A 144,179-nucleotide genomic window follows, 5' to 3' on the forward strand; every position below is an offset into this window, starting at 1 on the left:
TCAGCCAGAAGTGCTGCACTCACTTTTTTCTCCCTTCTTTTTGGAGAGTTTGGCAAGTCTCTGTGATGCGAACATGGCAAATAATACAAAAATTAACTTCTGCTGAAGCAAGTGATTTTAAAGGTTGTTTTTATACACGGTCAGGGATGGTAGGACTGCCGTGCTCAGTGTATGAGCTCCAAAGAAGGGGGAACAAGGCCAAAGTAAATTCAGTTCAAAATCCAAATAAATATTCACAGAATGTTTTGGCAAATATTCACCAGGTCTAGTCTGCATCACATTTTTAATCTGTGTCCGCTCCACATCGCCAAACTGATGAGACGCTCCTGCTGTCTACAGCGTTGTCCAGAAAGGCATCTTCATAATACAGAATTTGGAAGGTGATTAAACAAAACCAAAAAACCCCTCCAGAGTTAGTTGTCAACCACTAAAAGTGATTGGTTTACATTCGTTAACGGACCTTCTCCTCCCCGGGACAACTTTGGCTTGAGAACTGTTTGTATCAACGTGGAGGTGGGCCCAGAAAGCTGATCCAGAACTTGGTAATTAATTATCGCAGGTACGATACCTGCTCCGTGGCCCCATACCAGGCTCTTGCTTGACATGGGGCACTCAAGCACCTAAAAACCCTTTCCCGCAGGCCACCTCTACCTCATTTAGGCAGAAGCCCTGATTTTTTGGTGTATGAGCACGTGGTTTACGCTCAGCTTGATTTCACTGGTAGTAAAGGATGTGCACGAAGCAAGTATTCAAGCAGTTTGTTGAATTAATGCCAGGGGTTTAGAGCGGTGCTGTAAGGGAGAGGGAACGTAGGAGTTTCAGAAAAAGCCCGTTAAAATGAACAAGACGGATACCTCTCCAATCACCTCCCCCAAGTTTCATTCCCACAAAATCTATTAGGAAAATCTGAAGACTGCAGTTCTGGCTGCCGCTAATGAGTTTCAGCCTTATCTGCGGGCATACAGTGTCTATGCACTTAATCAAACACTTGATGGAGGAATTAAAAAGCCAGCAAAAATTAGTTTTGTCTTAAATACCTGAAGAACAAAATACGTTACTTATAGCCACTGAAATAATATTGCTGAGAAAGAATAAGCCAAATATGTATAGGGAGCATATTTTATCCTCTAATAAATGATTTACACTATGGTCAGGGTGGAGTGACTGAGAGTAATGGGAGATAATCGTTCCCCTTCTGCACTAAAACATGCTTGCTCCCTCTCCTCATTCTCATAGTTGTGATTACCTTAGGGTAATTAGATTGTTCAGTAGGAGTTAAAACAAGGACAACTCCTTCAAGCTGGAAGAAATCTGGTTTATATGCTTAACCATTTAGTTTTGCAACTACACTCAGCTGTTAATGCCTCCTGACCTCAGTTTGCATGCAAGGTTATTAAAAAACCAAACAACACCCCCCCAAAAAAACCCCACCAAACAAAAAGCTCATCATTATTGTTAAGATTGCCATGACTAAATCACTTCGGATGCCTCTTTAAACTCCCCAAGTCCTCACTGGAGTTCCTGTATTGCTGCTGACAGAGACCCGGATCCTTCATCCAGGCGAGTGCACTGGATGCTTTTGAGTTCTGAGGTTGCTGACATTCTCGTTGCATTATGTGCCAAGTTTGCATTATTATTATATCTGTGATTTAAAAAAATGTTTTAGGCATCCAGATATCCTGCTGGTCATAAGTGTAATTTGGAAGTAAACATCCAGTGAGAAGAATTTATCTAAAGGCTGCTCCGACAAGTTTACATTAATTTAGGGGTTTTTTTGCATGTACCTCTTACAGCCTCAATGTCAAAATTACATTTTTTTATAAATTCATTTTCCTCTTTATCTAAAACAAAATGTTCTGCAGTGATCAAATTGAAGAGCCAGTCTTGTCAGATACAAACAAGAAGCTGCTGTGCTGTAGGTGAAGATTACTTCTACCCCAAGAACGCAATTTCTCTAGTCAATTAATTCCACCCTTATCAATTAGCTCTTGTGATGGAAGGAATTTTATCTAGTAGAAATTGGACAGAGAACTGGTCGGAAAACTTACAACATTTTGCCAGCTGAACTCATAGCAGGGACACTACTGTGTGTATCCAAGGTTTCAAAGTATTTGAATCCTAACAACTTCTCCAACCGAGTATAAATAAAACACAACAAAAATTGTCTAGCAAGTTCATGAATGCTTGTATTTAATTAGACCTCTGCTTTGGGATAAGTTAAGAGCCAGACTCAATACGACTGAAGGAGTAAGCCCTCATCCAATGAACAAGTCATCCAAAATCCTCCTTTACAGCATATTTTTCAGTAAGTCTCATTAGAGGAGCTGAGAAGAAATGAATTTCTCTAGTAGAGCAAGTCATTATTCAGATATGGCAGCAATGGCAATGACGTTTGGGGAGTACACAGAGCTCATCAGAACCCTTCGTAAAACTTAGAAAAAGACAGAACGGGGTTTTTTTGTGCTCTATCTGCAAAGCTGTGACAGATGTAACAGCAGCATACGATACTGGTCAGGGAAGGCTAAACTCAAGTGGGTCCTTTTCATTGCCTGCCAAAACAGAGCAGCCTTGAAACGTTCCTGTAAGAAGAGGAAGATTTAGAAGTGTCTCTCTGAATCCCACTGTTCCAGCTGCTTCTCCGACTTATGACTTCAAACTACAATCCAGCTGTTGGTATTTTCATTGCCATTAAGTTTTGAGTGGTTTTTAAACAAAATATTTTCACAGAATGACCGTTAAGAGATTTCATCATGATCCGATTTCAAACAACAACTGCTTACTGAATTGCAGAGACTGCATCCGCGAGATGAAGAAACGTGTGTTTGGAGATTATAAAAATGCTAAAAGGATTTAACTTGGCAAGCAGGAGCCTGAGAGCTCGATCTGACTCAAGGGATGCCAAAGTACTGAGGGCTGTGGTAAACAGTAACCCAGACCTCCTCTGTAAGCTGTCCATTAATAAGGGACCTGAGGGACACATTATAAAATTAACAATTGGAAAATTTAAAACAAATCCAAAAATCCAACAGAGTGTGTGCAGTGTCCGGGCTATTTGGTCAAGGCAGTAGCTGTCTTTAGAAGATCATACTGCAGAGGCACTGGAAGTGGCTTTTTTGTTCTAAAATAAAATTTGGATTCATTTTTTAGAAGGTAAAGTGACAGCCAGTAAGGCCAGGATGAAAGCGGCTCCCTCCTGCAGCCAGCAGCGTTGATGTGGGTCAGGCACTCGTGACGTGGGGAGCTTTAACGAGGGTGGGGGTCCCTTTTGGGGGAAAAAGCAAATGTGGGCTAACACCCTTTTCCCCCCATCAGCTGCTTCTTCCCCGATACTGCTGCTGTAGGCAGAGAAGCTGTGGGTGCTTGGTACTCCAACAGGGCGCAGAGAAGGTGTTCACAGGGAGAAGATGACCCTTACGAGCAACGTTGCTCTCAAGGACTTAATTTTGGAGTTGCAGTGCCTTTCTCCAAAGGCTCCCAGCAGCCCTTCTGGAGACAGCAAACAGCAGCAAACTGCTCCGGGTACCGAGCACCGGTAGCAGCAACCTGCCAGTCTCAGCAGTCCAAGAATCTGATCCGGAATTGCAACCACTAAACCTCCTATCACACTAAGCTTCGGATACACCATATGCGAACGCTTACCATTTCACACCAGTTACCACAAGATTCCAGAGAATCCAACGTTTTTCTGTTAATTAGGGGAAACAAAAATCGCTGCAGGGGGGAGGCTCCTTTCTGTAACTGCTGTGCCCGCAGCATTGCGAGCTTGGACACAGCCCGACCGCCAGCTCTGGAGCATCTTCTGCACATCTGGAGCATCATTTTCATGAAATGGCCACGTACATGGGGGATAAACACACAGCAATAATTTTCTGCGGACTCACGGTCCCAGCATTTGAAACGCTCACAGCTATCTAGATGTCCATGGCCCTGCCACCGTCCGAAGAAGGTTACTGCTGCATGATGCACTTTTTTTCAACACGGTGTGCTAAAAGCCAAGCATCGCGCCCTCCAGATGTTCTTTGCCTTTGGAAGAACGGCACAAAGTGGGGATTTAGGGATGGAGACAACTTCCTCACCATGTTACTCTGGCATCAAAAGAAACCTAAACGTGTGGCTACTGGCAAAAGGCCTACTTTTAATGGCATCAAATGTACTTAGATTTTTGCTGAGAGACATCCTCGTTACTTTTTTTATGGTGAGTCTTGGGTACTGGCTCCGTAGCAGATTCAAAGCAGAAGTAGTTCAGATAAAGATGGGATTGTAATGAAAAATAAATATACGAGAATCACTACTGGCCTTTCTTGCCTATCAAACACAGAATTAGGTGCCAGGAACACCAAAAGATTTATTAAGTGACCCAACACATAGATAAAGTGAAAAGACAAAGGTCTTTTTTATTTATTTTTTTTTTAATCTTTGTTTATTGCTGGAGAAGTTGAGTCCCATCTTCTTTTATTGTCAGAAAACAATTGCCTTTTATTGTCCACTGGGTTAAAAAGCTCTTGGGACATCCCTCCCCCAGTGTGTAGGGGAATACATTCTTCACCTCCTGTATAAGAATCAACTCAATAAGTAGACTGCATAAGGAGCACAGGCACTAATATCTGAGTATCTTTCCCTTTTCATACTACACGAAGAGCGTTTACTGAGTTACACATGCTTCTATTTGCAACAGATATAACAACAATATTGACACTGCATCTGTTAATGTGTGTAACCTCAAGGAATACTAAGGACTTCTCCTCAAAGGATATACAATGGATGGAAGAACAAAACCTCAAAATGTTTTGGACTCGCTACATGAACATTGCAGCTGCTTTGAGGGAAAAGAATTGCATTCAATAGCAAATAAATAAATAAATAAATGAAATTAAGCTACTTGGGCGTCATGGTAGTTTTCTGGAAGTCAGTTGCTGGGGTATGTGTCTACATAGAAATACTGTGGAAATCAAGAACTCCAAAGCTATTTAAGAAAGTGTTTACAAACCCAGCATGCAACTCCACCATGTTTGTATCGTATCTTTGCTATTAATGAATGAAGTGGGAATATTCCCCCGGAAAGGAACTGAAAATGACTGCTGTGCCACTCAGAGTGAAAGCAGACATGCGCCTGCAGGAACCATACAAATTTAGTGACTTACCACTTCGCCATCTGATGCTCCTTTTACCCCCACTCCTACTCCAGGACCAAAAGTAAACCCCTAGATTCTTCCCCTTGGCTCTTTATTTCTTAAAAAAAAAACCCCAAACATTTAGAACTTTGGGGGTATATTTTGAGAGACTGAAAATGTGCTGGAAAAATTACCATCTTTTCTTTGGTTTTGCCCCACGCTTCTCGAAGCCCCAACTCTAATCACGTTTGAAAAGGATTCCGCGAGCAGTATTGGAAAACTTCAACCGAACTGATTGATTGTGTTTAATTGCATTTTGGTTTCATCAACGCAGTACCATAAATCTACCGCTTGTCAAACAGAGGGAGTTGATTAATGCAGCAACGGCTGTCTGTAGTCGAGTTACAAAGAAATCTCAATAAAATATGAAAGTCTTTGAGGATGTAATGTTTTCTAACTACTGATGTGGCGTGTGCTCCGGGCTGCGGGTGCGAGGGCAGGAGGTAGAGGAGGCTCCAGCAAGAAAGACAACGAACGCAGCGCTCCGAAAAGCAAGGGACTGCTGCCTCTTCCCTTCTCGTCTGTCTGCAACGAGTGAGACAAAGCCTAAAGAAAACCACAGCAGATTTTTCCTCCTTGTTTATTGCAACACAAAGAATAAAGCGAGTTCAGCACACATACTACGCAACTGTGAAACCAACTTACATTGGCGGAAAAATGGAGATTACAAGATCCAAGTCTGGATCCAAGTGACATCCTTCATATATAGGGCAGCTGGTATCGAAAGAGAGACCGGGCATGAAATTCTGGGGTAATTTTAAGACTTGTTGGAACCACCCTGAATGTAACTGTTGTTTCCCAACTATTAAGCCAGATGAGGATCCACAGAGTATTTGCGAACAATGAAGCAAAAAGTCAAATGAGGAGCAAGCAAAGCGCTGCCAAATACTAAGGGAAAAAAACCCTCAACACTTTTAACTCACAATAAAAACATTTTTCCTTCAGAATTTTTATCTGGTTAATAACAATTTTATTCACTCTTCCAGAACCCTGTCATGATTACGTCTATTACGTGACTACTGAACATTTATATGGCATTAGTTTTATGATTTAGCAACCCGTAGGGCTGGACCTACAAAAACTCTTATACAGATCTAGTCTATATAGATAACTAGAGATAAATATACTATTTTTCCTGAAAAATACCAAAAAAGGGCTACTGAACATTAAAAAAACAAACCAGTGGATCATACTTAAAAAACAAACCAATGGATCATACTTCATTGACCAGCTGATAAATAAATATTGTGTCTCCTCTGACATGAATGAAGTCTTGAATTACATCAGCTGGAGAAGTCCACCATTTATTATAACCGGTCTCAGGGAACAAATCTTGGAAATTTTAAATGAGAGAGAAAAATATTAATTTGGAAAAATATATAGGCACATTTTTTATTACTTACAGTTCCCTAGCAGAAACCCTTGGGTTTGGGGTTTTTTTCCCCCAAACTTGTGACCTGAAAAATGCAAATACTTTTTTAAAAAAATCTTATTTAAAAGTAAATTAAATACAGTCAAAAAAATGGTAAGAAGAGGGAGTATTTATGAAAGAAAATGCTTCAGAGAAGTTGGACGTGCCAGGCAAGTTGCATGCTGGCAGTTTCATTTCAAACCCCCTGGCAGCTCCCTGGGAGAATGCAAAGAGGCATTCGGGTTGGTGGCTTCCTGGAGCTGATGAGGAGAAAATGAGCAGTTTCATAAGGAAAAACTTTGAATTAAGAGCCAGCGCCAACGGCGCAAGTGTTCTTCTCTCACCTCTTTTCTCGCAGTGTCTTGCTCTCTTGTGGCTGACCATCGATCTCCCTTCGGCTGAAGGCCCCAGCAAGCATCTTCTGCACCACCAGTACCAAGGTCACACCAAAAAGGTCCCTCATCTCCGAACTAATTTTGCACCGGCAGAAACTGCACATCATGGGCTCTGTCCTATCGCCTCCAAAAACCAGCTGGTCGAGCAGAGAACAAAAGGCTCCTTCTGCCACAGCGCTGAATTGCTCCCCTCAGGAAACCTCATGGCAGGCCAGCTGCAGGTACGCGTGGTCAGAGTGTCCTCAGGAGCGCTGGCACTAACCTTTCATGGTGGCAAACCTCTCTCGAGTGCTTTTGGCGGTTAGGACTTAACACAGAACGCTTGAAATTCAGGCATGATGTGGTACAAATCCATTTCCTCCAGTAGGGTCAACAGCCACTCTTTCCAGACCTGGATGTAGCCTGCTCTTCTGAACACCCAAACCATCATTCCCATGGCAGATCCCTCGCTTACTGAATTTAGCAATACAGCAGTATTCAGCTGCCAGTTTATGCATCTCTGTGGCAACAAACTTTTGGAAAAGAAAGTACCGTATACTGCTGAATAGCCCTAAAAAAAAATTATAGTTGTGCCAGGGAAACACGTCTAGACAAAATACTGCACCTTGGCTACCTTCTCTGAGATGTCTTTAGAACAGTCCTTGGCAGTATTGATTTTTTTTTTTTTTTCCCCCATAAATTGTAATTCACTTTGATTCCAGTATAATGAGCCATAGATTCTTCCAGACAGCAGTGACACCGGGACTCGTTTGCTGTCCTATTTCTCCACTCTCTCCTTACCCCCTCAGACAATTCAAAGGCATGATGCCGTAACAGAAGAGATGAATTTCTCCTCTGCCACAAGGAAATATTAGTCCTCCCTGGAAATCCTTTGAGGCTTTGGAAAAGCTTGCCCAGTAATTCACTCTTTCAGGGGAGGCGACCTGGTCCCAGCACATGGTGCTGGTCAGTGGAAATGGTACCAGGGTCCTCACAAACCCTCCTGAGATATACTGGCTTCTGGCCTCACTCACAGCTGTCTGGTTGTAGGGGACAATAGCTGGTGCATCAGGAAGAAGCCTGTCAAAATATTGATAGGAGCTCTAAGCAATAGAAACATCATTGATACGTAGAAGTGTATTCCTCAAGAAATTCTGGTACTTGGGAGAAAAACTCATCATCAGCCTGAACTAGAAAGACAACATTTTAAAAGTGCAATTATTTGCAGTACTTGGACGTCACTTAGAGATAGTCTAACAATTCTGCTTCGATAACAATCAAAATACTTAATTCCTACTTTGACTTTATATATTACTGTCTACTATTAAATAGCTGAAACATAAAATGACTTCATTTCCTTCTGACAAGATGACTCTGATAGGGTCATGTCATTCTGATAAGGTCAAAATACTTTATCTTCTGCGAGACACTCGTGCTTTAGAAAGCTTTTGACAAAACAGTGTTTTCCACTGCATAGGAATTCAATCAGAAATTTTTTGGCCAGCTGCAATAATCAAAAGCAAACCAGGACCTGACTTCAAAAACCCAAATGCCTTAATAGAGGGGGATCTCTCTCCTCTTAAATGCATCACTATATTGAGTTTACTGCATCCCACTGACTATCTCAACACGAGCCAGTGCAGCTTTCCAGAACTCCTCTGCAGACCTGGGTTACCTTGGCCAATAATGCAGATTTGCAAATCCCAGAAAAGTTGCAGCTGGAAGGGACCCCAGAGATCATCTTGGCCAACCTTCTGTTGAAAGCAGGGCCTTAGATTAGGTTATCCACAGCCCTGTCAAGCCAAGTCTTGAATATCTTGAATCTTGAATAGATTCCACCGCTTCTCTAGGCAGCTTATCCCAGTGTCCAAGTGGTCTCACAGTGAAGAAATTGTTTCTAAAATCCAGAGAGAAGTACCCTGTAGCAACGGGTGCCTCTTGCCCCTTGTTCTGTCTCCATGCATCCTTGTGAAGAGAATGACCGCCTCCATCTTCTCTCTCCTCTAGGAGTTTTATGGCAAATCTGGTAAACAGGAGTTTTCCATAGGTAAAAGGGGATAAAAAAGATGACTTGCTTTACAAACTCTATCGCATTTAAGCTGCTTGTAACATTCAGGACTCACAGCGACAAAAGCACGGAAATACACCGACGTATTTGCAGGCGCAGAAGGATTGACGTTCTTTCCAAGCACAAATTCTTGGACGTAACTTATGCTTCATCACATAGACTTACTACATTTACTGTGGAAAAATCAATAAAATAATTTGATAATAATTAGATCAAATCATGCAGATACAGAACTTCCTGATTACAGAATGGACAGATGACCTTTTCAGAACAGGTGTTGGTTAGGTTTTTTTTTTGCCTTCTATGAATAGCAACTTTTTTTTCCCTCGAATATGTTAGGCTACTTAAAAAAATCCAAATGAAACTAAAGCATATGAAGGTTTCTGGAAGGTTTGCTAAAGGACTTGTCTTCTAACAGTTCTTTACCTTTCCTCAACAATAACAATCAGACACTGATTCGAGCAGCCACTCTGCACATACTTGAAATTTTCTGGACTACGGAAAGTCTCCAAAACTTGCTGTTCAGGATCTGCATGACATGAGCTTTCACATCACAGACTACGAGGACAGGAGGAAACGTTATAACCGGCTCACTTGACTGCTGGATTTGCTCACTGTCGAGCCACAGGAGATCACGTTTGCTCCAACCGAGGGAAGGTCAATGGCACCAATCGATGGGTACACTGCTCCTACCACTGATTACTTCCACCACCGAAAGGCGTGCCTTTCCACCTAGCCTGGATGGGTCTTGCTCCACCTTTCAGGCTTTTATGGAAAAGACCTTTATTATTAAAAAGTATTTTACTCTTAACAGCAGTTTATATAACCTGATCAAGACAACTCTTAACCTTCTCTTGGTTTAATTACGTTGAGATCACTGAATCTTTCACTAAAAAGATGGTCTCTAGACCTCAGGTGCTCTCTTCTCAAGGGCCAGACATGAGAATTGCTGGATTTTGTACACAGCTTTGCTCCAGTTACTTCCAGAAATAAAACAGTAAACTTACTTGCCCTTTGGCAGATTTGAAACTCAGAACACAGTTCAACACTTGCTTTTATAAAAGCATAAGAAAGGAGATACTGAATGATACGAAATCAACAGAAAAAGTGACAGAACAGAAACTATATTCTTATCTGATGTATATAGCCCATGCTACTTGCTATATTATAGTAAAAAAGTGGAAAACAAAACAAAACAGGCAATATGAACTTGTTTGTGGACTTCAGCCATAACAAACCTGGTTTCTACATCCGTATTTTCTCATATATTACGCAGAGTTGACTTGAATCGATACTTAAAAGCGGGGACAAGAAACAATTAGCTACTGCAGGAAACTGATGATACACGGAACATAATCCTCATTATCCACATCAATATAAATTAATTTCCTGACATAATGCTACTCTTCATTATTGCTCCTGTTATTAACGGCAACTTTATTTTTAGATGAGATAGCAATCCAAATTCCTAACCCCTTCTTCTCATGAAAAGAGCCAAAGGAAGGCACGGCAATAAAGAATATTTCCCCTTCGGATAAATTTCAATGCCAGATTTTATTTTCTGCTGCCTAGTTCCCCCCCAGAAGATGTTCTGCTTCTCCCCCAGAAACTGAGCGCTTCCGTGCCCTGCTCTAGAGCCAGTGTTTTCATAGAAAGAAATTAGTCAGCAAGCGATGGAGAAGAAAGTCTTCAGATAGCAGGAAAGAATAAAAACTTAATCCAGGGATTACACTATAAAATAGGAAAACGGCATAATATAACTTCAGCCAACGTTTGTGAAATTGTGGGCTATCTCCAAGGTGTAAATCTAAATCTTTGAGATCTAAACCAAAGACGAACTAAGGAAAAGCAAGTAAAGTGTTTAAAACAAAATCAGGGTAACCAAGTAAGTTTACATTGTTTAATAGCACCTTCCCATCATTTTTCTGAGTGATTCTGTACTGTTATTTTAAAAAGATATCAAAGTAGTAAAGATGCATTTAAATTCATTTCAATACGAGCAGAGCAAGAGTCAATATCTTACGCTACCCTTTAAGAGAATCTTAAAAACAGACGTGTGTCATTAAGGACATTGTGGTTTCTGTCAGACAGTAGCTACCATTGCTGCTAATAGTAATAGATGTCGTGGGGAAAGGGAATTGTTATTTTTTTAGTGGAGCCAGTGGGAATTTTTCAATCAGATAATTCTTAGTTGGAAAACACCAGCTTTTAACAGGCACTTTTTTTAGAAAGTTTTTTGGGATTGGTATGGGATTTCTGGTCAAAGTAGAAAGAGATGAAAAGAAACCAAAGAATAGTTTGGTGTCTGGAGCACTTTTACAGCATGTGGAGAAGACCAGGTTCAATAACCCTTTCTGGCTAACCTGCAACAGTAATGTGACCGTAAAGTTCCCATTTCTGTCTCAAGCACTACTTATTTTGGTGTGTCTGCCTTCTGTTTTCAAGTAAAAAAATCCCCAAACTTTCATATTCTTTCCATGATGACTCTCTCTCCATCTGTTATGATTTTTTTACAATCTTCTATACAAATGGTCCTCCAACCTCTCCAGTATGTATGAGAAACCTCACTAATTAAAGGATACAGCCTGACTAAACAAAGGGAATATATTTTATGTCTACACTACAAACACTTCAAACCATCTTCCAGCAAATAGTGTCCCACCCCACAAACACCAAGGATTGTACGTATGTTTACTCAAATGACCCGTGTTATTCATGAGCAGCCGTTTTATAAGACAGAGGCAAAAGTATTATTCCTGAAAGAATTGCTTTGTAATATAGGATCTACGATAAGGTCAAAAGGAAGCATTTCTGGACGCATTCCATCACTTGATGTTCAGGAAACCATTTTGTATGACACAAAGGATTAGGAAAAATAAGCTGCATGACATTTATTTTGTAATTTTAACATTAATATCTGTAGAAACATTTTATTGTCAGTACAAAAGTTAACAGATTTTAATACTTCTTTTACCCAATTAAAAAAAAAAAAACCAAAAAAACAAAAAAAACAGCAAAAAAACCAAACCAATAAAAAACACCACCACATAAAACAGTGTAATTTGCATTCATATTGCATGGCCATATCAGTGTGAGTGTTCTGAGAGTAAAAACATAAGACTTCCGTAAAAAGATACAAACAACAGTGATATTTTAGCAGAGGCCAGTGCTATACCTACTGTTATGGAATGGATCAGAAGGAAATACTGGAGTCAGCATGAATTAATCCCTTAAAAAGATGCTGATATTCCTATGGCAAATTGTCATTATAAACAACTTCTCTCTTTTTAACTTAAGTTACAATAGAGGGATAGTCTAAAAGGCAAAAGATCCAGGCCAAAAGATCTGGAACCTATTATCCAACTCAGGGAAGAGAATTGTAGTTAATTTGATGCATGTGCAACTCAGGGTAGAAGCTCAGCTCCTTTTAGAGCAGTATGTTCTGCTATGGTTATAGACAAATTAATGTCTTTCCTTACTTTAGGACCCCTCTTTATTTTTTTCTTTTTTTTTTTTTAATTTTTTTTGTGTGTGTGTGTGGAATGATTCTGCTTTTTGGCCATGGGAAACATTGCTAAAGAGTTAAATTGTTAAAGTGACAGGTATTGAGAATAAAAGACTTTCTTGTTAAAGGATTTGGTTTTGATAAGAATAATCATCTGACACTGCAGTTTTTAACACAAATAAATCAAAAGTTTAATTCCCCCAAATTAGTTATATACTGTAAATATTTCTTTTTTTAAAGATCTGAAAACTAGTAAAGTCTGAGCAATATATCTACTAGTTCTCTGTGCTGCCTGCATAGAAATGCCATTTAAATTACAAAAACACAACAACCCTATAAACGATTAACTGTTTTGTACATTACCAATTAGTTAATAAATTAATGATATACCATTTTCCCTGAAAGCAAAGTATTTTCCACCTTTGGATGGTGAAAATTAAGAAATCTGTGTAAGAACAGCATTTAGCAAATAGCTGTTAAAAAAGAGACTAATTTGCTAGGTGGATTGGGACATCCATTTTTAAATCAATACAAAAAATAATTCATTGTAAATATATATAATATATATTTATACATATTTTGAATATATTTACATACATCCAGCACCTATATACTGCGTTTGTGCTCTGTAAGTGTGTGCCAACATATATTTTCTCCAAATATTACAAAATAAACAAGAAAGGCAGACCCGGAGTTTGCCTCAAGTCCAACTGGTCCATTGTACAAACAAAGTCTGTTGCAGCTTACAGGAAGCCAGAAAATTGATAGCAATGGGTATCTAGACACAGTTCATAAACATTCTTCTTTGTTGGGAACATTTAAAAGATGCAAATTATGAGATACTTTATGTAGGATCTGACTGCTTTCCTCCAAGTTTTCTTTTCTTTTTTTTTTTTTTTTTTTTTTTTTTTTTTTTTTCTTCCTTTTTCGGTTCCCCCCCCCCATATTTCATATGTACAAGCAGAAACATTAAGGTCCTGGAGAAAAGATTTTGTTTTGTATATGGTAGGTAGCTTGATGTTCTTGTTTCTTTACTCCTCTGTATGATTTCTTCTCATGTTTTAACACTTCCATTCATGTGTTGGTACTTGGGAAGACAAGGTTCATAAGGCATTGGATCGGGAGAAAAAACAGAGTCATCACCTGAAGAACACGAACTCCTCGTGTCAGGGTAACTGGGTGAATACTGTTCAAGAGGTCCACTGAGGTCCAGATACTCCTATGACAAAAGAAATAGGTTGCATTTTTAGACAGTGAGTAAAACTGACAATAACATGTTACCACTGCTCTGATTTGGCTTGATTATAGAGCAGGTAAAAGACTGTTTAAAAACGACACTTATTTGTGTAACACAACTGCATTCAAAAGTGCCTGTTGCTTAAATATCTCATAAAACAAGGAGCTTGAATAGAGAAAGAAAAAACAAACCAATAACACGGTACTTTTCTGAAGTCCAACATCACCAGCATTAGCCGCGTCAGTGGAAATAAACATGCCAACCACATCAAAAGAGGACTTTTCACTCACAATGATAAAAATGAAATTTCATCCTAAATAGAACCATTTTTCTTTAGCACATGGTAATGATTTGGAGAGGGAAAGATACTTCCAACTTTATATTCCTTTGGTCACTTTGAATATCTGTTTTATATTCTGTGATATTAAATTTGTGTTTAAACATGCAGTGGCATACGTGCAAAAAAGAACTGAAAAGAAAACAAAATTAAATTCACTAGATCTGGGTTTTTTACACTACACATTTGTGTGTGTGTGTGTGTGTGTGTCCCAGAGTAGCCGTGACCAAAGCAGTCATTAAAAAAGGAAATAATATCTGCTGAATCCAAGTTTTGGGTTAAGGCTCTTTTGCTAGAAACAACAGTTTTGGCAGGAGAATAAAGTTATTTTTCTCCTTGAAATGTTCCTTCTCTTTCAACTTCTAAAGGCAGCTGCATTCATTTAAAGGCAATCTCTTCATTTGCTAAACCACAAGTTATGATCCTACTGACGAGACAAGTCTTCCACCTCAGTCAGTATTTTATGCTGCTGTGCTTAGGTTTGGGGTAATTTAGGTCTTGGTTAACGTATTTTTTTAAGTCAGAAATTCAATCATTACCATATTATTGTTAAAAAATGGTTATCATTTTAAAAGAGGGGAGGAATGCAAGTTTTAAATGCCAACAAATACAGTAGGCAGCAAGAGAAGTCAGTTTGGAACTATGGATCTATTGGATCCATACGGATCTATTAGAAGATCCATGAGGACAATCTTGACTCGTATTGATTCATTAGCAAACCAGTCCTATGTGACCAGTAATAATCAAGCATTTTCTAGACAGACAGAAGAAAGTATTCCAGTATTTTAAGAAACGGGGCTTTCTCATGGGGATATCAGGCATGGCTCATCATATCAAAAGGCTTGATATAATTCAGTTATGAATCCAGTATGAAAATGGGATCCTTATCCCTTCTTCAGCCTCCTTATCCAATGTCAAGGGCCAGAGTCACTTAAAGGGGCATAAGAAGTTTCCAGTATCAGGATGGTTCCTGGTGTTGATAGAACAACACAGCCATGAGGCTGACTCTTGGTGACTTCTGCTCACGCGGATCGGGGAAACATTGCACGCTGCTCTGGGAAACATGAGGATGGCTTTTGGGGGGAAAAACAACAACAACAAAACCCTAAAACCAAAACACCAACAAAACGCACCCCAACAGGTGATGATTCAGCATGGAGAAGAGCAAGACTTTACCATTTAAAGAGAAATCATTACTTTCGCAAATGCAGAAGAAGATATTATTGGCTGCCCTAGCAATTTTTTGAGTAAAAAAGGTAAACCAGGCTGGCCCTGTATCAACAGTGGCATTCTGGGGGGAAAGGGAAAGTGCCACCGTACTTTAAGCAGAAGTATTGTCACACTGACGCACAAAGGACCTGCGCTTCAGGAAAACTGTGCGGATTACACAAAATTCGAGGTCTCAAAAGCACAAGCTATGGAGGAAAATGGGACACACTGGAGTTCTCAGGAGATAGTGAGTGAGAATATGACGAGTTCTCAGGAATGTAAAATGTGCTGCAAAGACAAGTGAAATAATTTGCTTTCTATGTCCAGGGTAAATAGGACAAAAGCAACAGCTTATGTTGAAATATTAGAGATTAAGAAAAACTTTCAAAAAAGCAAGACTAACGAAACAAAGCAATACACTGTCAAGGGGTGATGCAGAAATACAGCAGTGGAGATCTTTAAGGACAAGTTACATAAACATCTGTCAGGAATGACAAACGTATAGTGGATCCTGCCGTAGGCCGATCAGATGGACTGGATGTGTTCCTGAGCTTTTTCCAGCCGTTTTTCCTATGATTCTAGTCTAAAGTCATTTACATAACCCTAGAGGCTTTTTCAGGTTACCTTTGAGATCATTCCAGGTCCATGAGCAGTACAGAATTGGGAAGGCAAGATGGTTAAACACACACAAAAAAGAAAGCAATATCCTTTCCCAGGCTTAGAATTGCAGCCCAGAACCTCCCTCTTGAATTTGCAAATGCATATCCAGTCCAAGCCACCCAGCGCTCCGCGGTGGCAGCCAGCCCACCTCCAACCGCTCTTGTGAAATCATATATAAATTAGGCAGGAAAAGATGCAGTCGGGACTGGATGAGGGGAAAACGGTAACGGTACGCAGAGCTGCATTACCAGCTCCGAAGGGAGTGCACGTTCCTGCCCCATCTCCGAGCCATTCCTGAAGGTGCCGCTTTTTAGGGTAAGCCTTAAAACCAGAATCCAGATAAATATATAGATGTTACTGAAGCCAAAGAATCTTTTTCAACCGGATCTACTGGGCAAACGATGATCATTAAAAATGGCATCTCTTTACTAGGTTCTCCTGTCATGTCTATTGCATGCTGCCTTTCCTAATGCTGCTTAATAATCCAGTTTTGATTTCTCCGGCAATTCTGAAAAATTAGAAATTCTGAAAAATGTTGAGGACCAATATAAAGCGATCCAAATCTTTTTTTTTTCTACCTTCCCCCCCCCCTATAAAGAAGTGCTATAATCACAGCAAACCTGAAAAATTTATTTTGAAATGGTCAAAACAATTTATTGCAACCTTCCTCTGTAAGAGTTTCATTCTTTTTTTTTTTTCCTCCCGTTATACATATCATTTGATAGGGAATCAATGATAGGGATTTGTAAAATATTTCTGGGACACCAAGCATTTTCTCTCAAAAGAAGTTTCCACCAAAAGAATCAACATTTCCATCACTTGTGATCTTCCTCAAAGATGCATGTGATTTAGTGATAAGAGAACCGATTTCCTGTGTGAATATCCTAATCAGTGTGTTCCTTGCTAAAACTAATAATATCTCAGACCTCTGAAAGAATGCTCTTCAAATAAAACCTTTTTGCATTCATATATCCCAACCTGAAGCAGTGTGAGGCAGGACCTTTGGATAATTGGATGGCTGTTCACATGTTCCCCGTGGGTCCTCGTTCCCTCCACAGAGAGCTATTTCAGTGAACCTAATTCACTCTCAGACATATAATCTGAAATCTACCATTGACGATTTCTCCTCTTCTGACCTAGATATCATGGCTGGGAATCAAACTGAGTCGATAAATGAAAAACACCATGAACTCTACATCTCTCCTTCACATGAAACTCGTATTGAAACACAAACATTGCCTCTCAACCTGCTGCGTGTAGTCCCTCGATACTGCTATGCTAAAACATCAAAAGAAGCAATGAGAAATGAAGAAAAACACTTTAAAGATGTGTTTCTGTTTAGTTACATAAATCAAGGCATAATGGCAAGAAACCGAGGATTTCATAGGATACATAGTTTAGCTGCGTGTAACCTCAGAGGACAACGACAAACAGAACAAGAAGACAACTTGAGCGGGATTTCATAATTGAATAAATTCCATCTGTCTCCTGAACCATTTGTCCTGATCAGCAGCTTATGGAGGGAAACAATTTACCTACCTCATTAGTTGTGAGAGTGAGAATCCGATCCAAGTCTTCTACCAACTGTTTAAAAGTCGGTCTCTGTGAAGGCACAGCATGCCAGCAATCTCTCATCATCATATAGCTGTAAGAAATACACATTTTCTTGGCTTAATTAAAATCACGCGTCCTTCTCGTAAACCTTTTCATACACAATGTTCTTCATCACAAGTAAAGCAGCGAGCAGCCACAGCCCTACACATAGACCACTGACTTTCCCAAAATTGTGCAATACTTACTCCCTTCCCTCAAAGGTGCATTTCACCTCCTGTATCTCTCTTGCCCGGTGTCTAAAGTACCTTTTTGTGGACCCAATTCTGTAGCCTTCTATCCCGCGAATTTCAATGGTATTAAATTACACATGCTTAAATATTTTTGCATGTAAGGGATTGAAGTCTTTGTGAAGTGAAGAAATTAAAATGGGGGAAAAAAATTTAAAAATAATTAAGGGCTATGCTGAAATATCAGAAGGGGACAACACTCTCCCCTCGTCACCAGGAGATACTGGCGTGTTAATGCAGAAGTTCCCAGATGTATTCTGTTGTGTACAAAACCACCTTGATGTACCTTACATATGATTAGTGGTATGTGTGCCATTTAGGAATTTTCATGTTAATGAGATTAAAATAAAACAAATATGGGTGTAAAAACACTGATGAAGACTCGCTTGTAGGTGATCTCTTCTTTTTTCAATGGGATCACAGCAAGGTGTGTAAAGAATTATCTTCTGTCAAACATTTCCTGAAGACCTTCTCACACCTTTTCTTTACATATCTATACGCACACATATATCCACAATTTCAGAGTCAAGTAATTCTGAAAATGTTTGATTCTGCTGGAGGTAGTATTAACCACGTGAATTCAGAACAGTTTGTGCCTTGCGATCCTGGTACAGCAAATAAGGGTCCTTACAGTTCATTGGTGCAGTTGGCAGGTTTATCCATTCGGTGCCCTTCTTTAAGCAGCTTAAAAAGTTCCTCCACTGGGATTCCTGGGTAGGGTGATCCTCCTAATGTGAAGATCTCCCACATTAACACACCAAATGACCAACTACAAAGCAAAGAGAAAACTGTGTTAGTAGATCTGCCTCTTAGTAGTCCCTCTTACGAGATTGCTTAAATCAGCATCTGCCTGTACATCAATCTGTGAAGTGCATCAGACGCAGCGTATAGAACAAAACTGACCTGAGCATGTTCTCAAACACGGTTTTTGCCTTTGTCTGGTGTGCGCCGAGCACCCGAGTTTCCAGGGCTACTGCAAAGAACTGCGTCTTCACAGCTTAATTATTTACAGAACACTCACAGCTGAGCTGGATTGCAATTATGTGGCAGAATATTTTGGAAAAAGCAGACTGCTCAAAACAAAAAAAATTTTGCATCACTCTGCTCTTCTTTTTTGTTGTTTGGTTTTGGGGTTTTTTTGTTGTTTTTTTTTTTTTTTTTAATTAATTTTTGTTAGGAAATGAAGGAGGATAATTTTAAGCCAGTTTTCCTGCCTGCTTGCTAGCTCCTCCAGAGCCTGCCTCATCACGCCTTGCTGGCAACCTCGGGCTCTTTGGCAGGCAGCTTTGCCAGGTGAGCAACAGCACACAGCTTGCGCTGGCTCCCGAGGTTCTCCGCAGCTCTCCCAGCTTTGCAGCGGTGTATTTTAGTAAACTGTTTGCACAAACTTACAATAATATTATCTTTAGTTGTCTTCAAAGCCACCATGGGGCCAAGAGTCTCCAAGTTCCAGCACTGAAATCCTCACGCTACCCGGCTGCTGAGGAGCTCAGACTGACTTTCAGTCCTGAACCAGTGGTTTAAGTCACATTCACTTAAATATTTTGCCAAGATGTTATTTTAAAACAAAAGTTTGATCCACCCTTAACCTGTGTATATAGTTTCCTTTGTAAGTAATGTAAAGATTGCAGGAAAAGCCTCAGTAAATGCTTGTCTTAAGGAGAGAGCAGCTTGGGAAGTACACTCAGAGTAAAGAAAGAGGAGATACCTCTTATTTTCTCCACCCTGCCCTTTTTCTTTTTAACCCTGCCCTGACATGCATAACCTTTTACACCTGTGCTGGGAAGCATCCAGCCCTTTACGGTTAACAGCTTCTCTTGGAGAAATAAAAAACATAAGATCTTCATCTGCATTGCATAAAAAATAACACATCTACTTCAAGCACAATGCACGCGAGTACTGTAGATGGGCCTAGGAAACTGTAATAGGAAGCAGAATAAATCCTGAGCAGTTGCATCAGCCAGCGACTCTGTGCACGTATTAAAAGATTTTGAAGTGTCAGAGTCCAATGATTTCCTGCTACATGTGATGTACTGCTGGGAAGCAATAACACTTCTAAAAATCAGAGAAAACTTCTCCACTATATCCAGCCTATGTTTTATTATACCTAATCTTAGCACAAATTTTTATAAGAAGTTTTCAGGAACTTTCTTTTCTTCTTTTCCTCTCTCTCTCTTTCTTCTCTTTTTTTTTTTTTGAACCTGAAGGAAGTCCAGAGTATGTCAAAAGCCAAGCAAATTAGATAGACTCTTTGTAGCTGCACATCCGTAAATAAGTTCAAGGGGGGAAACTTCCGCACTGACAGAAGGAGGTTAGCATTTTCCACCTTTCATGTGCTTTGAAGCTGGGCAGATTAGTAACAGAGCACTGGTTAGCAGTCTACCATAAAATCCTCACTTTCTAAGGGCAAGTCCTGTTCCATCTATTAATATGTGAAACAGAATGAAAACGCTTAAAGGTAAAGTACAACAGGAAAATATATTTAAAATATCCCAAACTTTAACAGATACAAACCAAAACAAGCTTCCCTCCCAGCCCCCAAAACTCCATTCAAATAAAGCCACTTACACATCACTTTGATGCGTGTAAACTCTGTCAAACAGAGCTTCTGGAGCCATCCACTTTACTGGAAGCCGTCCCTGTAAGTTTGGAGGGGAAGGGAAAAAAAATTAAAACGGTAGCAATTGACAGGATGATTTCAACACCAATTTTTTTTAAAAGATGAATCAATTCTCAGAGAACAGTCTGCTAATGCAAACCAGCACATAATTTACCTTTAAAATTTTCAGGGAAAAAGTAGTAAAATGGGCTAAAGTAGGGATACCGTTAAGAAAAAAGGATATAAACATGGAAGATAAAATTAAAAGCACTGAGGGCTCCCAAAGTTCCCAGACTGCTTGCTAGGAGAATGACAGGATAAGCAGATCAAAATTAAACAGATCATTCCACTATAGCTCTTTAAAGACAAGAAAAACAATCAATAAACCTCTGAAAACTAGGCCTGCCTGCAAAAATAAGTTGATCGCTAAACCCAAGAATTTTGTTTTCCTCTTCCACCTTTTGCAGTAATCCAACGCTCACAGTCACAACGGCCTGTTGCTTTGCACACAACGTCTGCTCTGCTCAGAGCCCAGGAATTGCATTAAATTTGATATGAAAACATTTGATTCCCTCCAGTACTGATGTACCCTTACCTGGGTACTTTATTTTCACAGATAAGCCACTTAACACGACTGTTAATAATAATTAATATTTATACAAAATATTAAAGTCAGTAGAACTGAAGGAGTTGTGCAAAGTTCCCATCAAAACCCGAATGTAGTTCGTCAGGATCTTAAGAGATCCCCTGAGAAGGAGGTATAAGCTGTTCGAACTAGACACCAATAACTACATCTGAAACGTTTTATCTTCTTGATTTGGTACAGGTTAAACAGCAAAACAGAGGCAGAGTGAGGAGTAGAAATCAATTTTCTCAACCTGTAGCCCCCACTTTGATGCTACCACCATAACTTGTACATAACAAGCTAACTACAGGCAAAAGGCATAAAGCTGTATGCATCATTACCACACATAAACAGGATTTCTATTACGGTTATTGCTAGCACTGTTTATACAGTGTTTTTCAAGATCCTAGGCTTGGTACAAAATGAGCTGGAATCAACAGGAATATTTCCACTTCTTTCAAGTAATTGGAGTCAGGGACACACAAAAAACTATTCTTGTATTTTAGCATTTCTAATAAATCATACAACATAGGGCATCTTTGATTATCAAGGAGGTTAACAGAGTTTGCTTATCACTTTTGGTTATGGTTTTAACTGTCACTGTAAGAGGTGACAGAAACGCTTATGTCCTTGATCCCCTTTTTCTGTCTGTGATGAAAAGTGAGGCTGCTATACAAGCAGCCCATCAAGTTTATAACCGCAGTCTTGAAGTGAATCATTGAAATAAACACTTGTTTCCAGAGATAAGAAAACCGTCCACTTACATTAGTAGTCTTTTTATAATAATCTATATTGTTGATGTCTCTGGCTAAACCGAAGTCTGCTATTTTCATGACATTATTTTCAGTCACCAAAACATTTCTTGCAGCCAAGTCTCGATGGATACACTGGAAAGAAAAGAAAAGAAGGTGGAAAAAAAAAAAAAAAAAAGCCCCACTGAAATAAACTGCTGTAAAAGTGAAATTACTTCTACACCATAACTAAGTCACCTTTACAGTTTTTAACTTAAATCACAAGGTGGGAAAGCCACACATTTACTGCAAGCCTGTGAAATATGATTGTCTTAATTACTGCGATCCATCCCCTCAGCTGGTGTTTCCAAGTTGAACAACAGCCCTAAGAAGTCTCTTAGAAAAGCTCAGTTTATTTAAGACTTATATTTTGCTAAGGCTGAAAGCTTGGGTGGTGACCCAAACTGTGCCACACTGTTTGTGATTCACTCTCCATTACACACGCCCAGGTACAGGTCTTGCAGCACTTTCATTACAAATACTGTTAATGAGCTTTTTATTAAATTGTTTCTCTTAAATTGTGTCATCTCACCAGAGCTAAAAACTGACAGTCTGTATCAGTGCAACCATTTTCACTATAAAGGTCTTAATACGAGATATATCCACAACATATAATTTTAAACTAGATGTCTAGTGTGTAGACATAGGTGCCCCATTTACTTCAACCATGAGACCGTAACAATTTAATTAAACCAAAACAACACAGTCTGGGCTGGGCCGTTTGATACTGAAACTAAAAATGTTATCGCCCCAGAGATTTTTGCCTTCATGTTAGCGTTATCCTGAAAAAGTGCAACTGATTCTTGACACTGAAAGGACATTGTGACTGCTCTGGATATTATTCCTGTGTTTAAGCAACCTTATTAGGGTTGATGGCAGCAAGGGCATGGTAAGACACATTGCATTTGGAATCCCCCCAGGATATTCTTCTAGTTTTCAAGTTAAATATCTTTTTTTTTTTTTTTTTTTTTTCCCCTCCTCAATTTTGGATTACTCTTTATGTTGTCCTCTTTATTTCAGCATGTGCATAGACATGCTGGAATGAACCACTACAAAAAACTGTACAACAGCCAATTTCTTTCTTGCATTATAACTTGCCCCAGCAATTTTCTGAGATCTCTTATCCTGCATGGGTAAAATAAGACTACAAAGCTTCTGCTCCTCACTGGGTTAGTCATGGGGAACTGCCAGGAAAAACCTGCTCCAGCAATGCCTTTATGTACACAGGACCAGACAACAGCACATGCTTTCAGCATCAAATCAGTCTTCTAATTCAGCACCAGCAATGCTACGGTAGCAGAAACCACAGAGACCAGCCTTCCTACTTCCCCATCCCTGTTCTCAACCCTGCAAGAACAGCCGCCGAGACACTAGGAACTCAATTCGGTTGCCCAAACAGAAGTACACATTGTCATCGGAGATGCCCTGTGATATCCAAGGTATCTTGATGAGACTACCAGGGATGACACAGGATCTACAGCAGACCCCTGCCTTTCCAGAACGGCAGGCTGGGGGTTCCATAGAGCACCTCAAATGGCATGTTAACACCTCTGAGCAAATACGCCAAATGATTCAAACCCTATTATCTTCTCTCAGTATATTTCTGCTTTCTCATACCCTACAGTTTTACAACTGAGACTCTTCCCATCTTTGAAATGGTGCCATTACTGATTTCCGTATCTGACAGGTTTCATAGCCGACCCTCTGGCCCTAATGATTTGCTGTCTCTTTGCAATTATCTGGGCCAGTCCCTGTATCTGGAGCTCCCCTGTTCTTGCGCAGTACTGGCATGACGGAGAGGACGTGTCAAGAGAATTTTAAAAAGCATCCATCCAACTTTGGAAATGGAATATTGTTTCTAAGTACAATTGCTTGTAAGGCATAAACTTTTTGTAAGGCAAAAAGTAGGTACCCAAATATCATAATTTTTTTTATTATTATTATTATTATTTTTTGCTTTTTTGAAGTCTCAGTGAGCCATTTATTGGATTGAAATAACAAGAACACTGGCCTTCTCACAGTTCCCGCATGATGGAAATACCGTGAGAAGACCAGCTCTCTTATTATTCCAGCTCAGTAAATGGATCCCTAAGGGGAAGAGAACTAGTGAAATACAAACAGAAATGGTGGGATATCTGAAGAACTGGAATGCGCACTTTTACTATGTGCTGCCTTTGTTTTCCCTCTGCCTTGTGCAGTGCCTCACATTCTGTCAAGTTCGGCGCTGCGCTGATCAAGTGTTTTTGCAAAGGAACTGGACGAAGGATGAAACGGTTCTGCCGCGTGCATCTGTGCGAGCACACACCTTCTTGGCACTATCCTACAACAGCACTTCAGAGCTTCTTAGGCGGATGCTTGTTCTCAAGGTTTGCCAATCAAAAGATTTATTTTTTCCTTTCACACCACTTCTATTTTCTTGGGACATGGCTCATTGCCAGGCAAATGTTTCATTACTCTTAGAAAGAGATATCCTAAGGTGCTTTACCTAATACAATGCTCATGCTTACTCCATTAGAAGATTTTTGTCTTGGTGTCATGCAAGTCACCCTGTCTACCCTACTGTGCTGAGAATTACCATTTCAAAATAAAAGGATAAAAGCAAAATTAGATCTCGATTCCCCCTCCCCCTAGCCTCTACAAGTGCAGAAAAGCAATAAAAAAAATCATGACTCTACACAACAGGAATGGAGGTTTACACTCAGCTCTGGTCTTTGGTTAAAACCAGCTCCATACCTGGGAGCGGACATGACTGGAAATCGGTACAAACCCCACTAACCACTCCACATCTTGCAGGAAGTGCTTATCATCAATATCTGGTGCTTTGGTTTAGCCATTGGGTCCAAACACCAGCCAAGATATTCAAGACTGTTTGTCCCCCAAGCCACAATATGTTTACAGAGTTAGTTATACAGGGCTATTTAAAGTTTCATAACTATAATTTAATCAAATTACTGGTTAAAAAAAAAAAAAAAAGAAAAACATTTGAAGGAAATTTGAAGAAGTGTCTAGGGACATGACAGGATAAATAAATTCTTTCAACAAGCTTGCTCTCCTGACAAACACCAGTTTTAATTAAAGCGCCTAATTTAAGTGACCAATTCACTCCATTTATTTTTGCCTCTCCTGCTCACATTTTTTGCCCCGGCAGCTAGTGGTCTTCTCAACTCTGCCTGTTATCATTCTGTAAATCCTTTCAGTAACTGAATTCATTTATTTACATCACTATGTGAGCTAATTTGGTCAGTTTGACGGGAAACAGAAGGCAAATGGTGCCTGATGTCTCACGGGTGGAGTAATGTGACTTGTGTAATCAAGTGACCACCTGTGCTTATGAATTCAAAGTGCAGATATGTGCGCAATATTTACTTTAAATGATCCATTCTGGGCCTCATTTTTGCAATACTGTTGAACAGAGATTAAAAACTTTAAGTGTATGAATTTTCCCACTGATTTTCAAGAGTACGGATTATGCAACTTGTTTGAGAAAGATCTTTCTCCCAGCAAATTCTTGAACACAAATGAGATGAGGCACCATGCTCTTTGTGCAGTATTTGCTGAGTTCTACCTACTTTTTGTGAAGCCAGGTACTCCATGCCTCTTGCCAACTGGTATGTGCATGACACTAAGTCCTTGAATGTCATCTGCTCTTCTGGTACCCTGTTAATATCAAACGAATACTCCATCCCCGGGGGGCGGCGTGCTCGCAGGTACTCCCGCAGGTTTCCTTTGGAAGCATATTCGACTATCACGTACAACGGACCTTTGGATAAACAGAACCGTGTGAAAACTGGAGTAAGGTCAAAGGATACAATGGTTTTATGTAAAGAAGCTTTGAGCATTCTATAATAAACAAACTAAAATAATAAATGTTTAACTGTGAAATCACTAAGCACACAACTTGAAAGAAAAGGAGGTCCGGACTTGGAGAAGTGACTGGTGCAAAGTGGCTGAAAGTACCTAAACCCTGACCCGGTGCCTATTCCTTCCACTCCATGCAATATACTGAAACGCAAGCATTTTCCATCAGAAAATGGAGTAAGATCTCAAACAAGGTGAAAGTGCTTCTTAAGATTTTTTTAATTTCCAGAGTTTTATGGCATTCTGCATCAATTTACATGACATTAACTAGCTTTTAATAAAAACACTGTGGTCTTCAGGGAGTAAAAGTGGTCATTTCAAATTCATGGGATACGAGTTCCACTAAAGCAGGACTGACAATTCAGAACAACAGGCGTGGGTAAAGCCCCTGTAAAATGCCATTTTTTCCCTACAGCAAGGGATTAGAGAGTTTTCACATGATATAGTACCCTTTCTCACATTAAAGCTGCAAGTATAATGAGAGACAGAAGTTAAAATATTGCTGCTAAGCTAGGGAAATATCTAAAAATCCCATCACGGCATGACTGCTTCCTTAAAAACTCTTGAAAAATTATGATTAACGAGACTTTCACAGACCTGTTGGAAAGTGCTAGTTTCTTTTCTCTACTCACCATCCTGGGTACAGGCTCCAAGGAGATTGATGATATTTTTATGCTTCCCAATCATCTTCATCATCTCCATCTCTGACACCAGGTCAGACAGATCTTTTTCTGTAGCATCATCTGCACAAGACACAGGTTCAGTTCATATTTTCTAGCGTGCCAGCCTGAACTTCACTAAGGCTCACCAGTTGGTGTAAAACGTGTGCTTCAAAAGGCGGAATACAGGACTTGTTTTCCAGCATACACTGTACGTTATACAAAGTCAGTTGTTATGTCCTAACAAAAAATAGTCTCAACCTCTCTGATGGACTGACCATCTCTTCAGTGTTGTATGTTATGAGGCAACACAGTAACATCCGACATAAAAACGCTGTCCTTAGCTATCAAACCTCCAATAACTCTGCCTTTCCTGCAAACTAACCTTACAATTAAATTCAAAATAAATAGGCACCAACCACCTGGACTGAATGGGCTGGGATCTACACACGGCCAGCCTCTGACATGAACTAAACTAAAAGCAGAGAGACCCACACGATGCTAATACATCTCCTGGCTCCTAAATACTCACTGCTCAAGATAAACAGGCTGTCAAGGGTGCAGATTTACACCCCAGACTGCTGAAGGCTGAGGTCAGCTATGTGCTCTTTGACCCCCCCATGATGACAGGGTTCAGATGCCACAAAAGAAACTTTTCGTAGATGAGAACTGCCATATCACCCATTCTGATCCCTAATCACCCAATTTTCTTACCTTTCAACATCTTCACTGCCACAGTCACCGCTTCTTTTGGCCTGTCTTTGTCAATCCCCACCGCTTCGGCCATGACGACTTGCCCAAAGCAACCTTCTCCCAGGGGTTTACCCAGCGTCAGCCTGGAGGTGTAAACAGGAGATTAACACACAGCATCTGGTGAAGGGATGCAGCCAGTGAAATTCCAGGGCTAAATATAAAAAGCTTTCAACAACTTGCTGTAGCACGAAGCATTTATCATATGGAACTAATGAGACTCCGGGTGCGCATCGGTTTTCACGCGCGCTGCAGTATGTTTTCTTAGGGGTGGTATAGCGAGCACCTCAGAAGGGCAGAGCAGTTGCTAAACCCAGCTTTTAAGCTCTCCCTCTCCTTGTAATAAGAGGCTGTACACAACGGCTACTGGCGAGACACAGCATGGAAGGGCAGAGCTTTCAAAAAGCATCAGGCCGCCGCTGAAATTCAGGAGCAGCCAGCAACACGAAAGCTTCTCCTGTCACCGTAACACGGACGGTCGTCGTCTTTTTCACGTTGACTGAAAGGAGATGAAAGAAAAGTTTCTTTGTATGCGTTGCCATGTGGTCGCTTTCAGGCAGCTGATGATTAGCGTGGTAAAGGGTGGTATTAAGAGCAGGGGGGGATGTTTTAAATATTATTAACTCCTGTGATATAATGACACAGTGCGAACAGAAAGGAAAAATCAAACGTGCTCTCACGCAGCTTCATTTTAGCTCAAAATTCATATTCGTGCCTCCTGTTTGGGGCCGCGGGCCGCAAAGATTTGCCGAATGATCTCTCCCACCAAAGGGATTAGACAGGACAGAGACGGCAAGTAAGCAGACACCGTGTTTGGGTGCAGCTGCGGGTAATTATCACACCCCTTTCTCTTTCGTGTGGCTGACGAGGTGGCCAGACAGCCGCCTTCTTGCGGGAGAGACGAGGGAGAACGACGCCGAGAGAAGGGGAAGGACAAAACGGCCAGCGACAAGCGTGCGGCGAAGGCTCGCAAGAGGTTACGGCGGCGAGAAGCCGGGCAAAGATGCTCGCGCGCCTTGAACGGCCGCCAGGAGCTGCCATGGCCGCCGGCTCGGCTCTTCTGCTCCAAATCCCGCAGGGGGGATGCCCTCCCTGCCTTCCCTGGCACAAAAGGCAGCACCTCGGCAGGACAAAGCACTTGGCAGATCCGAGCATCCCCTGCGAGCCCTCTTCTCCACAGCCTCCCCACCCACAGCAAGATGGCTCTTCTGACATCCTCGTGCGGTCCCCCCAGCGCTTTGATCCTTTAAGGGGCGAGACGGGACGCTTTATTTACCCACAGCTGGGTCTAGCACAGTGGCCGTTTCTTGGCTGCGGGCTCTTTGCTGCCACAAGCGTCAATGTACGAGGGTCGCAGAAGGTGCCTCCAGCCTGTGGCACCCGGGCTCCGCTCAAGAGAGCGGGAAGCAGAGATTGGGGGAAACTGAAACTCCGTTATAATCACAGTATCAATGTGAGAAACCTTTTAAAAAAGAGCCGTCATTAAGTGGGCTATGCAAAATGCATTTTGTGGAATGTATACCTGGTTGCAAAACCTGCTCAGCTGTAACAGACAGACGCAGAGATGTCAATCTCAGCGTTACGACGATAAAGAGATAAAATACAAAAGAAACTTCCAAGCCTCTGGGCAAAACCTTTTTGGTCCCGGCCTAAGTGCTTAAGGGCCAGATTCAGGCTCCTCGACTCGCAGACAACATCACCTAACATCCAGAAGCAGCGCCATGGCAGAAATCGGGGAGGGTGCTCGGCAAATCGGATGTTCTTAACATTATCCAGAGCAAGGGCCAGATTTGGATGAGCATTTTCATAACCGAGTCCTTCAGGTCTTGGTTTTCCGTGGTCAAAAGCACGATTCACAGATATGATCTACGTAAGGACTCGTTCTTAAAAGCATGGACTTCCACCTTCCCGCGTGAAATACAGGGAGAGTTTGTCATATCATCAACAGAAGAGTGTTAGGCCAGGGCTAAGTGGTTTGAAAACCCCGCTTATCTCTCAGGCACAAGACAGAAGCGAGACGCGGTTCCTCCCAAGGGCAGCCCACGGACTCCTTGTCAAATGTGGTCTTTGCCTTGGTGAGAATTCCTCAAGCTGTTTTGGATTGGTTTCTAAAGCAAACGTGAGTTTAAAAAGGTGCAAAGACTGAAGGGCAGCGTATGCTATGCTGAGGTCATCCTGCATTTTCTCCAGAACTAAAATTGAATTTAGGATCTTGGCAGAGAACAAACATTTGCATTGGAAACTGGTTAATTTATGTGCTATTGCCCTGCTAGGACTAAAGTAACAAACCCCTCATTGTGTGCCTCCTGCCCCCCAACCTAATAAACTGCCTCTAAATAGCCTCCTTTCATTGCAAATCTGCTCCACCTACATTTGTGCTGAATGCCGGTTTTAAATGTTAGCACTCTAAAATTTTCCGCATTTAGTGTATCCCCCCAGGGTATGGGCTGACAGAAGTACATATACAGGCCCCCACTGTTGACTAGAATACTGCAGGTGGCAATTACAGCATTTTGCACTAGTTTTCAGCTACATCATTAAAATAATTTCCAGAACAGTTGTCAGAAGGTTCAGAATTACAGCTCTTCTATCCAAAAGTTACAACCCTGAACTTTCAAAGAGAACTGTTCATGATAAAAGGTGGTATTTTCTCAAAGCCACCTAAAGACTACTAGCTTTAATATATAATCATGGTTCTACCTGTGTTAATAGTATCTCTCTTTTGCATGTCTTTTTTATATTAAGAAATACAGTTTTCAGCTTTAATTAGATTATTCAGAAGCTCATTTTGCACAGTAGTCAACAGACTTTGAAGCAAATATTATGTAGCCATATGAATTTGCATATATCAAAATTCAGTATGCTCTGCTTGAAACCTAATACTCTTAAGCCACAGAAGTTGTACATACATGAACACAAAATGCAAAACGTCCCCCTAAATGAAAAATCATCATCTCCATTAATACAGGCTAATACAAAATTAACACAAGATCCTACCCAGAGTCCTGACAGAAAGAAAAGATTGTGTAATACCATATTCTATACTTTCTCTATCTCCTACATGATATTGTATTACCTATTTTATAAATATTAGCTAATTAAGTAATCAACTAAGAAACATGGTTTAAGGTACAGAGTTATTGCTTGGGGAAATCTTGACTGCCTCTCAACAATGCTTGTATGTGGATATCTCTCCCAGTCTAGATCATATATTTTGAAATAACATTTCAGATTAACTCCTCTGTTAGAAAAAGAGTGACATTTCAGCAAAGTATCTGAAAACCTACAAGAAAACCAGAAATAAAATCAGATCGACAGGCAGAGAAAATTTAGTTTCTACTTAAACTGATTTCAGATGATTGAATTGGATCTTGATCTTCAGAGGAGATTCAGGTAATTGAGGTGTTTCTTTAACTAAAGAAAACCTGGGAGACATTAGGAAAGATGCGTCCTCCCATACTGCGTCACGTTTTTCAGATATGCATAGGTAGTGTTAAGGGAAACAGGCTACATACTTATCTCTTGGAAACTCCCATTTTGGGTCTTCTGGCAATTCATATTCCGAGACTCCTGCCAGCATGGGGGCATCGGCAGTAGAGGAGAGGCGAGTAGTTATCCTCACCAGGGGTGTGTTGGAATTCATGGAGGAGCTCGAGTCAGCTGACACCTGTTGTTGCAATACAAGATGCAAAAAGGAAAAAAAAAAAAAGGCGGAGATGTAATCTTGACCCAATATCTGAAAAACAGCAGTACCTGATAACCAAGCCAGCTCAGAAGAACTGTATTAGAAAGTGGCTGAATATACAATCTTGTTTCTAGTGCACTATTCTCACACATTTACCCTCTCTTGTAAGCACAATACCAACTCTAATTGCTGCCAAGGCTGTAATTCTGCCCCATAGGTCAAAAACCATATAAGTTTTAACTACATTCACTCAGAAGAGAAATTAAATAAACTTTTCCCTCTTTTTGTTTATCAAATTAATATTTTTTTAATCAACTGAGAGTATATCACCACCCTCAGATACCTAAGTGGGCAGTTGGTACTATGAGCAGTTGTTACCAATAAGCTCTCTTCTTCCACTCGCTTCTAGTTGTCCATGTCACAATTTCTTTTCTCAAAATCAGGACACTATTTTTTGGTGTTACTACTAAATTGAAATTTTCAATTTTAATTTTGCAAAGGCTCAGGTACTTTTCAGCAGCGCCAATGATCGAGATCCCATGCATATTACTGTGTAGGAAATGCCGGATTCCCTGATATTTTCTAAGCATTCATTACTGAAAGCATCAAAAAGCTATCACAATAATTGGGGATACTTAAGTTTTCAGTTAACTACATTCTTAATTAAAGATTCTGCAGGCAACGTGGAGAAGAGCTTATAAAATTAATTTATAATGTCCAAAACTTTGAAATGTAATTCACTTTGGAGTATGATTTCTCATCGGCCTCAACACCAATACATTTTCTTTAGAGCATCAAAGGTACTTAACGATAACTGCTTTGCAAAAGGAGGCGGCTATTCCCATCCATGTAACAAAACTTGTTTTGGGGTGAATGGTGTATCTTCCATACGGCTCTTTCCTCAAACCTGCAAGCAGCAGCCTGCTGTGTGCTCCCCGCAGAGTTTCAAAGTGAATACGAACACAAAACAAAAATGCTTGTATTGCCACTCCGTTCCCTCCGTCAAGCGTGAATCCTCCTTCTCTCTTCAGGCCATGACAGTATTGCTCAAGCCCAAATCTGGTGGCCAAGACGGGATGAAGGTTGCTTTGCAATGCCATCGCTGGTACCTGTCCTCCCATCAGGTGGCAGGAGGTGCTTCTTGGCCAGCATCTTGGGACCCTGCCCAAGCTGGAAGCCTAGAACTTCAGAATAACTACCACTCTCGACCTTCGTCCTCATCACCTGGAGTCAACCCTGACACCAGGTTTGCTTATGTAAAGTGCCACCAGGCTACAATTTCGTTTCTGAAGTCTTATAACTAGACTAAAAAAAGCAATTATAAGCCAACAGATACTAATAGCATTAGAGTGCATATCACTGATACACAGTGATATGAACACAAAATCCTCTTGTGTCTCAAGACACCTGATAAGTGCAACTTAGTGCTCCCTTATTTCAAGTCCAATTAACAATTAGTGTTTCAGCCCACAGAATTACTTGAGCTCCTCAGAATGGGGCTGAAAAGCTTCTGCAACCATGTCATGCTCTTTCACAAGAGCATGTATTTTGACAAGACGAGGCTAAGGCTCTCATACAAATTTCTCATCGTGACTCTGACAACCTGTTTTGTCTGAGAGGTCTTTTGGCAGGTCAACATCCTCAAACCCATCTCATCAAATGGGGCTGGCTTCTTGACACATTTTTCTGAGACCAGAGATTAAGACTGGAAAGAGGTTTTGTAAGGAAGAAAGTGTTAAGGACTGCTATAAAAATAATTAACTTTGGTAATCAGTTTTGCAGCTGACTGACAGACTTCCTTGATATGAGAAGCTCCAGCTTCTGCATGCGAGATGTGGTATCTATGGAACAAGAGAGTATAACTGCACAAATAAGGCTACCATTCAAATAGGAGAGGTGGACTGCTTTCCCCCTTGTCCATCCAACCATCATTAATGTTAATATTTACTGTCAGCAAATATAAGTACCTGGCACATTCCTCTAGGCTAATAAATATGGTGACCACTGGGGATACAAAGAGAAAACTACTATTAAGGCAGACTACGTAGCTCTAAATAAATCAGCAAGTGAATACTGAACAGAGTGCTTCGAGAGAGATGCTGCTATGTCCAGCCTAGAGGGGAACATACCTGCTGGAGCTGAATTGGTCACTCAGAGTTGCATGGCAGGTCAGCATGAGAACCTGGGCTGGAATTTGACTTTTACTTGTGTTTTGCTCATTTTCATTATTTCACTACAGTTTAAAAATGATGCTTCATTAAATGAACTAGCTCAACACTAAGAAATGCGCAAATCTCCACAAACAATGTGTCAACTCCTCTGTCCCCCACGACTTCCCTTAGATTTCATTTCTCTTATTTCTGGTTTCCATTTTTAAATTTCTCTTACTGCAAACTTACTACTAATACTCTACAATCACTTCCTTCATGTTTCCAAAATCCACCAACCAGCCATTCTACCAAGATCTTTATTGAAGTCCTGATTTATTTATCAGTTTGTTTATTAACATTGCCTTTACTTTCTCACCTTCCTTTGTCATTATACCCATTGTTTTCATGGGACATCAGGAAGGCATGGAAGTGAAGCTGTAAAATTTAGATAACATCCGTTATCTATCAGAAATGGCCCAAAATGTTCTGGGGTCTTTTTTTTTTCAGGAATACAGTATTTGTATTAGACACTGTTCAGAATGCTGCCAGAGTTTCATCTTTTCACTAGCTCTTACACTCACAATTCAGCAGTCTTAGCATGGTTAAAACCTATAAACATAAACTTGCATCACCAGAGTATTTCAGTTTATTGCATTTCAAACACAGAAGTTAAATAGCAATAATGTATAGAAAAAACAGATGAAAGACTCTGCCAGTTTCCCTTTTAACACTATTGCACATGTTTAGTTCACACAATAACTGGATGATTGGCCAGAGATGCTGTAGGTAACCAAAGCGCATTAACGTGGATAGGAATGATGAGAAATCCAGAGGAACTACTCAGTGTCTGGGAGAAGAAAAATGGACTGTACTCCCAGGGAATATTCTTCTGATTGATTAATTGGAGCAGTACAAGGAGTTACAGGAGCTCAAGGGCTATAAAAATCTGTTCCAGAAAAGATGAAGCCAACCCACGCTGGCCTGTGGTTGGAGGAGTTTTTCTGTTTCAAAATGGCCTTTCACCTCTTCTGCAATAGTAAAGAATTAACCTTTGAACTCATCCCTTAAGCATCCCTTTTCATTGCCTTAGAGTGCACTATAAAACAATGAGCAAAACCTTACCAACTCCAAGGTCAGTAGACATGGTCAGCTTCAATCTACATCTATACATTTAAGTAACAGCATATAGAAAGCTTTTTCCCAGCTTGCTACTTGCAGCACTGCTCTCCCACCCCTTACCACGCAGGTTCAAGAACCGGTGACGTTCCTGCCACGAACCCCACATTTCAGCATGTGGAGCTGCTTTCAAGTCCGTGGACGCTCCTTTTGCTTTCAGTTACGCAAAGATTCAAGGTACATAGGACACAGGCATAACAGAGGCCATACTGAGTTTTTGCAGCGAGCTTGTAATTGTACATGGCTAATATACAGGCTCCTGGGTCACTTTTGGGTCTACCAAGTGCCAAGAAGCAGCAGCTGGACGTGTAATCAAAATGCATTAACTTCTTGGGCAATCACCCAGCTCACTAATATGTGCTTCTCGGAGATAAAGGAAAAAAGCAGAGCCAGGGCAAAGAAGCAAGGAAGGGCACCTCAGGTAGGAGAATTAGACATCTTCAAGGTCTACTCAGTGTGTTGATGACACCTGTTTTAAGTGAGGACACTACACCAAGGAGGTATTTTGAGTGCTTAATTAAAGCAAGGAAGGCAAAAGTCGGCTTAATTTGAGCAGAACACTGAAAGGACTATTGTGGTATATGTTAACCTCAACAGGAGGGCAGACTTCCACCGTAAAATATTCTTTCTGTGCTTCCTTTCTGCTTTTAGGAGGCCAGAACCAAGAAAAGTACCACCCTCAGACAAATTTTTAGCTCCATATCTGCATTTCAGAAGGAGAAAAGCCCACTGTGTCCAAACCTCATGCACCAATGCATGATTATATCCCCATTTTAACAACACATTTTTCCATGCTGTATTTAATCAGCTCCAAGATAATGCTCTACAAGCATTTCTAAGCAGTGGAGCATTTAAAACAAACAAATCTTTGCTGGAATCTTTAAATGCCATGTGGCAAAATCAGCTGCAGAGCAGTGTGTAATTGTCTGTAATTGATTATGAAGGGTGTTTTCCTCCACTGATGATTTATACCATGTCCCAAAGCCTAGATCTGTCAGTTCTGGCACTCATGCTGTGAGATTTTAGTAGCCATGCAGTGATTTCCTATAATTGTCAGTCTTTTTGAAGGCTCTGCTATAAAAGTTAATTTGAAGTCATATGCGTATATGTATATAAATATAATTAGTAAGTAATGCTATTAGCTGTTGATAGAAACAGTCCATCCGAGTGACTGGATCTAGGAAAATATAAGGTTAAATGCACTACATGAAGCTGAGGATTACTAACATTAAGTACTGATATTTAAAACACATACAGCACCACCACTTCATGAAAAGCACTCCTCTTGAAACACACAACAACAAAATAACAAACGAGTACTACTAGGCAAGCCAATGGTTTCCCCATATAGAGAAATCCAAGGATAAAGCAAGAAACTAAAATAGGTATTAAGGTAAGTTCCTTGCAAAATATCCTACTGACGGTTGTGTACTAATCTTTGTATGTCAGAGCCCATTCCTCAAAATGAATGATATATATACAGCTCAATACTACGTGAAATACTGTTACTTTACTTGTTGCAGATTTCTTTTTTTCAGGTTTCAGCTGCCATCATCATTTCAAATCAGCTATTTTGCTGGGTGAGCTTAAGTCTTACTTTAAACCAATCAGTCTTTGTTCATCACAAATACACTCATTACATCTTTACGAAGGATTAGACTCAACAACAGTAGATACAAATTAATGGGAGTATATAAAATACTAAGCATAAGAAATCATCCCTCCCTATTTAAGACACGTACATACACCCAAGCTGAAGGGATCCAAATTTGACAGATTAACTGTGATAGCACTAACGAAATGCTCCAGTGATGACAAATACTTGTACTTGACTTTGACTGGGCAAGTCACAAGAGATGGGACTGTCTTTTTGTCTGTTTCAATTACAATTTATTTGTGAAAACTAAGTACTACAAAGCAGATGTATATCCTTATCGAAGGCTACTCTACCTTTTGGTTCAGTGAACGTGTCACCTAGAGCCTATACAGCAAATCGGCTTGTGATGTTCAATCCTATAAATACTTCTTCCCCCTCCCTCGCAAGCTGGTACTTATATACAGAACATGGTTAATACCAACAGAGCACTGCACCTATCTGCTTTTATATAAAAGAAGAGGAACTGCTTGCTGGATTTCCCCGTAAGCAGTTTCTATTTCGAAAACCAAGTACCAGATCCTAGTGAGGCTGAGGATTGTAGGGGGAGGGAACTGATAATTCCTGACTTCATCATGACCCTTCCTATGAATGTGAAAAGAACCACATTTTGGCAGGAAAAAAATGCCTGCACGTGGGGAATGATAAAATCCTGTAGTAGCTCAGACTAAATAGTGTACGAAAATCCAGGCCTGCAAACCAAACCATATGTTAACTCAGCAAGACTCTTAACCCGCTCAGACAAGATGGCATCACAGTCATGCAAATCCCTCTTCGGTAACCAGATAATTTCATATCCAGATCCTTCGGGAGCTTGACCCAGCAGCAGAGAGCTTTGAAAACAATATCAAGAATTCCCCAATCTATGGCCTCATTTCTCTGGAATTCCAACAAATCCCATCACCCAGCCCCGGATCTCTGCCCAGCTCCCACAGTCTACCTGCCACGAGCATCATCCCTGCTTGCTCTCACTCATCCTCTCAACAGCTCGGCCACTTTCTCCGTTCCTCCCACACACAGCACAAAGGCAAGGGAGAACCTTCTGTGATCAATCAATAAATAAAGGTTTAGTGACAAAACCCCAGCAGGCTTTAAATACTATGCTCTAAAATACAAATAAGCTGAAACAAAAAAGGAAGCCTGGCTATAAAACAGAACAGTTGAATAATCCAGAAACACATGCCCATTAAATAAAACACCTCCTGGATTATTTTTTAATTCTTCATTTGTGACAACAATTCCAAAATCCAAAACCAGCTTTAAAAGATGCAGAAAATAAAGAACTGCTGCAGCCTTAGAGACCAAGGAGATGCTAACTGAAAAATAAAGGAATCTTCACTGTTGATGAGCAAGTCTTCAGGGACTGCTCATCTCAACCTGCCTCCGCAAGCTAATACAAGCAATTAGTGAAATGACCAGTGAAATCATCAAAACAGAGACACAGATTTCTTTTAACGCTTATAGTAGTTACATTTTCCTCTGTGAAGATACAAAAGCAGAGAGCCCTTCAATGAGAAACTCCTGTTAATAAAAAAGTACTCGGGAGAATTGAGAGTAGTGGAATTTTTGCTTAGGGGTTGAAATAGGATTTGCACTTTCAAACTTTCCCAGTTTTAAAAGCAAAATGCCATTTTTGCTGAGAAAACATAGAAAACCAAAATAAACCGATAAAACCCTATCTGACAAGCATGCTGTAAGGCAGGGATTTTTTTCCTCTGTGAGAACAATAGCTTTGGAGAAGGTCCATATTGCATCATTTAATGATAAATAACTAAACTGAGGGCAGTGGTTGGCACTGCTGTCACACACAATGAAATAACACTCTCCCCCCAAGGAACCATTTCCAACTGACACAGCTGAGCTCACACCAAACCCTAGGTATTTTTTATGCCATTGACTTATTTCTGAGTCATTACGATGCTTTTATATTCAGGCAAAAATCTAATAAATGTCTTGTCTAAGCAGCTGATACGTATCTCTCTCTGGTTAAGTATACAACATTTGAAAAGCCTTCTTTATCCAGAAAGCTACACAGATTTTTAGCCATAGAGATGTGTGAATTGAGCCGAGGGCTTCCCATCACTCTTTCTGATACTCTCAGAGTCAAAAGTCCTTCTTCTTCCCAGTGATTTCCAAGCAAATGACTAAAATCATAACATTACCAAAAAAACCCAAGAACTGGCAAAGCAAGCCAGAAAAAATAAAAATTAACATTTTTGCTCATAAAACAAACCAAATATTTTTCAGATAGGACAAAGTTCATGCCCCCTACCTCAAGACTTTGTAAAATACTGCACTTCAGAGGAAGATGGCTAAAGCATTACTACTCTGTAGTATTTTTAACCAAGGAGATGTGGAAACCTTGAAACAAGGGTTCAGAAAAAAGTAATATTGTTCAAAGTCCCAAGCTCCACCCTAGCTCTGTCTGATCATGCATCTAAATCTCAAATACTTAAGCACACTGAAGAACTATTTTTAAGGCACATGTATTACTCTGACAGTGATAACATTCCGGACAGGCTGTAAAAACAATCTGCAGAAATTCTGCCCAATCTATTCATGGTGCAGATGAACCCAAACTAAACCCTCAGATCCAAACCCCCTGACCAGAGCCTGGATCCAACCCCCACAGATGGTCCCTATTTTGAATAACATGGTAAACCACAGCCTCGGATGCCAACACCCCTCTGCCTCGCGGGGCTGAAACCTGGGGGTGGATTCGGGGGGTTCAGAGGTCTATCCTGAAGACCTACTGCAAGAAAATCAAAACGTATTAAACTCCAGCTTCAAAAGAAACAAGTCTTTCAGGTGAGGACAGTATGTGGGAATGGAGGCTGTTTTGGCAAGTGATGGCCTGTGACAAAGCCAAAGTCCTACTTGTTTAACTGGTTTGTTGTTCGTGTTATTGGCCTCTCCAGAAACGCTCACTGCCAGCCACAAGCAATTATAAAAATATATTCCATGCTGTTGTATGCGTTTTAAATCTGACATTTGCTTTTGTTCCTCACTCAAAAGCATCAGCATCTTAATCAAACTGTCTGAGATCTGATATAGTATCTCCCCTATTTTTACTTTATTAGTCTTTTTTTCTATTTTGGGGTGGTTGCTTGGCTATGAAATTCCTTCTCCTCAGTCCTCAAAATTCTTCCTGAAAAATACCTCTCTGTATCTGGTACCCAGTTACTATAATAATAGTCACCTTAGAAACATTATAAATACACAATTAAATAGGATTCTGTTCCAAAGTCCATTAAGTCAGTAAAAATTTTTCCATTGACTTCAATGAGCTGTAGGATCAGGCCCCAAAATACTTTAAATACATTTTTTTCCATCTATAGACTGCTATTACAGAACATATTCAATTTTTCACATTTCTCCTCTAACATCCCTGCCCTGATTTCCTCGCCTTGAGACACACATTGCTATGTTAAGAAGTGCTTTCTTCCCATGCCAGTCTCCCAGATGCCAGATTAAATCCCCCCCCTACTACAATTTGGTATAACGCTGACTTGTTCCCCTTTCCAAAGCTTTCATCAGAAGGACGTGCTGGCTTAGTTGTTTGGTAAAAGTTTTTTAAACTCTTTATCTACTTTCTGTTACCTGTCTGCGCAGAGGGATTCGCTTTGTCAGCTTATGGACAGCGGGCTGGCTGCTGAAATCGGGCTTCTTGGTGGTGTTCTTCATGCGACACAGGATGACTGTCAGCACCATGCAGGCAATTAAGAAGACCCCTATGCAGTAAATTGCTATTTCCAGGTAGTCTGGAGATGTCGGATATTCTTTTTCTTTTTCAGGAGCTGGATTGGAAGTTTTTAGGAGGGAACAATCATGCCACAGAGTTAGCATACAGTACAAGCATAGTTCGGTACAGCACTTGGAACAACTTGAAATGGGAAAATATCAGCAATTCTTGTAGTGACTGCGTGACATACAGAATACTGCGAATGTTTAGGCCATCTTGCAATCTGAGAGTAATTCCTCTTTCCAGATCACTGCTTTTAACTTCTCAGTTTGCCACTGAGTGTGAGCTTGTGCATGTATGTATACATACACAGACATATACATGGGTCTGCCTAGATAGGTAGATACATATATACTGAAATATGGGATGATCAGGCATAATTTGGGGGGAAAAGAAAAACTGAAGTGTAAAAACTAGGCTCAGGTTCGTTTGGTAGCTCAAGTCGAATTTCAAAAGCACTGTAATTCTTTTTAACCACACAAAGACACAATTAAAGATAAAATACTGAATTAGCTAGCCTAACAGAAAAGTGTCTAAATTCACAAACAGATGTTTGGGCTCGAGTCTGCATTGCCTGTATCCAAAATTTTCACTGGGATCTCAAAATACAGAGGGAAAGCAGGATGAATCGGTCCCTCATCATGTTTCTATACTCAGGTTAAGGGTTTCAGGAGAGTTTCAAGGACCTGCATGCCCAGCTGCTTAACTTGTCGCGGTTCATGCCAGGTGCCTAACTCCCCTGAGCTCCTCTGAAGAGCCCAGTATCAAATTAAAAAGCATTACACAAGCGAAAGCTGAATTGCTAGCAATACCTTAATTAATGAGTCCTCTGTTGTGAGGACTGCATATTTCAAGTAACCTCATCACTGGTTACTAGTCTATGAGATTAGATTTTAGTGGGAGTGGTTCTACATAGCTGTTACTCTGATTGAAACCATTTTGAAATTATCTTCAAGAGAGTTATATGTGCAAGCACTGTCCCTAATCCCTTATCTGGGATTCAACCCCCGGATAAACAGCATTCCACAGCAATCAGCGGTCACTCCGCAAGCAATGCACGTTCAAGCTGAAATTTTCTTGTGCCTCATTCTAGGCTTATAAAAATATTTCATTCCAGAAAATCGGTTAAAAAAAAAAACAACCGCTGTTCAAGCACTTGCAAAATGCAAACACTGCTAGCAGAAGCAAGCTCTACACAAGTACTGCTTTGCCTGCTTGGTGACAGACCACGCAGGCTCAGTGTTCACATAAGAGTGAGATTAAATAAAGTTGCCTTGTTCAATATATTTTAACAAAGGGTAAGAAATTATCTGCAAAACGTGGGAACATTCCACTCCCGTCATCTGAACCTCAGCAATATGCACATGCAGGTTTTGTACCTTTTACTTAGGATTAACAATCAATAAATGGTAAGCACAAGATGACCCAGCAAACCTCAGGTGGTTCATGTTTTTTTCAAAGGAACTCCTAAGGCAGCTGCCAACAGTTATAAATGAGAAAATTTGACTAGTGTCAAAACCAACTACGGTTACATCTTCTAACAGCTGATAACAATTTTCAGGCAATAAAGCACATTGATGTTTGTTTCTTTTAAGGACAGAAACATCATCAACCCCAGAACAGCAAGACATGCTTTGCAGTAAAAGCAAATGACTACTTGTTTTCTTAGAGCATGCAATGTTTAAAGATGCACGGAGCCGATTCCCAAGATATGGAAGGCACTGCTTCTGTACACAATCCATTAGCATTAAAATTAGAATTCCTGTACAAGATTTGGATGATAGGTAAGAGTGAATTTAAGCACACTGAATAGCTCAGGTATTTTAACAAACCAGGACATGACTGTGGCCAAATTAGTCCCAAAGCTTCATAAGAAACTTTGAATTTCCTCCCCTTGAAAAAGTTTACAATGATTAATGTGCTGATTTTCAGTTATCTCACTGACGGGCTAAGGAAATACAGTTCCTTAGCATTTCTGATGGATATTTAACAGATGTAAAAATATTTCAATTAAGTTCAAAAGCCATTTCCCCCCTCCTTTTATGTTGTTAGGTTTTTGGAGTTGCAAAGGTGTGACAAAAGTATTCATTGGCTTGAGACAACTGTGTTTAAAAAAAACCAAATCATTGTAAAACTCCTTTTCTGAGACAGAAGCGGTGCTAATTCTGCAGCAATCAACAAGGGGAAAAAAAAAGAGGAAAAACCACGGAAAGAGAGCAGTGTATACCTGGCAGAACTGTCAACCATGCAGTGTGAAAGGATATCCCAATAGAATTACCCGCCAAGCATGTATACTCCCCAGCATCCTCAAAAGTTACATTCCGTATATAGAGAACCTCAATTTCTTTGTCCGTGGTGTTAACACCGGCAGCCTAAAAAAAAACAAAAGAGGGAAGCAAGAGAAAAAGCTAGACATCGAGAGAATTCTTGTGGATAGGGAGATGGAGCCACAGGGCTTTGCACTTTGTAAAGGCAGAGGTGTAGAGATGCAAAGCTCCTTCCCCATCCACAATCCCTCATCCAAAAGGCGTTTACCAACAGGTCCCAGCTCACCTCAGAAAGTAATCAACACCCTTCACCAGACCTAAACTCACCACCTAAACATGCATGCAATCAAATAACATGGAAAAATTATCCCACAAAGCTTTTTCTCTTCTTCTTCTTTTTTAATAAAAGAAAGTTGAAAGAAAAACAATGAGAAAACAAAGTAGGACAGAATGGGGGATCCCTCACTTGTAGTTACCTGTTTCAGAGGAATGAAATTACTATAAAAATGTACTCTGAAAAGATTAGAAAAAATAAATTTAAAAAAAAAAAAAAGGCAAATTCTGCTCCAAAAGACAGAACTTAGTAGCTGTCTTAGGCAGTCTATGGTCCTTGCATCATCCACTGCACTACACTTCAATATTGTACGTTGTGCAATGTTGCCAAATCTCGTTTTAATCTGAAGTTTGGTAATATTTGGTGGTTTGCTTAGAAGCACAGTGGAAGGTATCTCAGCTCTTGTTCAAAAAAGATCAGTTGTAGCTTGGAGATGCGGAGAAAAACTGGACCCCAAAGGTTCAAGAACCAGGAGATGGAAATAAAATATATTTTTCTAAATCTTAGAGACTGAAAAAAAAGTCTGGAAGTTTTGGGGGTTTTTTCTGGTCTCCTTCCAGACTTGCTAAATCTCTGCCTTGACAAGTCATTATGCACCAAACCAATCAGTGCATCAGTGATTATCCAAACTCGTACAAATAGAGTAAATCTTAGACCTGGAACTTTCCAGCTGTCCCCAGATGGGTGCAGCAGGGCATCAGCGTCAAGGTCTCTATGATGGAGATTTAGAGAAATTACTGTTTGCTGCTTTTTGTCTCTGTTCCCTTCAAAAATGTTACACTGAAATACGTGATGAGGGAATAAACAGATTTTTACCAGACCATTTTAAAGTTAATTTAGTTGTGAGTTGTAGTCACATTGTTGCCAGTCTTTATTGTTATTGATGGGTTATTACCCAGTTAATAATGGGTGAATAACAACTGGAAAACCCTTCCAGCCTGCACAGTCACAGGTGACATGGGAAGTTTTAAGTGACTAAACTGACGTGACTTATGCTTCAGTGGGTACTTATGTGAACATTTCATATATATATTTTATATATATACACACATATGTATATATAAATATACACTAATTAGGTCATAATTATATTATTCAACAAGTACCCTATATGTGAACTGCAAAGTATGCAGAATTAACAACAAAACTGGACGCAAACACACGGACACAAAGACACCAAACACAAGAGAGAATAAAGATCAGCATCAGAAGCCAGTGCTTACGGTACACACAGAATATTGTGGGAATTTTTCCATGGCTGCTGGTTTAATACCAGTTGCATCACCAAAGGCGGATTACACATATACCACAAGGCCAAAGAGTTATCCTACAAGCTGCCTGCAGTCTCCCAAAGCACCATTTTTTCCAGCTTCTACATCCAGCTTGCTTTAAAAAACATTGTTACCTTGAATACTTGGCAGAACAGAGAGCCAGGCAGACTGGTTGGCCTCCCCTATATAATTGGAGACCTTACAAATATATTCTCCAGCGTCCGCCTCTGTCACATTGTACAGTGTCAGCACTTCAGCATTGGAACTATTTATCCCCGAATGCTAGAATAGACCAATAACACAGGAGAACAATGTCACTGCTGCCCAAAACGGACACCGATCTGTCTATGGTCCCACCACCAACGCGTCATAAGAATATGCCTTCCACTTCATACAGGTATCAGCGTCAAAACATTGAGGGTTTGGGGCTTTGTTTGGGTTTTGTGTTGGGTTTTGGGTGGTTGGTTTGTTGTTTTTTTTAAATCCAAAGCATCAGACAAGGAGTTAGAAAACAGCAGCATGGGGGGAAAAAGCACCTGGGCTTGTACACTGGCTGTGTGGAACGAGATGGTATTGAGCTGGCTGTCCTGCCTGCCAGCGCCCTGAGTTTTGGCAATGCCACCCAGCTCGGAAAACTTTGGAGTTTCCTTGGTCAGGCTTGCTCAAAACGCCTGCCGGCAGGAATGACAACACCAATACGCCGGCAAAAAACGGACATCTCTGCAGGCTCAGCATCCAGAGAACCCAATCATGCCAACAAGCTTTTGGCAGCAGGAGTCACGTTACTTTGAAATAAAGAGGCTGAAGAAACGTGAAAGAAATGGAGTAGATTGTCCCAGCTATGTTTTGGATGCGTTCTATCCATACATAAATGTCAATAATGTTCTTTAAGAGGGTTTTCATTTTTTTCTGAATAAGTCACGCCTGAAACATTCAGAGATAAAGGAGTTCATGGAAGTAAAAAGAGCAAAACAGTTGTCTATAATCTGCACAATTAGCATTTAGACAATCAAATGTTTATCTAACTCATTATTTCATTTGTAATATCAACACTTCCAGTTTCAGAAGAAGTTCAGATCTCAAAATTCCTGGATTTACATCAAATAAATTCAACGCTTTAAAGAAGTCATCACCACCGCTGGCATCTGTAAAGCCTCACCTTTAAAACCTGAAGATACGGCAGTCCATCTGGTCCGTATTTACTGCCATTCTTCTCTACATGTTTTATCCACTGAATATGAGGTTGAGCATCGCTGTAGACTTTGCAGACAAACTCAACATCACCTCCGACGACAGCAGAGGCATTTGCTGGAAGACCAGCTTGGAGGATGGGCCGGTGCGGTGATCGCTCTGGTCGGGTGGGGAGGGGGAGCGAGAAGGAGCAAGAGAGAGAGAGGGAGAAATAAAGATGCATAAATAAGCAGAGCTGCCAAGAAAACTGTAAGTGAACTTGAGCCAAAAAGCCCTGTAAGCCTGTTGGCTGACTCCTCTGAAATAACACTGCAGCCAAAACGTATAACAAAAACTACAGTTCAAAGGAGATGACTTGAGCACTACACTTGTAATATATAGAATAACTATTTGGGGGGAGGGGACAAACCGTGCTTAAAAACTTTTAAGCGTTTTTCATAGTTCAACTCAGCAAGAATTAAGTACAATATCCTCCTTTTTCTTTTTTGAGCTATTGTAATAAGTACGTCTGGGTTTTACAACATTCTAATTGGACTTAACCTCCACAAATTAAGAAGAAAGATTATTGATTACTTTTAAAAACTGATTAATGTATTAAAATAAACCAAAGGGAATTTCTGAAAACTAGCAGCAGAAGTCTCAGCACTGAAACTCCTCACATGGGATGCACATACCAGACAGCTCGACTTTTCAAAACGCTCTGACCAGTACTACCACGATCACTGCTCTCTACTTTACCCTCATCCAGCAGCAGAAATACTAGTTCGTTCTTATTCTGAGCAGGACGCAGGGAAATAAAGAGTTCTCTGGAAAACTGCAGTGTATTTAATGTGAGCCAATAGAGTTTTTAATCTATAGACTTGCTTAAGTTTGCGTCACTGAATATACCGAGTGTACCCTGTATCATCTGGGTGCCCAGAGAGCCACTGCAGCCAGCGGTCCCAGCCCAATTTTTGCAATACATAGTCTTTGGGGAAAGCCTCGATGCCCTCAGCTAGGACGGCGAGGCAGCTTTCCATCACCCTCACTAAGCCAGACCTAAAAGCTGCTAAAACCTTCTGGGTGGTGGGCAGTGCATGAGCCAGCTCCCCAGCCCCCAGGGCCACCAACAGCCTTTTTTGCTGGACAAGGCAAGTGGGCAAAGCATAAAAACTTTCTCTCATGTCATGTTTGAATGAGAAGTCCTCAAAATGACAACCCTCATTACCAAATAGCTTTATTATCGAGTGAGCGGGACAGACAATGCCACCCTCCCCAGAAAACCTTCAGAGAGCTGCAGTTTCATCAGCCAAGCTGGGAACTCACCACCTTCTTCACGCAAACTTAATTCTGTCCTTTTTTTTTTTTTTTTTAATAAGAAAGTAAAGTTAATACTGACCTACATATGCTTTCAACTTATGAATTAGAAGTGAAATGCCCACTGACCATCCCCAGCCTGAGTTGAGATGTCTGTTCTCCCCTTCTCCAGGAATTCTTTCAAAGATAAGTAAAAAACAGCAGACCTAAATATTTATTTTTAGAGGCTGTACACTGTGAAAGCTTTGCCCTTACGAGCCAAACCAACTGAATTTCAAATCAAGTGTTCCTTCTTAAACATACTAGTTTCCAATAAACTGTTTCACAAGCAAACATTGCGAGTATAATAGCAAATAATGATGCCCATGGAACAATGGGATCTTTTATACAGTCCAATATATTTGGCATGCAGCAAACATCTACTGGGAATTTATTCACTGAGGCTATGCTGGCAGCATACTACAAAGCAGCAGTCTTATTTTACTTGTGGCAAAAGTGCGTTTGTGTTGCAGTTATTAAATTATTCCATGGCTATGTGTGTCATTTTCAAAGATCTAGGAACGGTTTAATATTTTTTAATTTGTAAATTACAGTAGAAAATATAAATTACTATTTTACAGTTCTGGAGTGAACTTTTAGTTTCTCACCTTATACTAAATAAGCTCTAATTCCATCTCCCTCGCTCCTTCATTTGGGTACAAAAACAGCAAGCAAAAATCTCTCTTTAATAGAAACCTTACACCATCTTCCAAAACTTATTACAGCTGCCTTCAGTATAAAATGAAACCTTAGAGAATGTTATTTAAAATGTTTTTTAGAAGTCAGTAGGCCTCATGTTTCATTTCTCCACATCAGGGTTTGATTTCCTTTGTGACCTTATTCTCTGCCCTTAAACAAACCAGAGAATGAGACCTGAAACATCTTGGAAAAGTTCCTACTATGCCAGCATCAACACATGAAATGTGTTTAGTTTATCCCGATAGCCATCAATGATTTAATCTTTTATTGATGACGGTCAAACATTTCCTCTACCAAAAAAAGAGGAGGCAAAGCAAAGAAGTAAAAGCAAACTTCTTACATTCCTGGTCCCAAATTCCTTTAAAAAAACAAAATAAAGTGCATGCATATGTATAGGTGTATGTGTATAGCCACTTGTGAAATGTCTTCTCTAAGGGTAAATATGTTAAAAATAAACTTTAGTTGCCCTTCAACATATGGAGCGATGATTAGTGTTCGTCAACTCCCCCGCTTCAGCAGAAGGGAGTATTCCTATGCCCACACAGGCAAACAGCACAGAAAAATATAGCCATCATGATGCAAATTCAGCAAGGTTTCCTGACAAACCTGGAGTCCAAGGACCGCAAGAAATACACTTGGTATTGGGGAAAATAACTAAATATGGAGAAATTTCCACTAATTACAAATGACAAAGTATAATTCTGTACAGTACCATTTTTTGGAAATAGTAATTTCAGGATGTTATCCTGTCTTTCCTATTTCTTTGCAAACAATGCACATCTAAGGACACTGCTTAAGCATAGGTACTGTCAAAACCATCTTTGTAAATCTCACATCACTATTTAGCATTTAAAATACAAGCCATATGCTTGTAACCAGGTATCATCACTCAAACAACTGGCTACACTAATATTAGATGGAAACAGTGTGCTCTTTTTTACTGAAGACTAGCAAAAGAGTCAAAGTTGCCTTTAAAAAAAAAAAATCTTAAAGGTTGGTGAAACTAATTTTATCATTAGCCTTACGTAACCTAATAATTATAATCAGGATCATCACTATAGTGACCATATAAATCTCTAGTTATTGAACTCAGACAAACAGTATTTTCATACAAAACAAGTTGGCAACCAATCTCATGGCTCTGTAGCCCTACTGATTTCAATATTCCCCTTGCTTATTAATATTGAATTGAATCAGAACCTCAAGAAATAAATCTTTGCTACCTGACCACTGAAATTTCAGTGTTCCACTCTCATTGCTAACACATTTCAAAAACAAGTCAACAGCATATGCTATAATAAAGGAAATCACTCCGTAGATTAGCTGTCTTCAAGCATACTAAACAGTACATCATAAGGACCATAAAAAGTAGTAGATACTAATTTTATTACCATAAATATTAGTTACTTAGTGAACTACATACAGGATCTACAAGGTTTTTCATAGACATGCCCTGCTTTCTCAAACACACCTTCCTGGTTCAACTGAAATGTTTCAGATGTTTAAAAACAAATGTAATGGGTATTTAAAAATTTTTTAAATTGAAAAATATTTTCCATAGACAGATCTGAAAGTAACTGAGCCAAACTGATAATTACATATAAATCTGAACAGGTTACATTTCATTTTTATTCTAGTTCTTCCCAAAGTCTAACTTTATAATACTTTTTAAAGAGAAAGCATGCTTAATGCTGGATCCCAGCTTAAGAGACAAACACCAGCTGGCTTTCTCCAACTTGCAGTTTAGACACAAAACTAACATCATCCCCATTTGAGAAGTCAATTATCTACAAAAGGCAGAGTGAAAATGATTGCTCACATGAGGAATATCATAATCAATGCTACAAGCATCTAAATATTACACCACCATAGAAGTGCCCAGGGCTTGAGCATTTCTGCTCAGAATTGTTTGAGCAATTCTGCTTCCTTATCTGTAGACAAACAGACTCACTATCTGAAAAGACAACTGACAAAGAGAGCTGCCCAATGGCTTAGAAGAAACTGCCATTTAGCCTGTTAATGTTAAAACTTCAGAATACCTTCCTCCGAGAGAGAAAACTGCAAAGAATCCAGGAAAGCTGGAAAATTCCAAGTTTCAAAAAAAACTGGCGCAATGGAAGGAGCTGCCCAGGGAGCTCCCAGCCCTGCAGGACACCTCGAGATGGGTGGGAGCCCATCCTGCCACAGACGATGGGAGGGAGAAGTGACGGGAAGGACTAGCTTGGAAATGACTACTGGAGCCTGCACCCTTCGCAAGGAGGTCCTGAGAACTGGCTCTTTAAGAAGTTTAACTCCCTAGACAGGTGTTTCCTACAAAAACTGCTCATCTCTCTCCCATCCTTGGCTTTATCTCCTCCAATTTTTTTTATTTTTTTTTTTTGCTGACCAGCTGCAGCCAACACGGAGGGCATCAGAGAGGAGAGAGACAGGAAAGTCACGATGCAGACATATGAGATGAAGACACTGGGGTACAGAGGTGGGTGACAGGGGCCAAACCCCAACTTTCACAGCCAACAGAGCAGAAGATGCGGTCCCACCGCTCTGGGCTGTGCAGGGATGGAAGAACCACGGGACGAGAGACTGCTCGCCGAGCACGCCGGCGGAGGGAAGCTGTAGGGCAAGATTTGCTGCTGCCAGAGGCCCAAGTCGAGCGTATTGTGGCTGAAAAAGCAGCTCTGCTGCTACCGGAGTGCCTTGGCAGGGAGAGGAGACAATAACCCCGGAAAGGGCGAGCACTGGGTCCCATCCCGAGGCCAAGTCTCCTTAGCAACCTGGCTGTGCCAGGGGCTGAGAAGAGCTCTGGTAATTGTCTATCCAAGGCTCCTCGTCACCCTAGCACAGACAGTTCAGGACCTTTCATGGGAGCTAAAAGCCAGAACCAAAGCCCATTGAAGTCAGGGGGAAAACTCACATGCAATTCAATGGGGTTTGGATAAGGCATCTGATTCATTTCAGAAGAAAAATGAAAACTACTCTTATTTTCTCCTTTTGAATGTGCTTGTTTCCTCTCCTTGCAAATGTGTGATTCAAGTGCAGGATAGAAAAATAAAAGCTGAACGGCAAATGCAAGACCAGACATGAGTTCGAGGGACAATGAAGAGATCCTCAATTAAGGAGGGGGGGGGGAGGAGGAAGGGGAGAGGGAGAAAAAAGTTATCTAATTCTTTTCCACAATTTTTCATTAGGCATATTTATCAGAGTCTTCGACACCAGTTTTGAAATGCTACTGACTCCTAAGGAGTCATCTTGACAGCTGCCACTGTGAAGTTACAGAGGGCTCCTTCAAATGATGCCTCTCAGTGCATCAGTAACCTTTCTGGATCGATAGCCCCTGGTAGAGATTTTGTGTATACAGCCATCACCGAATAAAAAATGAAGCAGTTCCAGCTGTCTCTCTGCTTAAGCGAAAACACAGACCCGCCATGCCCTCTTCTTCACTTGCCCTGGTCAGCACAGCACGTTCAGCTCTAGTTGCTTATTTTGCCTGGCTCCGAGCTTGGGAAACCTTCAGCAGCAGTCTGGACCCTGTTCGCTGAAAACACCAACCCACCAACCTTCCTTCCAATCGTGCAACATCTGTTGCTTTGGAAAATGCTAATTATCCTGTAAATTATGGGTCTCTAAAGCATCCTACAGTATTTTAGGCCAGACTGTAATCACAGCCTCTTGCCTTGGCTTTGGCTCAGCATCCCAAACTTACAAGATTGACTCGTCAGCTTTGGGGGAGGTGGGGGGGGAAATCACAGCCTTTTCATCACACACTTGGACTGAAATATTTCTCCCCTGTGTTTCATCCTCACCCGGTACGCAGCACTCTCCCACCATTTCCAATGAGCCGTGTACCTACACATGGAAGGTCCCAGAAGGCTGCCGAGGCCTGGGAGCAGCGCTGCTGATAGAGGAATGTTTTGCTACCTGGCTCTGTCCCCAGATTAACCGCATATGTCCTCTCCTATCCAACAATATGTCACATCTGGGGATTCCCTTGGCAGTTACTTTACAGACAGATGCATATCCACCTGACACATCCTTCATGCCACCAACTGATCCATGGACAAGCCTCATGGAGTGGGAAGCCAGTGGCATCACCCAACACCCAGAGCCCCCTCCTCGTGCCCTCTTCCAAACTATAACCATGGGATTACCAAAACTGCTCCAACAGCAAAAGCCGTAACTTCTCAGGTGATTTAACTGCTGCCTGGAGTTGACAGAACGGTGAAATCTCTCAGGTGTAGCTCCAGCTCTCCACGGGGCCAGTGCACCCTGTGCCACCTCAAAGCCAAAATATCATTTCTTCTCAGAAGTGGCACTAATGACCATTTCAGCCAGCTTGAGGGAACAACTCGGTCTACCTCTGCAAGCTACTCTGTCTCTACACTCAATTTTTGGCATCCCTGTTGAGACTGTACACTTACATACTATTATTGCTGGCTCTGACGACGTTTTTTGGTGGTGTGGATAGCTACCACCGAGTGAGGGCATTAACTAAAGCCACTGGGCCAACCACAGGATACCAGTCCCTGATCACTACCTATTCGGGCTAAGTATCAAGCATTAAAAGAAAGATTAAATGTATCAATCCCTCACCGTTTGGTGAGTAAAGACCTTTCCAGTTTCTATCCTGCCCTAGCTGACAGCAAAGGAACCAGTTTGCAAGGAGAGACACAAGGATCACTGTCCTTCATGAAAGATCCCACCTACACAAGTTGCAAACCTGGCCTCGGTTCACAAGCACTCAGAGGCTGGATTAATTATTGCTCTCTGAATTAGAGAGCTCTTTTGAGGAGACTTCAGGAGCAGGTAAAGCATGAGGAACTGCAACTCAGACTTCTCTATAAATCCAGCATTATCCAAGTTCATATAAAGGACCTGATTTGAAACTATCCTTGCTCCCCACACACCTAGGTGGAGTGGCATAGGAGGGGTCTAAGCAAACAGATGTCAGAGTCCCCACAGGAATTTCTACCCATGGGCCAAGCCAAACCTTTGCTTCCTTTCTCCAGCAATAAGCAATTGCTTACGGAGGCCTGTGCTCTGTGAAATGCTGGAAGGAAAACACTGCTAACTCCACCATTTGCTCCATGGCGTGGAGAAGTAAGGTTTGGTGCTGGCTGGTCTTTCAAAAGATCAGAAGCCACTGAGCAGGTGTAGGCAAAAAAACCCTACTAATTAATGTCATACACTATATATACGTGAGCCAGGAGCTGAGCAGCTTCTACCAGCTGCACGTCAGTTTGGTTTCCTTTCTGCGTAATATGAAGCGCTGTGTGTTGTTTACGGCCAATTCAGAAGTGCTGCTGAACTGTCATGTTCCATTTATATGTACATACATACACACCCTTCAAATCATCGCTGCCTAGGTAATTTATACACACCAAGGTAGCATCCACAGCAAGTTAGAGGCAACAGTCTTTTCCCAAACTCTGCAAAATCAGAAGATGTTTTAAGGCTCCAAGGAATAACAAATCACTGTCATTAAACACTGAGAGATAAAGACCATCCCTGGCAAGAACACCTGATAAAGAACAGGAGCCATTCAGGCAGACTTATGGGTCAGACCAGCACTACCAGTGCCGATGAAATCATGCCTTATAAATTTTGCCATCTTTTATCAGTAGGCACTAGCCAACAAATGTTCGGAGTATTCGAAGTTCCTGTAAAGCAGGAATCTCCACGTGTAGCATTTCCTATCGGCCCAATGCTAGTTGAAGAAGTCATCTCAGTGGCCAAGAGCCCAACGGGCGATTGCTGCAGCTGGAGCTCCTGGCCCTCACGAGCGAAGCCAGCGAGGCCTGGAGCAGCCCAGGGATCTGCTCCTGCGGACGGGAGTGAGGGCCTAACCTCCATAACCGCTTTCCAAACCCCCTTTGTCCTCAAACTTAGAAGCCTTTTCTATGAAGCTGAGGCATTTCTTCCTCCTGCTGTGTCACATACTTCATCATCGCTGACTACTGGGCCCAAACGTCCATCTGCTTTGGTTCGTGGACCCGTATCAGCAATCATTATAAAGTGAGACAGCAGGGAACCAGACTGCACATATTGCCTGCCGTCACTGAACACTTTCTCATAAAACTAAACATTTGAACACTGACTATTAAAGAATTTTAGTTCTAAAGATTAAAATTTCATCACAGACAGCAGAAGCACACCCATTTGCTGCCCGTAGTAAAGCCTTTGCCAACCTATCCAACCTCCTTGTGCCCCCCAACCCCTCCTACTTACCAAAGCCAGTCGAGTAAAAGGCAGTGCCTTTTTAAAACCTTTACAGAAACTAATCAGGTGTATTCAAACTTTTTGTCCTTGGCTTCACCACCTTCACCTCCGATTTGAAGTAATGGCACTGTTTCTCCAGCAGGCAAAGCTTCCACTGATGTTATCCCATCTGTCTCTTTGGATAGCTCTACAGCATGCTGTCCTATGTGCATTTTAGCTAAAATTCATCTTTGCATAACACCTTTACAGTGTAAGTTCATCTGCACAACTCTTTCTCATATGGCAGCAAGCTGGGCAAAAGAAAGCAAGCAAGACTGACTTATTTGGCTTGATACAGAGCCTGCTGATGTCAGTGAAAACAGGGCGGGGGGGACCCAAACTCACAATCAGAACTAGTTAAAAGCTATCCTTTCAAATCACACATATATCAGAGGGTTAAAAGAGACGGGAACATCCAGCAAGCCCAGGGCTAAGGCAGGCAACGTGAACGTTCTTGCTTTAAATCGTGAAATTATCGACAGGGTTTTTAAGACCAGTTGGTCCTTAAAGCAAAGCCCTACTTTCAGGTTAACGCAGCATGGGTTTCATCAGCCCTGTGGAGCAGAAAAAGTCATAGCAGCAAGGATTGTACAACACTAATCTTGGAGCTTACTTGCAGTATCCCTCACACAGTGCATGCATAAGCAAAAGCTTCGTACATGTGTGAACAAAGAGGGGAGAGGCCTTATTTTAGTGTGAACAGAACATGGGAAACAGAACAATAAGTAGCTGAAATTTTCATCGAAATTCTTTTCAGTGTACCCTAAAAGAAAAAGGCTTCAAGAGAATATGAAAAACAACTTGTGACTTCTCACAGACAAGTGGTAAAACTTTATTGTTCTGGCCGTTTCCAGAGACTGCATTAATTTTTACACACAGAGATACCATCCTTTGTACTGCACACAGCTCCCAGCACTCAGCTGCTTTATAACAACCAGAGACAACGCTGGGGTCCAGCATCTTTGGACTGGGCTCTCCAGTAGGCTCTGCCAAAGGTTTACCGTATGCCTGGCAAATAGCATCTCTCCCACAGGGATGATGTCCTCTCCCAGCTGCAGCGGGTTTAACTCACCAGTGCACCCAGTGATGCCATAAAGCACACAGTGGGAGTTATTATTGCTGTTGTTATTGTGACCTGACTGCATATTTTTCATCCTCCAAATTTCCTTTCCTGAAAACAGCTCTGCCTTTAAAGTAAAATGGAAAAGATTATGTAAACCTTTAAAAGCCCTCTTATATTTCTACACCTCTCCCCCTTTTCTTACACAGCACACTTGCTCTATTGAGCAACACAGGTGTGAAATTATCGGAAGGACCACAGTATTCTCCCTTCCCCAGCTAGACACAGCCAACCTGCTGGCTGACTGACCCTACCTGGCATGCAGGCTCTCGGGGCAGGAGAGAAGCTCCAGCACCCAGAGTTTCAATGCTCTCTGCTGGACCAGCCTGGCTTAGCCTCAAGCCACGTCTATGTTGGACCTCACTCAGCCTTTGGGCTTCCCTTCCCTGGTGATGACGTTTGCCATCTCGTGGTCCCATATGAGGAGGAGTGATGTCCCTCCATCACGATCACACTCAAGTCTGCAACTCAGAATCTGTGACCTGTTCTAAACGTTGGAACAGATGCTGAAGACGACTGCTCTTGGGAAGACCCTGATTATACACATTTCTTATTATATTTCTAGTAGTTCAGGTAAATCCAGGTGAAGTTTGCAAGATGCAACAGCGTTCATAGCAAGCACTTAGGCTGGCCACGCTTGGACGTGAACTTTGTGCTCCGAAACAAGAAAGTTTTTCTCTGTTACTTTCTACAGTTCTTGACCTCTCTTCTGCACCCACGTTTTCCTGCCTTTCAGCGTACACTCCGAACAACCAGCTTCCTATGAAGCCCAGAACCAGCAGCACCATCACCAGCCACTGGCTGAGCACCAGGTGCCAGAACTGCTTTCTGAGAAAATTGCACTTGAAGAGGGGCATTTTTTTTTGAATACTCATTCAAATGTAGACAAAGTGGGTTTCACACTCTAGATAGTGCTTTAGCACAGATAAAGGAAACATACATTTGAAACCAACTGCTGAAATGAAATTATGTTGCTGAGTAATGCACATAATCCAATCTAATAGCAGAAATAATGCTGCAGATATAAACATTAACCAATACACATACAATCACTTGTACATGCAGAATACATGAACAACTTAAGAGCAACTGTTTTGATTACCTAATTTGTGACAGTGATTAAAAATCCCTAAAAGTACATAGAATTCTAGACTTTCACAATCATCTTGTAAAAATGGTGAAGACTAACTTTATTCCAACTAATACACTGTCACGCTGAGTTCTTCACTCAGCTCAAGTTCTGACAGTATCAGTGCTTTTCTTTCATGAACAGTCAGAAATTTCAACATATTCATGCAACCTTTTAAAGGGCAACCTGAAAAAATATTCTTAATATTTTACACTTACAGAGCAGTTCAATAGTCAAAAGTGCTTAACAAACTATGATTTTTAATGTGGCTTTTTATGTTTAAATAGAACAACTGCTGTTGAAGCTGCACCACGGGAACAGGAGTAATCCAAAGATGACCTGATGACTTAAAATCCTGAAAACCTGTAAAACAAAGCCACCTCTGCATTTCAAGCGACACAGCAGTTTGTAGTGCAGTGAGAGGAGAGGATACCAACATGACGGTTGTAAGTGCAACCTTTGTGGGGTTTTTTTTAATAGCCACAGAATTTCACATTTCACTGATTTGTTCACACTTTGGTACTGCCAAATCTCTCACCCTCTTACCTATCTCTACCCCAATACCACCCCTCAAAGTTTTTTCTCTCCCACACTGCAAGCCTCTGGGAAGATTCCTCACACCCTTTCACTCTTATTTTCCCAGTCCTGACCTCCCCCAGCCTCAGCTCACTACAGTCACACACAACCCCTGATGCCTACCACTTGAGTGCCATCTCCATCCACTTCCACCTCTGCTACAGTTCTTTTAATCCTAGTTTGATCCCCAAAACCGCCAGTGTGGTAGTCTCGGTCAGGATTCATCTCGCCCACCATGGGCAGCGATCCCATTGCAGGTACGGTGCTGTCCCACCTCTGCATCTCCTCCCATGCTCAGGGACAACATGAAGAAATGCAGGTGCAAACTCCTCATTAATAAGGGAGACATGATTGATAACCTTGTGTTTGCCTTCAATATGATCCATTCATCCAGTCTGTATCACAGTTCATTTGTGACTTTTCTATATTTGTGATAACTTAAGCTTTTATTTATTTATTTACTTACTTATTTTTAAGAGGATGTAATTTTACCAATCTACTGCCAATTAACACCGCCATTTTTTTCAGTAACAAAATTGTTAGAAACGACTGGATCAGGTCAAAAAGCCCCTCTTATTAGGCACAGACATGGCTTTTGACACGTGCCAATTGCACATTTAACAAGGCAACAGTCTTGTTAGCATCTTCAGACAAGTCCTGCAAATTCCTGCTTGCATTTCCACAACTAGGATACTGCACAAATTAGAAGGCATGATTAAAAATGATAATAGCAGAGCTGAAACAATATCCTGTTCATCATTCATCAAAAGAAAGAGAAATACCTGCCTTGGGGCTGTAATAAGACAGAAAGTGGGACAGGGAGACCAGTCCTCCCGCAGCAGACTCTGCAGGAAGCATTCCAAACATGACAAATTCACTGTTCACCCAGCAGATGAAGTAATGACACTAGTATTTGTCCATAAAATGTAATTTAGCCAGACTACTCCAATGAAATCAGAAGCTTTAACGCTATAAAACTAGGGGGTTGGAATATTTTTACCTTATTAAGAAAGGGGCTGGGGGAGAACACAAGCTTTCGTTTTCCCTTAGCTGAACCATCACACTGTGGTCTTTGTTTTCAGGAGTGAACCGCACAGCCTCCAGCACTAAACAATTTGCGTAATTTCTTCTCGGATGCACACACCTTGCCGAAAGCCTAGTGCCAGGTGTAAAGTCCACACTCGGGCTTATCAGTACATTAAATAAAATCTTCTTCCCTCGCGGCCTAACCAAATACCTGAGGGCAAGCATCAGTGTGGATTCCTTCATGCTTCCAGCCCCTGTCTCATCACGTCCCATGCCGCAAGCCCTTGGGTGAAGACGTCAAGCCAAAGCTTGTCCAGGTAAAGAGCCAGTCAACAACTACAAGCACATCTGCCAGAAATGCAAGTTTAGGCTTGGTTGTAATACCTACACTCAACTCCTGCCAGACATTAGTGATGCAACGTCCAAGGCATGTATTTAGTTGGTGTCAGTTCCTTTTTCGTATGTAACCTGAATCCTAAAAATAATTCTTTGGAAGTTAAGGAACATACTATAGTTAAGTCAAACTAATTCTGAACACTATTTTGACAAAACAAGCCTCAGCAAAAAGTAAATAACAATGCATATGTTTTTAGGAATCAGGAATGACAAAATGGAAACATGTCTTTTAAAAAAATAATCTATGTGTCTGTGCCATGTTTGCAGCTAGGGAATCTGAGAGCACATGAAAATCCAAAAATAAAACTGACTAGAAACAAAGGCAAAGTTTGGTATTCTGCCTAAACTAAGGAAAATCTAAACAGTGAAGTACCAATAGCAAAAAGTTGATTCCATTTTAATCAATTTTTTTTTTTTAATAATGTCCTGTAAAAAGCAAGAGTAAAATTCATCATAAAACCCTCTAAAACCTCCCAGAGTTCAAAATAAAAGCGTTTTTCTGCATACTCGTCAGTAAAACCACTCGTACATGAGATTTCTGGGGCACGAGCTTTAAACTAAGAGTCATTTAAAATGCTTCCTGGATGAGAAGTTCTTTTCACGCTGCTTTCATATGAAAATACGAATACTGTTAAGGAACAACTGTGTGGTACTCTGCCACCTCTGGAGTTCACTCCTCAGTAATGAGAACCAAAAGCATAGCTATTAGGCAAATCAGAAACTGGTCAAAGTACAGCTAAACTGGCTGCAAAAGGACTTTTTAAAAAATGTATTTGTGACAAGTTATGTGCCTTTTTTTTCGTAAACAGCGGGGTCTTCTTATACATTCTTGGAAGATGTGTCGTGCTGTCGCAGCTGCTTATAAAACCCAGTGAATGAGGTAATGCGCCAAACTTAATCTGAAACCAAACCATCTTTTGTTTCCCTGGATGATGACTTTAAATAGGACAGAAATGGCTACCTGCACTAGGACTGTTCATGACTAACCTTTTTTTTTGCCGTTAAAATATAAATTCAATTAGTTACTTCCATGTTTAAACAGAACTGCCGCTGCTGAAATTGTACTCTAGCGATAATTGCAATCCAAGAGTGATCTAATTATATACAAGTCTCAGTGGCTGCATTCCCACGTTGCTTCCTACAACCCGGATTCACTACAATACAACTCATAAGTGAAAACCACATCGTTTTCATTCATTCTCCCTTAAGACTGCATGACTTTATATATGTTTAATGAGAATGGAGTTAGTCTATTAGTAAGCTTACTATAAAAATGCAAGTTTCTACCTACTGTTAAATACAAAAGAAGAGAAAGGCACTTCAGCTGCATGTAGAAAAACAGCTGATGAGCTAAACTGTACAAGGGAAAGAACATTCTTTTAATTAAGGTACTGGATTAGGATTCAAGTACCAGCTTTACTTTTTGGCTCTGCCACCAGCTTCCTGTGTGACCCAGGGCAAGAAATTTCATCACTCCACAGCTCGGTTTTTCATCTATAAAATGGACAGTGACATTTCCTTCTCCCAGCCTCTCCATATTTCGGTTGTAAGCAATTACCGCGCGCTGGCACATTGCCTTGGACAATAAGTATCCGATATTAATTGAAGCCTCTGGGTAGCACTCCAATAAAAAGCTAAAACCAACTCGCCTCCCTTTCAGGGGATCCTCACAGAGTTTTGTATCGCCACCATTTGCCGCTACTGCAATCTAACACATTTGTATCCCTGAGCAAAGCAGCCTGCTTAGATCCTTGTTTTGAAATGGAGGAGGAGAAGAGAGGAAAAGGCAGTCGATTGGGGTGTCCCGAACATTTAAAGAATAACTTTGTCCAACACAGAACATCCTGGCCAACTCCAGTGGACAATTCCCCACTAACATTGCCAATGTGCACAAGTATCCTGCGCAATATAGAGAGGCTGCCAATGACTTGCTGTTTTTTTCTTCAGTATTTTCTACTCCCATTGTAAAAAATTCCGTGCAATGGTTTTGCCAGGTTTGTAAATTTGAATGAGACCATCTGAGCTGAGTTGACTATTTTAAGAGGGTTCTTGCAAGTAATTACAAGGTAAAAACGAGAATACTTCACACCTACATTCTGACTGAAAACTACTCAGCCTTGCTGGCTCCAGGCTTTTAATTGTCAAAAGAATTCAAGGTTTGGAAAGTTATTGGCATCAAGTAATACTGGATATTCCTAACTAGCACTGTGTCATTATTTGGCAGGATTTTTGCTGGGATACCTCCCAAATCTGTGACATAATCAGAGGGTTCTCTACATTACACCATATAGTCAGATGCTCATGTTAGTGTAATACATTACTGTGTTTAATACCATTTGCTATTACTTACACTTAATCAACTCTGGAACCAGTTAAACCATATAGGAAAAGCAATTTCAGAGGCTTTCAACTAACAGTTTTGCACACACAACTTGACCTAAAAATACAACCTGAAGTTTGAAAGATGCGGTCTGCATATGCAATTGCTTCTAAACAAACATCCCTAACTCTCCACAACCCCGTGGGAACTGAAAATTCATATGAAAACAGAAAAAAAAACCCCACAAAATTAACTTCTGTAGAACTGTCTTAACTAGAAAAACGGTCAGCATCTCCCCTTCTGGCCAGCCTTAATTTACTGCTTCAGCAATTTTATGCCCAACCTCCACAATTATTACAAGCTTTCAGCAACACAGAAATGGCTGAGCTCTCTAACATCAATCCTCTTTTTAGGTTAAAGTCCCAATGCCGTATCTCTTGAGAGACGCACAGTAAATTCAACCCTGGTATCTTCGGGTGCACATTGCCATACGTATGCTTTCAAAGTGAACTAACAAATACACCCTTTAACTGATCAAATTAAATGCAAAAAGGAAGTAAAACTATTAAGTACGCAGAACTGCAAAATGCAGGTCGTGACTTGCAAAAGTCACCTTTGGACTTCTGGTTTCATATCTCACAGGGCCCAAGCATCAGAAAATGCTGAATATCTGCCCAGGGAAAATCAGGGCTCCTTTGGGTGCCATCAGCTGGGTACGCAGCACCCCAAGTCACTAGTCACTTTTGAAAAACCTCATTATTTACTTTTCTGCCTCTCTGTAGGAAAGGAATAGACATTTAAATAAATGACATAATCCTTATTACCATTCCATTCATTCATGCAGGTCACTATAATTTACTGCCAGGAAAAATAAACTTCTGCATAATATTCCTCAATGTAAGACATTCAAAATGCTCAAAGGGGGAGAGGAGGTGAGAGGGCTTCTGACAAATATTTGCTCAAGTGACCGCATCATCCACGAACACATTTGCTAGAAAAATGCTGTAGAAATTTACAGTCAACATGAAACATGCCAGACTGGGACTGGGGTGGTAATGAGAAAAAGAAGCAGGGGACAGAGAAGGGAAGGGGAATTTTTAACCAGTTTTGTTTCAGCAAGGAAAACTCCCAATATTGCAAAACTGCCTTTTTCCTTCCGTGTAGCCTACTAAAAAAAGACTTTTAAGCAAAACCAATCTAGGCTCCCTAAAGGATTAAGAAAAAAAAACCCAAACCCAAAAACCTCCAAAAATCCCATAACTCATCATCTCCTTACATTCTTTCGGGGCCAGGCTCTGTAAGTTGAGCCTTGTTCCTGGCGAGCCCATGCGAGCAGCCCACGTCCTCTGACAAGGTGGTCACCAGAGGACAGAGACATGCAGAACACAATTGACTGCTGTCTCTGGCAGCCACTGCTGCTGCACTCTCCATAAACTTTGTTTAAACAAGTGTTCAGACAAAAATGGCTTTGCCAGTTGCTTGGTTCACCTCAAAAATACCCATAGCTCACTCTACCGAGGATGACAAAATATTGCCACGGGGAAAAAAAAAAAAAAAAAAAAAAATCCTCACTGCTTTCAGTGTTGACTACCTACAACCAAGTACAGGTGAGTTGGGTGGTTCACAAACTGGCTTTGAAGACTTAAAATGCATTGGGGCTGGTAGTAAGGCTTCAGTCTGACAGCATCCCCATCACAAAATTATCTTTTTCCTCCTCTGCTCCACAAAGGTTAGCTCTCGCTGGCATTTTCACGGGGAATGTTTTCATTTCTCGCTGCCTGAGAAGCTGGCACTTGTTTTCTTTTGGATTTGGGGGTTTCTGCAGCTTTAAGTGGTCCCAGACAAAATAAGGCACTACTTTTATAGACCATCCAAAACAATGCAAGGGATGCATTTTTCTTCATGTAAAAATCAATCAGGAAATAGGGAAGTGAAAATTTTGTCACTGTTTTGGTCATACAAACCCAAACTCACAGTAAGATTCTCCACAGAAGATAAGTTGGGCTGTCAGTCACCAGCCAAAACCAGCTTACAATCATCAAATTCATTTTTGCGTTCAATACTGATTGGTCGAAAGTGTTATTCACAGAGCTTGTGACGCTCCGATCGCCTCACAAGCCTGGAGAGAGCAAAGCCCACTCAAGACTTATTTCAGAAACTGCAGCTCAGATCCCCAAAGGTACTACCAGCAGGTCCTACTGTAACAGTCAAACTGATTACTTTTGGACGGCAATGCCTTCAGAGTCAATAAAACTGCTCACACCCATCCAGGCTAATCAGCAAGAGTAGGGCTGAACAGAACTGGTTCCTGAGATTTCAAGCCCTAATTTAGCTAAGCACTTAAATAAATACATGTAAGCCTTATTAAAGTCAACAGGATTTTGGTATTATTAAGTTAACATTATTAAGCATGTGCTTAATAGTCCTGCTGAATCACAGCTTTGCTACTAGTAGGAATTCACACAGCTTTTTACAACTTGTCCTCGGGTAAAACACTTCACCATTTTTGTCATCTGTGTTTCAGGGACTGCTCAGAGCCCACACAACAGGCTATGGTTGGACCTCTGTTACACTGCTGTGAATGCAAAGTACCTTTCCTGAAGCTCCAGATCTGCACTAGCTTCACCAAAGTCAATATCTAGTTGGGGGTTTTTTTAATTGAAAAAAAAAAAAAAAAAAAAAAATTTGTTTCAGCTATCGTAACAGCAATCTAGAGGATCACTTGACAGTTTTCATAACTGCAGTTATTAAAATTTGTGTTAGTATAATTGTACAAGTAATAATTCAATTTTAATACTAATGATTAAAATTACATCAGTATTTATTATTTGGTCGTCATAGTAAGCTTGTAGGTGTATCACAGCAAAAAGAATCCACTTGCACACGTGGATATTACACCTTTGCCAAGGCCTGGATAGATTAGTCCCACAGACATGAGTGAGACAGATGAATATATAAAGTTATGTAGCAATTGGTTATGTAGTGAAATCTTATCTTCAGACTACTGTGAAATCATCTTCAAAATTAATGCAAAATGTATCAGCTGAGTTCTAAATGTTTTAATAGAGAAACTCAATAATTAAAAACATTGTCTTCCACGTGACAGAGGTTTACTTACCAACAACGTCGAGATGGTACGTGTGATTGATGGATCCGTACTGGTTTTCCACTATGCACGTATAATTTCCTTTGTCAGACGGGACCACGCTCTCCATGATGAGACTCCAGTGCTGGTTGCGGACCTGTCGGGTTGTAACCAGAGAGGCTGGGAACTTCACTAGCATAGTTTCATGCTCTCCCCCCTCCAAAAGAACTGTTTCCTGAATAGTTAACCTTTTGTAATCCACATTTAAAAGCCTCTTCCGTGCTTGTTTTGACAGTTCTGGACACTGAAATACTTTATGTATGCCTGACCTGGTACAGCACGGCTGCAGCAGTGAAAGCCTTTACGCATTCTGCTATAAATTTACCTCGTCCCCAATCTCAGCACTGCAGACATCGGTGCACACTCAATCCTACAGGCTTACGAGGATGGCACCAACTAGCGGCAGTTGTCCTACCAGGCTTTACCTCTCAATCCACTCTACAGCAAATTCACACCCTCAGGATATTTCCCATCTGTCTTCAAACAATCATCTGATAATATTAACTACCCACCAGCAATATGGGATGGATATGATCCCCTAACATCTAAGGCTCCGTCTTTCTCTAATAGCTCAATTACATAGCCCGTGTTTTGGAGAAACAAAGTACAGAAGGGCGATGTTTGGGATCCCTCCCACAGACACACAGAGCGGCCACACCTCTTGCTCCTCTGAGGTACCACAAGAAAGAAATGAAGATGCTGCCTCAAGGAAAATGCCTGAAGAAAATCCTTACGGAAACAGAGCATAAGGATATACATTTATTTCATACAATCCTTCCAAGACAAGAATGTATTGGAGGTGCCTATTCTGTTCCCAATTGAACTCAAAATGAGCGTTGGCATTGGTCTCGCAGAAAATAGGATCCAGCCCAATACTGGAAGGATATAGAGTCATCCGGTACACATATATATTTCCTGCATCATAAGTTGGCTCCTAAAATCACCTTTTGCTGGCTATCCACTAATCCCTTGTTTTAGCATTACATTTTCGACAAAGCGCTCAAAGATCTTAACATTATGTAGCTGTAATGTACAACTTTTAAACTGCAAAGTACGTATTTTAGCAAATGGACTAAAAATACAATCTGGTACAGTCATTTTAATCAGCCAAATGGAAAGTAGTAATTCAGTGCAGTATACCAGAAAAATTTATGGACCATTCAGTGACACTTCCAGTAACTATACATTCTTAAAAGATCATTACAGCTATAGGTTTGAAATCCTGCTTCGTGCCTGACTGTTGTGTAGGTCCTTATCCAGCAGGAAAAGGCTGTGCAGGGCTACATCCCCGGTGCCAAGAGCTTAGCCCTCACACTTGCTGGAGATAAAAATGCCTTCACTTCAAAGCTTGGAAGAAGAGTCCTCTCTGTATGGGGCTCCTGGCTGTCCTAGTCCCCCCAGGTAGTAATTAGCTAGATATTACTAATATTGTCCAGTTGTGGGTTAATAATATTAGCCAATGACTGGCCATGTGGGCTTTGAAAAACAAAGAAAATGTAGATGAGACTTCAGCAGCAGGCGAAGGGCATGGATGCTAACCTCATGTCACAGAAATGTGACACAAGCTCAAAATCTCCAGCCCAAATTTACAGCTCCTCTCCCCAGCCCCACTCCCATGGTATACATCAAAACTATATATTGACCTTCTTTCCCACACTATGAAGAGCTAAGAAACAAGTTTATAAAGCTAGAAAGAGTTTATCAGTGTTATTTTATTGTCTCATTACTCTGCTAAGCAACCTTGAAAGTCGAAGTTTGGGTCAGGAAGAATTACTGTCATAAACCATTGGCAAATAACATACAGCAGCTACATATTTTGAATATTTCACTTCTTTATGAGCTATTTTGAGGTGTCTTGGTCAAAGTGACCTGAACTTTCTGCCATTACAAGTTACATCACATTTCTCAGAATCAGAGCAAGTGTTTTTAACCAATTTGACTGCAAAACAGGAGGAACAGATCATGGTTCCATGAAAATTAAAACAAAATAAAAGTTGGTAACAAGCTGTAAGTAATTAATTTCATAGGAAAACACAAGAAATTGTTTAGCATTCAATAAGAAAACATAACCAACTTACAGCCACAAGTGGATATTCTGGATGGCAATATTAAAAAGTATTTGTGCAATTTCCCTTCTTGTAACTCCAATAAGAAGAGATAATATCTTTATAACGAAACAACAGCTTAAGCCTTTTCAGTTTGAGCTAAACAACTGCTGCAGAGGCCCAAAGCATTATGACACATCATCACACAACTGGATTTATGTCACGGATCTGGATTCAACTAGATTGAGCTTGTTGGCTTAGTGCTTTCTGGTTACAAGCGCAGCATTGGAAAGCCCAGAAAAACTCCCCTTTGCTGGGGACGACGGCATCTTCTCCCATTGAAAACTCCCAAATTGAACATTTCATTCCCAGACACACGACAGTCCTGCTGCATCCCCGCAACCACGCAGCTTGCAACACCCTAGTTGTACAAGCTTTGTTGATGTGATACTCATTTGGGAGGAAAATACCCAAACAAACAAACAAACAAAAAACCCCACCCTTGTGACTTAAGTTGCAAATTGATGGTCTCGCTGGTAATGCAGGTTAAAGCCATTAGGTCCCTCCTGGTTGCTGACTAAGGCCCTTCTAACTGAAGACACCGGTGCTACAGCTCTCCAAATATTCCCTTACAAGTTTCCCTGAATACCAAGTGGGTCCATTTAAGCTGTTTAAATAGGTGACTTGAGCTCGTCTGGCAGATAAAACATATTAGGGAGCTCATGCAAACTAATCCACTAGGAAAAAACATGAGGGCAACAGCAAGCCGCTGAAAGCTGGAGCATCCTCACCAGGCATACGGGGTCCAGAAAAGGACAAGCGTCCACAGCCAGAGATTCATCAGTTGTAGGAAACCTTGCCAGCTCTCCAACCTGACTAGCTCCTTGCTAGCTATTATCCTCTTATTTCTACTGCTTGATTCCCTGAAGCCCTAATTCATATCGAGTTCTTTCAAAATCCTGGAGAAAACCCGCCCAGTCCCACCCACTCCATCACCCAGTCTTCAGGGTAGCCCTGCCAGTTTGTCATTGCCTTTTCTTGACATAGGGAAATTCAGGGAACGACCGCATTCCAAGCATCCTGAATCACAGCTTATCCATTCAGACACTTTGTTGACAGGGTTTAATAACTTCTTTTGCCCTCTTTTTTTTTTTTTTTTTAATTGCTTTGCAATACCTATTTTCATGTTTTATCTGTGCTTCATACCCAAAAATGATACTTTATTGAGATAATAAATATAATCTCAATATGTTTTTTTCCTGACCAGGTATGGACACTTCTAGCAAGATATTGAGGTGCTTTTTTCAGCCATCTTCTCCATCAAATTTTTAACCAATTCTCCCAAACAGTCTCTCCAAACAATTCAATTTTTAAACTAAATTATCAATATCGAATGCCTACAACCATACCCTTAAGATATATGTTGGAGCTGGGAAGCCTTAACTGGAACCAAAATGCCAAGAAACATTGGTCAGAAATTTAGGAAAGACCAAGTAGTGTTTCATAGAAACAGTTTTCTTTTGGAGTATCATAAAAAACTGTGGACGGTTCTGTTTAATTTTAAAATACGTGTTTTCAGTGAACATCATGAAAAGCTATCACTTAGCAAAAAAAGGGGTCAATTTTAAATGAATTTCAAAAGAAAGAAGGATTAGAAACCAAAATATGATTCTCCACAAAATCAGCACAGTTCACACATATACTGGTACTTCTCAGGCAGAGAGAACAAGTACAGAATGTCTATACAAAAGCTATAGGGTTTTACAGTTCCTATAGAGTCAGAACTCTTTCTTTACTCTGTATTTACCTGGCTGAAAGTAAATGTGTGTAAGACAACTGTTGTGATGAAGCTTATCAAAATGCATATGTAAAAACACACACCTGTTAATACTTAAACAGTAACAACTGATAGAAGTACATTTGCTTTCCGGGTGGTGTACAGAAAAGTAAAGGCTCCTGTGGCGTCTCATAGACAACTTAGATTATTCACTCAAAGAAATCATAAAATGCCTTTAAATGCACAAGCAAGAGCTATCATCACTTTAGAGACAGATAAAAAAAGACTAAAAAGGATTTAGACATTCAATAACTGATCCCCTTCTCCTCACTGTAGGAACTTTGCGCATACCTTGAGACGTTTTATGATTATAAAACCTTCGATTTTGAAATTCACCACCCAGAATTAGTCATGGTGAAGGAATTTCGCTCTGGAAGCTATCTTGGCTAGCACATACACCCTTCTGCTAGCCTGCCTGAGTGCAAATTGACTCAAGACATTCCCCAGTCTGAGGGACAAAGTGCTACAGGTCACTATCTGATTGTGATAAAGAAAATACAAAGAAAGGATTTCTTAGCTCAAGGCAGCAGGAGAGAGGTGGCTGGAGGATTAGTGGAAAGCTTCACATTTTCCTTCCCTTTACTTTGTTCTTAAAGTCTTCAAAGGATGATTGCCTTTTCCGAAAGGGATGGATGGCGTTACATCAACTGGTGACAGCAGATATGGCCAAGTTTGGTTCCAGCTATTCTAATTGCTCAAAGCATTATGAATATGAAAATCTCCAGCAGAAATACTTTACATATAGCTATGCCCAGATTCAAGACAAGCTAGCGTACAAGAATTATCATGAGTTGCTGTGGTACCTGGCTGAACACAGACCAACATGGAAAGACTCAGTCCTTTCTAAGGATTCCTTCATTACAAGTTTGTCGGTATAGAGGTGTCAAGAAAATACAATCCTCTCTTTATTCTGGAATAATTTTGAATAAGTCCACAGTGGCCTCATCCTGCTGCTCTAACAAGAAGAGGACACAGCCTCCAGAAGCTCTGGAGGCCTCGTTCTTTAACATCCATTCACAGAAAACAAGCTTCCATCTTAAAAAGATGGTTATTCATAACACTGACAGAATCTAGAATATATAGAGAATTGGTAAGCAGAATGACAATGATAAGTAAGTGCTACCAGATCATTTAAAATTTGACGTATTTCTTAGCAACAAGAAAGTCTAAAATCCACAGCTGTGTCCCCTCTTTTTCTCCTTTAGACCAAAAAGATGTAAGAAGTTACAATTTAGAATTATAGGTATATACTTCACTTATCCAGCTGGCTTTAGAAACAGGCATCTGTGGTTTCTTCCCAGAGTACCTACATACCTAGGAAATTGTATACATTTAATACACATGAGCAAAAATTTAATTTGTGCCACTTAATGGGCACAAGTCTAAATGAGCTCACCCAGATCCCTAACACAGGCTAGCAGTGGCAGCACAGAGCCCCACGTGGGCTGATTTACCCTGCCAGAGATCACCCTCCCAAACCAGAGATCAGGTATCTCCATCCTGCCTTGCAAGACACACATTTTCCTTCACGGTTTTCAAGAGTGATATCTGCATTTCCCCTTCGTGAGATGTAAAGTGTTTAAATAATGTCTCAGTTAGTACCGAAACAGTTACTATTATTTTCCAAGACAGGATTAGTTTGGGTGGTGTTTTTTTTTTAATTGGCTTTTTTTTGTTTTTAAAAAAGCTCCAAGAAAGGTGAAAATCACTGAATTGTAGCCAATTCGTTAATGCTCCATAGCGTTATGAAAGGCGGAAGGTGTTGCCAGGTGTACACTCATAAGCAACAGTAATTTATGGTGTAAGCAAACATAGATGGAAAAGTCTACTTAGATAATTAGCGTTCATGCGGGGAGATTTTCTGGGCTCCGCTCTCTGCTAACACAAATGTTGGAAAAATTGACACTTTGTACAGTAAATCTAGCTAGAGAGGAAAGGAGACTACGGCTTGTCCTCCTCTGCACTGGAAAACATTATTTTTTTTTTTGTACCAAGCAGGATCTGAGTCAACAGCACACAAAGAAACACACACCCTGGCTCCATCGGGGCATCGCAAAATGCTGTGCCCCGAAATTACTGCAATCGCTGGCATAAGGCAGCGGCGCAGTATGGGGGGAGGCAGCCCCCAGGACTCGGTCTTGAGCTGGCTGCATCGTCTGGCAAAGTCAGTTAACTTCAGTCTTAATTACCATTACAAATTGCTCTGAGCTCCTCAGCAGAAGTTCTAGGCTGGGGCTTACAACCGTGACACACGGTAACTAACTCGGAAACTACTCATTTTTGGAGAGAAGCTGCCGAGGTGTGGGGTACACGAGGCAGCCACTGACCGAAGGTCCGCAGAAGAGGTTAAGGTAACTCAAAAATGCAGGGCAGGATGGCAAGGGTAGTGCTCGAACGGCAATTTGCCATCAAAGTCACGCACTCCCATTCCCTGGGAGGAGCGGGATAAGATGACCGAATCCTGACTTCTGACCTGACCTAGGCAGATACCGGGAGGTTAAAGGTCCATGTGCTAACCCACAGAGATAGCTGGCCTCCCTAAAACTCTCTCTTAATCAGTAACCACCAATTTAGAATGAAACATCTAATCTGAAGCTGTTTAAAATTCAAACAAACCCTTGTAAGTAATTGCTGCTACTTTCCCTCAAATTCTGCTTCCCATTTCAGTTTCACAGACCATAAACTCTATAGAAAATAATAACTTTTGACTTCCAACCCTTCCTTTATTAAACTCCTTACAATCACCAGAGTGGATGGTCATGTTTTTAACAATGCAGCTGAAAACAAATAGAGCAAATAGTCTTACTCTGCTTTGCAAAGGCAGTCTTTTCCAAATAAATCTCTATAAATAATCCTTAGTTACACTGCTATGGTACAAGCTTGAATTTGAGTTTAAAAAAAAAAAAAACACAAAACAAAACAAACAAACAAAAACAAAACAACCAAAAACAGAATTAGTGCTCAGTAACCACCAAAGAAACCTCCCATCCTTCCCCAGAAGAAAACAATTACTTTTTTTGCTTCTACGTTCAATCCAAGGCCATTAAAAGATTTTTTGTTGACTTCAGCAAGTCGGGTTTTTTTCCTCACATCATGAGATCTTACCTTATATCCACCAATACGATGCTCTTGTTTAAACTCTTTCCCATTTTTCAGCCATCGCATGGTTGGTGTTGGGTTTCCCATCGCTGGACAACGAAACTTAACAGTGTTCGCCGCTGGCACTGCGTGTAGCCTTTTCTCCATTTTGTCCGTATGTGTCCAATAAGGTGCCCCTGTTTCAAAAAGATACGTCCAGAAATATCAGTACTTGGAAACTGAGCTCCCTTTCCAGCCGCATCCACAGACATAAAGCACTGCACGTATTTTTTTTAAGCGTGGGTTAAAAAGAGTACACAACTGGAAATCATATGTCACAAGTGTTGGCCAGAGTTTTGCAAATGGCTCAGTCTGCAGCTTTGAGTATATAATTTATGACAAAATTCCAATAATTAACCACAGATATCCTTTTTTTTTGTGTACATCAAGTAAGACAGAGGGACCAAGTTTCCAGCAGACTCAAGTGATCCGACACTTTGAACCTCAAGTTGAGTAACTGTGAGTGCTCAGTAAACTCTGAATTCTTGGACCTTGAAGCTGGACAGACCAAGTCAGAAGACCTGTTGGAAGCATCAGCCTTAACTTTTCCACATGTGTTAGAAGGGCGATAAACCACCTACCTGCCTAGCAGCACGCTAAAACTTAGTGTACCACAGCAAGGTGAACTGTGCTGTTACTGTCATAGAAACCACTAAAACATATTTACAAATGGAATATATTTCTGAAATATTAACCAAAGAGGAAGAAGCCAAATGAGTAAATGTGGATCAGCAAAACTCAGCAATAGCATTTATCATTCTGCAGGGAATTCCCACTCTTGTGAGCCTGTCGAAGCCCAAATGGTTAGTGATGTCCAACACCGTGGCACAAAAGGAGAGTGTCTCTCTCAGCCAGTATTTACTGAAGTGACCACTTTTGCCGGCTCCTGGCAAGGCTCTCCTGGCTCTCACTCACTACTTGCCATGCCCTGGCCCAGCCCGTGCCCACACAAGGAGCATGAGGAAAACCCCTTTCTTGTCCAGGTTCGCAATCATTTGTCACGTACCAGTACAGGAATCACAGCAGAACAAAACATACAGCTACCCATCTGTTTTTACCCTCCCAGAAATAAATTTGGATAGAGAGATCCATATACAAGGTTATCCCATGCTCTGGATCCATGGACCACTTTGGCTACGTTGCACAGCATCTTCATGGCATCGCTTCAGTTGTCTCACCAAACAGTTTTTTTAAAAAATTAAAGATTCAGGATCTGTTTAACAGTAGGAAACATTAATTTCTTTTACAATGGAGTTTTCCTGAAGCAAATCAGATTAGTGTGGAATTTTTAGGACTAGAGGGGTCCAGAAAAATAACTCTATTTCTCTCAGCCCTGTTTCATTTCCTTCATTAGCAGCCTAACACTCCACTATAAATAAACTCTTCCGTTCCTCAAATATTTATAGCAGTTCTTACAATCAGTGCAAACTCAGAAATCCTGCTACCCCCCTCTTTAAATAAAAATACAGCTGGATAGAAAATACAGGAATAAATCCTTTAACAACATCTCTCCCAGTATAAAGAAAACATTCTGAAAGCAAGTCTTATAATGATGCTAAGAACGATAAGTGATTTTTTTTTTTTTTTTGCCCGAAGTGGCAATTAGTGTTAAAATTAATGAAGTAGAAAAGCAAAGCAAATTTGTGCATGTAATCAAAATAGAAGATCAGGTAACTATTGAAAATTTAACTGCAACACGAAGAAATTGTTACACGGACTGAAGCGAATTAGGGATGCAAAGAAAATCACTGTTAACATTATTTGCTAAAACCAGGATCACATTAAAACAACAGAAGACTTTAAACAAAGCCAACCAAAGGAATTAACTACTACACAGAAAGACCAAATTACATTACAAGTATACCAGGCAAAGGCAGAATTACATGTTGGTACTGATACATTAAAAGGGTATTTTCTCTGGACCACTAAACATCTTCCGCAAGGCAATGTAAGGAAGGTGACCACTACCGGGCTCTACCCACAATTCCCACAAAGTCAGAGTAAACCATGGCAGGTCAAAGCCAGTCAACCATCCAAACCAGTTACATCGGTATCTCAGACAGAAGCGAGTGCCTAGATTTGACCCCCAATGGGCAATGCCGACCCAGCAACTTTGCAGCCAACACGGTGACTTCTCATCACATCCATCACAAGCACCTTCTTGCGCTTCTAGAGCGTTAAAACCTTGGATGCAGTTACTGGCAAGCACAACCTCAGAACCACAGGATCCACAGCTCACCCACGGTATGGATCTATCTCCAGTGCCCAGGCTGGATGGACCGAGCTCGGGAGAAGCTCCCATCAGGGTACAGCCCGGGACCAGGGCATCCGAGTCGGTCAGGATCCAGCCACCAACAGTTCCCCAAACAAGGCTGCTTTAATGCAGCCAGGTTTCTACTGCGTTATAGTGCAGTTCATCCTCTGGTTTTCTTGCAAACAACCCCCCCTTCCATCAACTCTCACCCTTTAAAAAACTTTGCTCCTGGAAGAGAAGTGCTCCAAGAAGACTCGTATACACCAAATGCATAGGGAGGAAAAAGTTTGCTCTATGGAAGAGATGGGAGCAGAGAAGACAGGAGGATGTGGGCAGGAATGAAGAGAAGCAGCTCAGTTCTGCACCACGGAGAAAGGAAACTCCTCGGGCTGGGACAAAGGACTCTGCTTGGAAAGCTTTCCCTCGCACGACCCTCAGCGTAACCTGTGATGCTCCTGAATCACAGGGGAGCTTGAAGAAAAACATGCGGACATCACATGTTGAAAACACCGTCTGAAAACACTTCAAAACATCCTACCATTTTTCACTAGGTAGTAGCAACGTATATTGGCAGCTCCTCAGGATGTTTAAAGGAAAAGAAAAAAAGGCAGCAACACCCACAAACCGTAACACTCACCCTCATTTTGTGCTTTCGTACAGCAACTGATCCAATTAACGCACAGCACTTATAAAGAGAAATTGGATTATCATAACTTAAAAGCACCTTTTACTATTTCTGTTTGTCCTGAGAGGAACAAACCCAGATTCACTAAAATCAGTAATGAACGCAGTTAACGAGTATACACCATCAAGTGCCGAGTCCTCTTACGGACCGCGTCCATCGCATCCCATCTTTGCTAACAGGACAGGTGGAAGTAGGTAGCACCGCTGTTAAAAGTTCACAGTAACAACAGGGCAGACTCCGGCGCGGAGCGGTAATGAGCAGCAGGGGAACGGGTGGGAATTCCTGATTGCTTTTAGAGCTCTCATTAGTGAAGAAAATATCCTGCTGACCCACACTGCACTCCACTGCAAATACATTACATCTAATCAGGCAAATCTCCTGCATGTGAAATTGAAATTAGGCAGCCCAGGGGACCACTTCACTTCAGGACTCCTCAATTTTTATTTGGACTTATCTAACACAAAAAAAATACAAAAGTAGTCAACTCCAAGCCTGCCTGACAAGCACCTCAAGCAGGCTACAGTGCACCTGAAACGGCCACATCAAACCCCTCCCCCTCCAAGGTTTTCAGTACTATTGTATTTGACCTTTAATTAAAAAACACTTCTAGGCAACATCCAATTTTTGCTGCTCCCTTGAGTGGGTTTCCACTCTACAGGATTTGATGAATTTGAACCTTGTTTCATCCTTTCTGAAATTCTTCAAGGCATGAAAAGAACAGCATGTGGATTACATTTAGATACTTTTTGTTCCTGGTGCCAATTTACCATTGCTTGGCCCAGAAGAAATTGTTTAAAGGGTGATAAGGAAAAAAAGTCACAAAGCTTCCAGTCGCCTGACTAGAATTCAAGGCAGAATCACAGCATCTTCAGGGCTACCCAGGGGTCCAGAATAAATTACTGTTGGTGGACCTCAGAGCAACCATCACAACAGCTGCTGCCTTGCCAGCACCAAGTCAGGATTATGGAAATCCCTTAAGTTAGGGCTACCTCTCAAAATCACAATAAGGATGAGGCAACAAGGACCAACAATCTATTCTCTGCCAGTAGGAACTGATGACGATCAGCCTTTGGCTTTGTCAAAAAAGTCCCAGGTCAACATCCTTGGAGCAGGTCCTCCGGAACCAAGCTAAGGCACCTCTTTAGGGCCACAAAGGGAAAAACTGAGTTGCCAACAAAGCCATTTTGTGGAGAGAGGGGACTATTTTACAGTGGAACCAATCCTGCACCTTCCCCACAAGCATTAATCCCTTCAACAAAAGCTGGAAGTAATAAAAAGCTATTCAGGATGCAGTCTGGAACAAATCTACCACAGTGTTTTTTCAGACAGTTAAAATATCTGTCAAGCTAAAAAGGACACCAAACGCAGAGTGAAATCTGCTATGCATGCCTTTTACTTAAAAATACACACAGGGCAAATGGTCAAACGCACACGTGTACATGCAAGTGCCCTCCTCTCCCGAGAACCGAGTTGCTCCTCACAGCTACGGAGCCACTTACAGCCTCCGCTGACTTCAAGAGCAGTTGTATTTTCTGGGCAGCCTTGAAAATTACACTAGATTTCCTCAACGGCCTCTCTGCCTGCATCTGAAATCCCTGGCCTCTGAAAAATACATTTGTAACAGAGGCAAAGAAAATGAAAAAAGCTTAAAAGAATACTTACCATCGTAAATAAAACAGCTCTAAAAGGTTTGCTTTAGTTTTAAATATGCAGGAATGAGAATGCCAAGGTTCAGTTTCCTGTGGAAGGCACTACAGCCATTTCCTGCCTCATCACATCATAATTAACATGCCAGGACAGCTGGACTTTATCAGAATTGTTTCATCAAAAAGCAACAACCTTTGAAGACTATGGCCTTTTGTTTCCATCAGTAAAGGCATAACCAGGCCAATTTCCATCCCTTATCCTTAATGATCACAGCTGTAATTTGTATGTAAATTATCAGTTAAATTGTTTTAGATCTGCAAAGCTCAAACCATGGTTCAGGAAACACTTAAAGACTTCTCTTAAAGCAACCAGGGACTCTTGTGAGGTCCTGGACTTCCCCAGGCTCTGCCCAACGTAGGCAGGAGAAGGCAGAAAAGGGCATTTGACCATAAGACACCACTGCCTGCCACATGGCAGGCTCAGGGAGGACTTGGACGACTCCTCGACTCCTCGTTCACTTTTCAATGTCTTGCAAGAGTTTCTTCAATTAGATGCGGCCTTTTGGACACGCTATAAAATCCAGAAGGGGAATGGCAAATGATACCGATGGGAAGGCTTAGGAGAGGCTGGATTCGCAAGCTTCAGCGGTTTGCAGAAGCACCATACCGATTCCCACCCCTAACTTTCACGCGGCTCCGATCTTGCCAAATCACAACCCTCTTTCAGCAGCATTGTATTAATCCAACTGAGTTACTATGATGCAACTTTCCATTGAAAACAGACTACTTGCAGGGACACGGTGCCACCATCGTTCTCCCGGTTCCGACTCTCCCCATCGAGCGCTCAGACGTCGGGAGGAAGGCTGCGCTGCTCCCTGCGCCTGTCTGCAGCTTGCAAGAAGCCCCAGCAGTTTGCGGGCACCTTGTAAAGAGCAATCTCGTGAGGACTTGTTTTGCAAGGCTCTGCTCAGGAGCAATCTGCCTTCTTGCAGTTTCCTCCCTTCTACGCTGCAAGGGTTTGAGCTCAACCCGCGATCTGAGATGTTTAAACGTTCACGCTCTAGAGGCATCTTTCATTTTGAGCAGGGAAAGTGTGCCTGACCCCTGCTGAAGCACACACCCCATCCCTGGCAGACGGAAATTGTCAATGGCCTTTCACCAGCTCCTGAATCAAGATTGATTAAGAGTAGCTTAAAACGATAGCTCACGTTACAAGAACATCACTAGTGTTACAGGAGACACCACTGGGTAGCTCTCCCTGGTGCGTGAAAGGGCAGGAATAGTTACCACGACGTTACAGAGCACAGTTGCCTTGAAATCAGGTCCTTTTCTTCCCCCCCCCCCCGCCCCCGCTATATGCCCTTCCAAAATCCATTTGTGCTCACAGTGAATCTCCAAAGCCATCAGCACGGATTAGAAGCACAACTGTCTTCGCTAGCACACCAAAACGATTGCAAGCCCTTTTCTGACCGACACCAATAAAGCTCTAAGGTGACAACAGGCATAGGGATGTTTCCTAAAAGGAATTTCTATCCACAAGCCCTTTTCAGGGGAACGCTAACATTGCCTGGGTTGGTGGGTTTTGCCTAGACAACTTCTTTTAAAAGCAGTGTCCCTTTTCCAAACTCGCCAATTATCTTTGCCACCGCATTCCTTTGTCAGAGCAGCCTCCAGCTGCTTAATCTCAGCCACTTCAAGCTGCACCTGTGAATCAGACTGGGTTAATCACACTAACAGATGGCAGGGGCCAAACAGGCAGCTAAGAACTTATATCATTTTAAATAGCATCTAATGTTTCACAGCTTCAGACCAGGGGCAGTCGTATACAACAGTAACTAACGAGGGGAGCTGAAGTCAGGCTCGTACTTTATCATCTGAACAAGTGTTTCGAGCATACAGTATAGCTGCCAATTACTAATCAGGCCGAGGAGCAAATATACTACCTTGCTACTGCCTTCAGTAACTAGCTGACATCTCCCATGAAGGATTTCTGTGTTCTGCCTGTTATTGACTTTACAAAGCATGAGCGATAGCAAAGTAGCAGTCACTGCAGGGATTTTGCAACAGTGCATAGGGGCATAAGGAACCAATATGAATTTTACTTTTTTTTTTTTCTTAGCAACTGCTCTATTTAGAGCCTATTAATAGCTTTCCAAATTCTCTAAAGGGACCAAAGTTTAACATTCGGATAGGTTTAAGACTCTTTTAGCCCATTTTCATCATGCATAAGTAACATAAAATGTGGTTTTAGTGCTGGATTGCTTTCTTTGCGACAAACCTCGAGGTCCTTTACAGACAAAAGAACCTCATTGTCTCCAAACTTATCCTCCCCAGGGAGATTCTGCCAAGATTAAGGATTGAAGGATTTGCCTCATACAACTTAATTCTGTTTTTAAAGTTTCCATACCACCTTTTAACAAAGTGAGCTGGATCTTTGTTTCTTCTGCTAGATTTCAGCTCAGGTTCAGGGAAAGTTAGTTCATCTGTGAGAGTCTAAACCAGACAAAGACTCAACTTCAATTTAAGAAGAAAGGAAACCGCAGAAGAGCTAGCAAGAAGGGAGAAAGAAAGTACAGACCAGTAAAGCATGTTTAGAAGAATATTAGTTTATTTTTCTTTTTCTTTTCCAATTGATGAACTATGTGAAACAGAAAATGGAAAAGGACAAAGATACCACTATTTGACAGCCCATGCAGTTAACAATCAAGAAGCTCTGAAGGCAGGAGTGCGAAAGACAGGACATTATTTTCCACGTGGATCTTGCTAGTGACTTCTGGCAGTTCACTGTTACTTACTCATCTGGTTGCTGTCATTCACAAAGTCCTCGGACCCATCATTGTCGTCTTCATCATCCCCAGAGGAAAGAGCATCTGCACATTAAAAATAATCAAGTCTTTAAACCAGCCTATTTTGCAGACGAATAAACTAATATGCTACATCTTAGATTATCGATCAAGGAGAACAGATGTTATGTTAGTTGTGCAAAAGCTATAGAAAAAGAAAATCCAGCCACAAAATGTGTTATTCTTATAAAATTCTACACAAAACTAGATAATAATCCTGAAATGCTACGAAGTTTCCAAAGGGAGCTTGGTAACTCCAAAAATCTCTTTCTACTTACAACTTTTATTTTTCTTAAAGACATTCAGTTGAGCATAACTGAGTGTCTCCAGAACGATTTATCTCTAAACTTAAAGGATGTAGGACACCCCTCTTCCTCTCCTAATGCAGGGGGGGAAAACTTGTATTCGTTCTATGGCTTTATCATCATCACAGTGACTCTGTGTAATTCAATCCTGTCATAGTGGCATAAAACAGAGAGTTATTCAGCAGCTGTTAATCACTACAGATCCCATGAAGTAAAAGGAGTATATACAAACCGAGTCCATTTCAGGGTCAGGACAAAGAGGAAAATACCTGAAATAACTACAGAACTCAGCTCAACTCACTGTGCCCAAGTGGACTGTTTCATGTTATATCACAATATGCCTTTATATCACATTTTACAGCTTCTACATGCAAAAACCTGTGTTTAACTCACTCACCTGTAACATTTACAATGAAGTACAGAGTATCACTGTCTAGGGTCCTAACAGCAGTGCAAGCATAGAGGCCCGAATCTCTGGGTGTAGCATCCTTAATTTGTAAGTACTCCCCAATAATCACTGTCCTATTGTCGGGCCCCAAAGGGACCCCATCCTTAGTCCAACTGATCATGACGGCGTCTTTCAATTGACAGCGCAACTCAAGCGGTTCTCCTGGAAGTGCTGAATATACATCTGGCTGAGAGATTTGGTATTTGGTTGGTGGCTCTGCGAAGGTGGAAGGAAAGGAGGAAAAAGAAGAAAGAGAAGGGAAAGGAGAGAATTTCCAACAAAAGTCAGTGAAGGCCCTTTTCATCCACAGAAATCAAGTTATGTTCAATAAAAAAAGTTTCATCCAGATTAGCCCAGCAATCTGTCTCATAAAACTGAACCACATGCAGGTATGGAACAGGCTTTATTTTCAAGTTAACCACAAACAAAGCTCATTCCCCATCGATCGGAGTCTTAGCACATGTCTTCTCCCGAGTGCCACACAAAGGTACAACCCTTCATCGCTGGTCCCAGCGAGCCGACTCTGGGGAGATGAGTGCTGCTGAACCCGAGGGCTTCAAAGAATATCGAGGAGGCAGGAGGAGTTTAAAAAACAAATTCAGCTTTATATCTTAGCATTTGGGTCTACGATTCAAATGAATATTTATCTTTCCCCATCTGATTTTATAAGTTGCTTTTTTACAAAAAAAAAAAAACAAAACAACTGAAAAGAGCTGTATCAGAAGAAAAGGATGGCCAAAAAAAACCTTCATTAGCTAAGCTAATAAACGTGAGTTCCTTTACACAGCGTATATGATGTCCTTTATTTTTCTCCCTGCACCCTTCCCAAAGTCTCTACATTTGCCTTCTACACTGCCAACTCCGCTCCCAGTGACAGTAACTTTTTCCTTTAATGTTTTTTGCCTCGTTTCTTATTTCACAGCCTCTCCTGAGCAGAATACAGCAGAACCCCAGGAACACAAGCGAAGCTTTCAACGTCACAGTGTACACAGAAGTTCAAAACAAAATAGCTCTTCCATGGGTTCCCTTTTGTAACCAAATAACAAGAAGAATGTCAAACCACAGTCTTTTTCCAAAAAAGCATCCTTGGAAAACTACATCTGCCTATCGTTATTAGAGCTTCATCACCCCCTTCGGAGGCTGGCTCTCAGCAGGGGGAAGGGAACCGCAGCCCCTGGCACTCAGGACCGTCTCCCCCAGGGCAGCGGGACAGCTCAGCACACCTATGACACACTCCAGCCATGCCAGATATAGGGACTGCTTCCTTAACTGGTTTCTCCCTACAACCACAATATCCCTCTCCCACGAATCTCTTGGGCTCCCCAAGGCCGGCACGAAGAGTAAATAAAGGAAAGGAGCAAACAGAAGATGCCTTCATGCTCACGAGGAGGGTCACATTGCGCAGACAGTTGCTCCCCGGCGCGCAGCCCGGCACACATCCTTCCCCGCACCAACCGTGCACCACCGCGTATGCACATAAACAAACCGCACACCTCTTTCTGTTTGTTTGGGAGACTGAGGGAATATCAAAATAGGTCTCCTCAGTGTCCACTCTCACTTCTAAGAGTGACGAAACCCTGAAACCCGCGTTCCTCATCCTTGGGGCACGGCGTTGTCATTTCTTGTATGACGCTTTCAACAGAGAAGTCTGAAACAAGCATCACATTGGAGCTAGCCTGTGGACAGGAGTTTGGAAATGCTGAAGCTCTGTCAGTAGTTTAGTTTTAGGTGGTCCCGTGAGGAGCAGGGAGTTGGACTCGATGATCCCTACGGCTCCCTTCCAACTCGACATAGTCTATGATTCTATGAGCACCAGGAGTGGCCACCACAGTGGGACACTCACACATTTAAATATTGGGTTATACCGATGCACTTGAAAATAGCGTGCCCAATTTCTCCTCCCACTCATCCTGGAATCATGTCATTTGTGGGAGTTTGCCCAAAGGAAAGGGAGAACAGACCCAGGGATGTGGTCCTTGCAAAACAAGCAAAGCTTCTCCTGGCTTTTTCCCTAGGGCAAACATGTTTTTTCAAACAACAGATTTGACATATGCGTCACACCAAGATGATGGCCAGAAAAAGTACATAAAACCATTTAAACAAGACCAGTACGGAGACTGTAAAGATTCTTGGATTTAGATTTTATAACAAGGCATGCAAAGTTCCATCTCAAAGTCTAGGGCAAGCTACAATACAGCTTTATACTCCTTATAAACTAATTCAGTCTTGCTGATACAGTCACGAATCCAGAGATCTGCAATGCAGGTGTTTCACTGAGTACTACACTATGCTGTTAGAAATCTAATTTCCAGAAGGAGCATGGGCTGCTTTCTACATGTATTTTGCAACATTAATGAGTATATTTGAGTCTGTTTGAGATTTTTTTAAATTCAGATTCCACTGTCAAATTTAAAAAAAAAAAAAAAAAAAAAAGGGCAGCTGAAGCCAGCTAGCTAATTTACTTTGAAGTTTTAAGACTTCTTTGTAATGCTCTACCTGCAAAGAAAATTTCTTTTACAGAGTTTACACTGTGCCAACAATGTAGTGGAGTCTAAAAATGCCTTTGTTTAAACTTTTTAAAAGCTGCCATGGGTGAAAATAACTCAACCCTCCTTTAAGTGCATTAGAGGCTTTTGCTGAAGAGCCCCAGGACACACGCAGGATGGTCACACAGGTTGCAGCGTCCTCCTAGGCAGATTGGTTGTTCACATACAATTACAAGGAAAATAATTTTCTACCTCCCATCCTTGATTTCATCTCTTTTTGAACTACTACCCCCAAATTTACACTCAGTCTCTCACACAAATCCAAATCCAAACTCAAGAGCGGTAATTTATTTCAAAATTTAAAAAGAAAATTCCTTTTACAAGGAAAATTACTAGTATACTGAAGAAAAACAAGTTTTAAATAGGTATTAGCATTTGGTAAATATTATCCTCCTCCGTTTCTTTCTCTCTAGAGTATCAGGGAAGATACAGCACAAAGCGTTGTCATGAAATAATGAAGTCATGTTTGGAAATAGTGAGTTATTTCAGGTAAGCCTTTGTGTTGCCAAACTAGAATGTAGCAGCACTTAAGACTGTCACTTTTTATAATGTTTGCCTATAAACTTTTTCCAGTGTGGGTTTGAAATGGTGCCCAAAAGCAAACAGAGAACAGGTGGGATTCTGAGGCAGGAGTCCGCCCAACAGCTTCACTGCAAAAATCAACCAGTTCAAACTGTTAAAAAATTCCCACCAGCACATAAACAACCTAAGCTGCAGAGTTAACTCTCTCTCCAGGACACTGCACAAGGATTTTTACACCGCTCTGAAATATAGGGACAAATTCTGAACTCATGTGCTCAAATCAATGGCTCCCCTGAGGCTGACATCAGGATTATTTCCCCACTTCCACGTCTTCTGAGCATACCAGAGAAATAATGCTGCAAGATGACTTGGCCCTCACTTGCACCCATCCTCCGGTGTTTTCAGCAGCACCCTCCTGAATTTTCCCTTAGTGAAAAGAGCTAGATGGGAGAAGGAGGAGACAGCCCTGCAGAGCCTGCACCACCAAGCAAAACTCGATGATCTGGTATCACTCCACGCTCCCCCAGCTCTCTCCAAAGCTCTGCCTTGAATCTGTGTCCTTCACCCATCGCCATAAGCCCGTAAATCAGCCCGCTGCTGGGCGAGCTCTGCACAGAAGGAGGCACGGGATTCCTTTCTAAGCAAGTTCTCCTGCAAATCCTATAATTGTGGCATTAGTACCTACTGCAAGGGTGCATTACCTGATGTGAATAACACCTGCCTATCAGCCCTTAAAAAACAAGCAACAAAGGCACGTGCAAAATTTCTGGTGGTGTTCTTAAACACTGGGGGAGATGGGAGGGAACGTTGCTTCTGCTATTGTCTGCTCTCAGCTACATCCTTATTGGTAATAGTGGTGTGCACACAATGTATTTAAACTTTATAGGTGGAGCTATTGAACAATACCGCCGTGAAAAACCAAGCTGCTGTTAAATAAACAAATGTGAACTTTTTCTTTGCCTGCTCATACAGTCTCGCAGCACGGCTTATGCCACCCAGCCATCAAATGGGAGTAAATAATGTTTGTATAAAAACCATGACCACAATAGAGGACTGGGGACATTTTGAATGTGCTATTTCAGATTATTATGAGAGACGCAATTATATTCCAAATCATGCTCCTATTCAAGATTCAGTCACTGAAACAAGAGATTTATACTTCCTTAGGTTTTAAATTATTATTATTATTTGCTTCCATTTATTAAAATGTTAACAAAGAGCTGCTTATCTTAAGGCTCAAGGCATTTAGTTACTTAGTTACAGAGCCAAATAATTAAACAATCAGCTAATAGCTAACCCCAGCAAAGATTCTCACACAACTCTCCGTAACACAAAAGCCTCAGACCCCATCAAGCCACTTGCGCTTCAAAAGGCTTTAGTAAATAACTAAACGCTCACCATAGCGTGCCCAGAAGGGTCAACAGACCTGACCTGTCAAGAATCCAAGAGGTTCATTGCAAAACTGAATGTCCCCACAGGGAAGCCCGAGCTGCCAACCACTACCACTCCTCCTGCTTCTCCTACCCCTTCTCCTGTTTATCCCGTCATTGAGGAAGATCCAGCAAGACCGCACTGGATGAGCAACGTGGAATGGGGCTGTCGAACTCTGCCTGAAGCAGAATGGCCATGGGACCCCGTGACTTTGGGAGTCAAAGCCAAGCCTTTACGCTCTTCTCCAGGAGACAGCATCTGCCAGGTCAGGATGCCCAGGTATCATCAGCCAGGTCTGCAAGCTTCCCTCCCACCTCCCAGGTAAAAGCCGATGGGCTTCTCCCTCAATTTAAGTTGGCAGGCTGATACAAAGAGTAGCTGCATGTCCTCTGATGACGATGGACGAAAAACTCAGCCTACAAAAGAAACGGCCACTGGCTTAAAAACGTAAAGAGTCATTCCTGGCCGCGGCGACTATCGCCCGTTAACCAACAGCAAACCAAAGCCACGAAAACTAAGCACGTCCCCTTATACAAAGGAGGACAAAATAGTGTTTCCAATTCATCCATCTGCTTCTCCAAAGTCACTGGATTCCTGCTGTCTTATTTGTACTGTGTTTCCGCCAGCCAGCTGCCAGCTATGCCAGGCATATTCAGGAAGTCTCTCTCTTCTGATAAAATACTTTCCTTTCCAAATTACTACAGTTCCTTCCATAATTTTAACACACTAATAAGAAATAAATAAATAAATAAGAATCCCTTGTCAATGAACAACATTCTGAAGAGCAGGAATCATTTCCCCCCTCTCTAATGTATAAAAACATTAACTGTTCAAATCTCGCCAAAAAGATCTAAGCCTTGCAGAAAAACTTCATCAAACACAAAGCATCAAAGAGATATCCTTGATAGTTACAAACGTAAATATGTGGCAGATTGTAAGTCTGCATTTGTTCCTTTAAAACAAGATCCCAGGCTGCTCTATTTGAAAGCAGAGACTTCCACAAAATGTTAAGTGCCAGACTCTCTAAAATAAATTGAGATATTTTTTCCTGGCATCTTCTTTAACCCTGTTATCCTTATTCTACAAGGACCTAGTCATCCAATGGGTACAAGAGATGAAACCAGACCAAAAAAAAATTGTCTGAAGAACAGGAAGAATCCTTTTGCCCTGGAAGTGAACACTTGGAAAAAGTAAGAGTTGCCACATAGTACATGCCTGGTACTTTGGCAAGTGTAGAGCTTCCAGCCACACCGACCTGCTGAAGCATGGACCTCCAGCATCATGTCAACTCCTACTGAGTGCTACATATATTAAAATCATAAAAAAAAAAAAGTGAATCTCCTCCAATTGAAATAATACTTGCCAATGTCATCACGGGTAAGGGAAAATATTACACTGCACTAACTTGTTTTCCTAAGCTTTGAAGACTTAGAAAAATAAATAATTCTCATGAGCAGCAAAGAGTTTCACCACTTGCAGGACCCCCTGGCCAAGAAAAAAGCTCTGCACACACACCTAAAAGTTATCTCCACGTGATTACATCTACCTGCCTTGTGTAATGCTCTTTGGCAGATGAGCAATTATGGAACTGCAACTCCTCGAGGTAACCACCCCGGAGCAGCATTTAGCCCTGGCTACAGACACAAGGGCCTCATCACACCCAGCAGAAGAGAGCAGTGGGGGCAAGCCTCACGAGGTCCCCTGCTAAGTTGGTGTGTTGGCTGATACGGGGTGAGGCACATGAACTACTTCAGCATGGCTTTGATGGCTGCAAAGCAGTTGGGTTGATGTGTCTCGTGGACGTTGTCTCCCGTGGTTAAAGGAGGACGACTCCTTCTCAAAAGAAAAAAAAAATTGTACTTGTCTAGGCTTCATGCAGAGATTGAAAATTCCTACAACTTGTAGCCTGCTTGCTCCTACCTGTCTTTATAGTTGTGATCGTTGAGTTATGGCTGCACAACCACGCAACGTGCATCAAAAAATGCCAAGTATCACATGCTCATGGGCTTGGCTGTGTGCTTTATGCTTTTGGAAGCCAAGCCAGGGAAGACTCAGAGCATGCCAAGTTCAAAGTAAACAGCAGAGAGACCAGCAAGGCCACCTCCTGCTGCTGGGAACTGCCCTGCAATTTCTTCCTGTTTGTCTCCGTTCTTCATGGTCTGCTCCTTACAGGATGAAGACTTCTTTATACAAGTGACCATAGGATTTATCTCCAGATATGGGAAAGAGCAAGAAACAGCAAAGCATGGTATGTCTTCTGCACAAAGACTTGGTAACCAGGGAGGGAGAAAACACCCCCAACCTTGAGCAGCAACACCAAAACCCCTAAAATTACTGTGCAGCCTTTTATAATTTCATCACTATGATGAGAAACTACAGGCCATCTTCAGAATTTGAACCTTTGGTTCCAAGCACCAAATCTTGATGATTTATTTCTGTTCAAGCCATAAGTTCCATCAGCTGCCTAAAGTAATAGAGCGATAGTCTCTGTGCTAAGCATACTGGGGAGTACAATATAAACCTAACACACATGTAACACAATCTCAAAAATAATTAACTACCCTTCAAACTCATTACAGAAGAGTCTTCTTATGTAATCTATTATAAAACACAAAGGGGAAATGTATCAATCACCTTTTGCCAGAACCTCAAATGAAAAGCTGAAAAAAAAGAAATTAACCTTCTCTCTCTAAAAAGCAGAATCCAAGACTAGGATCATTTTCTCATTGCTTCTACTTTCAGCAACAGCAGAACATCAAATCTTCCTGACTGTATTCTGCACGTAACCAAGTGACAGAGCAATTTAACCAACTCCAATTGTCCAACTTAGCATTAAAGTCTGCTTGGGAAAGCCTCCATACAAGATATGCAGCCTTGGGAAAAGGTATGAGCATGTATATTTAGTTGCAAAGGCTTTTTCTCAGTTTTAGTATTTTCTTGCATCTATTCCAATCTATAGCTTTTCTCAGGTTCTTTATTTGCATTTCAGGAGCAATATAAAAACATAACAGAACACGGCATAAATCCAAACATAAAAACACAATCTTTTTCTTCCAGGTTTGCCGAAGGCCATGCTCGGGACTATTGCTACTCAACATTCAAAAGAAATAAATTACAACTGTGAGGTTAAAAATTGCACAATTTCATGTTCTAGTGTTAGTTCTGGATGCAGAGAACATCTATTCAGATTCCCTATAAACAAGTCAGCAGTTGTTTCTTTTGTACACTGTCCCATTTTTACTTGACTATACAAATCCTCTTAATTTTAGCAGCTCGTCTGGAAGTCTCATCTTGCCTGTTGCCCTGAAATTCATCTTCCCCCACTTCCTAAAGTGGGATTTGAAAAAAGTCACTGGAAACAATATCCCCAAAACATCCCCTCAGCACTTTTGAAAGTCCTATCCACAACGTACATAAACCATAGGATATTCTCCAAGTACTTCAAAGCTTCAAGGCATACCAGGCTCCCTTTTAACTGAGAGCAACGTTTAGTCAAAAGATACCAGAGCTAATTTAATTCCAGCTCCACACAGAGAGCAGTCACCAGTGGTTCCTGGGACAAGGAAGAAGTAGCAGAACAAGCCCTGAAGTTAAAAGCTAGGCTGGCTATCAGCACTTCCAGGTGGCCCACAACCATTTACATGACAAGGGTTATTTTTAACTTGCAGACACCTCCGTCACGCCTTACTGTAGCAGTGGCTCCTGGGCACTTTGCCATACTAATGGAAGATGGTTCAAACGCTTCTGAATTGTTGGGAGAAGGGCTATTACCCAGTAGTGGTGTGCTGCCGATTTATTACGGAGCTTCCATGTCAATCCTGCATGTCTGAAATACCTGTGCTCCCCTGGCAAGTAAACAGTATCAGATAAATCTGGGTACTTTGACAATGTAATATCTAAACAGGATTCTTTTTCGTGATTAAACTGTGTTTAATAGAACCAAGCTCAAGAGCCGCTCAAATTTTAAATTGGGGGTTTAAAATGATTTTTAAGAACTGTTGGGTGGCATTCAGAATTGTAAGTCGTATTACTTTCCTTGAAACAAATTAAACATTGCAACACGGTGACACCGAGCAGGGCACTTTACAAACTTGCAAAGCAAGTCTCACAAAAGCGCACTTTCCCTTGCTGCCCAGCAGCCGGTCTTGCCAGCTCACCTGTAGCCCTGCACACCCATATAGGCCATCCTAAAGAATAAATATCATGAACCTTACATAGTTTTTCTACACCCCAGCTCTTTATTACATGCAAAAATAAGTCACAGCATGGCACTCTGATCGAGTTCTGTTCCATCCAACCGCAATTAAACCTCCTGCAGGCTTGTCCTGCTCAGTGTGGACTGCTAAGGCATGGCCAGCCACAGCATCCAACTCCAAACCCCACTCAGAAAACAGCCACAAGCCCCCTGGGAGAAAGCCTGAGGTGATAACTACCATGTCACAAAACTCCTTTCAAAATAGCAGGTCATGAAAAGCTAGGAGAAAAATCAAAATCAAAATACAGCCAAAATACGATTTTCTCCTCCCCAACCAGCTTCTCATCCTTCTTTTTCTCCCTTCCAGTGTCCCAGCACACTGCCCTTCCCAGTAAACCCTCACAAATGCAAGCCGTTTCCTTGGTACAGAGGAATTTTCGCCTCCTCAGTTCTTGTGGCTTTGCTACGGTAAGGCGCTTGGCGCTTCGCGAGGCTGCTCGACATCGGTTAATGTCCCAAACTGATGAGCCAGTTCTTTTGCGGGGGAGGAAAAGCAATAATTACACACAACTTGCAACGGCATGTGAGGAAGGGAATGAAAGTAGGTCAGATCTCACAACTCCTCAGCTTCACTGAGGTTCACCAAATGCTTTCACTTGCAGTCATTTTAAAAATACAATTAAAATAATAATAGCATGGCAAGTGAAGGAAGCGGCACGGTAGAACTGAGCTAGCACTTAGCTTGCCTTTCTGTCCCTCTCTTCGATACAGATAATGTCATTTGTGTGGTGACAAGCAGCAAAAGGAACTGAACCAGCAGAAAGCGAAGCCCATGAGACACATTTCTATACCAGGTGCTGACTACTCGGATACTCAGAAGTAGGTCCAGGTATAACAAACTCTTTTAAAAAAAAAAAAAAAAAGGGTTCTTTTTCTAAGAAATAAACCAACAGTGATAATTAAGAGATGGGAAAGGATAACCTGGAGCTGTACATAATTGGTAGATGCATTATAAGCTGGTTTTAAAAGTTTAAAAAAAAAATCCACATAAATATTTACCCATCTTACAGAGTGTCTCATTTTGCAACTGTCCTCGTTGAGAGGCACAGTCCCCAAGCAGTAAATGCCGACACAGTTTCGCTGACGCTCTCAACTCTGATTGAAACCCAAAGGGCCAAACTTCCAGAACAGCTCGGCGCTCCCAGTGCACGTTTCGTAATTATAACAGGAGCCGTTGGCTGCTGCGCTCTTGCAAATCTGGTCTTTATTTAAGATTTGCCTGTATTCAAAGTTGTATCCAACTTCTCTTTCAATCAGTTTAAAAGCCAGTTTAGTCCCCAGTGCAAGACAGCAGCTCTGATTTTGGGGGCGTGCTGGGCCAAATCCCCCCAAAAAAACACTACAGACACACAGCGCAATGTGCTGAACTTAAATTCAAAGGTCTGAATTTCAAATCGGTTCTCCAATTGCTGTAAGGATAATTTTACCCTGGCAGGCTCCATGCCAAGCCAAGTATTGTCCAGTTTCCTACAGCCACCACAAACACAAATCGGTGCGTCCTGACCAACTCTGCAGAAGATGCTCCCACCTGACCAGCTGCGATGGAGGAGCACAGCACGTCCAACCTGGGACCGAGCAATCAAACTCTCCATCACACCAATGCAAAACTGCAGACTCTTCATCAATTCAGACAGGTTTGGGGTTCCTGGTGTTTTTTCAGCATGAATTTTGCACGTGTTGAACTACACTGAAATAAATTTTCTCTTCTAATTAAACCAGGTGCACTATTACAAATAGACAAGACGTAACTTGCCTAAGTGGGTGATGGTTCTTTTAAAAACACAGATTTATATTGCTAAGGAGTGTAGCTTCGAAGAAAGTCTCCACTTTCACTCTAAAGCTTCAACCTCGAGGACTCGCAAATGTTTAACACTTAAAAATCTGACCCTTCTAGTAAGGAATTTTTTTTTCCTATTAATGATAGAAAAAGGGACAGTTAAGTATTTTTCTTGCACTCCCATCTGTTCCTAAACTAAATATTCATTCTAAGAAAATACTAATCTTTGGATGTATTTGTATAAAGGCAAGTGATCATGTCTACTGAAGCTAGGAAGCTGGATATAGAAATATGCTCATTAAGCACTATGCTATGGTTATTATTAAAACACCACAATAGTCCATCGTCTCATGCGTACACAACCTTGCATAACTGGAGATGTCAGCATTTTCATTGTAAATTCTGCTTTCAAAGGTCTCTAACTTGCCTGTAAAAAAGTTACTATAGGCTGAAATTTGTTGTGAGTTCTCTGCCAAGGAAGAGCTATTTTAAAATTAGAAAATTATGCATCCGTTGGAGTCAGTTGCTGGTTTGGTGTTTTATCTATACAAGTGGTTTCTAAAAAAATAAATAAATAAAATAAACCCCACAACTCAGCATCTTTGAAAATCTTCTGGCTCCAAAAAAAAAAAAAAAAAAACACTAAAGGAATCAAATTCCTAAAAGTTAATATTTCTTTCCCCCCTTCAAAAAGCTGCAATTGTATGGCAGATAAGCCAGAAACGTGCAATTATTTGTGCTACTTTGCAAAATAGTTGCCACGCTGACACATTACTAACTTCCAGTGTCTCATCAACACCGACTATAAATAACAACCCTACCCATGCCCAATTAGTTTGCAGCTCAAGACCATGCCCCAGCTAAAGGACTGGGGATTTTAAATGCAGAATGGACACATTAAGACTGATTTAATCTGGCTGCTTGTACAATTCCCCAGAATCTCAGCTAGCAATTCCTGTACTGGGCCAAATAACTTACTGAACCGGATCCCCGAAAGGGCATCCAACCCTCACCCAAAGCTGTGGGGATGTCACATTCCTCTATAATGGGCTGTGATAATTGCCCTTCCTTAAAAAAAAAAAAAAAAAAAACAAAAAAAAACAAACCCTCCGATTTAACTAACCAGTTTGAACTGTTAATCATAACTTGCAGATATCAAAGCCACTGTTCTTGTAAAAAAAAAAAAAAAAGGTAACAAGGGAACCCTGGGTAAACTTTTTGCTTTATTTTCCCTACCAAATTGGAAGCAGCATCCTGGTGGGTCTCCACTGCCTCTGCCCCGGGGAAGATGATCACCTCGCAGCAGGATGGCAGCGGCACGGACCTTAACCTTTAAGCACTGCCAACACTTTTACAAAAATGAAGGTACGTTGCTCATATTATGCAATGTTTTTACAACAAAAGGAAGGTATTGCTCTGGGTACTGCACTGAATGTGTTTCTATTTGTGTGCTGTTGAGTGCCAGCAAATAGCTGTGACCAAGTTAAAACCCAAGGGACAACTGGTTAGTCACTTCAGAGCCCACCATAAGTCCACGTCACCCATTAAAGAAGGTCCCTGTCCATCGCTGCCACTCCTAGGAACCTCCCAAACACACCTTTAAGGCCATTTTGAACTACCGCATTTTTCACAGGACACAGAACTAGGCTGTCCCTCGTGGAAAGCTTAAATTAGTCCTTTGAAACTTGACCTAAATTAAAGGAACTGAAACACATTGTTACTGCACCAGGCGAGGGCTCGGCGTGGGTGCTCGAAGGACGGCGTCAAGGCATCGCACGTGGGGGAAGAGACTAAATTAGCTACCCGGCAGAACGATAACACACAGCTTGGGCAAGGGAAGGTCAAGGGAGAGCTTGCTATTTATCAAATATACGTCTAAACTAATTATTCAGTTCACAAAGTAACCCTTCAACCTATGTGTGCGGTCAGAAAGCCCTTTTGAAACGTTGGCTATCATCAAAGGCCTTCATAGCCTGGGTACACAGAAAGAGAATGGCTCCTTTGTACACGCTGGGGTAGACTTACTTCTAAATATTTAAAAGCAGAAACTCTTTATACTCCCGAGGACAAAAAACATATACGTAAACACTTGATGCAAGATACAACTCGAGAGCTGACAGTCCCCAAACTAACGCACACAGCTCCTGTTTCTGCTCACGCTGCTCAAGGATGAAAACCACCACTGCCAATGACAACCACGCTTAGCGAGCGCCCGCAGTATCAATACTGATGTTATAAGTTACCACGGCTCGAGATACCACCTTCGGCATTAATAATTTCATATGTACCATAGCGATATCTCACGGTCGGAGATGAGATCTAGAGCTCGACAAGTCCAGCTTTTTATAAAAGCCCCGGAGAGAAGCGTGCTACCAAAGAGATGGGATTGACTGCGGATAACCACAAGTAACGGACCTTGATGCATGACAATCTCGTGCACGTATCCCGCGCGTACCCACGCAGTCGACTGCCCTATTAGATTAATGCCACTTGTACTAAAGTACATACTTAACCAGATACTCTGAAGAAAACAGTTGCAAATGTCTCTAAAGTTATGTTTAGCTAAGAGACAGGAGTATATTCTCCATCACAATCAAAGGAACAAAAAGCCACAATCTCAATTCCTGTTAATGTTGCATACAGCTTTTTGAATATTCTGAGTCACTAAGACAATAAATAGTAACAACAAAAGCACCTAACATCAAAAAAAAAAAAAAAAAAAAAGACAAAATTCAGGGTATGTCCATGAAGGAAGACTAAAAAAGAGATCAACATGTGTCACCAAAGGTCATGGCCCTGTTGACCTTCTCAGCTGGTATGAAATGTCATAGCTCTAATGACTGCACAGTCAGCAGCCCTACCGAAAATTAACATTATTAGAGGACCTGACCCCCCAAATTAGCTGGGGCCAAAATGTTTGGCATTTACTAAATTAAAAAAAAGAAGTCTGCTTTGTCTTTGAAGAGATTTTTTGAAGGGTTTTTTGTTTTATTTTCAGCTTGGAGAGCTTGTGGGTGGCAGTGATGGAACCCAGAAAAGGTGATTGTGTAAAAACTTAGTTGTTTTTTTTTTAAAGGGGTTTAACGAAGTACATAAAGGAGGTTTTATTTCCTAAATCTCAGATATAAATCCCACACAATTCCCTGTATTCTGCAGCATAAAAGCTCTTATTATACCATTAACTTAGAAGCTTTTTTTTTTCCTCCTTGTTTCTGGTAATGATTCGGGTTCTCACGTCTAAAATTGTTTCATGTCAGTAACATTCCTGCCCAGGGAAGAAGTTTTAAATCCTTTTTAACAATTTACTCTTTGATAAAACCCAGATTCCACACCCTGGATACTCACTGTGGAAGAAACATATTTTTAAACTGTGCTTTTTAAAATAATAAAAGCTATTCTTTCCCTGAAAAGCTGAAAAATTATCAGGCATCATTCAAAAAATATTACTCTTCTCCCTGTAAAATACCCCACCAATCATGCAATCACATTTTTCTGGTTTAACCCTAAAACTAGGGGACCTCACTACAAACAGCTAATCTGGAAACAGAATTATTCATGATTTTGTCATTCCTCTGAAAAGCCAAAAAGGCACCAGATGTGCAATTAACAAATCATACAGTAAGTGGTGATGAGAGTTAGGCTTTTTTTTAATTCTCAAGTTACCTTCAAGAGAAAAAAAAAACAACAAAAATCTTTGCTATCAACAATCTCTATGGCTGACAGATGACAATATTGCTAAACTTTGTTAATTTTTTTCAGGAATGCTTGCTAGGGAGGAGGGCTCATCGTCTCTAAATAGTTCATCCCCTGCCATCAATAAAAATGTACTTGGAACAGATTCTAAAAATGTGGTGTTAGCTGGTGACGTCTATTTTTAGAGGCAGTGGATAGAAACAAATAAGTTTTGCATGAAAATGTATTAAATAAAAACAAAGCTGTATCCGTGGACATGAGTAGCAGAACGTGTGAAGGCCAAATCCTCTCCAACACGCTTGCCAGATCAGAAATGCTCTGTGGACTATTATATCAGTTTGACAGTTGAGTCATTAGAAACGTAATCAATCCTCCACAGGACAGATAAAACCTTATGAAGGAAGCCTCGCGTTCCCCCTAAGGTGCTCAGAGAGCAGGAAAGATCCTATACAATACAGTAAAATCATTCTTGAAGACAACCAGCTCACGACAATAAAAAAGCAAACCCTCCTTAGCTCTTTAGAGAAGAAAACCACTTTGCAAAAGCTTGAGGAACAGATATACCTGGAAGAACACACCAACAGGTGCAGGGTCAAAATAGGAGATTTTATCAAAACACTTCTTCCAATGTAAAGGTCTCAAACAGCCTTTGCTTTCACAGGCAGTAATAAACTGCACTCCTTGCTATTCAGATCTCAACATTTACGCATCCAGAACTTGCAATCCAAACACTGTACCGATTGCTCTTGGATATTAACAGCAAGAGGGAAATTTATTCTAAGTACAAACACCAATAAAGCTGCAAGACCATTTTTGCAGAGCACCTGGCAAAATTAAACATTCAGGCCACACAATGGAAAACTATTGGGATTTATTTTCCTCTGCACTTCTCAGGTTAAGACAATCACAAAGACATGCAGCTATACAGCCATTTCACTCCCTGAGATAGCGACACGTAACGACACATATGCAAGTGCAACAGGCTGGTTGCCTTAAAAGACCCATTCCTGAAAACTTTCAGCCTTACACTTTGATTATACAACATGATGACGTTCCCAAGTGAAATCACCGACACCACTCGCTTGCATAAGATTAAATAAAGGCGTGCTTGCATGAACACAGCCCATGTGCGAGCAGGAAAAGTCAAAAAACATAACTCTTGAGGGCTAATCTGTTACTTGCCTTAGGTTTACCAAAGCACACAAAGATCTTGACTTCTATTTCCAACGTTCAGGCACTTAAAATTAACTTATTTTGCGGAATTAAGGATTCTAGAGTGGTTTACCTTCAGGTTCCAGCGTGGTGTCTTCAACAACTAAATTAAACGAAGGTCGAGCCAGGGAAAGTCCAGCCATGGTGACCACCACCAGGCAGATAAGGCAACCCGAATCCCAGCTGACCATCTTTTTAGTGTAAATCCCTGGTCCATTTCCATATCTCCATGTGGACTTTAATCCCATCTGAACACCTCTAGAGAAGCATGGAGAGAAAGCAGTGCCTTCGGCCAGGGTAATACCTCCTCCCTCGGAACGACGGCTGCTGCTGTGGGGAGGAGAGAGATTTAACACTGTCAGCAAAAACATCTTAAAACACAAACCAAAAAACTTCAGAAAGCCCCAAAGAGAGCTGAGGTGAGAGGGAGGGGAGGAGGAGGATGGGAAAAATAGTTTTCCAGCTTCAAGAATATGTGAAAAGTGAGTGACTTTTCATTTTCTGTTAGCAGTTTCCATCATCACCTGAGGCGTAACCAAGTCCTCCTTGTTTTCACAAAATCACTTCTCAGCACATATTTAGAGAGCTGTTTTACTGACAGAAAAATATAGCTTTTAAAAAACGAGAAGCACACACATGTGCAGGCACATAACCTGTAATGCTACAAAATTACCACAATTACACAAATTATATTCTTGTTATTGTCTGAAGGTTTATGTAAGTTTGCCTTGTTTTTCATTCCTTTACCTAGGCAGTTCTGCAGCCAGCTGAATTTGCAAGAATTCAGTAACTTTCCACAAGAAACACAGTTGAAAAATACTCTTTAGATTTGGATCATCTGTAAAACTCCATTTCACCTCAGGACTTCCAGCTCCCCTATCCAGGTCCCTTCTTCTGACCCAGTTCAGCGTCTTTTTGAAGCCTGAGAGTCCTGTACAGGTGAAAGGTTCCAGTCTTCGTAGGGATACTGGTTAGCTACATTGCATTACAGGCAATTAAAAACTGTATAAAGTGTGGTACAGATGGCAGTTTCACTGGAGACCTCCCCAGCATCGTTTTCCACTCACATATGCTAAACCGCGTGGGCACACGTTTCTCTTCCCTCTCAACAATGCTTAGTGACACCTACTTTACAGACCAGGGGGAAAAAAAAAAGTCTATTTTATCCACAGTAAAACTAATTTAAGAGGACGGAGTTAACTGGTAATCTAGACATGGGCTGACGGACAAGAGAAGAGAAGCGGTACCGAAGTAACTGGCACTCCCTTCAGGGGACCCTGTTGCCACCACACTAAGATGCCAGGTGAGGGTCAGAAGAGCATCCTCACAGGGTGATTTAACAGCTCAACCAGAAAATTAGATCTGATTTTCCGCTTCAAAAATAAAAGATGGCAAACCTCAGTAAATGGATAAAACAAGTAACTCCAGCAGTTGTTCTAATCTGGCCAATGATTCATCTTAGATGTGATGAAACCCAACTGAAGCTTAGAGAGCACTTGTCTTGAAGGGAAAAGTAACATAAAACCTCCCTCCTGCCCTCACTCTTAAACAAACAAACAAAACAAAACAAAAAAAAAAAAAAAAAGGCAGGGAGTGTAGAGATGAAGGCAAACTTCTCAAAACTCCCTGTCATTTGGATGTGGAGTGGTACCTCAGCATACAGTACACACAAACATGGACAAATACTCTCCCTTTCTAAAGCCAACCATTGAAAAGTTTATGCAGATTTTATTAGCCTTTTGCTACCTGCTATGTACAAACCAAGTTCACAGTGCTAAGGACAGAAATGCTGTTGAGGCATCTTTTACCTTGGGTACTGTATACAGTAACGTCTGGAGCCAGTAGAAACAGATTTTTAGATGACATAAATAAGGCACTTGGGGAAAAATAATTAATACACGGTATTTCAGGTGAATCCCTGATACTTCAGGGCAAGCTTTTTTCACCTTAGCTGATACCAGCTCAAAGTTCTGTCCCTCCTTTAGAAATTTAAGCTCAGAGCGAGCATCCCAGACCACAAGCTAGCAACTACTATTAAATCTGCAGTGAAAACACCACCAGACCACTGCACAAACATTTGCAAAGAGCTTGCCGAGCACTTCTTTAAATAAGCGCAGAGCAGGTGTAGAACTGAAGAGAGCTCTGTCTCCCGAACGGGTTTGTGTCTGGTGAAGGACCGGAGCAAGCCCTCCTGGATGCTACCACCCAGGTCAACCGCCTGACTCGCTGTCTGACAGCCACAGCTCCGTAGCTCAGTGTATCCAGCTGTAAAGTGGGCAGAAATGCTAACTAACAGACTGGATGTAATGCTAATTTCATTTCCATAAATCATCCCGTAAAGCCAGATTACAGGCTATATATATAAATGCAAAATTTAATCAATCACAAACTCACAAAAAGAAAATGTACCAGAATGCTAGCATATACTCCAGCCTCTTTTTTAACAGCACCAATTCCACTTACATTTCAGCTGTTTCAGATTTGTAGGCTACGCTAAACGCCATTGAAAGCACATTTGCAGTTCCTATCCTCATCCTAAAGCCTCAAGCACAGCACAAGGCTACCTGACCACACATCTTCTCACCTGGAGAGTTTTGCCGGCTTCTGCACCTGAACATCTGCCAGCAGAAAGAAGGGACTCGTCATCCACAGGGCTGCTGCAAATTCAAAACCGTGGCTTGCAAAGGTGTAGCAAAGCCAAAATCAGAGCTCTGGACCCATCCATGGAGCGAAACCACTTTTTACCACCCCGACAGCGACCAGCATTCGAGGATCGCCCTTTCCCAAAAGCAGCAGAGTCCAAGGAAGATGAAACGAAACCAAATTCTTTTCATAGTTTTTAATCGCCACAGTCGCCGGGGGACGAGCCTCTGGAAAGACCTCCTGCGCTGGATAATTATGTACCTCTATCTCAATGTTTGGAACACAGCCCCAGCATGCTTTTTGGCCTCCACAATTCTGGCTTCCTGACTACAATACCATAATCCCTCCTGGAGTCTCAGACTCAGTGAAAGCCACACGTAGTGTTTATTTTTCCCCTTGAAAGGGAACTCTGTCTCTCTTCTCAGCCTACACTTTGGGGAGGAGTTGTCAGCCTCCAATGATTGATGGCTCTCCTTGCCACTCGCTCATCAAGTCAATTTTCACCTCGTCACATACCTGCCCAAATTTCTTTGCCAAACTGACAAGCATGGGAAAGCAGACTGGTTTGGGAGCCCAACCAAATTCCTCCAAGCCGTACTTCAGTTTAAACACACTCACACACACAAACAAGTAGTACTTGTTCAGCAGTGGCATTAATTAAATTCAATGCTCAGTGTTCTTTTTAATCTACTTCCATTGTTGTTTATAAGATGTTTATCACTCCCCAGGGAGAGTACAATTTGTAGGGTATGTTAACCAAATCAATACATTGCTCATTGTATAACTCTTCGGCATCTTTCTCTATTAGGCAGGAAAGAGCAAAATCTGAAGGAAATACGGATCTTCCCCCCACAAAAAAATCTCAAGCGCCCTAAATGCCCAGTCGCTTCATCAGAAAGATCCAGGTACCTGAAGCTTTAAAGCCAGCCAGCAGCTTTATACACATTTACACACTCAAACTTCATACGCGCCTATAAATATACGTATAGACACATACATATCTAACAAGACTCTTCATCATAGTTCAATCTCCATGCAAATCTGAGCATCACAGCTATTAAACATTAATTCTGGAGGACTAATGGGAACCGGCTGGCAGCTTCAGTACTTTTTCATTGTTTGAACTTCTTTCATTTGCTTTCCAGGACTATCCTGTTTTTCTCAAGTCTTTTGCCACTAAGAGATCAGGGGGGGGAAAGGGGAAAAAAAAAAAAAAAAAAAATCTGCATTTTAATTGACATTCCAGAGAGAGAGAGAGAAGTCCAGAGGCTGCTGATTGCTGTCTATTCAGCCCAAACAGGCTTTTCAGATGAAAATGAGTAAAGGCTAGTGGAAGATTTACAGGGATTTGGTACAAAGGAGACAATGAAGTTTTAAATGTTGATAGCGTTTCACACCAAACGCATAATGGGTCGCTGTTTGAACGGCCCGTTTTGCATTTAAATATATATTTCATTGAGGATTTCTCTTTCCCCCTTATCTCAGACGGGGCCAGTAACGGCACCGCCGGCCCCTCTTCCTCCCCCCCCCCCCCCCCCCCGGCGGGGGAGCACCCCCCGCTTCCCGGGGGGTCCCGGCCTCCTCCGAACCTGAGGCGGGGGCTTGAAGCTCCCCGGAGGCTGAGCCTTCCCTTCTCCCCCCCGCCTGCCCGTCCTGCTGTCACCGCCGGGACACCGATCCCTGCCGATATCCCGGCATCCAGCAGCCGGGAAGCGAAGTGGAGCGGGGTAGGGGGGGGGGCCCACACAACCGGACGGTGGATCCTCGGGCTTCTCCCTCCACCCCCCCCCCCGCACCGCAGAAGCGATCAAAGTGTCAGAAAAAAACCCGACCCCGCAGCCCCGCACCGCCCCGGGGGCTGCCCGAGCCCCCCCACCCCCGCACCGGCACAGCCCTCCCCGGTGCCGGCTGCCAGACCTCCCCCCCCCCCCCCCTCACCTCAGCGGGGCACACGGGAACCGGGGAAAACGCCGGGATTCGCAAAACCCCCTTCCCCGCCTTTCCAACCGCCCCCCCCTCCGCCCTCGGTGCCATTACCTGCAGCGAGAAAGCTCCGCGGGAAGGGGGGGGGGGTCCCCCACCACCCCCCTCGCCCCCTCAAGAGGCGAGGGTGCCGGAGCAGCGGTTTCGTCCCCCGGGACGGCGAAAAAAGTCCCTCCGGTCACTCGGCGGGCAGAACGGCAGCGGGGCAGCGGGGCGCATCCCCCGCGGGATGGCGGTTGGCGTGAGGCGAGGGGTAGGGAAGCCGGGTCTCGGCGTCCCGTCCCGTCCCGTCCCGTCGCCTCAGCGGCTTAGCAAGCCGGCTACCGCCTCAGAGGGGCGAGCCCGCCGTACCCGGCGCCGAGCAGCTTCTCCTCCCCCGCGCGGGGCATCGCCGAGCGGAGAGCGGCCGGTCCCCGCTCCGCTCCATCCAGCCGCCCTCCCCGAGCCGCCGCAGCTTTGTCAAACCCGACCAACCCCCCCCCCCCCCCCCCCCCCGGGTGGGTGGGTTGTGGGTTTGGTTCGCTGCTTTTTTTTTTTTTTTTTTTTTTCTTTCCCTCCCCCCCCCCCCCCCTCCCGCCTTTCTCCTTCTCCTCCCGGCGCACTCCTCCGGCTCCCTTCCTCCCTCCCCTGGTCACTCCCCCCGCTGCAACCCGAGCCGTTTCCTGGACGCCGTTCCTCGGTTCTGCCAATCGCGGCGGCCGCGGAGCGGAGCCCCTTCCCCCGCCGACCCGACCCCACCGGCCCGGGACCCTGAGTCGTTCTTCCCCCCCCCCCCCCTCCAGCCCCGAAGGGCTGCGCTCAGCCCCCCACCCCACAACGGGAACGTGGGGGGAGTCCGCTAAGAAGCGGCGTTAACGAGGGGAGCGGGGGTCGTGTACCCCAACCCGTCCCGGGGGAGCTCGGAAGACGGGGCTGGGGTTGTGGCCCGTTCCAGCTAGAGAGGATGATGGGATAACACCCACTCAAAATTGAAAAAAAAAAATAAAAATAAACCAACAAATAAAATCACCCTCAGTTTTAGGAGCCTTTCGGTGCAAAGCCTGGTTTTGACCGCCTTGTGAATTTGTCTGGCGGTGCGCCTTCAGTAACCCCACGTCTGGTGCCCGAACGGGGAAAGTTGTCAACTCGTCAGGCAAAAAAAACATCCTTTGCCTGGACACACCGATTCAAAACTGCATAATAGCGCTGCTCGAAATTCAGCGTAACTTAACCTGATCCTTGCCTAATAAAACATTTGCTTTAGATACCATTAACTGAAATACAGAGTCCACGTACTGCTTGCTTTGTAGAATCAGCTTGACACCAAAATCAATAAGTGGCGGTTGCCTCAAATTAAATCAGTGTTGATCAATTTAATGTTACTTTATCTAAGCATAGCCCTACCGTACATCTTATAGGTTGTGGGCAATCTCGATCAAGGGGATTTTCAAGGACTGTGGCCGCACGGCATAGTGTCACTCTCGATTTACATACTTCCAGACACCGAAAACTTGAAAACGAGTTTTCTGTAGAATAGGCACTTACCTCCCAGGATGCACTTTCCCACCATCAGCAGCGGTAATGCAGGCTTTATGAGGGACAGCAGGCAAATTTGTAATTGATTAGAAACACGGGTTTAATTTTTTGTTGTTGTTGTTGTTCCTAAAGCAACAGACATCTGAACGTCCTAATTGAGGAGCTCAGATGTCACAGTCAAGATCCAATTTTCCCAGCTCCGGCCATGTCCGTCACCCATTGAAAACATTGTTAACGCATTCTCACATAAATTATTGTCCGGCACAGGAAGCTGCGATACCTTTCCCCATTCATCGATATCTTTGCATACTCTGAAAGAAAAGGAAGCATTCCACTAAAAATGACAAATCAGAACACCTATTTCCAATGTCTGGAAGCACTTCTCGGAATTTATTCTTTTTCGGGATGAAAAGATAGCAGTCTATCAATAGCAGCCTTTTCTCTTAAATGAGCCACATTCTCCCTAAAGTGGCCCACAACAGCCCAACTCCTCAATCCGAGAAAAGCAGAAGCATGTTTGGAATTAAAGGGGGGGGGGGGAGAGATCAATTCTGTCATCATATTTAGGCTTCAAGAGATCTCAGTGGGCCCAGGGAGCCTTTCATAGCAGTTAGGCTGCTGAATGAGAGCATAATCTCTTTACAGTTTTTTCCTCCTCCTCTCAAAGTGGCTGGGATCTTTTCTGTGAGCCCTCCTGCACGTGAATGGTGTGGCTAATAAGCCTATTAATGAGGTTCCACAGCAGAGTGTGAATAGGTAAATAAGCCCCAATCTGTTGAGGTTCAGGAGCAAGGGCAGTAAAGCCATCATGAACTAAAGGTGACAGTTTGAACTGAAATAGGAACAACAGCTCCAGGTTTCAGGCGAAAGAATAGACAGACAAGGCACACATTCAGGCTCCTTCTACCCCCTACCGAGTCCTATTTTCTTTCCCATTCTTCCTCCTTTATAAAATGTCTTGAGTAGTCACCCATTTTTTCAAAAGCTCTTGAGACGTCCTTTTTCATCCCGGCAATGATACATCAATAGGGAGGAAGGAAAATGAGGACACCAATGCTCCTTTGCGTCGCAAGTTTCAAAAGCAGGAACAGTGCTGTCCCCCCTCGCATATGGAAGCGGGGGAGGAGAAAGAAAGTTAAATTGAATCTTTCAGCCCTGCCAGCTCTTTGTCACTGCTGTCAGCTGGACCCTGGTCGTCGTCCCCCCCCCTCCGCACGCAGGCAGGGATACGGTTAATGTTCAACTGGGATGAGCGAGGGGCTCCAGCTGCAAGGAGGGCACAGCTGGGCTCGCCCAAATTTCAGCCATGGAGCAGGCAGAGGTGAGGGGTTGAAGTCATTTCCACCTGGTATCAATTTTACCTGGCGTGGGGAAGGTGAAGATGTGCCTGGCTTCGGGTTGCTCCTGGGCCGGGGCCGCAAGAGCCCAACTCAAGGGCTTTTAGGGGTGAAGGTAGAAGGTGAAGCGGAAGACGAAGAGCTTGGGTCTACGGAGAGATGAGGCGAGATAGGCAACCGATGCCTTCGAGTAATGTGGGAAAAGTCACCTTAGAAAAAAAACATAACACAGAGCTTCTGAGCGCTCCTCAGTTCTAATCCTTACAGAGTCTCTGACATTTCTTTGAAGCGCTGGAGATAGTAGCGTAGTGAGGGCTCCGCGGAAGGCGGCTCCTCCACGGGAGCCCAGCGAGGAACAAGTCCCAGCTCCTGCCACGTTGGAGACAGATGGCAAGGGAGGCCACGCGGACCTGAGGGAAGCAAATTCTCCGGTACCGGTCTATTCTCCAGGTGCTGGACCTGCTAACGTGTCACATTGCTCTCTCTCTGATGAAAATAGGAATATGATGCAGAAAATTAAATACATTTTTTAAAAAAAGAAAAAAGAAAGAAAACCCACGCATTAAAGTTTTAGAGAACTATGGGGTGAGATCCTCTAGACCCTAATTCAGCCACGCACATTGCTGAGGCTTCGCCTTCTCCACGGATGACAACGGGAAGCAACATTTCTTCCCTGTTATTCAAGCTGTCCTGTCCAAAATCTTTGCTTGACCGTGCTGGATACAATTAAATACTTGACCAACATTTAATTTTTTAAAGTTCTTCTAAAGCTAAGTGCCTAAACCCAAACTCTGGCAGCTAAAATGTTTACCTGGTTTCCAAAGTATTTATGGCTCTGTTTCCTGGCAGCTTTGAACTTTTTTTTAGGGTGCCAAAGAGGCAAATCGTAGGAACCCAATTCTGCAAATCTTTTTCTTTTCAAGGACAGGCAAAGTTGCTCTATGTATTTGTCAGTGTCTTAGGGGAAAGGCACTTCATATAAATGCAAACCCTTTCTAACATAAAAACTACTACTGAGAGACTTCCCTCGCTGGTCCTCACCACGTGTTACTTCAAGATGCTGCTAAACTGAAAAATTGAGATAAGAGCTTCTTTATTTTAATGCCAGTAGTTCTAATGATTATCCATAAAAGTGTGAAGCAGATGGGCTACCGAGTTCTTTTGCAGCAAACTGTATACAGGAATGGGAGGTCTGCAAGTTCACAGCCCATAAAGGGATAGTTTTACTGGGTGTTTATCAACAAAACACCCTCATTTCGGTTAGGCTACAGAATGCGGCAAACTAATTACTTTTGTCTACCAATTTTTGATCTTTCTCTGCATTATGCGCAGCAGAATCTTCTAAGAGATACTTCTTCAGGCAGTAAGGCCAAGTAGCTGGAAAAAAAGAGATTATTTTCACTGCTATCATGTCAATGTCTCGTAATGGCATTTTGAGCATCAACACTCCCTCCAGACTGTTATGCCTTGTAGCCATGTAACCTTTCTGGTACTCCTCTCATTTTGTACGTCTTAAGGAAAAGATTCAAAATATATTTGTTGTTATTATTACACTGTTGCAAGATATATTTAAACAGGAAATGTGCTGTGTTATGAGCAGGGTATTACACTGGGATACTGGACATTTGATGCTTTCTGCCCTTCTACATCGGCTTTCCTCCACAGTCCTGGGAAAGGCACTTAATTTGTCTGCGTCCAAGCTCTCCAGCTATGAAATGAGAATAATAGATGCTTCCTGTCTCCCACTCTTTATCCAGTTCATCTATTTAGATGGTAAGCTCCTCATCTCTGACCATGTTTTTATGCATGGCTTAGAACAATAGGACACTGATCTCAGCTGGAACCTCCAGGCACTTCCATAATGCAAATATTGAATACTAAATAATCAAAATAAAAGAAAATCCTCAATTTATTATGTATTCTCTCATAAAGAATTTGTCACACGCTGTCCTGGTAGAGCACCTCTGGCTCTTGGGGAACAGTATCTTTTCTAAAAGAGCGGAAAGCAGCATCCATTGGAGAATATCTTTTAGCAGGGAGCTCCCCTAAAGCAGGCCTCAGAGAAACCATGTGAATAAACCCCTTTTCAGCACCGAGCAGGGCACAGCAAGACAGAGCCAGACTTATAAAAATGGGAAGACAAAGGCTGCAAAGACAATTTGTCTTTCTGTTACAGATCTTGGATATATTTGGCTTCTTGGCCCATGCACTTCTTATTTCTGTTTCCAGTTGATCAATACACGCTGGTTTGTTTTACTGGAGCTCTGTTGTCTAACTAGACCAACTGGTGGTTGTGGCAGCTTCCCCTGCGATGTTACATCAGATCAGATTCTTCTCTGGTGACACCACAGGGTTCAGCAAGCGTGCTCCTACTTTCAGGCACAACCTCGGAGCAGAAGGTGCGAAGTCGGGTTTACACCAGGGTTTGTGTTACAGTTTAAAACCTGGAAGGGGCAGAAAACTATACGGCAGGGATCCACAGTGTAGGCATTCTGTTCTTTCTGGGCCGGGTCCTGTGACCCAGCCATCCCCAGCCACCGAATCCCTGCAGACCCCTTCTGCTTCCCACATCCTTCGCTGCAGTGCCAAGCTCCGCGTTTCCAGTTCACTCTTTCAGAGGCCCAGCTGCAGACACAAACAGGCACAGTCACCCTGTAGCAGTTGAAAAAAAATAAAATAAAAGTCAATTTTTTTTACTTTCCACAACCCTGGGTAAGAAAGCACTAAATGCCTACAACTATTTCCCTGCCTCATTCTTCTCATCCCTCCAACATCTTTAAGTCAGCATTCCCCAAGCAGTTCATATTCTTTCTTCTCTCCCCGTCCTTTGCACATAATTTCACTTCTCTATCATCTCCTACCATAGTTTTCACAGGAATTTGCTGCTTCCTGCACGTCTCCCTCTCAGTGAAAGCCGTGTCCTTTATCGGCTCCAGTCCCCACTGTAAGATGACCTCCTCCTCCACTTCGCCAGGTGATTAAGGTACCCGCAATTTCACTTGAGAAACTGGATTGCCTTGGAGAGGAGCCAGTGACCTGCCCAAGAAAGCCTCCACGTAAACAGAGGTGCATCGAGGTTTAACAGCCCTCGTGCGTTAACTCTGTACCTGCGTTCACCAGCTGCAGTCCAAAAGATGGGATGAAAAGGTAACGGTCAGGCGGGTAAAGCCCAAACATAAATAGGGATTTGCTATTTATACAGTCATGTGGAGTTCCTTAAACAAAAGTCATAGGTTTTACCGTAGAAAGGTTTCCCAAGTCACCACACAGACCCAAACCGTCCTCTTTCCCTGCTCGCACAAACCCAGAAACGCACTTTTCTCCTTCATTCTTTGGCGTTTTAAAGGGAGGGTTACAGGGAAGCTCACTTTGCATGAAATCTAGACTTGCATTACTGAATATTCATACACATATCAATGAATATTCATATATGCATGAATATACAGCAATATTTCAGGGCTTGAAGAGAAGGCTTGCCTTTGATTTAGATGGCCGAGTTGAGGTCCTAAAGATCCTTTCCATCTCTTAAAGGATAGCAAAGGTCGTAACAGTGATCGCTGGATGAGAAAAACCCAATAACAATGGTGCAGCTCTTCTGATGCCAGCTGAGCAGAGAAACAGATACTGCTGGAGACTCCCAGGGCTGCCGAACGCAATGGATCAGGAAATGTTTTACATTGTGGATACAAGCAAGGAGGCCAGAAACTTGATTACAGGGGAGACTTAGTTAAATATTCACTGGGATTCATTATGTGAAAACCACTAGAAAGGAACATGTTTCTACAGGAAGGGTAGGGCTGTTTTATTCTTGCTTCTGTTGTAAAATGCTACTGATGGCTGCGTACACCAGCTACCGTCCTCTAGTGGGAGGAATACAGCAGGTCTGCGTGGATGTGCAGAAACGCTTTTGCTGGTTGTTAAGGTTAGCTAGAGGTAGCGCTCCTTTCATTTGCCAAAGAGAGCTTTGCAGAGCCAACAGGACTTGATTATCTGACCACCTTGCATTTGACGAGCAGGTAACACGAGCGTTTGGGGCAAGAGGAATCTGATAAACAAGCTTTATAAAGTCTTAGAGCTGTCGTTCAGTCTGAAATAATCGTGAGTACAAAGACCGAGAGCAAGCTGCACAAAAGCTTGGAGACTGAGAAAAACTGCACGGCGCTAAGGTGACGGCTGGGTCCCTGATCACCCATCCCAGCTGGCATCGGTTTGACCAGATGACCAGTGAAACCGGCACACTGCTTATCCCACCTCGCGACGCCCGTTTTCCCCTCGGCTCTGAAGTGTTGAGTGAGCACCGAGCGCTCGGGGACCTTTCTTGGTGCTGCCTTCCAGCTGGCTGTGCACAAGAAGAAGTAGTGCTTCCTGGCCCCGGCCCTCGGCTGTTTGGGAAGATCAGGTCCTAAAAGCATAAACACAGGCAAAAAAAAAAATTTAAAAAATAGCAAAACATCCCAGCAGATCCCCCACGATGTTTCCTGGGAGGAAGCGGCGTGCGCGGGAGGACAGGGGTGGCCAGATGTGCTGTCCCCTGTCCCGGGCAGCGTTCCTCGTCCTTGGCACAGACAAGCAGCCCTGGTTGGGGACCTGCAGGACACTGTCCCACCGATGTGTCCCCCCATGGCGGGGGGGCTCACAAGAAATGGCCTCTTACAAGCCACCTCCTCTCCCCACCTCCCTGGACTGGATAGGTCCCAAAATGTTGCATGTCCTTTGAAAAGGGCCGTAATGATGATCGGTGGCAGATGATAAATCTCCCCAAAGAAGCTTTTTAAACAGAGCTCGAATTTTTACTGGCATAATCAGCCTCATTATATGCAAATAAGAGCAATTCGGCAACAAATCTGAAAGCAACGAGTTTCATTTTTGCCACAGAGGATGAGAACCCTCGGTTACAAAAAGGATTAGCACTAACAAGAGCTTTTTGCGGCAAGCAAAGGGTGAAATACCGTGTTGGCCAGCGAGGTGGCTCTACGTTAAAAACATACAAGGCAATTTCTCTCCTGTAAATTTTATTCCCTGAAGCCTTACATTCAGCAATCTACTTTCTGAGAGGGAAAAAAAAAAAAAAAAAAAAGAATCGGCAGTCCCACCCTGCTCAGCGTGTAGCAACAGGCTCCCAGTTAAATTCTGGAAAACAGAGAAGCTGAAACATTTTAAACAGAAACTACTGTGATCTCCAGCGTACAACCGAGAGGGAGTGGGGGGAAAGCAAGAAGTGAAAAATTGAGCTAAAAGCAAAGGAGCTGCATTTGTAATTGTGCTTAACAGGAAAAACATCATTTACAGATAAGAAATAGCACACTGTTTAACCCCACAAATAAACAGGCAGCAGTAACTACAGGCGATGGGTCTCCTCCCATGCTGCAGTGGGGCCCGGGGGTCAGCGGGTCCCCTGGGATGGGGAGAGGCAGAAGAAGGGACGAAAGGGAAAAGAAGCTGAAGGAGGGAAGGCAGGCGCTCAGATGGTGCTCCCACTAAAACTGTCATGAAGCCAAGACATGATGTCGAAATACAAGGTTTCTGTGCACATACCGTGGCCCGCCTCAGGTGCCCAGGTTTCTGCTGGTTTCGGGGTAAGGAGCAGACTGGGAGCATTTTCCAAAGGGATGTGAAAAATGGGGTTAACCCCCACCTTCCTCAGGAAATGACTTGCAAAAGATGCCGGAGGAAAATCATGCTGTGATTCCGTCTAGTTAGAGATATCCAGTTGCTTTGTTCTCCAGGAAAATCTGTCTGGTCCTTGGATATGTCACATCCAGGGTTGAGTTCTGAGGCTTCCTTCTCTTGGATGCCAAGAAGATCACCAAACAGGCCCAGGAGAAAATTCCTCCTCGTGCCTTGCATCCAAAACTCTGACAAATCTGTCACCCATTTGGAGCTCTTCTCTAAAGAGAGAGAAGAGTGGGAGAAAGAAATTAACTTCACCAGAGGAAAAAAAGTCTTCCAAAATCCCTGTGTCCATGTTAGAATCACAGAATCATAGAATGGGTTGCGTTGGAAGGGATCTTTAAAGGTCACCTAGTCCAACCCCCCCCTGCAATGAGCAGGGACATCTTCAACTAGATCAGGTTGCTCAGAGCCCCGTCCAACCTGACCTGGAATGTTCCCAGGGATGGGGCATCGACCACCTCTCTGGGCAGCCTGTGCCGGTGTTTCACCACCCTCGTCGTAAAAAATGTCTTCCTTATATCTAGTCTGAATCTACACTCTTGTAGTTTAAAACCATTACCCCTTGTCCTTTCGCTATGGACCCTACTAAAAAGTCTGTCCCCATCTATCTTATAAGGCCCCTTTAAGTATCAAAAGGCTACAATAAGGTCTCCCCAGAGCCTTCTCTTCTCCAGGCTGAGCAACCCCAACTGTGCTGGGTCCTGCACACAACAACCCCACGCAGCGCTACAGGCCTGGGGAAGAGCGGCTGGAAAGCTGCCCGGCGGAAAAGGACCTGGGGGTGCTGGTCGACAGCCGGCTGAATGTGAGCCGGCCGTGTGCCCAGGTGGCCAAGAAGGCCGACGGCATCCCGGCCCGTGTCAGAAACAGGGTGGCCAGCAGGAGCAGGGAGGTGATGATGGTCCCCCTGTACTGGGCACTGGTGAGGCCGCCCCTCGAGTCCTGTGTGCAGGTTTGGGCCCCTCACTGCAGGAAAGACATGGAGGTGCTGGAGCGTGTCCAGAGGAGGGCAACGGAGCTGGTGAGGGGCCTGGAGCACAAGTCCTGTGAGGAGGAACTGGGGCTGTTTAGTCTGGAGAGAAGGAGGCCGAGGGGAGACCTGATCGCTCTCTGCAACTGCCTGAGAGGAGGGTGTGGGGAGGTGGGGGTCGGTCTCTTCTATCAAGTACCAAGCGACAGGGTGAGAGGAAATGGCCTCAAGTTGTGCCATGGGAGTTTTAGATTGGATATTGGGGAAAATGTCTTCACTGAAAGGGTTGTCAAGCATTGGAACAGGCTTTCCAGGGAAATGGTGGAGACACCATCCCTGAAGGTATTTAAAAGATGCGTAGATGCGGTGCTTAGGGACATGGTTTAGTGGTGGACTGGGCAGTGTTACATTGATGGTCAGACTCGATGGTCTTCAAGGCCCTTTCCAACCTAAACAATTCTATGAGTCTATGATTCTAATTCTCTCAGCCTGTCTCCATAGGAGAGGGGCTCCAGCCCCCTGATCATCCTCGTGGCCTTCCTCCGGACTCATGTCAACAGGTCCCTGTCCTTCTGATGTCGGGGACCCAGAGCTGAAGGCAGAACTGCAGGTGGGGTCTCACCAGAGCGGAGTAGAGGGGCAGAATCCCCTCCCTCGACCTGCCGGTCACGCTTCTCTTGATGCAGCCCAGGATACGGTTGGCTTTCTGGGCTGCGAGTGCACATTGCCGGGTCATATTCAGTTTTTCATCCACTTTGCAGCCTGCTGCACAGAGCTCCAGCTCCAGGACCTGGAAAGCCCACCAGCCTGATACATGCTGGAGAAGAGGCAGCAGCCTCCAGGCGATGCTCCCGGGGGGGCTGCGCTGCCTCTCCCTGCCCGATCGGGTGGTCCGCTGGGGTGGGAGTTGAATTGCATCAACGGAGCAGTGAGGAGAAGCAGTTCACAGCTGTTTCCATGATACATATCTTGCAAATAAATAAACATCATCTCCAGCTCTGCCGCTCTCTAAACATCTATAGAGACATGCGTTCACTCAAAACATTCCAAAAATAAACAGAAAGAGTGCTGCTCAGCTGAACCTTCCTCTAGCCAAAACCCAGCACTGTAAACGTGTAGCCTTTCAGCAGAGTCAAAAGTCTCACCGGCCCCCAAAATTTCTCTTCTCAAGGAATTCTCTGTCTCCATTGTCTGATGCAGAGACACCTCAGAGGCCACAGGTTAGGTATTCCAAAACCTGATGTACGTTTTTCCACATATACCGCGAGGCAGAAGGAGCTAAAGAATAGTTAAATGCAGCACAATTGAAAATTAGCTCAAAATGCCGCAAGCTGCAATTCAGATGGATTACAAGATAACCTCGGTAGTTTCAAGAATGTAACAAGAACAGCCTTAAATCAACATAAATACTTGCTCAGCCTTTTTTTTCATCTCAGGATTAATGTCAGACTTTTTTTTTTTTTCTTCAGTCCTGTGGCAGTAAAACCATTTTCCACCTTTTTTTTAGGGAAGGTATTTGTGTTTACAGGGAAAGGGGGTGAGGATGGTGCTGAATGTGGGACCCTGGGAGTAGGGGCAGGGGGATTGGGGTCTGGACACCCTCCGGAGAGCAGGAGCGCAGCTGGGCAGGGAGAGGTTAATGCTGGTGGGTGCACCTGGGGCATTAAGGTACTCTGAAATGCCTGTATTTGCCAAAATTCAGTGGGGAGCCAGCCAGATGCCTCCTGCCAGCCCTGCTTTGTTTCTACCTGCTCAGTTGCACCAAAAGGCAGCTATGACCATTTTCAGTGTTTTCTTGAAGCTTTTTTTTCCTTTTTTTTTTTTTTTTTTTGAAGCTCTCATGGACCATGTCCACAAGTCCCTAGGATGTGTCCCACACTACATTCCCGCTCACTCCCACTCAGCAGCACCTCAGGCCAAGCGACAGCCTCAGGATGCATATTCTGGGGTGAATCCTGGAGATTTCTAGATAGTTTAAAAAAAATCCCCAGAGAGGCACCTGTGGCCTCTGGGATAAATTTCTGCTTTACGGTCGCCTGCAAGCTGGCCGGGAGACACACCCTTGCTTGCTGGAGTACAGATAAGCTCCCACAGACTTCAAAGGGATTGCTGAACCAGACTGCAATGAATTTCTGCAGAAATGTAATGCACAGCATGTGTCTGAGGGGATGGAGAAGAGCTGGGGTGGTTTAGATTAGATAGCACTATTTGGCTTTTGAGGGGCTTGAGGAAGTGAAGGACACGTAATTGTCTTTTAAAGTGTAATATTTGACTTCAATTCACCCACTCTGCAGAGTGGCTTGCAGATAAGCAGTGGAAATTATTTCCGTGTGAGGGCCGGGTACTGCTTTCATATAACTAATCTCCCCGAGATCAGTTTTCCATTCAGATTATCATCATGCTAGGGGAAGGCTCGGTTATACACACTTGGTTGTGTCTGCTCCTATCAATTTATTTCTGAGTGGACCCTATTGCTAGGGACCACCTCAGGGCTGCATCTCCCTTTACCCTTTCAGTGTCACAGTTAACAGCGACAGCACCAACGCGCAGGCGGGTTGTGTGCGATGAGCTCTTACTCACAGGGGAGCCCACGTCCCAAAAGAGTCACACCTGATACCCTAGATGATGACCATCCTTCACATGTCAGCACTCCCCTCTAGTTAAAACACAGATATTTTACTACCTGCTGGATTAAAACCTGAAATGGGGAAATCCTTGCATCAGAAGAGCAGCAGAAAGAAGAAATATTTGTATGCTAATGACACTTTCAGTTAACGCATACAGAAAAAAAAAGCTTCAGTCAATCTGGAATCCTTTTTACAACCAGGCAAAAATGTCTGGCCATGACTTGGGGTCTAGTGCCAGCTCTGGTGCTATCTGACCTGAGGACACTATAAACTCATTTGAGACGGGGCAGTCTCTTACACAGCATGCCAGATCCTCTACATCTTACAATAACATTAAAAAAAAAAAAAGTATAAGCAGCTGTTGGCAATACCATCTAATTTGTCCGTGATGAGGGTTTCTGGCCATTGCACATGTGCCTCGTCTACTGGAAGTTTACTGATGGTCTTTATTCATTGTTTGGTTCCAGCTCTGCTCTACGAAGGAATACAAATACAATGCTTTTACATATTTGTCAGGAGCTTACGGTATGCTCTCTTTCTTGCTAACAAGATGTTTTTTCTTTCTGTTTGAAGTCAATAAAATCTTTCAAGATTTAAACATAAAGATGAGTTTCTTCTTCTGATGGAAGGTACACCCATATAGCCAGCCTTTGTTCAGTTTCTTCTTAGGTGAACATTCCCCTTCTGATATCGAGATTTGTTTTCCTTGAAGAAATGTGCCAGATCACGCCAACAACATGAAAAATCACTGTGAATTTGTCAGCAGAAACATTTGCTCTAGAGTAAGTACGAGCTTGAAGAGCAAAGCCAGAGTCAAGGCTAGGACACTGAAGATTAACTGTTTGTTCCATTAAATAATTTACTGGCCAAACAGCATGAAGCATTTTAAAATGCAGCGTGTGTCTCGGGCCAATAAAGAAACATCTGCCCAGCAAAAATTACCTACACGTAGTTCTCAATTGCATGCTTTGAAATTCCTCGTATAAATCTCACCGCCTTGCCTGTCTAGAGGGAATTCTTCCCAACTTAGTACATAGTCTCCTGGTGAGCTACAACCTTCAAATGCCACCCTGCACATCTCTGCTGATGAAAGCCATGAAGGCAGAAGAACATAAGAACTTTCCCAGCTGCCGGTTCATAACCCAGCAGAGCTTTTCAGGTCCCCGCCTCATTGCCAGTAAAGGGAACTTCTGTAAGAAAAATTCTTCTGTCTGTTTATTTTCAGTAAACACAGGGAGATAAACATATGCAGTTTTCCCCCAAACACTCTTCAATAAAGTGTTCTTCTTCCATCAAAAACAAAAATTCTTGTTGGTAAATGTAATTTTTTCCCCAAAGTGTGCCATTTTTTAAATGAAAGCGTGAATTTTTTCTGTCAGTTTCAATAGCTACTGGGCAATAAGCTTGAAAAAGTAATACAAATTTGTGAAGCCACATTACATGCAATGAAGAATAATTTAGCATTGGCAAAAGGATGGATCCTGGCTTTAGCACGATAACAAATTAAAGAATCTTTTTGCAGTATTTTATCCCCTGGGCATTACCTGCTTTTCACAAGACCTTCACATGAAGCAGATTGGTAATTCAGTTCTCCTCTAGCCCTGCTCTGTTCGCAGTAAAATAACAAGTTAAAATAATTAGCGACATTTATTAGAAAGATTTCCTAAAGGCAAGAGAGGGAGTCTGACTGATGTAGTTGTGGGGACATGGTCTGAGGGCTAATGAAGCCAGCTGATGGAATAAATTTAAATGCAAAATCATGAGAAATACTGGAATCACTACATTGATTTCCCCCAAAAGCACTTTCTTGTTTACCTACTAATTCCAGAATATTAAGAGAAGACTCATTATTCACATACAAAACAATTAAGTTTGGTGCTTCCTGTAATACACTCATTCACCGCTAGCATTAGCGACAGAGAAAAGTCAAGCAGACCTTGTATATGGGCCTTTATTTTCCTTTTTCTTCAGGGTTCTTATATAGATACAGCTGAAATAAGTACAAGGTTTCATCTAGATTGTCATTATCGGATTAATTTAGTAGATCTATACAATGCTGAAAGTTATGTAGGGTACTCTTGGGTTGTGGGGGATGCTTCCATGGGATTGTATCAAACAAAGGTCATCTCCTCACTTGCCTTTTTCTTCCTTCTCATCAAAAACCTGTTACTAACTATTCAGCACAGCCCTGGAACAGCCTGTTAGCTCCTGCCAGCCAAGGCATTTCCAGTGGTGTAGTAAACACTTCTATGCCCATCCTCATCCCAGTTCATCTGCAGGGAATGATGGATTCCGGGGCCATTTGGGCAGGTAGCAGTGGTTTGGATGTCAGCATGTTGCAGCTACAGCTCCTTTATGAGAGACCAGGAGGAGAAGGAGCAATCCTGCTCTGGCCAGGGAGGTCTGCGCCCTGCCAAATAAAGGGGCTTCTGTAAAACTCCTCTCTACACAGCAGTATACTAAGGGAAGAGTAGAAAAATATACTTAATAGCTCAAAGTCACTACAACCACTTTATTTTGCATTCCTTAAATATCTAAGCACATGGATTGTTTTTGCAGGAAAATGAGTAGAAAGAGGGCTGCTGTACTCTGCAGTTCATTACTTGGCCTGGGGTATTTCCTGGTGGATTATCCCTTAGCGCTGGTGGGGTGGGTTGACCCTGGCTGGACGCCAGGTGCCCACCAAGCTGCTCTGTCACTCCCCTTCTCAGCAGGATGGGGGGGAGAAAATAAGATGGAAAAAACCTCACGGGTCAAGATAAAGGCAGTTTAATAAAGCAAAAGCTGTGCACGGAAGCAAAGGAAAACAAAAGATTTAATCTCTACTTCCCATCAGCAGGCAAAGTCCAGCTACTTCCCAGGAATTAGGGCTTTAGTATGCGTAGCGGTTGCTCCAAAAGTCAAATATCATCATAATGAACACCCCCCCACCACCACTTTCTCTTAGCCTTTATTGCTGAGCAGACATCATAGGGTATGGAATATCCCTTTGGCCAGTTTGGGTCAGCTGCCCTGGCTCTGTCCCCTCCCAACTTCTTGCCCACCCCCAGCCTACTGGTGAGGGCGGGGAATATTGGAGAGACAGCCTTGGTGCTGTGCGAGCACTGCTCAGCAGTAGCCAAAACACTAGTGGGTTATCAACACTTTTCTAGCTATCAGTACAGAGCACAACGCTATGAGGGCTGCCATGGGGAAAATTAACGCCATCTCAGCCAGACCCAATACAACTGGTATTCTAGCAGGCACGCAGTAGCCCATTCCCCAGGACAAGAAAAAAAAAAGGTGATTTGATTCCTTTTAGGTCAAGCACATTTAATGTCAGTGAGAAATTATTGGAGGAATTGGTAAAGTAAAAATACATCCCAGAAGAAACAATTCCGAGGATGTAATTTCTTTTCACTTTTTCCCCATTTCTTCACGCAGGGGAGGTTGAGTTAAAATTCAAAACACGAGGGTAAGCAATGCTTTAATAGTCCATTCAAGACATTTTATTTCACCCAAGTGGAGACTTGCAAGGTCGGGTCTGAACTCTTGCATTGCCTGGGTCATATACTTGCTCCCAGTACCTCCAGCATCAAGACCATAACTTCTGGTTGAACCAGATTGTTTAGAAAAAAATAACCCCATCTTAATTTAAGTTTTCAAAGAGAGAATTCATCATGTCCCTAGGCAAATTGTTTCAGATATTAAATTCTCCAGTGGCCAAGAATGCACACCTTATTACTGGTCTGAATTCTTCAGCTTCAGCTTTCAGCCGCAGAACCTCATTATAACTTCGCTACATTAAAGAGCCCTTTCCCCACACCAGTACCCTTACACTAGTGGTTTGTCCACACAGAGAAGCGTGGGGTCACACACATACTATCAGAGAGAGTTCACATGGAATAGCCAGTAAACTCAGCGTAAGTGTACTATACAGGAATTTCCTGAGTAACCTAAATTAAGGGTGGTTATCCAATCTTTTATTTAGACCAATTGAACATTTGAAAGAAAATAAAGCATGGTCAGTGTGGCAAGGAGCGTGATTCTAGCACGCACCGGCTGTAGCGTAGGACCGACAGCAGGGACAGCACATCCCAGGTTGGCTGGTGGCTCTAGGGATGAGAGAGCCTTTGGAGCCACACGTCACTCCCGCTCCCCCATTCCCCTCCCCAGCTGGAGCGTGGGAGCCGGGGGCACCGTCCCAGGACCAGACACAGCCCCAGCTACCCCAGCCCTGAGTACACACACCACACTGAGCGGTGCTCACGGGGGGCTTGTTCCCACCACCAAGCGCTCCTTGGACCATCCTTGTTCTTAGAGGTTATCCTCCTATGCTATGATACTGCCCATCTCCATCTCCAAAACCTGTGGTCACACACCTATAGCACAACTGTAACAATTTATTTTTTTGTTATTAAATACCCCGACGGGCTAGAGGAGAGAGACGATTCGCAGCAAACGGGTCATGGAAGCAGACACACAGTGGTGCCAACAGCACCAGCAACTCCTCTTAGGGCGAAGTTGTGTCTCGGGAGTTCCTGGCTCCTGGTGACATGCTCCATCACAGCTCATGCAGAAGGGCATGGGCACCTCTCCGACAGCCCCCTCCATCCCATCTCCCATGTTACAACAGACTGAACACCATTAAACTACAATATTAACACAAAACCAAAGCACCGCAGCGCAGCACACACAGGCCTGCAGCTGCTGTTGTCGCCACAAGCTCAAAGTGCAAAAAGCTATAGCTGTGCAGAGTCACAAATCAGCAGGAAAAGGTAGTGCAAGTAGGCTGTTTCTGCAACTGCCTGCGCTTCACAGTGCAGGGAATGTTTATTGTGTTTGGCACAGAAAATTTGAAAATAAACACCCCGGTACCTGGTCATTATTTTCCATTCTACTTCTGAAGGCTAAAGCAAGGAAAGGCGAAGGGGGAGGCGAAGCACCATTCCAATAGGTGTGTCTTGGCGTCTCCAGCATGTTGCAGCTTGACAGTTCTCCCTGTTGCGTGGGCAGCGTTCATGCAAAGAGGTTGACTTGTAACTCCAAGCGATAGCACAGCGCAAAGTTAACTCACTGCATGCCTTATGGCACGCTGCACGTGGTAAAATAATGACCAGCACAACAACAGTACCGCGCTTTCACTCCTTCTTCAGGTTACGACACTCAAGTATCCTGCAACGTGCTGCGATTCGTTGACGTTGCTCAAATATCCTGCGATGTGCTGTGATTCATTGACATTTGAGAGCTGTTCACTTTGCTGGGCAAAGGAGGACAGAGGTGAAAAAGCAAACGCTTTGGGCACAGCCAAGTGCCTGGTTTTCTGCACGGGAACAAGCAACGGGTTCGGAGACGATGATTTCTGCTATGGTCAACGGTGGTTGCGTTTACAGCTGCTGGAGTGTGTAGAACGTGGCCTGATTGGCATCCTCAGAGAGAAGCTCTGCTCCAAAGCAGGGGAAGCTCCTCTGTGCAAATGCTGCATTTTCAAGGCAAAAAGCTGCACTGGTGACAAGCAGCTGTTTGGCGACATACCAAATCTATACCTTCAGGGACAGCAAGCCTGTGTTTTAATCAAAGCAATGAGGTACTGGAGGGCTCTTGGTGATAAATAACCCATTACCTATCATTTTCATAAAGCCAACACTTTTGCGGAAGAGGCAATTTATTTTCACGTTAGGCTCTTCATTATTAATATATGTTTTGGCTCTGAGACAGCTCCAGCTTCAAGAGTTCCGCATTTTCTGATAATCTTTATTTTAATAAGATGTACTTCTTGGCCCTGCACTACAGTGTTTCTTGCATGTCAAAGGGTGGAAGAAGCTTACAGGCACACTTCAGCCACCTCAGGAAACTATAAAATGCAGTAGCATTGCAGAGCTTAGCTTACTTAAGCCATGTCCCTGTTCACTCCCTCCTTCACCTGTTTCCCAACAGCCTTCAGGTTTTTTTAGGCATAGCCTCTGCAGACAACAGTTGTTTTTTTCTCATTTCTATACTAAAGGAGTACTCACTATGGAAATTATGACTTTTTAGGGCTTCTTTACATTCTTACAGTATTTTGTATAGCAAAATAAGTGTAAGGCAACTCAAACCCTTGGCTATTTTAAGTCTGGTGACCCACCATTACTACCTTTGAGCAGGCTGCTCAGCAACTAGCAGGGTACCAGGGCATGAGGCACCAGGGATGGAGGAGACTGCCAGAGCAGAGCCTCTCTTGCCCCAGCCAACAGCCAGCAGTCTCATCCCAGGTCATGGGGGGCTTCCCATGGCTTCGGGGCAAAAGAATGGGTAGAGCCCAACATTTCTGGCAACTCTTTCACCAGAAAGGCAGAGGGAACTGGAGGTATCATCTGAAACTGAAAGGGCGACCATCAGCATGGAGGGAGTCAGAAGAGAGCTCCTAGAAGCTTGGTCTTGGGGCTGAATATATTAGATATTTTCATTAATATTCTTGGCACAGGAAATAAGAGCATGTTGATGAATTTTGCTGATAGCGTAAGATTGGGAAGGACTGTCAGATGGAGGAAGATGGGAACATTCCTTCTGGGAGAAAGGGATCAGAACAGACCAGAATAAAAAAAAAAAGTAGACCGAGTTCATCGGTACAATGACTAGAATTGTGCTGCTCTGGATTAACAATGAGAATTTATGCCAAGCTCACCAGCTGGCACTGACAAGAAAATGTCGAAGACACGGAAGTTAGCAAGTTTCCAGCTATTGAGAGAGATTCTGAAAAACCTGTCTAGATGGTAGTGAGGGAAAATGCCTACCTAACCTTAAGCTGCAGCTAGATACGCAGAGGATTACACAAGGCAGTTGCCTGTGAGAGCTGGCGACGAGGTTCAGTATCTCCGGTAGAGGCAGGAACTTTGAATTGCCACTGCTCACATCTGTTCTGCAGATCAGTGGGTGCTTCTGCTGATTAAAGCCTCTTTGTGATGACCATCATCTCCACTACCATTTTCTACTTTTTTTTTTTTTTTGGGTAGTCAAGCCGAATATCATAGCTCCATATATACATTTCTTCGCAAAATATTTATTCAGAAGCGTTCAAAGCAGACCACGCTCCAAACAGCAACATCGTACCTGACAGCAGAGATCTTCCGCACCCTCAGCAGCTGACTGAACAGACTTTTCTCTACAAACAAATCCTTTGTGGAGACGCTAGCCTTTGTGTATACGAAACACTATTATGCTAAACACATCACATACTTCAGAGGGAAAAGGCAAGGTGCATCAGGTCACTACCTTCTGAAGTTTCTGCACTATGGCTAGATGAAAGTAAAAGCCACCCATAACAAGATGGTGTGATACTGAGCAAACCAAAGGAGGAACACTAAGAGCAAAGCTGGACTGTGAGTAAAGACAGGAATATGCTTTAGTACACAGTCACTTCTAAGTGAGTTCTTGCAGTCAGTACACAAAGGCTCCATTTCTCCTCTTAGTAGTAAGATGTTTCCAGCAAAACCTGGGTTAGAAATAGAGATATTTGCAATGCTTTTATTACCATTATAGTTCATCCAAGATGATGTGTCTGGTTTGAAAGTCGCAAAAAAACATATTCTTGTTAAAAATGCTGCCAAAAGGCTAAATGAAAACAGCCCGCTGCTGAATCCTGTGTTTGCAGCATTACCAGTGGGTTTTTTCAAGGGTGTTTATATAGACTGAGTTTCATTTAACAAGGCAAAAGCCGGAGCTCTCACATACTCCATTATTTCTCTGCAGGTCCTTCTCACCAGGGTTAAGTCTTTACACTATTTCCAAGCAAAGCAGCCAAGAAAAAGAAGAAACAAATGCTACTACTACTGAGCACAGAGGCCTCCTTTGCAAGAAATGTGATTTACGGAATGAAGTTCCTGGCATGTCTGCCGCGGGCTGTCACAACGTGTGCCTAAAATCCAAGGCTGAAATATGATCCCCGTTCCTTCCAAGACACGTTGTGGCTTCCAGCAAGTTCTTCTGAAAGCGCAAGCAACCCTTTCCTTGGGAGCCGTGCTCTTTCTGCGTGTCGCCATGCCTTAATCCATCTTTGCGTATCCGAGTACCATCCTATGTCCTCCAAAGCTGGTGTTAGCGAGCCCTGCTCTGTTGAAAGTTCTGGAAAATTTGTCATAAATTTCATCATTTTGGAGAATTGACACACTTGGAGAGGCTCAGAGCAAAGCTCATCCCGGTACCCAGGATGCGGCTCCGTGTTTGTACTGTCTTTAGGTCTCCGCTGCCCACACTTGTACATTGGACACCTGATTGCCGGGAACAGAACCACAGTGGAGATCTTTTTCCATAATTTCACAAAATGGCAAGCGGACAATAGCAGCTTGACAGCTTTCCGGCCTTTGCTGGCTGTGAAATGTTGATGTAGATGACATTTTCACCCCCTCTCTGCAGTCCTTTAGGTGTTCCTTTTCCTCTGCATGAAGAAAATGCTTTTTCAGCATTAAGCTTTTCCTCAAGCTGCATTTCAAACCCAGAAAATATTTTACCTCTCATGAAAATTCCTCCTCATTTCGCTGCCGTCTTTAAAACCGGTGAGACGGCAGCATTTGTACCCCACCATGGTCCACCTCACCTTGTGGTAACAGAGACCCCCATCGCTGTAAGACCCCTTTTAGCCAGCCCCGAGGATCTCCGAACGGGGAAACTGCCAGAGAGCAGAGGGCACGAGCTGCTGATGGACTTCATTAGTCAGGATTGCAAACATACAAATAACCCTCTCGCCTGTGATTTTGGATAAAATCCAGGATATCAGTTATACAAAGGAGAAACGTTGCTAACGTACGTTATCTGTGTGAGGAACAGATATTTTCTAAGAGCAGTAGCTAACAAACTGACAAAGTTTTCCACAAAACAGAACGATGGACATAACCGAGTCAAAGTCAGCCTGACCGTTGACTTTGTGTTTGCTTCAGCAGGTTTTGGCGTTGACCCCACTTGAGCCACAAAGTTTTGAAATTCATGTGTTTCTTCATTCTCATCTTTCAGTTTTACAGTAGACGTTTTTTCCCACAAATGTCTCCGAGGCCGTGTGGGATGTGGTCCAGCTCCCATTAAGGTCAATGGGAGTGCTGCCACTGGCTTCCCTGTGGGTCTCAGCCCTCTCCCATTGTATTACATTTCCAACTGCAATTGGAGACAGCTTATTTCAATTTTTTTCCTCTCCTAGTGCCCACAATGGGCAAAGTATTTTCCAAACAGAAAAGAAGGTCCCACTGAATGTCCCTAAATTCTCTAGAGATACTGGAAAAAATCCTTATAATTAAATGCATTTGACATGCAAGATCACAACTGTTCTCTAATAATTTTTTTTTTTTTTTAAAGGCTTTTCTCCCATGTAGCTTTGCTTTACTGTAAAATAGCAGGGATTAAATCCTGATTCTGCTGAAGTTTATAGGAGTTTTTCCAATTAGCTTCATTGGGGCCATATTGTCTTCCTTCGTCTCCATCTTTAACACTATCGGACCACTACTGAAAATATCCCAACAGGAACCAATGATGGCACAAGGGTCAGTTTGCTACTGCCAGTCGCACACTTGTTTGACAGATTATCTTAATCACAATACACCAAAAAAAAAAAATCCATAAAAGGAATGGAAACGTGTGCAAAGTGTATTAGTTTATCTTCAGAAAAACAGAAGCCTTATGCAAAAATTCATTGCACTCCATGAGTGGTGAACACAGCCTAGCAGCTGACAGTACAAATGGCAGGGCAGTAGCTCCCTGCTCTTACACAGAGACTAAAAACATCACACCATCATAAACTATTAGGAAGTGAGGATTTAAGAAATGCAACAGTGCTGAGAACCTCTTGGAAGTGGGACCATTAAACATAATTCTGTTTACAGAAGACTTCATCCTCATATTAATGTCTGGTTTGGATGACCTAATTAATCTTCAGAAAAAAAGTTACTAAAGTTTCCCCCAGACAGCAAACCAATAAATAATAAAGTGTTAGTTACTCTGTCTGATGTGAAGTGTTAAGGAGAACTACAAGCAGGTACTAACCTTGAACCTTTATATAAAGACTTTGAGACAGTTTAAAGACATCATGGACATCCCAAAGCAGGGATTTCATGAAGGAAACACAAGTTTACAGTGACAAAAAAACATCTTCATGGACAAAGAGCTTCATAACAAATTGATTAGGGGACATATATTTGGGAGTCAACCTAGTTAGCTAGGAAAATTCAAGCAATAGCTGCCAGCCACCAGAAAAACAACTGCCAGCGACTGAAAGCCCTAGTTTGCTGCGTGTGCTACAGCGATCTGTGACATCTTGTTCTGATTCTTTAAGTGAAACCAACCCAGTTATATTTTGTATTCACAATCCAGTCTTGAATGCAAAAGTCACTTCATAGATGTTCCCAGCTACCCAGCTTCTTCCATAATCTGGGGAAAAGGTACGGATTTGTTATTGCACATACACTACAGCACCACAAATTAATGACATCATCCAGCAGCGCCATTTTGCCACCAATATACTCCCCCCTCATCTGGAGTTTTTATTCATTATCCCCATTATTTGGCATATCGGGACTTAGCCTTCAGCAGCCTGGAAGACCTCCCACCAAGAGGTTGCCTGCGCATGGAAGGTCCCGCATCGCACCACTGCTCTTGCTGACACATTTGTGTTATGGAGCCAGGCCACGACGGCTCGCTTAAGATCAGAGGAGGGAAGCGATTAGAAAATAGAATAGAACAGACCATTTCAGTTGGAAGGGACCTACAACAATCCAGTCCAACTGCCAAAAAAACCACCCCAAAGCAGGTAAGACCCTAGGGTGAAGAGGCAGATCCCTAACTGGGACACTCTCCCAAGGTGAATGCAGCGAGGACGTGTTTCTGCTGTGCCAGGCTTGTTCACGTGCTAGTGTAGCTGGCATGGAAACATTTCTTTTTTCTTCATGTAGGAATGGACCTTGCTTATATATAGGCTTCCTGGTTTTGGTCCATTATTATCTTCTCCACACTGATCTTGTTAACAGCTGCTGCGGTGGTCGTGCTGCTCCGTCAGCCTTGATGGCATTGATACTGCCTTCTTCTTCACTTGCAAAGGCTGAAACCCTAAAACCAGGTTGTGGTTGCTGGTAGTTCCCTGGCTACCAGACCAGCCTCTCAAAGTCACAAACTCTGTGCTAGCGTCAAGCTTACACATACGCTTACACTATATTTACAGAGGTAAAGTAAGCTGTACGCATTCTTTATTTATAAAAAAAAAAATAATCCACGTTTGGGTGGCATGAACCCAAAGGAGGAACTCTGAAACCGCTTCCTGCTGCTGCTGGAAAGAAGCAGAGCCAGGATACCTCCTGCCTCGTCAGTCTTGGCTGAGCTTATAGCCACGGGCTATGAGTTAGAGCATCCCTCGGGCCTGTCCGACACAGCTCGTCCGAGAAAGCCTCGACAGGGCTCCAGCAGAGCCAGCTGTAAAGGTCCGTGGTAAAGACCACTTCTGTGCACTGATTTCTGGTCTTATTCGTCTGCCATTTATATTGGCCTTTAGGCTGGTTAAATAATTGCTGTGGCAAAAAAAAGAGGGTTGTGCATACCTAAAGATACATAAATAATTCCATTAAGTAAGAGAGATACATGAGCGACGCCTGGAGCTTGCACAGCAATATCTAAAGTGATGAATATCTGATTATGATATTGATCCATAGCATCTTCTCTCCTAGCCACAAAGAAAAAGCCTTATTAATTTCTTGCCAGAGAATTTCAGGTCTGCTAATCGCCTAGCAGGGTATTTGGAGGGTGTATTAGACTCCCTCCCCTCTTTAATCCTCTGCGTTCGGGTGGGTGGCAAATGAAGAAACAAAGAGCACACCTACAGTGCAAATGCCCCAGGCTGGAGCTCCTTATGTTCCTCTGCCCCAGCAGCGACCTGCCAAGCCCTCCTGGCTGAGTTATTGTAGCATCAAAAAGCTTGAAATAGCTGCCCTGGGTTTGGGGGTCTGCCGTTTTTCACAGCTGTAGGAAGAGATGCCTTCTTGATTGATTTCCTGGGACATCAGCAAGAGAGAGAATTTACATTTCTAGGATAAGTGACATGAGTCTGCTCCCATTTTAGGCAGAGCTCATTAGCCAGCTGGTGGCTTCTCAGCAACCGCAGTGAAATGCCAGTCCCTACTGGAGCTTGGACTGAGAGCTGGAAACAAAGCATCCTTGGTGTGACAGCAAGTCAGAGATCTTTTAAGTAGCACCACGCTTCAAGTCGATGAGCTGAGAAGAACCAGCAAGGATGGCAAACCATCAGTCAAGTGAGACAGGCATCTCCAGAGAATCCGAGAGGGAGAAATACACTTTGTCTCTTTCTTCAACATTTTTAAGCATGGATAATACTACTCTGAACACAGAGAGTGGTTTTATCTGTAACTATCAGGACAAGCTGGACAAATACCATTATCCATGGCCTAGAAAGCAAGCCTAGACCCCAATTCAGCAGAGCATTTATTATACATTGTTCCTGAACACATGTGTAAGCCCCATTGAAGCTAATAAAACTTAAAGATATACTCACATTATTTGTTCAACAGGGATCAGCTCAGGGATGTTCTTAAAGTACTACCAGGGTTCAAGGAACTGAGCTAAAGTCACTGTTCCTGGTCAGTGTCCTATTCTCATTACTTACTTATTCATTAAGAAAGTTCTTCACTTTATCTCCATCATCTTTTACAATAAAGGCTCTACACAACAGCTGTAGGTAAGAATCCTCTCCTGTTTGAGGGTGTATAAATCTTAGCATGGGCAATACAAACAGGCTCAGCCACATAAAACAAATATGGATTTTGCTAGTATTTTTTCCCTATATATAAGAAAACCTACACTATTTTTTTTTTAAACATCAAAAACATTTGGCCGCATATGCAGCCAAAAGCGGTTATATACTTTGTAAGTTTATTAAAAGTTAGAATTGTTGTTCATGAACATACTGAATGGATTTTACTAGTTTCCCATAATGGAGCCTGGGCTGGCATTGCTTTAGACATTTTACCGCGGAAGAAATGTCAAGCATGCACTCATCCCTCTGACTGCAGTTCAAATCAAACAAACTAGGCTAGACATCTAATAACAAGCTTTGTTCGCTCTAGAATGGCAGCTATTGAAATATGCCTCATTTTATATATTATTATATGCACGATCTGAAAAGGACACTGCAAAAGCAACAAGCACTGTTCATTCTTTTTCAAATGACCAGTTTCGAGCTACTTATTTAACCAAGAAAACAAACACATAGGACTTTCAGCAAGAATGTCTTCATAATTCAGTTTTCCCTGACATAAATTAGGATTCCTATAACTAGACTTTTCTTACTAGTAGAAGCTGGGGGCATATATGGAAACCAATGTTACCAAAAGTTGAAAGTAAATTAGAACTAATTGTTTGGGTTTAATTTATGAAGGCAATGTGACATGCCTTGTTGTTTGCAGCTCTAGTGAGAAAGCAAAGCACAAGCACAATTCATAGTTTGCTTCTTATATAAAAATTAAGATTTAAACTTTCTTTTTTTGCAGCTACGTTGATGGTCTGAAGATGGTCTGAAGACAGAACAACACTTCGTGAAGTCTGCTGCTGCTCTGTCTTCAGGGTGGTTTGCTATTTCCCCTTTTAGAAACCAAAAAGCCCCTTTTCAATTGGCATCTGACAACTTTGCAAGGTTCCACAGCGAAGACTGGAGAGAGGCACGTTCCCCTCCGCATGCGTCTCTCTGCTCTCTTGGAAATCAACTTGAAGCAGTTTTGGTATGGTTGGAGATGCCTCCATAACTGGACCCTCAAAATCAGCAATCCAGTGCTTTGAATAAGTATGTACACTAGCCTTTTTTTATTTCTGAATTCTTACACCTGAATTCTAAATATTTAACCCTCGCAAATATTATCCAGCCTATGGATTCCAGCTGCAAACAGCCTTGTACCGCCCTCTGCATAGATGGGCTGAAAGCCTTTGCAAAGGCTCCTGGGTGTCCAAAGCACCAGACCTACTTTCCTCCAAAACAGCTTCTTATCATAGTAACACAAAAGGTCACGGTAACAGTTTGCAGCCTCTCTCAGCAAAGGGAATAAATGTGTAAACAAAGCCATTAGCAGTTTCCAAAATAAACTCCTATACTCAGTTGCCAGGACTGCAGCGTGCCACATATGCACCGCACAGAAACGCTTGCTTACATGTCAGCTGAGCAGCTGCGAAGAGCCGTGAGCCAAACGAGCGCTCTCCCTTTGACCACAGAAATGCCACCTTAATTAATTATTTTGATACTATAAGCTTAAAAGCATTAAAGATAAGCACAGGGAGATTAAGAGGAGGGTTTTCACCTGTCAGTCCACTTCCTTATTGCCCTTTCTGATTAATACTCACATCGAACAGGTGTCGCTTTGAAAAAATTAAAAAAAAAAAAAGAGAGAAAAAGAAAAAAAGGCAAGCTGTCCTGGAGGAGCATATTATTCTTGAAATGACATGCACACAAATTACCAGGGAGCCGTCTGTGCCACAAAAATTTCAGCAACAGCCAGAAAAAAAGAAAATCAACAGCAGTAAAAGCAAACATTCTGACTTAAGATATAACAAAAGTATTCGAGTCAGCTCTAATAAAGCTTTTTCCCGATTATTATTTTCCTTATCAGGCTGGCAGGGACGATTCATCCCTCTTGCACTTCCCTAGTGCTCCAGGGCGGGTGACCGTCTCTTCCCCTCTGGCATCCCCACCGAGCTCCAACTCACCCCGCTCCCTGGGGCTGTTTTATTTGCCTGTCTTCTCTCCCAGAGTTTGTTTTTCTGCTGCTATGGTTCTCCCATTGCTGGTATAAACAGGAGCAGAATTCTCCTGCGTGACTCAGGCTCTGTTTTCTTTGGTGGGAGCTCCTACTCACATCTGTGAGACCTGAACCAACTCCTCCAAACACCAACGTTTTCAAACCTGGGCTCGCCCTCACCCTTGAAACCTCCCACAGATTTTGTAGCATCAAACCAAAAATGTATCAGCACACCAGCCTCATGGTCTCTTCCGAGGTCTCCCGCTTAATCTCTTACCTTGAGATTACGGAGCTCGTGGAGCAGGAAACGCATCATCTGGTTTGAAAGGTTCCTGATGATCTACTGGTAGCACCAGAAACAAATTAATAAATCCATGTAAAGCCTAATTTGAAACAAGCATTCAGAGAGCTGAGGAGGAATTAAATAATTGATAGTGGCAGGTATTAATGGGGCAAACAAATTTCAGAGGCTGCAATTATGATCAGGTTGTACTTGTTTGAACCGTTAACTGTCTGATGAGACTTAACACCCAGCTAATTAGCTTTAAAAAGTAATTTCCACGTGCCACCACCTTCATTTACTCGCAGGAGGGAAGCAGAGTGTCTGGCAATTGCCGTGGCCATCAATCCAGGACTAGCAGCTAATCCTGTTTTATTACCATCATTAGCCAAATACATGGCCCATCCGCAGAGCAGCTGTCTGCTTTTCCTCTTTCTCCCTGCTCTCCGGTCTCTCAAACTCCACGCACCAGATACGGCTTCTCAGTCCACCCAGGTTACTCTCTCCAAGCGCTCCTTTCCTCCCTTTTATCCATCCCACAGGAGAAGTATTCAGGCTCCACAGCTGGCCTAAGCGCCTGTCTCGTGCTCCGGCATAGCCCCGAATATGCACACCTCTTCCCACCTGCAGCTCCAGGGGGGGGCTTCCCCACAGCTGGATTTAGTTCTGAAAACTAAATGCCCTTTCCTGAGGCTGGATGTGTCCGGTCCTCCCCAAAAATGTTCCTTTACAGCGAGCAGCTCCGACCTGGGCTCCGCTCAGCCATCCTCACGACCGCTCTTACGCTTTGCCCTCTCCCAAACTCTCTGTGTCCTCGGAGGAGATACTGTTAAACTCCCAGTAAAAGGGTCTAAGCTGACAAAGATAAAAAAGTATGTATGAAAAAATCCTTACGAGGTTACAAATACAAAAGACTAATATAACTAAGAGGGGAGCGTGTAAAAAGTCTGCCGTCGGGGGGGCCGTGGAGATTTGCAACACTTGAGAGGTGAAAATGTGCAAAGATCTATGCCAGGAAGCAAAACTGGGGAGAGTGAACGTTCAAAATTTAGCTTATTTCAGGGAGAGGTGAGGAGAATAAATGGAAACCATTGTTGGAGCCTTGCGTGAAACAGTTTGCAGATTTTATTTATTTAACTTTAGCTGGTCCTTGGACTTCTTTTTCCAAAAGGCATGTGTCTTTTCATTAAAAAAAAGCTGGCAAAGCACAGCTTTAAAGAATATTCTTCAGTACTGGAGTTATTTTACCTGCATGGCAAGGAGCAGGCAGGCTTTCGTCCAGCCTGCAGAAAGACACAAAGAACGAACTCACACCTGCGTCTCGTGCCAAAGTAAGTAAACAAATGCACTCTGAGTTATGGGACCTTCATTCTCTCAGCTGCATTTGCTTGTTTGCTTGCCCAACTCCTTTTCGTCATGGCAATGGGCCATTTTAAAAATCCTTTATCTGCTACTATTTACATTAAGATTTCTGTTTTACAAAGTACGTCATGGAGAGTACAAACCAACATCTTCAAGCCTTGATGCCTAATGTTGGGTTTCTCAACGTGTACTCACCCTCATGAGCAGAGCTATCCAATTTCTCAGAGTACAAAACTTCATCAGACCATTTTTTTTCTCAGATGTTACAGTTACCTTTCCTCCATTACGAATCCCCCAGGCCAGACACTCAGTTTTTGATCCGTTCAAAGTCTGCCCAAACTGCTGGTAAAGCCACCCTGGGAATTTCTAAGTGTTTCGATCCCGGCTGGGTCAGCAATGACTCTGCTATGCTAGGGATCCCACGGTCGTGTTGCTGCCTGATAACGGGGAATATCACCAGATGAAAGGAGAAGAGGAACGACTCTGGGGACGGAAAAAGGGAACGGAGCAGAAAATACCAGAAAATAACCTCACCAACATCATATGCTAACTTAGCTGACTAAAAGCACTTTCTTTTTGCATTCTTCACCCGGCATCAAATGACAGAACCAATAATGTTATCATGTGCCAGCCCGCACAAGCCAAGCCTTGCTAATCTTTCCTCATTCATTCTCCCTGCGCTGCGCCGCAGTATGCCGTCCCAATGAGCTGAATTGCCCCTTTGTTATTTCAGGTACAGTTACTAGCCCTGGTACAAACCCATTCCTCCTCCTTAGAGCCCCCATTGTCCCTGGTTGTTTACTGTGGGCGCATTCGCACTCCGCAGCATCGGGACATCTGGTGACTAGCAGCACTAAGCATCGCCCAACCGCCCGGCGTCCTCAACAAGACGCTGAAACAAAGCTCATCAGTATCTCTTTGTGTACCAGCATCTCGGATGAGAAGGGACAAGATAAATGAGGTTTCTGAAGCTTTCTGGGTCTTCTTTCGTTTCCTTCGCGCTATCGTGCTCCAAGAGAGGAAAGAGCGCAGTCTCAGTGCAAGAAATTCGGCTGACTGCAGACTGCACTATCCGAGCCACAACGTATACGATGACGCTAAGGCACTATATAGGCAACTAACGGCCGCAGAACAGCTTTGTGTTCTGTTTGCAATATACATTCTCATGCCATGTCATGTAATTCAGTGATCCCAGGCCAAAACCCTAATTCAAAACAACCAGCGAGTGGGAGGTTTTCAAAGCAAAATAGACTGGTGGGAAGCGTTCGCAGACACTCGGCATTGGCCTCGTTGCTTGTTGAACCCCAGTTTCACCAGGAGGGTCTGTGACAAGGGACTAAGCCAGGATCAAGCACTCTGGAAAGGCCCAACCGATTTGCTCGCTTGGTGGAAAGATTTTGCGCGGCATTGACTGTTCGCCGTGGAGAGAGGAGGAGGCTGAGGAGCGAGGGAGAGCCGTAGCGTACGGGGTTGTCGAGGAATGGGAGAAAGTAAAAGCAAATGAATAAAGCTACTGTACTTTTTTTAGTTGCGGGAGACAACCTTGCAGAAAGAAAGACACAGTCATAGCCCTGAGGAGCACGCAAACAAAACTCATCGCGGCGGAGCAGGAGAAAGAAAGACAATACTAGGCAGAAAGGAGGAAACGGAGAGATTAAAATGTTAAAGAACTGGGTCATTTCATCAGTAAGGCAAACCCTTACCTGAAATTAACTGCATTTATACAGTTTGTAGCAGTTTGTAATTATCTTTTGTCATTGTTTTACTCCTTATGGGTGGCAAGATTGAAAAGCACAGAAGAGTGACTCCGAGTCAGATCCATCCCACTCCCCACAGGACCAGCTGCGGATCCCTGGTCCTCACAGCTCCTACCAATTTTCTGGGGGCTTCCTCAGCGGCTTTGTTTCATCTGAGTCATTGCGTTTCATAACAAGTGACGAATCCCGCCTTCATTCGTTTTCTTAGTTCATTTTTAAAAATCATTTCTATTTCTGTCCTTCACAATATCCTGTGGCAATGACTCCCACAGTTAATTTTGCAGGGGACTAAAATAGTTCTTCCTTTACTTATCTTACCTTCTGCTTGATCTTTTCACTACTTATGCCCAGTTTGTTTTTATTGTAAGAAACAGTCAATAACTGTGCTCCAGTTGTGTCTGCCTTACAGACTTGACCAGGTTTCCCTCTCTCCTCCAGATCAGTAAGAGGATTGTTCAGCAAACAGCTTTGGAGAGAGCGTATTTCCTCAAGGAGTAGGCAGCAAGGAAGAAGGCAGAAAAGAGACGTTAAGACTAACGTAACGGAAAGAACAAGGCTGTGGGAATTGAAAAGGTGTGAGGCATGGCTCGGGGTTGAGTGATTGATGTGAGGTCTTAGAGCAAAGCCCAGAATGTGATGAGTTTCATTTTCATAAAAAAACACTGCAGTCATTATGTGGTGGCCAGAAGGCTGTACAGCACTAAATATTGCTGATGTTTAAGAGCTTCTTTTTAAGAGCTCGGATCTTAAAATATCATGTGTGGGCACCAGCAAGCAGTTATTTGTGGTAAGCGGTTACCAACAGACAGAGAACCCAGCTGCCATAAACATTGCAACTTTATTTTCTTCCTTTGTACTGCTATTCCCAAAATGTGCCAAATAAAACACATTCTTCTAAACAGACCCACTATTATTTTATGGCTTCACCATGCTGGGTTAGAAATTGCAGTGTCATGAAAACATCCTTTAAATAAATAATAAAACCCGATATTCCTAAGACAGGGTCTTTCATCTTGAAGGAGCCTGCACAGCCTCACAAACCCCCCACCACTTCCACCACTGGGACAGGTAACAGCATTCAGCAATACTGCTCAACAGTTAGGGCCAGCAAATGTGGAGTAAATACCGTATGGCATTTAACAAGCAGTGGAAATGCAAGTAGAAAAAAAAAAAAAAAAAATCCAATTATCCTTACTGGGAAGTGGGCCAAGAGGCTGGAGCGAGCATCCCTCTATGGAAACGTCAGTGGGCTGCGAGGTATCGGGGTCCTGTTGTGAGAGCTCCTCGGGGAGATGGGTACCTCCAGCACTTCATTGCTCCTAGAAAACCAATGAACATTAGATTTAACATTATGAATGCCCAAATCCTGGAGTTTTTGTGAGGGATCTTCCACCTAGCTACTGCCTGCCTGGTATCAGATATTATCTTGGTGCTCCATACAGTTCTAACGTGACAAAGAGCACAAAGTAATTAATCTCTGGAAGCTTATTACAAAGGTAGAAATTCCACTCGATTTCCATGCTGTTTGCCCATCTGCAAAAAGAGCTTTTCCTGAAAACACACTGGTAGCCCATGAAAATACACAATATGCCTTCTGCGCTATTGTTTGCATACCACTGTGGCTGCATTTTGCACACGCCAGTAAAATTTCTACCCCACAGATTTTACAATCTAAATTGCAACAAAGCGAAGTAATGAATGCAAAAGGACGGAAAGAAGAAAATGAATCTCAAGACGTAGAAAGAAGTATGTGCTTATGACAAATATACATGTGCTCCAAGTTCCAGAATGAAAGGCAAGATGGAGAGGAAAATCAGAAGCTTACCAAAAAGGATGCATGATAAGAGAGATTGCAGAGCTTTTCCAGGGGAGGAAAAAGGCTTTGCCTGACAAAGGTTCAAATGAGTCAGGCAATAGAAAAAGCAAATTCAATGCCCAGTTGTAAAAAAATCTAAATTTTTAGCCTGGACACAGCATTAATCATGATCCAGACTAAGAAATGCGACGGAGACCACAGCCTCAGAGCAAAACGCGACTCCCATCCAATGACTTCATTGTAAGTGATGTCTTCCTGGCATCGGCTGGCTTCTCTGGAGAAGTCTGCAGCCACCATCCACAGTTAGTGTGTTTGGACATTGGGATCACACCCAGACGACATTCACTTCCAGCTGGAAAGCAGTCAGATCACTGAGATCATACTCCCACAGAAGAGGTGAGCAGACATCCAAAACCTGATGAAGCATCGGTTGCTTCTGTGCAGAGACTTAAATTTTTAGTAATAAAATAATAGAGTACTTGTGAGAATGACCTACTTCAAGGTAAGTCCAATCACTTTGCTCCATTCGACTTCATTCTATGAGTCAAATCCATCATTCTGTGAATGAAGTTGTTTAAATTTGATGTCACCCAGCAGTAAACGCAAATTTTGGTGATTACTTCGATTAGTGTCCCAGCAAAAATATACCTTCCCCTTTCAAACTTATTACATACACCTAGGAAAGAAATGAAAAAACATGTTTCTTTTTTTCCATTTTCCCTCACTTTTTCTTTCAGGTGTGGAGTGACATTTCAAGTAAGGAAGCAGACCAGAGGACCATTTTCCCCATCATTAAGCAGAGAACAGAGGCTGCAGTTTTCTTAACTGAACTGGTTTTTTGCGTTGGTGACAACAACAACAAGGCCTTGCCATAAAGCCCCTCCATGTGCTCCTCCAAATTCTGCTGCAGCAGGAAGGCCAGTAAAAATGACAATTTTCTGCTGGGCTGCATGGAGCAGCATTCCCCTGGAAGAGGTGCCGAGGCTCCGGCTGCCCACGGGCACAGCCCCAAGGCATGAATGCTGCGTGTGCTGCATTTGAAATTTTCCTGAAGTTTGGATTTGGAAAAGGAAAGAAAATAAGTATGTTTTAAACAATCCCCTCTAAATTAAGTCTCATTTTGGGAAGTGTGTGGGTTTGGGTTTGTGTAGTATAATAATAATAATAATAATAGTAATAATAATAACAATAATTCCATTGGGAGTAGCACATCAGAGGGCTTCTCTTAGGAAAGCAGCCTGGGATAAATCGGAAAGCTGCAGGGAGCACTTATAGATACTGAATGAATGACCAGGAGATAAGGGGTACAAGAATCTGCTTAACCAGGGTGTGTGCAGAGGACCCAATGCCTTTTAATTCTCTGTTCATAGCTAGTGGTGGGAAAAACCAGAGACATTTAGACATTTAATTATCTAACTGTTCTTTTGCATTAGGCAGGCGATATGCATAGTGACGGCATTAGGACTGCAGCAGATGAGATCTGCAGATCCAAGCTTACATCTCATTATGGGTTCAAATCTGTGGGTGCAAAATTAAAGGCTGAATTCCAACCAATTTTTAAAAGTCGCCTTTCAAGTGGTGAAACAAGAGCCGCCGCCCATTCCCCAGCTGCCTGTGATTTATCTGGGCTGTAAGCTTGCCCAGCATCATTGGCAGGTAAAGAGGCCCTCAAGCCTGGTATTCAGGGCTAGAGAGAGTTAAGGGTACTTTTCCATGTAAAGTGCATTTGGGAAAGGAATGCCTTGAATTTTGATGACATTGGCCTGGTTCTCAGCTACACGGCAGTAATGCAAAGCAGCGCTACTGCATTCCACTTGCAATGCTGAGGAGCAAGTATTAGCCACAAGTGAGCAATAAAGGCAAGTGATTAAACAGCAGGGCTGCCTTCCACGTCCCTCCCGCAGAAGGATGAAGAATGATGCAGCAAATAATAGGATGGTTGCAACAGTCAGGCAGAAGCTGAAATGTTTTTTAAAAAAAACAAAAACAACTCTTTTTGTTTCTTGTCTGGCGGACTCAGACAAAAGCTGTTTCCTTCACATTAGATGACCTCTGCAGGATCATCTCCATAGCAGGTATTTTCAGAGGTGTACTCCTATCAACTAGCTTTTGCAAAGCTGGACCGTGACAATATCCACATATCCTAATCCTTATTTTGAACTCCTTGCAATTAGGAGCAGAAAGTAGGATGGTTTTGCACGACGTCCTGGGAAAGCTGGGCACAGCTGAAAGTTGGCACGGGAGACACAGCTTCTGGGCAGAAAGCTGCAAGGAGCTTTGCTCAGTGGTGTGCAGAGCTCAGTCTTTCCATTCAGAGATCCAGGCCTGAACACAATGCTCAAATCCTCCCTCACCACGCACAGAGCCACATGCTTGTTTTCCTAGGGGGAAATAATAGCAGAGGCACTGGGATGACAATAGTCCCTCCAACTCAGCAGCTCAGACGCTGTCTCATGGGTAGGGGTGGAGCTGGAGGAAGGTAGAAGCTCTCTCTAATCAACTCCGAGACTACCTTCCAGGTCCAAAACATAGGTAAAACCCAAGGGGAAGTCTGTCCCAGCCCCACATAATTTCCTCATGACTCTCAGCAGTTCTGCTGCTCCACTCCCCTTCTCCTCTGCTTGGCACCCGCACTAGACGAATGCTGTCAGCTCGTTCACCATGCTGGCATGTCAGGGAGAAGCAAAACAGATAAAACTACTCATCATGCCAAAAGGAGAGAGACGTCTCTCGTCGCTCCGCCTGCATCCAGCCACGCGATTCCAGCTGACTTCTCCCACCGGCAGTCTTCAGATGAAAGCCTTGCTATGACACAGCGCTGCAGCAAATCCAGCTCTGCTTCATCCCTGTAACCTGGCTCCGCTCCGTGGGAGTCCGGCTTCTGCCCTGTTTACTGCCCCGAGGAGAACTGGCTGACACGGCAGAAGTTCCTGCAGCCATGTCAGGGACACTGCCCTTTGGAAAGTCTACCCCATTTGGTGACATCCACTTCTTTACTGAGGACTGTCTGAGATGCTGCTGCTGAGAATCCCAAGGTAGCATTTGGCTCCCCGAACTGGAGACAGAACAACAAAAACTGGGTACCAGAGACCCACAACAGTCAATACATGCCTTGTGCTGGGGGAGCAAAACACTGGGCCATTCACTATCTTCCTTGTGGAGATTCACCTGTTCACCCCATAAATGCTTTTCGAGCCTCTGACACCACTGATGACCTCCTTCACTCACCTCGACACGGCTGAGAGATGCTGGAAATGTCAGACTTCTGGAAACACAGAAGTTGAGCTAAGATGCCCCAGGCCTTAGATCCGCCAGGCTTATGTGCTGCGATATGCAGTCAACACAATTAATTCTAGAATCAAAATCTGTAATCTCAAACGGTTTCACTTGATATGAATTTGGAGGCACTGGTAGCAATACAGAAGCTGAAGTCTAGCATTTACCGCAAGAGCAGTATTTCCAGCAATCATGTCTATTTTACGTAAAGCAGCATGATGCCGTTAAAGTCCGTGGAGCGACTTGAGTCCACTCAGCTCTTTTTATCTCCAAGCGATGTACACCGGGAGGATAGATTTTGCCCTTTTCTCTTTCTCCTGTTAGCATTGCCGCTTCAGGCAGAGGAAAAGGTCTTTTAGGAACTAGCTCCTTTTTAAAGCTTGACCCTGACGACTCTTCCGTCCTCAGTAGCTTGAGACAGTCCCTGGAAAGCCTCACCCTCAAAACCTGTATTCTGATGATTTTATTCTCATACACCCATGCTCCTTCAGTTGTCCTTTGTAGACACCTACCCTGGGCTGCCAGGCTGGGAACGTGTCAGCAGGGCTGAAGAGAAGGCGATGACGGAGGCTGTAGGGAGAGAACCACGTCTGGAGAGGAATCCGGAGGAGGAATGGTCCCTCCGAGCCATCGCTTCCACCTGGCAGGACTGATCGATCCCCAAACCGGGCACCAGCGACAGCGCTGCAGTCCAGCCCAACCTCTCCTTTTGGACCCCAGCTGTTTGCCACGTCCCTAGTTGGGTCTGCACCGTGCCCACCCCGTCGCATCCCCCTCGCTCGTGGCCCTGAGACACCGAAGGGAAGGACCTGGCGTCCTGGTGTCCACGGCGGGCTGGCGTTGAGCTGGGCTCATGAGCAGAGCAGGCACGGCTCCTGATTTCACCGGCCGTTGATAGCAATTATGGCTTTGGGGGCGTTTCTAATTCCAAATCCAGATTTTAAGTACATTGGAGGGGGGCGTTTCTTTCTTCTCCCTGTTTTCTGCCTGGTTACTCCAGATGAACTGAAGAGCCAAACTTCAAAATTAATTCCAGATTCCAAATTACCTTTCACACTTGCTGTTAATACCATTAGTATCTTACGTTATTCCCATAGATACACTACCAGGCAAACATACACAGTCCTTCCTTGCCCTGAAGAAATTATGGTACAGACTTGAGATGTGACAAGGAACAAGTCCTAACAGCACGGGGGCTGGAACGAATGAGGTAATGAGCATGCAGTCGTTCATGGGCACGTGCACAGCTCGGTGGATTTCTGCTGAGAGATTAAATAATTTTTTGTTTATTTAATTATTAAACTCAAAAGAATTTCTAGCAACCCTCATGGGATCTGGAACCACAGTTTCAATTCAGGTCTATTGCTCGTGTCTAAATTAAAAATGAAAAACAGATGGTGGGTTATTAGATGGCTGCAACAGAAGCTGACAATCTGTTCTGTCCCCACGTAGGCAGGGGAGCTCCGGGAAGTGAATGTTACAATATGTGGTATCCATCCCTAGCTGTGTGTTGCAGGTGTTGATCCAGTGTCTCTGCACATAAAGGAAGCAGCCAGACTTCTGTCCTCTAGCCCAGCTTCTCCGCCAGCGGACTCGCTCTGAAGGTTATTTACGATGGAAGAGGAAGAAGATCAAAGGGTAGAGTTAATGTACATCTCTAAGCTTCACCGAAGTTAAAACCCCGCATTGCAGACCGGCTCAGAACCTGCTTTGTCCGTAGAAAACGCAGGTTGAAATCTTTAATGTTTAAAAACCCAATGTGTTAAAATATTATCAAATCCTCTGTTTTGCTGTGTTATCAACAGAACCAAAGAAAATGCCGGCGATAAAAGAAATAGGCTGAATGAAGAAAACAGTGTTTCATACAGTAAGAAATAAATCAGGTTAACACACAGGGAAGGGCAGTATTGGACAACGCTTTTGAGAAGAAATGGATACAGCCTGGGTATGCTTAGGCAATGAAGGACAAGGGAAGGCTGAGCTACGAGGCTTTTTTAATGGATATGCAGTATCTCCTTCAACAGCTTAGGTAACAAAATGTAATGCCAAAATAATCTGTGAAATCATCCATGTCATAGAAAATCGGTGGTGTACTCTTCCGTTAAATACATGTTTTACACACGATTCATCCCAGCAAGCATGCGTGCCTTGGACTCCCTCTCAGCCCAATGATTTTTTTTTGCAATCTCCACATCCCAAGTTATTGTGTTGAGCATTTGACAAGCGCTTCAGATGTGATGTAAATCCCTACCCAGCAATGCATGGACGGCAATGATTTGGGAAACCTTCGCAAACCTCACCCAGCCAGCCAGCAGCATTTTCTGGGCCAAGCGGAAGTGGCTCCATACCCTCCGGATGATGTCGTCCATTTGGGCTTACTTAGCAGAAACCTTTGGAACGAGGGAAAGGAAGCACGATGCTGGCGAGGGTCTTGGGAGCCCAAAGTTCAGAATTCACCTCTGCCCCTTTGAGACACTGCACAAGCCATCTAATTCTGCTTTTCAGGTCTTCTCCGTGAAACGGGAGCAGTGCAATTCTCCCTCCCCAACGGAGGGAGATGCAACAGCAAGAACATCACCAAGCGGCAGATGCTGCACAAACGGGGACAACGATTACTATCGAGAAGTGCTTTAAGGCATGAAGTCCAATGACTGGAAGTTTAAGCTCTTTCAAGCTTTGCAGCATTTTTCCTCGCTAGCTCGTAGCTGACCCACCGTGTGAGGCAGGTGGAACGTTCTGCAGTTTGGGGCTGTGCTGCTGCTGGATGTCACAGCACAATGCATCAAGTCAAATGTTCACAGATGTTTTTTTCTTAGCAAGTGAAGGCTGAAATATACTTAAGACTTGAGGAGATTTCATGCAATATTTTCTAGAGCTGGTTGTAGGGGAAGGTGGGACAGTTTCTCTCCTGTTGCCCTCATCAGAGTAAAGCCTGCGCCACGGATGCTCCACAGTAACAAAAGCTGCACATCCCTATTCGCCACGGCGTGGAATGAAATGAAAAGACATTTCTTGCAGTTTGGGAATCATGAACTTCAGCAGGCACTCCCTGCACTCCCAGCCTATTGAATACCTGCCAAAAATAGAAACCTGTCATTTCTGTAACAGCATGCATCTTTTGTTTGCCGTGGTACTTTTCAGGGGGAACATTAAACCTGCCTTCGCAAAAAATTAACATCTGGAGATTCTCAGTTTTAAAATAGCAGGTAATGTGTTTGGCAAAGGAGAAATCTATGACAAAGAATTTAATAAAAGAGGGAGACGGGATAGCTCATGGGACTGGTACTTTAAACTTCCAACAGGGGTGTGAAATGGTGCTTACCGATAGCAAATGGAGGAGTATTGCTAAATGTTAATAACCCCTGCATCACGCCACCGTCTTCCTATTTACATATATATTAAAATGACCATGACTTTCCTGTTAGTGTTTCTTCTCTGGAAACATTCTGGGAAATTAGATTATTGATGGAAAATTCCTAAAACTAAAGAATTACATGGAAATATCGGAGGGCATTTTTAAAAAGTGAATTCCTGATTTGCAACCATTCATGTTTTCTCAGGAAATCTGCTTCCAAGAGTTGTGCTTGTGACTGATGCTGGGAGTTCACACAGATACATACACTACATCCACAGTGATCTGTGGTCCCTTCTGCCCTGCTCCCCCTCCGCTTCGATACGCTGCCTGGCAGCATACAGGAGCCTATAGGGATAGGGAGCTTGAAACCGTAATATCACTATAACAAATGACTAGCTAGCCAATCTGGGTATTTTTTTTCCTTAATGTACTCTTTCAGTTCTCACACAGCTTATGACCTGTTTAATTTGCCTGTGAATAACATGCCTAGCAAATGGAAATCTAATTTTCAAATTTCTGTTTTATAGTTTCTCTGGACAACTAAGTACATTGGCCTTTTTAGCCATAGATTGTCTGGGAAAGACCAAGAAGAAAACAGATCAGGCTTTTCCATCCCAAATATGAACAATTCCTTGTTAACTACTATGCAATAGAAGTACTTTTACCAGCCACTCATTTTGCAACTTCTTACTGCTTTCAAATGTTTCAAAGAGATTGGAACAGAGCTTATGTATTCAGGAGCCTTGAAAGCACCAGAGAGCTTAGGACATGCAATAAAGATTGCTTAACACCTATGGACTAAATTCATCCTGGCCGCCACTGCCAGCAGGCAAGAGATTTACTTGGTAGATCCATTTGGCTCCAGGTGCCTGCAGTCATTGCCGTGTGCCGAAAAGTGTGAAATCAACTTGCACTCACCAGTTTCCCCATGTATTCTTCCAACGAGGCACTGATACACTGTGGACTTTGCAAAGAAACTACTTATTTTCAGAGGATGTCACAGCAGACTCATGCACTTGGTGTGTGAAGGACAGGTAAAATGAAAGAAGTCACAGTCAGGACTTCTCCTGACTTTCCAGAGGATGAAAAGTACCTTTTTCTCTCTTTTCTTTAGCTCCTTTAAGGGAGGAACAAATTAAATTGGGCTACAAAAGTGCTCCTAAGCCTCGAAGACCATAGGGCGAGAGAAGGAACATGTTCTGTCATCTGAAAAATCAAGTTAAGTGAAATGCTAAAACCACAAGATTTGTTTACTACAGGAAGCACTTACATTTCCAGACTTGAGAGCAGTTTCTCCACAACCCTGATTAAAATTACTCATCAAAACATTACACAGAATTAACTTCATTTTACATCGTGAACAATTATGCAGCTTGGCTGGAGTGCAAAGTATCCAGCACGTTATTAGTTAGTGTTTAGCAGAGGCATGTGGTAAAATTTCTCCTTTTTTCCTGTCTTAGAGCTGTATGCCAACGTAGACGTTTACCAAGAAAAGCAAAGGTGAGTGGAGATGAATAGGAGCTGGAAAAGTTCAGACTTTAAAACAGCAACACGGGAATGAACAGCAACGAAACAAAGAGTTTTTCAAGCAAGAGTTTTACTTCTTGTTCTTCCTATAAACCGGTTGCAGAACCAAACTAGCTGGAGAAAATAGGTTGTGTATTGCATGATACAAATAGCTTGTTACAGGACAAACAGCTATTTTTTCAACAACTATCCTGGATGTGACAGGGCTGAGACAGGGTTTAAATGAACCCTTCTGTTCTCAGTTCCTGCCTGTGCAATGATGTACTCGCATATGACAACCACATTCGAAGGAAAAAGCATGTCTTTCAATTTTGATTAAGCTGATTAATGTGTTCTCCTCTAGCACCTTTTCTGTGCTTAGCAAAGTTACAGGATTAGATTCCTTACGATGCCTTTTAGCATTTCAGTGCTAAAGAAATCTTGACAGGCAGCTCAGTTAGGAAAGAGAGACATAGAAAATAGATCCGTTGCAAACTCTGTCATGGCGGGGACCTACGTTCTGATGCAGCTTGTTTTAGTAACACAGCTTCGACTACGGCAGTATTTTTCGAGTAACACTAATCCACAGTGGATTAACATTTCACCTAAAGCATAATGGCTTATTGTCATAAATCCATCACAAAATTACAGCAATTATAAATATGAAATGCATTTCAAGCAAATGAACTTACTGTAGAGTGGAAAAAAAATATTTACTAGGGCATACAGCTGAAAAAAACTCCTGCTGACAAAGCACGTTAAAGATTTCATGTAGAACTTTTATCATAGCCAGCTCATGTTTGCACAGCCTTTCAGTCAAATGGCTTTTACTAAAGGATATTTGAACAAGAAAAGAACCCTTGAGTCAGGCAGACACCATGGATGAAAGACTCACAATTTTGACAAAGCTCATACACGCAAGCTTAAAACAAAAGCATGAAACTCCTCCAGATTTATAGCCAACGTTATTCCTTTCATAGCGATGGCTTTCAAATACTTTGTGAAAAAAATGTTGTCATAACAATAAAGCGTGAATAGGCAAATCCATGTATTCCCAGTTGTTGTCCCAAGCAAACAAGAAAAACATTTCACACTTCACAATTAATACAATGTCCCTTTGTCCCAACACATGAAAGAGCTATTTAAAACAAATAAATGAAGAGATAGCTACATTTTTATTAAAGTCTGGAATTTTGAAAAATATTCAGTGTATTTTCACATTTTCTTTTGCAATTGAATCTTCTCCACCAGCTTTTGTGTGCCGACCACACAATACCATCAGAAAAGGCCAGAAGAGATATAGAAGGGCAATATGTTGTATGCTCCAGTTGCCTGTCATCAACTGGAAATTCAAAGCCCTGCTAGTAAACCCGGGGGCCTCTGCCCTCGGATGGTGAAGACCAGTGCCAATGCATTGCCTGAAACATTTAAAGTCCAGAATTTGTCCCAAGGCATCAATCTGTAAAGAGTTATTGATACATAGCTTTATTGACATACTGGTTCCGACAGTAAGAGCGTTAGCTTCTTCCTGCTGGGCATTCCTGGTGTACCTACCACCACACCATCACCCTAAGCACCACTTAGAAAAGTAACTTAGGACTCCAGGTGGGTCTTTGGAAGATCAAGGCCCATGTGATGACCGACATCCCTGAAACACTTCCAACGTTTCAGGCTCTGGCCACCAGAAGTGCCACCTTCTGTGCTACTGAAAGTTGAACGAAGAAGGTGGGAGGTGCAACGGCCAAGGCAATTTGAGACTGATGACGCACAAAGGCTCTGCTGCAATCTCTGATCTTGGCTGAACGTAAAGATGGGCTCATCCCTGTGGGAGTTGGTGAGGGTTTGCCCTGGGCACGGCCACAGGGACTCAGACCAAGCAGCAGGTCACTTTGCCTGAGGGAGTGCAGGTTGGTGATGGTGATGACGGTGGTGGTGGTGAATACCCTGGAAAGACGTAGCTCCTTTGTCCCAGCAGCATAGCTGACAACCTGATAGACAGCAGTTGGACAAAACTGAAGATCCCACTGCCAACAAGGAGAGACAGAGCTTGGCTGGTTTCACAAGTGTTACGGTTTTCTTCTTTCTGTAAACATTTATATACAAGTTTTAGCGTTCAGTTAATAAATACACACTGTTCTTTCATTATTACTTACACTGTAGGTAAGCCAAACACTGGAAAGTGGATTAAAAGAAAGGGATTCTGCATTTTTCTCCTACCTCTCCCCTTCTTTTGTGTCTTTGTAAAGTCTATAGCTTTTTATACATAGACATAATGTAGCTCAACTGAGTCACAACCAGTACAGCCAGCTCTCAATTACCGCAAGATCTGTACTCTTCTCTGAACTGTGTGTCCTTTGCTGATTTTTGCCATTTTAAGTATTCAGATTTTCTTCCTAGGTTTACTTAGAATATTACAATAAAGATGATCTCTGAGTACTGAGGAAAAAAGGGGTGCTTGGTTTATTCGTTGTTCTCATTTTCTGCCCCTGTGGACCTTATTTTTACTCTTTGCTCTCACTCATTATGCTATCCAAACTAGCCAAAAGTTACTATTGCAAAACTATGCAAGCAGGCAAAGATCAGTATTGATAAAGGTTTGGCCTGCCTGTACCAATTCTTCATTTTTCATCCATTTTTGCTTGCTCAACACATCCATTTTCTTGCTGGTATATTACTCTTACTTTACTATTGATTAATAACCCATTAAGTCCTCCAAGAACCCAGACTTTTCTCCTCCCCAGGTTCTTCAGTACATAACATAACATAACATAACATAACATACTCCATGAAGCAGTGGGGCTTATGCTACAAGCATGATACTCCTCCAGAAGCTAATAGGAGTTGCAGGCTTGCTAGAGCTTTCGGGGCCATAAGACTTTATTATTATTCAACACACATTTCCCCTCCCCCCCCCCCCCCCCCCCCCCCAATTCCAAACACTGTTCCACTTTCCCATGGCATTCAGGTTTCCATAGCTGGCTTAGAAGACTGACACTTGCACGCGAAAAAGCATAAACTGAATCTTGATTCTTGAGCTTGGGGTCTGAGCCAGACGACTTTGCAGAGGGACTTTAATTGTTGTAAAGGGAATTTACAACGAGGTGTTGGAGTTTAGTGCTAGCATCGCTGTAGCTGGGATGGTCTGACACATTCTGCCTTGACTGTATCAGGTCTAAGGGCTTTTCTATTTCTCCTAGTTGAGACAGAAAGAGACTGAATCCCCAATTCTCTCCTCCTGCCCCTCCACGAGCTGTTTATAGGATTACAGACGCATCCTCCAGACCGAGTGTCATAGCCTCCTGCCCAGGCTGAAGCGAGTGGCAAGGATGGGTTAGCAGCAGACGTGCCTCTATGTGTTAATTAAGCAAAACTCCGTCTACGCCACGACTGGAGCAGCGTTCAGCAGAGCCCCACCACGCAACAGCCCCAGCCCCCATACGGGCAGCGGTGAAAGCCCAGCGCTCAATGAAGACACTGGGAGTTCTTAAGACATCTTTTGAAAGAGATTAAACAGACCCCACATTGGATTAGAAAGATGATGCCTGACACATTTAGTTTCCGTTACCTTTTGTGTACCCGCTCAGTGCACAGACCTGTACCAAACACTGCATTATAATGCAGATTTCCCTGAATCCCTCTGGGATTTCACAGAATCCATAAGACCCTCACAGCAGGAAACTCTATTATTAAGCTATCTGCACATATCATGCAGTAAACTGTGCCTAAGGGCCATCTAGAGGATGCTGAGTTACAAGAAAGCGGAGGGGTCAGGGGCTAGTGGTGAGAAAAAGAAGAACTTTAATCTCAGGATGCCAGTAAGTGGGGGTGTGCAAAAGCGCTTCAGGAATCCTCAGTTTTCCCTATTCCTCCACCTACCGAAGTACGTCGTGGAGTAAATTTGAGACATTCCCAGGCTGGATTGTCCGATTAGGAAAAATGATTTGTTGCCAGAGGAACCACTACAACTAAAAATGACGAAGAATAGATAAGACTGAGCAGAACAACCCAATAAACTAGTACAATGGAGTTCCATACAGTGAAAATATTTTAATGTACTTCTTTTCTCCAGTGCAAGGAAAAGAAGGCTCCGGTGATATTTCCAAGAGAAATATGTGTTTAATAGCTCTCATACACTTCCTCGAAGGAAACCACTCAAAAATCTGAACCCTCTTTTTAAAAAAGGGGCACGGGAAAGAAATAATCACGCAAATCATTTATCTCACATATGCTACAGAGAAGGAACAATTTCTGCCCTCGGCTCATGACCACAGAGTTATTTTGAGGGAGGTCTGCTATTTGAGCCATGCCGTTTTCTTGTTTTTACTGGCACCGAGGAAGCAAAAGGTTGTGTGCGGAAGGGAAAGGCTTTTCTGCCTCTGCTAGAAATGCCAGCACTCCGGCTCGGCCGGAGAGAGGAGACGACCCGCCACGCAGGCTCCCGTCCCCGCTTCCACTGAGCCAGATTCAAATCCAGGCTTGGCCCAAGAAGCTGATCCAACTCCATTTTCTTCAAAAAAATAAATGGATAAATTAATTAAAAGTTGACCGGCTGGCTCTGAAATCCAAGTTTAGCCCCCTGCCCCTTCGAATCCTCTTCCCCCAGCCCCCTGTTCAGAAGAAACACAAGCCTGATGGCAGATGCTCAATAGCTTTACTGCTGTACGTGCCAACGCAAACAAGCAAAGGGGAACTTTCGAAGCCCTCCCTACAAGTTTCACGTAACGCAAACAGAAACAGGTCTTTCTACACACCTAAAATCTTGAAAAAAAAGCTTGCTTTTCAGTCTCTACACTATTCTTTCTTGCCCTCGATTCAATTTCACACTCCAAGACAAGCTGGCAGGCAGAAATGTTAGTTTAGCTGTCATACCCTGCGAAAAAAAAAGAAAAAAAAAAGGCAGAATGGTTCATTTTCTCCACTCAAGATGTGGAGAGACTTTGCCGTAGACAAAGCTTTAAAAATAAAGGAGTGGAGAATGCCTTATTCATTTATTCACATTTATTCACTGCCATTAATTGAATTCAATGAGAAGTAGAGAGGTTCGTTTTTCAGAACAAACCCTTCAAAACCTAGGCAAAGTCTGACAGGACAAAAAATCACAGATCTCAGTAGCTTTTTAAGGGACTCTCAGTGCATCTTCATTTCAGTTTATTGATCCTACTCCTTTTGTACACCTTCATATGCCCATTCTGTATTCCTTTATACAGACAGACATGGCTACTTGGCTTTGGAGGCTGTTGGTCTACTGAAACCTCAAATAAAAATGAACGAAAGTTAGGTGGAGTCTACAAGATAAATATAAATCTCTTGGATAAGCTGGGGTTTGCATGCTAAGAAACAAAACATGCTATTTCTCATACTTCTTTGGCTCTCTTTAAGAGGATGCTAATGAAAAATAAAAAGGTGAGAGGTAGAGAATGGAAGGTATTTCTTCTGAGCTGGAGAGTGAGCAGAGGACAGAGGACATGTGTTACTATACCTATAAGCTCATGATCTAGATGACTATTGGAAGGAGATTTAGCCACTACAGTTAGTGATACTGTCATAAAGTTTATGAAGTTTCCTTGATAATAAAGCATCATGCATTTGTTTTAGAATTGTTAGTAACATAAGTCCTGTTTAAAGATTTTCCTTTGATGTGTGATTTTTTCTGGGTGACTGATCTTTATGAATAACTCTTCAGTAATGTTGCCCTCAAAATGCGGATTTTGTTTTTTAAACTATAGTACGTTGCAAATTAACCCAGTGGAATTCACAAGGGCCTTACGGGAGGTGTCAGAAAGAGAGCTATTGTATCTCAGTTGATTTATGACCATCTTTAAGACTCCACCTTGGCTGCACTTTGCTCAGCAAAACCTGCGACGTTCAGCTGTAGCAGTGAAGCAGACAAGGATGTTAGCAGAAACCAGAAAAAGAGGCTTGAAATCTAACCTTATTTGGTACATTTTTCTCCCTGCAAAATCAAATAATGTAATGTGCATATGTGGAAGCTCGTTTTACTTGTAATTGATCTGCAGGTATAGCAACACCGTCTGCGACCAATAGCGAGTAGATAGCTTTGCAGGATAAGAAACCTTGCACAAAGCAGATATTGCCAAAAGATACAAGTATTGGTATTTCATCCCCTTTAAATGCTCAGCGGGATGGACAAAT

The 144,179-nt window shown here is 42.6% G+C and overlaps 1 protein-coding gene across 5 annotated transcripts; it reads right to left on the bottom strand.

Moving 5' to 3' along the window:
- Positions 1-13,433: 13,433 nt before the first annotated feature.
- On the bottom strand, positions 13,434-98,103 carry FGFR2 (fibroblast growth factor receptor 2). Of its 5 annotated transcripts, none has more exons than XM_049809986.1 (18): positions 97,881-98,103; positions 93,274-93,527; positions 77,714-77,980; positions 76,964-77,038; positions 69,551-69,720; positions 62,537-62,660; positions 44,534-44,724; positions 41,730-41,874; positions 39,361-39,557; positions 30,611-30,762; positions 27,060-27,181; positions 26,319-26,429; positions 25,398-25,588; positions 21,802-21,924; positions 20,382-20,452; positions 18,445-18,582; positions 17,512-17,617; positions 13,434-13,748 (listed from the first exon to the last, which is right to left on the bottom strand). In XM_049809986.1, exons 2-18 carry the CDS (start codon positions 93,446-93,448, stop codon positions 13,584-13,586), a joined length of 2,523 nt encoding a protein of 840 aa, XP_049665943.1. In that variant the 5' UTR covers positions 93,449-93,527; positions 97,881-98,103; the 3' UTR covers positions 13,434-13,583. The 5 variants fall into 5 exon arrangements, with proteins under 5 accessions (XP_049665943.1, XP_049665942.1, XP_049665941.1 ...); XM_049809985.1 differs by having other exon boundaries at positions 93,274-93,530; XM_049809984.1 differs by lacking the exon at positions 97,881-98,103 and adding an exon at positions 95,785-95,909 and having other exon boundaries at positions 93,274-93,530.
- Between the last annotated feature and the right edge of the window lie 46,076 nt (positions 98,104-144,179).

Source organism: Accipiter gentilis, chromosome 9, assembly GCF_929443795.1.
Source record: "Accipiter gentilis chromosome 9, bAccGen1.1, whole genome shotgun sequence".
In the NCBI taxonomy this organism is placed as follows: domain Eukaryota; kingdom Metazoa; phylum Chordata; class Aves; order Accipitriformes; family Accipitridae; genus Astur; species Astur gentilis.

What these genes read in the sequence shown, in the direction of transcription:
- FGFR2 (XM_049809984.1), bottom strand. Translation starts at nt 95,846, where the DNA reads ATGACGAGTCCCTTCTTTCTGCTGGCAGATGTTCAGGTGCAGAAGCCG. An exon ending in GAATCCCTCTGCGCAGACAG is followed by an intron (nt 30,763 to 39,360) that starts GTAACAGAAAGT and finishes TTGCAACAACAG; the next exon opens with GTGTCAGCTGACTCGAGCTC. An exon ending in AGTACCTGGCTTCACAAAAA is followed by an intron (nt 21,925 to 25,397) that starts GTAGGTAGAACT and finishes TTTTCTTTCCAG; the next exon opens with TGTATCCATCGAGACTTGGC.